The sequence below is a fragment of the Cyprinus carpio genome, chromosome B8 (assembly GCF_018340385.1).
Source record: "Cyprinus carpio isolate SPL01 chromosome B8, ASM1834038v1, whole genome shotgun sequence".
Classification (NCBI taxonomy): Eukaryota; Metazoa; Chordata; class Actinopteri; order Cypriniformes; family Cyprinidae; genus Cyprinus; species Cyprinus carpio.
Genome location: NC_056604.1, coordinates 23,146,850 through 23,291,028, shown reverse-complemented (window position 1 = coordinate 23,291,028; position 144,179 = coordinate 23,146,850). Strand labels below are relative to the sequence as shown.

The window sequence follows — 144,179 nt, the reverse complement described above, 5'->3', positions numbered from 1 at the left end:
TAACTTCTATGTACAAAGGAGAAGAGCACATTTTTCTGGAAGGTAGAGACATTTATTTATGCTGAAGCTGGTCAAAGTATCACAGCACATCTGGTGCTGGAATTAGATGCTATCACTGTCTTAGTGTTTTGCAGGCCTTTCACAGGTTTTGTAAATCACTCTCTTCCTCCTGAGTGGACTAAGTCTACCATTGCTTTAGGGCTCTCTTGAGGAGATAAGTGTAGCAGGATGAAACTGAGACAACTGGACGCCTGAGCTGACCATGGATCAGTTTTATGGCTTGCAAATGGTTAGGAGGGTCAATCTTTATATGTCTCTGGAATGTAGAGCTTCAACAGCTCACATGGTGATTCCAGGGTTTATTCGTGTCTGTTCACTGAGGTACCACACATCCCCCTTTGGATCATTGATGAACATCGGCGGGCACTGGAACAAGAGGCAGAGAGAGAACAGGCACACACAAGACACAAACAACATCTCCATCACTAACTGAATCCTGCTGCTAGGCTTAGGTAATTTGGGATAATTGGGTAAGAAACACTTGAGACGACGAAGGGGTGCATTGTTTAGGATTATTTGTAATTGGGTCATTTCGATTCATCTAATTGTCAGAGGTTAGACGAGGCGGTATAGGCATTATCTCAATCAGGTTTGTTGAGTTCTCAGGTTCAGGTTCTTGGTTAGTTTTATCCTGTCGGAACATGTGTGGGATGCCGGACATGCACTTGTTGAAAGACTCTCAGACGGCATTCACTCGCTTGTGGAGGAGGAACGCAAGTGGCAGAGTCCTACAATAGTAGAAACGCATAGAGCTGCGTCAGCAGCAGACCAAGACCGAATGATTGGCCCGCCAGCTGGTGGAAGGCGAGCAATAGTTTCTAAGGCTGTATCAACAGGAGTCAGATCACTAAGTTTCCTTACTGCTTGATCCTTTATTCCAATTCTGGATTCAGGACGAAGGAATGCTGTTTGAAGACGTGTGAGATTTTGAGTTCGACCTGATACTCGTCGTCAGTAAGGTGATACAATGCCAAATCATCAATACGGAGGATCTAGCCCTTAGGGACATTGATCCATAAAGTTTGGTTGGGCAGGATAATGCATGTAGCAGTGTCTTGTTGATCATAAGTGAGGGTAGCTGTACGCACTGGGGTGTTGACTAGCCATCGGTTTCTGACGATTTTGGCTTGGGTTGCCTTAATTTGGTTGACGATGGTTTTTCACAACAATTTACAACAATTTTGGTGAAAGGAGTCAATCCTAATTTCAGTACCTGTATTTAAAGTTGAGTTAAGGGAGTTCCCTGGTGAGGGGACTTTAGGGGAAAGAAAACATAGAGAGAGAGGAAAAAGGGAAAACACAAAGAGACACAAGGGCACTGAATGAGGTTAGACAGCAAATTGAGTGTCACAGGTGTGGAGCAACTCCTCTCTACTGGAGGTTGGTCCTAGCAGTGCAGCGGAGGAAAGTGTTTAGGTGTTGTGTTTAAGAAAGGAAGCTATATGTCTTCCTAGAACAACAGAATTTATGTTAGTGCGGTGTAGAGTATGGGATTGTCAGTCCGTGTCAGTTGGTTTGATCTTCTCCCTTTTCCTGTCGGTTGGAGCCCTGGTGCCGTTTTATCTGGTTTTGATGGATCCATTGAAGGACTGGCTTGCTGCACCCTTGTCTGATTTTGATTCGATAGGCAACAGGTGACAGCTTGTCCACAATCTCATGGGGTCCTGTCCAGTGAGGTAGGAATTTCTTTGACAGGCGATGGGGAGCGTTCTGCCTTGGTTGGGCGAAGCTGTAGTACCACACTTTGTCTCCAATGCTGAGCTCCTGGTGAGAGGCCTTTTGGTTGTAGTAGGCTTTTCAACCTTCTGCGCTTCTTTGGAGTTGTTGTTGCGCGAAGGCGAAAGTCATTCTCAGGTGCTGATGCAACTCTTCCAGGTACTGGTGAGTGGTATATGCAGTGACGAGGTTCAGGTCACCGGGTTGGTACAGCAGGTGTAACGCTAGTGTCATTTGTCGCCCTGTCATCATCTCGAACAGTGGTACTCTGGTAGAGCAATGAGAGGTGGCCCTGATGGCCATCAGTATCAGAGGAAGCTTAACCCTCTGAAGTCGATTAACGCGTATATGCGTTTTGAGGCATTTTCTCCTGATAACCCCGAAAAGAACTTAAATGACACTTTCAGTTTAATCGTACAGATAAGAGCAATACATCAATCGAATCTGTAAAGGGTCTACACATAATAACAACAAAAATTTGTTCATTTATAAAATAAAAAACAAACAAACAGAGTGCACTGTCTGCAGCCTTGGTCTGCGGTGATCTTCATTCGGAAACGCGTCATTAAAATGAACTGTAACTCAGTGAATACTCAACACAGAGACATGAGATATATATCTATAGAAAGCTTGACATGTCTACTTTTAAACTGAGCAAGTGCTACCAAAAACAAATGTTCTGTGATAAAATAATCCATATGAAAACAACGTGATGTCCGTCTTTCACGTCTCCCTTCATTATATCTAATGTGCCCACGCGCCGAGCGCGCTATTGTTTTTATAATCTTGAAGCTCGCGCGGGTAACCACCCTCATCAGAGCAAACAAAGCTGAGAGACTGTACTTCACGTTTTTTAAATGTTACTGTTCACTTCGCGCTGAGAGGAATAAGACATAATTCACCTCAAGAAGACCGCTGAGAGAAATAAGATTTGGATTACTTCAGAAAGAAGAACGAAGCGGCTTGACCCAGCAGAGATAAACATGAGTAAGTCTGAGTAAGTCTTAAGTCTAAGTATTTGCAATCTGGGGGAAGCAGTGTTTTGCTGGAATAAGCGACCACTCATTTGTCTTTGTCATGGAGCTGGAACAGGCCTGTGCTGAGGCTGTGATTGGCGAATTCAGCATCAAGATAGAATTCCTTTCCTTGGTTTGGGTAGGCCAGGCATGGGACAGAGCACAAGTGTTGTTTGAGCTCCTGGGCTTCCGACCAAACGAAGGGCTCGTCCTTTCGCAGGAGGGAGGTTAGTGGTCATGCGATGTCAGCGTAGTTTTCAATGAACTGTCTTGAGTAATTGCACACTCCCGGAAAGCTTTGCAGCTCAGAAATGTTAGTGTGTGTCTTTATGTTTTGGATTGCTTGGGTGTGGCTAGACTGTGGTTTGATGCCATCTCGTCTGATGAGCAGGCCAACGTAGTTCACTTTGGTTTTACACCATTGTCCTTTGTGGAGGGCAATTTTTCTCCTGCTGTTGCCAGCTGGTTCAGGATGTGATCGATTTCTTTAAGGTGGTCTGCCACATTTGAGTTTTTCAGAAGAACATCATCCACATATACAACGTTGCTTCTCGTTCTTGCATCAGGGCATGCTTTTTTCAGGAAGATGTTGAATTCTGCTGGTGAGTTGGCATAGCCAAAGGGGCACCGTGTGAAGGTGTATTGTCGATTGCCAAACGTGAATGCCAGCTTGTATTGGTCATCCAGGTATGGACCCATACAGGTGCTTGTCCAAAATCCTGAGTGCGACGTCCAGAGCGTGAAAGGACACATTGAGCCTTTGGATTTTGGGAAGCCATTTTATGGTCCGGCTGGGAGCAGTAGGGGTTCTATCACGATAAAGGGCACCTGCTGTTTTTGAAGGTGTGAGAAGTCAATGCACTGGGCCACCCACAATTTCCGTTGCCGGCGCTGTTACACAGACACATATGACAATAGAACCTTCTTACACACACACAAATGATGACACCACATTTGGGGTACTGGGATTGTCCAAAATGTGGGACGCCACAGCGTGGGGCTTGTCCAGCCTTTGATTTTGCGAACCTCTGGAACTGAGTCGGCTATCCTTTGCAACCTGCTGTTTAATTTGATAGTCAATGGTGGGCCACCATTTCTTGGGCTTTAGAACATATCTGGCATAATACGACACAGGCTCATAACACTGCAATGATTTACTGTCGGGTCTTGTGAATGTTACGGCTTGTCAGGATCGTATTGGATGTCGGACTTTGCAGTGCTTTCGTGCTCATCGCCAGGGGCTTTCTATGACACTGGTACTGAAATAAAGCAATGATCAAAGTCTTAAAAAAAAAAAAAAATAAAAATTGACCCATCCCAGGTGACTGGCTTTGGGAATCAGAATCAGAATTAAAAATAATAAAAAATACAAATAAGTAGGTAAGGAATAACAATATACAAATTGACAATTGTATGTGCAGGTATATTACAATAGGCAGTTTTGTATGTACAGGTATGTTATGTGCAAATGTGAAGTGTAGACTAAGTATGTGTGTTAGATAAATAACTGTATGTGTGTATAAATAGTGTTGTGTGTTCCACAGTTATTGTCAAGTGTTCATTAGATGGATTGCCTGGGGGAAGAAACTGTTCCTGTGTTTGGTCATTCTGGTGCTCAGAGCTCTGTAGCGTCGACCAGATGGCAACAGTTCAAAGAGGAAGTGTGCTGGATGTGAGGGGTCCAGAGTGATTTTGCCAGCCCTTTTGCTCACTCTGTATAAGTACAGTTCTTGAATAGAAGGGAGGGTTGCACTGATAATTCGCTCAGCAGTCCGGACTACCCTCTGTAGTCTTCTGAGGTCAAATTTGGTAGTTGAGCTGAATCAGACAGTTACTGAAGTGCAGAGGACGGATTCAATGATGACGGAGTAGAACTGTTTCAGGAGCTCTTGTGGTAGGTTGAATTTCCTCAACTGAAGAAGGAAGTACAACCTCTGCTGGGCCTTTTTCACAGTGGAGTCAATGTGAATGTCCCACTTCAGCTCCTGAGAGATTGTGGTGCCCAGGAACTGCTGTTCATGATGTTGAGTGGGGGGAGAGCAGGGGGGTTTCTCCTGAAGTCCACTATCATCTCCACTGTTTTGAGTGTGTGGAGCTTCAGGTTGTTGAGACTGCACCAGACAGCCAGCTCTTTAACCTCCTGTCTGTAAGCAGACTCGTCACCGTCCTGAATGAGGCCGATGAGTGTGGTGTCGTAAGCAAACTTTCAGGAGCTTGACAGAGGGGTCATTAGATGTGCAGTCGTTGGTGTACAGAAAGAAGAGCAGTGAGGAGAGAACGCAGCCCTGAGGAGCTCCAGTGCTGATTATACAGGTTCTGGATGTGTATTTTCCCAGCCTCACTAGCTGCTGCCTGTCTGTCAGGAAGCTGTTGATCCACTGAGAGATGGAGGTGGGCATGGAGAGCTGAGTTAGTTTGGGCATGAGAAGGTTTGGGATGATGGTGTTAAAGGCTGAGCTGAAGTCCACAAACAGGATCCTCACATAAGTCCCTGGACTGTCTAGATGTTGCAGTCCAGTGTTTACTGCATCGTCCACAGACCTGTTTGCTCTGTAGGCAAACTGAAGAGGATCCAGTAAGGGTCCAGTAATGTCCTTCAGGTGGGCCAGCACCAGTTTTTCAAATGACTTCATGACCGCAGACGTTAGAGCCACAGGCCTTTAGTCATTTAGTCCTGTAATTTTGAATTTTTGGGGGATGGGGATGATGGTGGAGCATTTGAAGCATGAAGAGACTTCGCACAGCTCTGTTGAAGATCCATATCTTTAGCTGCTTGAAGTCCATTAAGGGTTCAAAACAATTAAGCAGGTTTTTTTCCAATGAGAAGTGGATACGTTTTGAGTGGTGAGACGTATACTGGGTGGACAATGTCCATCTGTCCCACAGTTAGGTGAATTGGGATCCACATGTTTTAGTTGTAGGGTGTGTGGGAATATGCTTGAAGGTTCAGCTCATACCTTTGGAGTCTGAGGGTGCTATTAGACCTCTTTGTTCTTTCTTGGACTTCTTCAAGTAGCTTGGTCAACATTAGGGTGATGTCGGTTCCCGTGTCGAGAAGGGCTTCAACTTTGATGTGGCGTTCGATGATGATGGAGAGCTAAAACTTTCTTGCTATACCTTTCTCAATGAGGTAGCCCAGGAGTTAGGGGACTGGAGTTTGGGATGAGACAGGTAGGATGTCAGGACTGATCTGGTGCTCTTCGGAGGAGTGGCAGACGACCAAGACAGCACTTTCAGTAAGTTGAGTGGTTTCCTCAGCAGGTGTTTGTTGGATGCTGCTGTGATCTGATGCATCAGGTGTTGGGTCAGTTACTTCCTATCATCCCCCTTGCATTGGAAGAACTCTTTCATCATCATCTTTATCAGTTCTTGTGAGTCGAAACACGATGATGTCTTTTGTTCTTGTGTGGATTCAGTTTGAGCTCTGTCTGCTTGGAATCTTTGTGAGTTTTTCCATCGATTCCTTGGGCTGGTTGCTCTGCGGTGTTTGTCGTTTTCCCTTGGAGGTTCCTTTGGTTTCCCATGAGTTTTTCCTTCGTGAGTTTCCAAATGAGCTTGGTTGATTCCATGATCTCTCCCATCGATTCTCATGAGTTCTGGATTGGTCCCATGACTTCTCCCAGTGACGTTCAGGTGAGTGTTGTCCTCCATGCAGTCCATCCCAGCGGTTGTTCCTTTGTTTAGGTTAGGTACCGGGCATGGGAGTCCCGTTCTCTGTTGGACAAGGGTGTGTTTCACTCTTTGGGTGGAGGCTTGGCATGGTCTTGATGTTGGACGCCCGTTAGAGCCAGACCTTGACTTTAAGTGTTGAAGTCAAGAACTGTTGGGGTTTTGGCACCCTTTACTGAGGCCATTTTTTGTTTGCCATAGGCTTTCTGTGCCAAGTCTCGCAACTGCTGAGCATTCATTGTTCGTGGACATGCGAGAATGCCAAGATGGTGGCTTACTCCTGGATGGAGATTTCTTAGGAAGAGAGTTTTGAAGTTTAGTTCGTCTTCCATGTTAGGTTTGTTGCGAGTTCCATAGTATGCTCGTCTGCGTCAGCTGTAGTAGGCTTGAGGAGATTAATGACAACCTTGTTTGGTCTTCAGGGCAGCAATTAGTCCTTGTTCTGACTCAGGGTCAGCAAACTTTTTAATGAGGGCTTCTCGGAGCAGGTAGGAATCAGTCTTTGTGTGAGCAGGCTGCCTGCTGATCCAGGAAGCAGCGCACTTCAGGGCTGGATGTCGTTCAGAGCAAACAGAGTCTATCTTTGTCAGTGACATTGGGTCTCATTTCCAGGTGAAAATCAATATCTTGCAGATAAGTGTAGACATCCTGGCTACCCGGCACACTTGGGGTGAATTTGCCAATGTTCCTGGTGAGCTTGTTGAGATCTTTGAGGTCCAAGCCATGAGATGATCTATGGCTGGCTGGAGCAATTTCTTTTGGCTTCGTCCTGACGTAATGTCGTTTCTTGACTCATTCAAGTGAGTTTCAAGGGCTTAATTCTGCTGTTCTTGCCTCTGAAGTCAGCCTTTGCCTTTTCCAGGAGCTGTTCTGCATATTGTAGCTTGTTAGAAAGATCAGCGTAGTCTGCCTAGCCTTGTTCCATCTCTTGGGTAGTAGCTGCAATGGTCTCTTTTAGCCTGGTGATCTCCTCCTCGGTGCCTTCTTCCATCTCATTGGGTCCTTCCCGTGGTTCCTGAGCCTCCAGTTCTAGCTGCTCAACGTGTCGTTGTGCACATGTTAGCTCCTGCTGGAGATGGGTGGCATGCCTGTCGCTCAGCTTGAGGGTGGCGATGATTGTGTGGCTTAAGGAGCCCGTGATCTAGGCTAGTTCTTTGTGACTGCAAGACTTGGGTCTTTTCTCATAAGGCTTGTTATGTTGTCATCCAGCTGGTCCTGTGTCTGTTTCAGCAGCCTTAGGTAGGAGGCTGTCTGTTGAAACACTTAGCCATATCTCAAGGTCCTCTCAGTGGCCAACAGAGTCTGTTGTCATTAGATTACAAGATCAATTATAATTAAATTAATCTGTAAATATTGCTACGTGAAAACAGGAACTGAGATTAATTTATGAAATCAAATTAAAATTACAAATCTGTAATTAATTATGAAATTAAATTAAAATTTCAAATCCATAATTACTTAGATTAATAATATCTAATGATGTCAATAAAATTATAAGAGCAGTTATAGCTGAATTAATCACAACGTATCATTAAGGTAATGAAGACGAGAACCATTATTAATTGTTAATAAAACAACAGCGTTAAACTGATAAGAGTAAACAAGCTGAAGGGGAAAGGACAAACCTTTAAACAAATGTGATTAAAACTAACTGTGAAATCGCTGATCTGATGGTTGGTTAGAATCGCGTACAGTAAGTTTTATCAAGTTTGCATCTGTCAGCATTCTTTTCAGTGGGAGGAGAGGAGAAGAGAGAGATGAATACGTGTAAAAGAGAGCGAGAATGAGGTGAAAGTGAGTTAAAGTTTCAAGTACACTAGTTTTTTAGTGAATAATTGGCAGAAGAGCATTAATTAGTTAATGTCTCAAACCGGGAGATAGTCTAGTTGTTCAACATTGGGACAATCTAGCAACAAACAAGGCCTAGTAAGAGAAAGAACAAGGAACATGATTGCTTCTCTCCTTGTGCGCTCTTAGAGCACCTTAGTTTTGTCTTGGCGGACAATTCTTAAAAGATTTACTGCAGTTCAACTTTAAACAACATCTCGAGTTGCACATACAAACATTCAACACGCTGGCATGCCACAATAAAATACAGTAACACAACAAACTCTCTTTCTGTGTCTATCTATTCTTTTCTCCGGATAAAAATAGAAGAGATTCCACTTAAAAATGGCATTTATGAATTCTAAGTCAAATTTGCCCGCTTTCGATTCTCCACCATAAATATGTAAGAAATTAACTCTTTTAATAGGGAATTAAATCTTAAGATTCAAAATCAATCTGATTAGAACTGATTCCAAATTTGATTAGTTTACACTTCATCAACTATTCATCCACCGTCTAGTAGAATTTAGTGTATCATATCAATTCTGTTTTTACTACTCCGTGGCCAACGACAATAATACAAGATTGGTATTTGTGTTAACTATGAGCAAGGTAACAAGATATGGGAAAAGTTTAACTTTAAAAAACATGACCCGAGACAATGATTCTTTACAAATGAAACAAAAGTTTATTTACTAACTGCTATTACATGGAACTACACTAATGAACACACAGATACACACACATTACTGAAGATGAGGATTAAAGAGAATTTGAATAAAGTCCCAAGAGTCTAGTAACTTAAGTTATTCTTTCTTAGATCGCACCAATAAAATCACAAAAGCAGAGATTTGTCTTATCTTTACTGCTTAAGATCAATTTGCACCAGTTCAGTAAGAGACAAAGCTTTGTTTGTTTACTTGCGTTTGAGCTGAAAAGCAGGGTTTCCTTTTCTGCCTGAGGGAGTCCCGTTGCTGATTGGATGGCAATCTTCCTTGATGATGAAGTCTTTTGGGAGAGCTTGGTGATGAACGGGGGTTTCCTTGTGACGCAGCAGCTTTTGCTGTTCTTCTCAGAGTTTCTTTGTTCAAAGACTATAGGCTTTTAGGCTTTTAGTGAATTGGTGGGTTTTTGTTAGATGGGAGCCAAAATCATCACTATTAACAGAACCAAAGACTTAAACTACTTCAGTCTGTGTGCATTGAATTTATTTAATACACGTGTTTCACAATTTGAGTTGAACTACTGAAATAAATGAAATTTTCCACAACATACTAATTTATTGAGATGCATCTGTATAAACTAAAATTTTACATTGTACTTATTACTAAAAGTAGCAAGTTTCAATTAATGTTATTGGACTTTACTGTAATGTTTCAATTGTGTATGTTGTGTGAAATTTCAATTGACGTTATTATGTTTTACTGTTATGTGTTAAATCCAATGTATTTAAAAATACACAAAATGAATGGCTCTATTCAGAAAGCTGTTAATACTGCTATATTTTGACTATATTAATAATAATAATTCCTTACACTTATATATAGCGCTTTTCTGGGCACTCAAAGTGCTTTACATAGAAGGGGGGAATCTCCTCAACCACCACCAGTGTGCAGCCTCCACCACGACAGCCATATTGTGCCAGAACGCCCACCACACACCAGCTTATTAGTGGAGAGGAGACAGAGTGATTAAGCTAATCGGTGTATGAGGATGGTTAGGAGGCTATGATGGTCAGAGGCCAGTGGACGAATTTGGCCAGTATGCTGTGTTACACCCCTACTCTTTTTCGAAGCACATCCTGGGATTTTTAATGACCACAGAGAGTCAGGACCTTGGTTCAACGTCTCATCCGAAATACGGTGCTTTTTGTCAGTATAGTGTCCCAACTATACTGGGGTGTTAGGACCAACACAGACCACAGGGTGAGCACCCCCTGCTGGCCTCACTAACACCTCTTCCGACAGCAGACTAGTTTTCCATCCAGGTACTGACCAGGCTCCACACTGCTTAGCTTGAGTAGGCAACCAGTCTTGGGCTGCAGGGTGATATGGCTGCTTTTGATTATATTATTATATTAAAGAATCATAAGAGTACCTGTTTATCCAGCTTAACCAAACGAGTCTTCATTTATTCTCCAAATTCATCTGTTCTCTTTTTTTCTTTAGAGTTTCAGGAAATGTGTTGTGTATTTTTCAAAGGAACATGTGAACTTTCCCAGGAGGTCATTACTGATACAAAAAAAATAAAAATATAATAATAATAATAATAATAATAATGATGATGATGATGATGATGATAATGATAATAATCTAAATATAAATAAACAAAGAATAAAAATATTAACAATAATAATAGGAATCACCAGAAGGTTTTGCTACTATAACTAAAATGTTCTACATTTCTAATAGTAATAGCCTAATAATTAAAATAATAATAATAATGAATATTGACTCTAAAACTCTAAAAAAGAAAGAAAAAAAGAAACCAGAACACAGGTAACAGTTGATATTAAGTTGATATTTAGTGCAGGCCATTTGATCTCTTTAACTAGTGGCTGAATCTCTACAACGTCTTCAACTGTCTAGATGAATATACTGTCTCATAACATTATTTTCACGATTTTTCCATTATTAAAACAATTTCATTTAATACATATTTTCACCAGCATCAACTTTTTGAAACTTTCGGCACTTAGCCCAAGTTGCTGAAGTCTCAAAGTGTGCATGCATTCAAGGTTCAAACTGCGCACACACTAACAAGAATCGTGAGCTTCAATGAAAAAAAAAAATTCTTAGTAAGGTCAACAGAACATTGCATGTTTTTAACATTTAAGGAACAAATTTGTTGTTCAAACAAATTTGTTAGTATCATGCATGAACACTTCCAATCAAAATATCTGTTTTATGTATATTGGGAGAACTTTTCGTAAGTTGGCTTTTTTGCAGTGTGGCTGCAGCTCAGTTGCAGCACTGGACTTTGTTATTGGCAGCCTATGATTACGATATCCAGTATAGGGACGTTGTTCACCACTGCAATGTGGATGGGTTATCACAATTATCCCTGCCAACTGCATCTCAAGTTAAGCTGGCTATGGTGGAGTTACTTCAAGTAAAACAGCTTGATGCTCTACCAGTCCTGTATGCAGATGTCTGTAAAGAGACAAGGGATAACCACAATCTGTCACAAGTAATGGAGATGATGGCACTGGACATTTTTTCACACCTTACAGATGTGCTTGTCCTATATGTGAACAAGAAGGATGAGTTGACTATGCAACAAGGTTGCTACATGCGGGGCTGGAGAGTGGTCATCCCTCCTAAGCTGAGATCCAGGGGGCTGGCAGAACTAAATACAGGACAGTTGCACATAGTTGTGTCATGTATTGATACTCAAGTTGAGCAGTTGTCAAAGAATTATCAGTCCTGTCAACAGACACTAAAATCTCTCAGACCCTCAACCTCACACCCTTGGAAATGGCCAGAGTCCCCGTGGCAATGCATACATGCGGACTTCATCATTATAGACTTATAGAAGTGCTGGTTAGTGGTAACAGTCCCCAGTTCACCTCAGAAGAGTTTCAGGCATTTCTCAAGCCAATGGAGTGACACACACATGTTCTGCAATATGCCATGTTGATCGTACATCGTAGATTGCGATCTTTAGTTGTTGAAACCAAATGTTGCCTCTGTGGTTGAAAAAGCTCAAAGTAAATTGTGCCAGCAAAGTCAAGTGCATGCTAAAGACAGAACATTTGCAGTGGGTGACAGGGTATTAGTTTGTGATTACCTGCAGGGAAAGTAGTGGTTCCCTGGGGTTGTGTCAGCAAAGACAGGTCATGTATCATACACTGTTGATGTGGGACTCTCGTTCACTGGAGGCGTCATGTAGATCAGATGTTGGCACGTCAGAATGACTGTGACAAATAATAGAGATGGGTCAAGAGACCACTGATGTCCTGGGGGGAATCTGGCAGATTTGTGTGAATGCCCTATGTCAGGACAGATATTACACTCTAGTTTCGATCCAATTCCGACTGAATCAGCACAACTTTTAGAGACTAAAGGCCCCGATATACTTCAAACAAAATACAAAAACAAACTAAAACAACTCCAACAAAAACAAAATCAGGCCGAAACAAAATTAATTTTGAGTTCGTTTCAGCAGTTCGAAACAGCTGACCAAAACGAACTTTCTGGGGGAGTTCGTTTGGCTCCTAAACACCTTTGAATTTCCACTGGTCCATGGCGGTTATGCAATCAAAGGGTGTGTTCTGAAACTTCACCTTCTTTGACATGCGATTTTTTTTTTCCTGGTTCGTTTCTCATTCAACAGAGGTCAGGAAAGAGAGAACAATATCTCCGGCCTAGTCACTAGCAACATGAACACACTGGATTGTCGAATAGCTGAGCTGGCACAGATATATCCGCACCTGTACGATCGCTCACGGAGAGACTTGAAAGGTTCAGAGAAAGCATTTAATTCCTAGAAAGAAAATGCAACGAAGCTTGGTGTCGATGACCTGGAGTTATGCAAAAAGTGACGTAGAGAAACATCTGAGACAAGTTTTCCAAAAACATGAAAAGAATGAAAGAAAAGAGTAAAGATATAAGGTAGAAATTTAAGAATTTAAGAATTTAAGGGTATAAAATAAATGAAATGCCAAACGAACATACAATAATAAACCTTTGTTTTTATCATAAGTAAATCATGACACCACATAAAATATAAAAAGGTGTAAAAATGTATCCAGTTCAATAAAATAAATGAACACTAATAAAATAAAGTAACAAACTGACTTCAATGTTTTTTTTTCCACACCATGCTAAAGTTTTACAGACTTTGAGACATTTACACTTCCCATAAAGGACTGATTATGGTTCTTTTGTATTGCAAACATGATACTTGACTTGACTAATCATTATTCTTTTGTCTATAATATTCTTACCATTGGTGCCCATATCACACCTAGATTGCCTACACCTCATAATTTCATTGTTGTTGTGTTTAGGGCATATGCGCGAGCATCATGAATTATGTTTACATTAATCTACACCCCGCCTCCAGCAGCGCAGGGGTGTCAGAATGTTCGAAAACAGTATACCGTCGCTCAGCCTTTTCAAACTTCTTTTTGGCCCAAAACGAAGTATACCGGGGCCTTAAGTGTTATCCTGAACATACCCCTGGTACGGTTTAGTCCTTAAAGGTTACCTGGGTGGTATAAGCCAATTCCGTTGTATACATGTTGACAGTCATGGTGCTGAGTGTAATTTAAAAGAATAAGCACATTGTTCATTGGATGATTCTAGTGTTTGATTCAGTTGTTCTGTATTCTTGGTATTACTAAACGTATTACATTATACAGGTGTATTATTGTGTCATGTTATGTGCATATATATATATCTATATATATATATATATATATATATATATATATATATATATATATATATATATATATATAAACATGTTTAACATGAGATAAACCCCTTGTTAATGTTAAATGTTTGTAAAATTGTTACTGAAGTGACTACAATCATTCTATGTGAGTAAACAATAAGTTAGTTGACACAGCAATCGTCTCAGCACATTAATGTTATATAAAAGATAAATATGTAATTAAAAAGCTATTAACTGCCAGGTCCAGTCCATTTTATTTTATCTGCAAGAAACAACAGTCCACTCAAAGGTGATGAGAAAGTGCTCTACATCATCAGCGTCATTCAGATTTTGAACAGGTCCATAAGCTCAAACCTGTTTGGGAGCAGGCTTATTTAGTGTAAACAGGAATAGATTGCACTACTGATGAGAAGACACTGAACAATAAGCATATCCAGGCAGGTTTGTCACTTGTTGGGGTCACCTTGAAACATTTCTGTTGTGGTCTGTGCTATCTGCAGCGTGTTTTTGTATTTGGTTGTGTAGTGAGTAGCACGTGTTGTCAAACCGATGGAGATTCCCTACTTTCTGTTTGCATGTGTTTTCTTCAGTTGCAGCATGTTGAACTTTCTCTGCAGCCACAGCATTCTCAGTTTTTGTTTTTTTACTAAAAAAATATGTATGAAATTGTAAACGTGTAACATCTTATGTGTTATACACATAGCAGATTAACTTTCTTTCTTTCTTTCTTTCTTTCTTTCTTTCTTTCTTTCTTTCTTTCTTTCTTTTTTCACCAATTCTGTAAAACTTTAATCCAATTGTAAAAAAATAATAAAATAAAATAAAAATAAAAACCCTTCTGAGTTTAGGAGGTTATCGTCCATTTGTTTTACAAGAGTTTGATTTGAAATTTTATATATACACATACATACAGTATATGAGGTGCCGTTTGTGGTGTAATGCTCTATTTAATAACTGATTGACATAAGCTTTGAGAGTTTAGATATGGAAATGGACTTGTGTATCAGTGAATATAGTGGTTTAAGCAAATTGAAATGTGTTTTAAGAAAATTAAGTTTAGAATATAAGCCTGACTGCTTTTAAATTGCTAGCCAAGGCACATCCTAGTTTCAGGACCCACGACCCATCATAAACAATGCTTCTCAGTAACATATACATTTTTCTTGTAGGCTTTACTGATTGTTTATTTTTCAAAGTTTCTTGGTCAACTTCTAAATTCAGCTTAGAAGGAGATTACTTATTGGGTGGCCTTTTTGCTTTACATGACATAGAACATGAAACAACCCTGTTTTCCGCAGAACCCACTGAATGTTTCAGGTAAGCAAGGACCTTTTACCATATTTTGGTTATCAGTACATGGTTATGTGAATCAAAGCAGCATTTCCACGTCAATCAAGTCACATTTCTAAACTGAATATTCAATTGCATGCTATTAACTTTCTCATTGATGTGTTTAAGGCACAGTCCCTCCAAATCTGGATATCAGATGTTGCAAGTAATGAGATTTGCTGTTGAGGAGATTAATAATTCCACAACTCTTTTGCCCAATGTTTCTCTGGGCTATGAAATTTTTGACCACTGTTCTAATATAAAGAATTTAAATACAGTCTTAAATTTAATCTCCAAGAATGGCTCAATAAAACCTAAAGAAAAACTCAACAACTATCAGCCTAAAGTGATTGCTTTAACGGGACCATATGGAAGCTCAAAAACTATTACCATTGCACCATTGATCACAGTGGACCTTATACCAATGGTAAATTGTTTCTTTTTATAAAGTTTACATAATGAAACAAACACGTCCTGCCTTTTGTTCAGGATTATCAGGTTGCTATATATGAGTGATATATATTTCTTCTCTTTTAAAGGTGAACTATGGAGCTACTAGCTATGCATTAAGCAATAAACTTCAGTATCCTTCTTTTGTGAGAACAATTCCTAGCAACAAAGACCTGATAGAGATGATTATTCACATCATACGGTGGTTCGGATGGAACTGGGTTGCCTTTCTTGGTAGCCAAGATGATTACAGTACAGATGGACTAAAGCTGTTTAACAAGTATATAAACAATACTGGCATTTGTTTGGCCTATCAAGAGGGTCTAAGTCTAAATGCAAACTACAGTCTAACACTTAAAAAGATTGATAAGCTCAAAATCAATGTCATTGTTGTTTTTGCTTTGCCACAATATGCAAGCAAAATTATTAAAGCAGCCATAGCAAACAACATCCAAGACAAAGTATGGATTGCAAGTCAAGCATGGGCTATGAATCAGCAGGTTCCAAGACAGCCAGGAATCAGGAAAATTGGCACAATCATTGGCATTACGGAGAGACTGTTGTCATTGCCTGGATTTAATGAATTTGTCTATAAAGTCAACGGAATAACTGATGTTGGCTATAATGATAGAGCTGAGACTGGCATCCTGGGGATGAGAAAGACATGTAATCAAGATTGTGATTACTGCTCATTGTTGACTGCAGAGGAGATCATAAATGAAAATCCCACATTCTCCTTTGCCATCTATTCTGCCATTTATACCATAGCTCATGCGTTACATAAGGTTCTGCAGTGCGACATGAATGAATGCCACAAAAACACAATGGCCAAGCCATACATGGTAAGTGAATTTTTATCTGAATCCATGACAAGCTGAATTATTTTTTAAATTGCATTATTGAAGTAACATTTTAATTAATGAATAATTGTATTTTTTTTTTACGAAAAAAAAAGAATAGATATTATATATTGCATTATTACTTATGTAACTTTAATAAATTAGTAAAACAGAATTAATATAAATGTTATTAATGCTACAGTAATACAACAATAATAATAATAATAAATGATGACAATGATTATTATAATTATTTAAAAGTTATGTGTCTTTTTTTATTTGAACACACCTCACAACAGCTTCTTAAAGAGATAAGGAAGTTGGATTTTCCACTCAATGGCCGTCAGGTGAAATACAATGACAATTATGATCCAACGATCAGTTATGCAGTTGTGCTCTGGCGCACTGATGTGAATCCTCCACAGTTTGAGATGGTTGGCACATATGATACTCATCCTGAAATTACTTTTAGTATCGACAACTCTCTCATGCCATGGCATAACAATGGTTCTGTAAGTCATCTTTTTGTTAAACCTTATATAAACATTTAGCTTTACATTTTTTCTCTCAACCAGCAAATTTCTCCATATAAAGGTCAATTAACATATTTCTACTTTATCAGAACAATTGAATTGTGAATGAGTAATGAAGTTTGCTGTTCTGCTCAGAGTTTATATGGGCTATTAAATGAAGATGACACTGTGGGGAATCATTACCCACTACTACATGCTTAGAGAATTCATCCTTTATGTGTATATGCACATTCATAGCAGGCATAGCACTGACTCTATGGTTACTTAGCCAGAGTCAGAAGTGCATCAACCATATGTTTGCATCCCATGTGATATACTGTAGCAGCCCAATGTTGGCCATACTGTATATAGTCTTATGGTGCTTTTCCACTGCATGGTACGGCACGGTACAGCTCAGTACGGTTCACTTATGGGGGTTTTTCCACTGGGTACAGTACCTGGTTCCTCTCATTGATAGCAGAGAAGCGGATCCAGCAAGAGCTTGATGGGGCGACGCGGAATGAAAAGGTTTTTCAGGAGTTGTAAAGGCAGCGCAATTATAACGACATGTGAACAATCCCTCCCGCTCTAAAGCAATACTGAACTGCAGTGGAAACGCAAACCGAGCCGAGTCGTACCACACAGTGGAAAAGCGCCAATACAGTGGTCCCTAAGCTTCTCTACAGCGAGTCCTGACTGTTACACCTGCCTCCCACCCTTGTGGGATTGGCCACAGTCCTATACGGCACCTAGAGCAGAGTCCTAAGGGGATGGTAACCATCATAGGCTCAGCTATGTCAGCCATTTCTGACCAGTCTTGATACAATGCTATTAGGGAGCATTCTACCAAAGGGAGCATTTGCAACTAGGCCTTCTGTACTATTACTCTGCAGGGGAGGTTCTACACAATTTTAACAATGACAGGTTAACTAAGAGAGAAAACTCATACTCTGAATGCTCCCCGGGCGCCGCAGCATAAATGGCTGCCCACTGCTCCGGGTGTGTATTCACGGTGTGTGTGCACTTTGGATGGGTTAAATGCAGAGAATGCACGAATTCCAAGTATGGGTCATCATACTTGGCTGTATGTCATGTCACTTTCACTTTCAAAATAAAAACCTGTTCTTAATTGACTTGCCTGGTTTAATAAAGGTTAAATGAAAAGTCATACCGATCATCTGGAATGACTTATAGAAACACCATACCAATGGTGAGCATACATCCTTTTTTCAAGACCCAACACCAATTGTGGAGGAAGGTACACAAAGTCTATGTTCTGTTCACCCTGCTCTACCCTAAGAGTTACTTATGCAGCCTACCAAAATGAGCATGCACTGCACTAAAAAACTAAGCAATAAGCAATTTCATACTACAACCTTCAATGTTGCCACTACTCCAAATGGGAACATACATCCATACCCTTACTCAGGAAAGGGAGTCAAATGAGAGCAGGACATAATTCAGTTTGCCCAGTGCTCTCATTACTCAGGCTCTAAGACCATCTCTTGTTAACAGAGTCCCTGGTGTCATGCCTCCTTTTCTTATCATCACCCCTCCCCTGTCCCATATTATTTTGAGAGGGAAAATGAGTGGCTATGTTTGCCCTCTGGGCCTGACTCCAGTTATCTTTCGATAAGCCAGAGGTACTGGTGGTCTTGGGTAGAGAACGAGATTCACACAGCTATATACCACCTGAATGCTACTGACTGCACTCTCGCATCTTAAAAACTCTTCCACAGTTGCCTCCCAGAAGTGCCAAAATGCCAGGGGCTCAGAGCTAGATGGCACAAGCAATATTTTCTCTCCTGGATCAGAATATGCCAGAGACTGGTCTTCCTGATCCAGCAGATCTCTTGAGCTGGCAGTTGAGGACTGAAAAAGGGCTACCCCTCTTTGAAAATCTCCGGCCAGTTTAATCTGCAATCCCCATCATCTAAGTGTCTGAACTACTTCAGCAAAAGTGGGACCTGAACCGAGGAGTGCAGGAATTTGTCCTTTATTCCATGAGAAGAAGGCCAAGCATGAGCAGAGCTTCCTTAAACTGAGCTGGGCTACGTTTCCCAAAAGCATCGTAAGCTTAAGTACATCGTAGATCCATTGAAAACATCGTAGATCCATTGAAACTAAGGTTGGTCGTAGATCCATTGAAACCAATGGATCTAAGACCAACTTAAGCTTACAATGCTTTTGGGAAATGCAGCCCTGGTCACAATGAGCACATTGAACATCCTTGAGTGCGGAACATATGTTCTTTGTTTTTTCAAGCAAACAATGCACTGATCTTGGGTGTCCTAATGGGCCTATTTACACCTGGTCACTTAATCAAATATCACAACAGGAGACAGCGCGGCATTAGCACTGGAAAGATAGGTTAGTCTCACCTTTTTTAATGAAGATGATTATGTGTTGAGCGTCTGTGACTTACTTTAAGTTTCATTTGTGGTGGTTTGTGCGTCGGCTTGCTGAAGAGATACTTTGCTACTAACCCATCCGTGGTGATGAGTGTTGCATTAGTGCTGTCATATCTGACTATAACATGCTATATAGCCTATAAAACACTCTCACACATTTATTATTTTAATATGTTGGGAGGAGAAAAATTTGCATATGTGGTTTCAACAACCTGGTGCATTTACACTTGTCCAGTTTCGTCTGAAATGCTGCCCACACCACCTCCTGAAGTTGTTTGAGTGATCGGATTTAAATGCATCTAGAAAGTGTTTCAGAGGGCATTTACTCCTGGTCTTTTAACAACCGGATAGCTATCCTATCAGAGAAAACACATGAAGTGACCAGGTGTGAACAGGCCAAATGTGTCAAATTTACGAGGACACGGAGAGACACACTTTGTGAAACTTTTGTTGCTTGAATTTTCCATTATCTTAAATGACGCACACTACAAACAATTGGTACCTGAAGACAAAAAAAAAAAAAGAATATTAATGTGTGATTACATATACTTCAGACACCAGTCATGCTGTTGATGTTCATTGTAGTGAATTTCCATTTCGAAAGGGAACTAACTGTAATTACACATTTTCTTGTTTTTTAAAGGTTCCATTCTCAAACTGCTCTGTTGAGTGTAAGGCAGGATATTCAAGGCGAACTGAAGGTTTTCATAGTTGCTGTTTTTCCTGTAAAAAATGCCCACCTAACAACTATGTGGATTTTTCTCGTAAGTACCTTAAGCAGAGGTTAATGACATATAATAACTTAAGATAAAAGATAGTCTACCTAAAAATGAAAACTGTCATCATGTACTTCCCCTCATGTGATTCCTAACCCATAAGCATTTATGTTTTTCTGCAGAACCCAAAAGAAGATATTTTCCCACATCCAGTTACTTTTGCTTTTAGAAAAATAAAAAATATATACTACTACTGAACATTCATATTATTTTACTCTTTTTTTCTTCTTCTTCTTTTTCAGGGGACCTTTATACCTGTTTTCCATGTGCAGAGAGTGAATGGTCTGAGGAGGGCAGTACGACATGTAATATACGTTCTGTTCTCTATCCTCAGTTCACAGAAATCCCCTCCATCATTGTCATGGTTTCTGCTGCATGCCTAATTATTCTCCTTAGTGTCATATTTTGCATTTTTGCCTACTATTACGACACACCAGTGGTAAAGTCTGCTGGTGGCAGCATGTGTTTCCTGATGTTGATCAGTTTGATTTTGTCTTGCATAAGTGTATTCTTTTTCTTTGGAAAACCTACATTTACATTTTGCCTTCTGAGAAATGCCATATTTACATTTTTCTACACTGTCTGTATTTCCTGTTTGACTGTCCGTTCCTTTCAAATTGTTTGTGTTTTTAAAATGGCTGCTCAGTTCCCCAAAGTGCACAGCCTTTGGGTAAAACACAATGGCCAGTGGCTCTTCATTGCATTTTCTTCTTTTCTTCATTTAATTTCTTGTGTGGTATGGATGACTGTCGATCCTGTCAAACTCGTTGTAGACACATGGACTTATAAAGATCAACTTATGCTCATATGTGAAAGGGGGAACACTATAACCTTCACCATAGTCGTGTTCATAAGTTGGTTTCTTGGTTTCCTGTGTCTATTGTTTTCATATATGGGAAGAGATCTGCCCAAAAATTACAATGAGGCCAAATCAATAACATTCAGTCTCCTTTTGTACTATCTGACCTGGATTGCATATTTCACAGCTTACCTCACTACTAAAAGCAAATACATCATCATTTTAAATGCAATTGCCCAGATATCCAGTATAAACGGAATTCTCTTTAGTTATTTCATACCAAAATCTTACATTATAATATTCCAGCCTCAAAAAAATACTCCTGCATACTTTCAAACATCTATTCAGAATTACACCCAAACCATTAGTAGGACTTAGACTCCGACATAATGCTGTGTCCCAATTCTCTGCTATCCATCCTAAATATATTCGAAAAAAGAATTAATATGTCCAAAATCATAGTATGTTGAAAAGAGTATGCCAAAGATTCCCAGATGGTCTACTTTCGGTAGAAATTCGAAGTGCAGAGATGTGCATACTCTAACGGCTAATATTGCCCAGAACACATTGCGCAGTGGATGAGGATTTGATTAGAACTACAAACACGCATAAAAAGTGTTTAAAAACTACTAGATAAATGGGTTTGAGTGATAAATAAGCAATATCTAACCTGTTGAAAAAATATTTAGTTTAAACGGTGACATGATGCATGTAACTACTAAACAGAGCATCCAGTAAAGACATAATAATGATGAAGTTCTATGTCCCAAAACTTCCCTACTATTCTGCTACATACTCAAATGTATGAACTTTTTCTTCACAAAAAGAGTACATACTTTTAGGGCATAGTATAGGCGAATAGGGATGCAGCATTAGTCTGACTCAAACTTTGTTTAAAACCTGCTTAGATTCTTCATTATTATGTTATGCAAACACAAAGGCAGAGAATGGATATCCATTCTGGGGATCAATCTGCATTATGAGACTCTGTGATTTTTGAGATTTAAATCTAAATGGAATGTAAACACAAATGCTTTTTTTTTTTTTTGTAACTTGTAATAAAGAACATTTTCAAGGACTTAATAATTTGGTGTCCAAGTAATTCATATAAAGTGTTGATCAGCTATATAATATAATACACATATTATACATAATAATATTATACATATTATGTACTTGTAAGTAGAGGTGGAAAGTAACCAATTACAAATACTTTCGTTACAGTACTTGAGTACATTTTTAAAAATTTTCTACTGTCTTTAGTATGATTAAATTGTGGTACTTTTACTTGAGTAGAATAAAACTAAAGTATTCAACTTTGCTACATTTATTTTTCACCAAAAGTACAAAGAACAAAACAACAACAACAACAACAAAAAACAAATAGATGAAGAAGGCGCCAATGGAGAAACAGAGCAAGCGGGCGTTTCATGGGCACTTTTCAAACTCCTGGGGTGGAGCTCTGCACTTCAGCCAATAACGGACAGGTCTGACTCGAGTGCAAAACCAATCAAAACTTCCAGTTCAGCTGCGGGGGCGGGCTGTTCAAACCCAATATGCTTTGACTGTCAATCACCGGCGTTGTCGTTTTGAATTAGCGTAGAGTTTCAATATTTTAGTGAATGTGAGCTATGCTCTGATTTTAAATCGTAATTTTGTCAGCTCCTGAAATGGGTCATACCGTCTATATTATACAGCAGTATAAGTAAATAAAAACTTGGTTGATAGAAGAATGCAGTTATTGCATGGATGGAGCAAGAACAATTTAAGTGCCTAAAATACATGCACGTAGCTCAGCTGAATGGTAAAAATAGTCCTCTTTGACAGTGCAGTTAAACTAAACAAAGTACAAAGTTAAAATAACCTCAACATTAACGACAACTGAAATAAGAGTACATGCATTTTACGTGCATCAGGCTGATAGATCAACCATGATTTATCTGTAACTCAGGTGCATTTAAAATCACTTTTTCTGTTTGCATGCTTTGGATGTTCGAGCACATGGGCAAAGAAACAAGATAGTCTATGTATGACCAGACGATTTAAACATATCAAAAACGAGACGATATGGACATTACGAAGCGGTAAACAGTGCATGTTTCATTCATACTCGAAGCCGGAGGGCGCTCTCACACAGAAAGTCCAAAACAGCCTAGTAGAAGTAATAACTTATGACCTGCAGGAATCCCTAATATGGACAAAGGCATCTCACTATTGCTGTAGCTAAAAAAGGTAATTTCGAGGTAACAAACAGAGGCGTACCTATATGAAGTGGCGGCCCCAGGCAAATTTAATCAGTGAAGCCCTTCTAAAAGTTTTTTATTATTATAATTTTTTTTATCTTTGTTACCTAGTGATTATTATAATTATACAATATGAAATGTGGACAAAACACATCTAACAGTATATAATGCACAAAACAGGAAGCAGCGCTCTCTCACTCAGATGTGCATGCTCAAACCAGTGCACTCAAATCTATAGAACTGTCTTCTCTCCTGGAATGAATGTTGCCAGAAGCCTATAAACAGTAACGCATTACTTACAGAAGGTGGCCACCCAGAACGTGCTTTCTACCGCCGTGAGTGCCGCCACAAATAAATATTGTCACAAAGACATTTTTAATTTATTTATTAAAATGCCTTTAATAAAACGGCATGCGTTTTTTTGTCACACACACACTTTGATATCCGTTACCTGTCCTTTATTTTGATAAAGAACAACGTGGGGAAAAGACATCAGTTCACTAATTAAGAAATTGTTGCGTAACCTATTTTAGGAATTTGTGAGGCACTGTATAATTTCGCTCCTATATCTAGGCCTAACTAAAACAAGAAATGGTCCTAATAATTAAAATAACAGTGTCACCGTGGAGATAATTTTTGTGTTTATTATAGTGTTCAAATGCTGATCTTATAAGACTTAATGTTTGTTTGTTTGTTTGTTTGTTTGTTTGTTTGTTTGTTTTTTTTTGCTGTATACAACTTTTAAAAAATTGTTTCTTAAATATGAACCAAAGTGAGATCATACATTATTAAGGTCTTACTGTCATTATTAGCTCTTAATGGGTTCAGTCTTACATGTATTCTGTGGCTTATTGTGAATATAAACCATCAGTTTTGGACACAACAAAGCAAAACTGCACCTGATTTTAGAGCTTTGCATTTCAGCCCGAGCTTAACGTGTCCCTGTTCACGCAGACGAGATGGCAAGCGCATCCTGTTTGTTTTCTCTATTTTACAGTAGCACAATGTTGATATTCATGTGAGTGTACACAAAAATAAGGGTAGGCCACACCATTTACAGCCTTCAAGTTGTTTCCACTGTTATGAAGAAGAAAATGAAGTGTCCACCCGTAACACTGTTACGTTCTTGTCTCTTTTTTTCTGGTCTACAAAAAAATGCTGAACTCCTTTCTCCCTATCCACTTTGCTCTTGATCTTTATCAACATAAATGTTGTCTAATTAAGATTGAAGGAGTAGTAGTTTTTGTTTATCATTTTCACTTAAGAAAGATTTAATACACATACTGTTTATTTCTTTAATAATTTTCAATTCTTTTTTTTTTTTTTTTTTACTAGTCCTGCTTAATAATTTACCATAAGAAATAGAGATCTGATATACTTTATACTTTAAATATTCCCATTTTTCTCTATAAGTTTTAAAATTTGAATCTCCATTTATATTATTAATTGTAGATATAATTTCATGACAAAAGGGCTCGCTATGTAGAAGGTTTGAATTTAATTTCCAATAACCTTTTCTCCTTTGATAGGCATTTGTAGGTCTAAGAATTAGCTTAACCATACAATGGTCAGTTAATGGTGCAGCAGAAACTATAGAGTCTGACTCCAGACCAGATCTAAATTCAGAGACTAACCATAAATCTAACCTGGATTTGACTGACCCATCGAGTTTAAACCATGTGAAAACTTGAATACCAGGGTTTTTAGTGCGCCATACACAGGGCCGGCGCTCCGCACACGCACATCACGCACTGCGCGTAGGGCACGAAGTGCTTGGGGGGGCACCAAAAAATCTGGGTCGTGAAAAAAATCATCACAATAGGCTACTAGTATAAATAACAAATAAAATATTTCTAAAAGCATGTTAATATACAAAAGCAATACAAAAGTAATATAGGCCTAGACCAAATTAGTCGAGAAAAAGGTGAATCTCTGTGCCAGTCTCCCTCTGGTGCCCCCCCTTCCCCACCTCCCAGTGGTCTGTTCGATTATGCCTCAAAAAATGTCAAATTTGGCAGACACCGACCTCAGACATGGCCTCGAAAAGGCACCAAGCGTCGGGGGGGCGGAAAAAAGAAGAGACAGCGGGATGATGCTCGCGCGTCGCTTGCAGGTAAGACAATGTTTTAAATAAAAATGTTTGTTTTGTAGCCCTTGCGTGTAGTATGCATGTCCAGGGGCGTCGGCGCGTCCACGTCGCTAGTAGCGCAAAAGATCCGGGGCTTTTGGCCCTGCATGTTGAGTCTTTTATTTTAACGGGGTCCGGGGAAATTGTGAAACTTGAGCTAAAAAAGATGCAGTTTGTTTGAGAAGGAAAGGAATGCCAATCGTTGGGGTCCTCATCGTCATATTTGAATGACAATAAAGCAAATTTTCCCCGTACGGTACGTTACAGATGTGTCACGTGTGCATATATAGCTATTAGTGCAGAACGTTCCCTATTGTAATTTCTTCGCTTCAATACAATGTCTATCTGCCTCAGTCTGAACTTTAGAAAAAACCCTGCAACTGAACGTGATGTGATTTTGCCAAATTAGACCGCTTAGATAAAGATTTTTCGTTGTTGTACTATGGCATGCGGTCATTTTCAAGAGGTTCGGCCAAGGGCGACATCTGTTGGTGAAACTGCAATTAGAAAAAAAAAAACCACAATCTCAGTGTTTGTATATTTTCATATTCACAGAGTTATCAAATTATTAGGGCTGGGAAAAGATTAATCTCGATTAATCGCATCCAAAATAAAAGTTTGTGTCTACATGATATATGTGTGTGTACTGTGTATAATTGCATGGTTATTTGCATTTTAAAATGTGCACTTTAAAATTCATACTTCATAAAATTCATACACTTATACTGTTATTTGCACTAAACTTTTTTTTGCACTTTTAACTTTCTGTGTTTACATTGTTCAGTTCCAATTATTCATTTGCAGCAGTTATTTTGGAAGTAAAGAGAACCTAACTAAGAAATTCTGAATGGTAGTTATTTCTTTGGTTGTTGGTGGGTGGGTGGTTGGTTGGGGAGGGAAGGGGGGGGGCACCGCCAAGCATTTGTGCTTAGGGAACCCAAATGGCTAGCGCCGGCCCTGGCCATACATCTATCAATTTAAACAAAAGTCAACAAATATCCTAAACAAATGTTGTAACCTCAATTTTGAAGGAGATCTATCAAGCCATTCATCTATCACCATATTAAAATCCCCTCCAAAAATAAAATATTCAGTAGGATACCTTTGGCATAGATCCTTAACAACTGTTGTAACCTCAGTAATTAAAATTTTGTTTTGGTTATGATTATTATATCCATATATATTTCCCAAAATCAAAAATAATCCAATTAACACAAAAAACACAAACAATCCATCACCCACAAGAAAACTAACAAAAATTAAAAACACACCAGGAAAATTATTTAAAAGTACACCTGCTGACCTATTAGAACCATGAGAAAAAATATATATATACTCCCCATCCCCATTAACAAAACCCTAAATCCAAATCAAAATAAACAGAATCATTTAAATGGAGAAGAATACATTGCGCTTTTTCATTTTTACAAAAAAGAAAAATTGATTTCCTTTTAACAGAATCTCTTAGACCCCTAGTGTTGAGTGAAACATAAGAGAACATCTAGTTATAAGAAAAAAAATATTAAAAAGAGATAAATAAGCAAAGAGAGAAATAAAATAAGTAAACTATTATTTATTGTTTTTTTGGGGGGGGGGATTAAACACACCTGCAAGCCCCTATCAATTATTATTAAATACCAACAAATTAACTGTAAAATGAACACTTCATTAAATTAAAAATCAAAAGTGAACAGATTTTGTTAACTTGATTTCACTTTTTCTCCCCTCTTTTAAATGTAACAGGTTTCCCAGAACGTCCCAACTGAAAAATCTCAACTTGAAGAGAGAAGAGAAGAAAGAAGAAGCAAATTAACAAACTGACAATTAAATAATTTTCTTTTCCCCCTTTTTTGCCAGTATAATTATCAGCTAAGAGCTAACTAAATGAACAACATTCCCTTTTAATTACAAAAGCATAAACAAGTCAAAGGTTGTTACGGTTAGACGAGAACCTAAAGTCGTTGATGTATACAACTCGACCTGTGCTGCAAGAGTAACGGCATGCTTTGGTCCAAAATTCTTTCTAATCCAGATTAACCCTGTTACCGCTGATATAGCCGACATATACGTCCTGTCCTGCTCCATTTTCAGCCATGCAGCTGTGCAAGCCTCTCTGTCAGCTTTGCAAATCTTGCTTGAAGTGAATCCCCAAGTCTATGCAGATCTTAGAGTTTTGGGACAGTTTCCAGATGGAATCCCGGTGGAATCTCATGGTGAACGCGATGATAATCCGTCGGTCTCTCCCCTCTTCCTTCCTTTCAATGCAATGAACAGTATCCACAACAGATTCCATCTAATTGTTACACTGCAGCACTAGTTCAGACAGGATACTCACGACGACGTCTCGGGTGCTTTCGTCGACTTTTTCTTTCAATCCATGTATTTTAAGGTTCCAGCGTCTCTTGTAGCGCTCCAACTCCGTGACCTTTTCTTTCAGCTCATTATTTTCTTTTACTAGACGGGGCGTTTCTTTTTCTATGGCTTATCTTGACCTTGCACTCTTTAATCTCAGTGGCATTCAGCTTCACAAGTTTGGTGATGACAGCCACCATGATTGAGTTTTCTCTCAGCTGGTCACCGAAGCTGTCAATTTTGGAGGTAAGCTTTTCAATAGCTTCCACAAGAGATGCGTTGAAAACTTCTGATGAATCCTGTGTGTTTTTTACCTTTGAAGGTGGTGCTGTACTCTTCTCTCTTCGTCCAACCCAGTCTCTTACTACTGCGTATCCATACCACGAGTTTTCATTTTCATTTGGCGTAGTATTTACACGCCAAAATCAAATTTTGCGTTCATATGGTATGCAAAACCCTCCCATTAAACTTCTATTGATGGAAAATCCGTATGAATTGCACGCAGAAATGTATTATAGTGAAACGTCATCGTCCCGCCCCTTAATCATACGAAGATTCACGATTTCATCTCGTGCAGGTGCCGAAGGTGCATGCAGAAATACGTGTTTTTTATTTTGTTTTTTTTTACAGAAACATAACTCATAATCTCTAATAGGGGCGAATGTTGTTACTACATCTATTATTACACGCTTGCTCATTAATAGTTGGAGGATTGTTTTTACAGTTTATTGCTTTAACAGTCCATTTCCGGGAAACAAAATGTTTGCAGAATTTTCAATAACTCAATATGAATAATTTATGCTAGTTATAGTAGTTATATATCTGTCTGCTTTATTTATTCTGCTCTCTGCTTTTGTCTTTTTGACTCATATACACGCATTTTTGTTTCTTTGTTTGTGATTGTATTTGGAATGGTAAAAGTATTAACTAATAATAATAATAATAATAATACAAATAAATGAATAAATGAAAAAAGGTACATATTGGCCTCAATTTTAGTCCTTCCCTGCTCCAGGAAACGTGTAGATCACAGATGTGTGGATTAATCAAATCTCTGTAAACCTGATTTAGCACAATTTTTTTTTTTTTTTTTTTTTTTTTTTTTTTGTAACCCCTCATTTTACATTTGTGCAAGCAGTATGTCCGGAGGCTCTTTGGAAGCATCACTTCTTCTTGGAGATGTGTTTCTTGATCAGATTCAGTTGTTAATTTACAGTTATCTTTTATATTTACTGTTAATTTCAGTTATGTTCAGATAAATGTTTAGATATATGCAGTCTGTATTAATCTTTAAGTGCACCCATTTACATACAGAATCCTATTTAAAGAAGCCTATTTTTTTTTTTTTTTTAAGATCCCACCAGTTTGCCCATCCAAGAGGAATTTGTTTATCGAGCAGAAACTGGTAACTGTATGAAATGGCAGCTGGTTTATAGAGTTTAAGTAATATTCTGGCAGCTGCAACATACTGTACATAATTGCAAAAAAAATAAAATAATAAAAAATATAAATGAGATCCTTGTACAAAAAAAAAAAAAAAAAAAAACTGATTGTATTGTGTACTGACTATATCACTGTTTCTTGTTTATCCTTCAATCAAGTCACACTCATTGACGAATCGGGGCACATCCTTAATGATGAATGTGTTCAGCCTGAAGAGGTGTCTTTGGCCACAATCTGGCAAAAGTGGCAATCCCTAAGCAATGAAAGATGGCACATTGCAAGGGAGGCCATGGTCAAAAATCTTTTGGTAGCTGAACATGTTCAGGATTGCATCTGCCAACACTGTTTTACTGCTGAGGCCATTGCAGGGTGCAGGGACTGTCTACCTAGGCAGTATCTATGCACCATGTGTGATGGAGATGTCCATCAGCACCTACCTCTCCATAACAGGGACTCTATGGCCCCTGGGTTCTTTAAGCTCTTGTGTCCAACCACTGCAGTGAGGAGACATTCCGAGACATTTGAGTTCTCTGAACAGGGTATACTTTTCATGTGTCCCATTATTCTTTTCAGTTTGTACATTTTAAATGGCTGTACATTAGTTTAAAATTATGATGAAATATATTTAATAAATATATTTAATTGTACTTGTTTATGAATCTTCACTAAAGAGTTTATTATAATTTTTTTGTTTGCTTTTGCTTTTTAAGTCCGATATCTTCCACTACTTTTGCCAGACAAAATCTGTGCCTGTTCAGAAGGTTCATGCAGAGTGATCAGTGGCAAGCATATTATTGTAATAAATTTGAATGGTAAGATCTAGTTTTTCTCTTTATGAAAACAACACATAAAGGTTAATATAAGAACTCAATATCTGTGATTAGGAATTTTAAAGCTGTTGTGATCCATCACTTTTTATTATAGTACGGTACAGACTCACCCTTCCATCACTGGAGTGCTCATGCTGCAGGAGAAAATGGGTTGGGGTTCAGTGATCTCCTCAAGTCTGGCTACTGGCCAGCCTCTATACATTTTGAGACCAACAGAGTGGTAAAATATGTGGAGACACATTCCAGAGAGCCTTTCTGGAGTGAACCTTTGCCCTGCATGAGGTTGAGAGGCTTTGTGGTGTCCAGCCATTCAAATGTCCCGCTTGCAGTGTGTCCATGCATGCCATCCCAGTGGATGGAAACGTGAAGCTATACAGGTTCCATAATGCACATGGGTATGTATTTTATTTTATTTTTTGTACATTTTATCTTACTAACTTAACACACCACATCACTCTTCTCCAATAAAATAAAATAAAGAAAAGAGAAACTCCACATCAGAGCTAAGGCCTTTATTAAATATGCGCCCACTATTATCAGTTATGCATGAAAAAACAACAATAAAGTAGTTATGAAATAATCATTCATTAAAAACAAAAAAATAATATTAATAATATTTTTGGGATATGCACATGCACTTTTATTTCAACAGCCATTGTTGTTGTTGTTTTTTTTGTTGTTGTTGTTGTTGCCATTCTTTGTTATCAACAACATGAAGTGCATTAAATTACTACATTAAAATAATAATTAATAATAATAATGTTATTATTATTATTGACCTAACTTATTAATTAGAAATCTCAGGGCTTACTTCTAGTAAATATATTATTATGTAAAAGAGGTTCATCTGACAAGATTTTTGGGGAAACTGCATTTGCATGTAAATATGAAATGACATGAATTTGTACTTTTTAATGTGTTTAAAATACAAAAGCCTTCCGAAGACAGTTATTTGTGGTTAAATGTCTCAGTGAGTGATATTCAAATAATAATGTTTCCAGCAGGAGTCGATTAGATATGCAATGTTACAATTTTGAGAAAACAATTAAAACGCTAAAATGTTTAATGATTTCTGTAAGTCCATTGATCAAATACTGTGTTTTGCATGAGTTTTCAGTGATAGACATATGCCTAGTAGTGGCTAATCTGTGAGTGCTATACTCCACAAACCTGGAAGACTTTCTGAATGTATACAATCAGAAGGCTTTTTAGAAAGCAATTTTAAAAGATAAAAAGAAGTGGGGGAATATACAGTATTTCTTTTAATAATTCACTTCCATTGTGACAATAACATATACTCAAAGTAACTGTAGTCTGGTTATGAGTATTTTAAAATATAACAATCTAATTACAAGGACTTAATTTTTGGAATCTGTTTACATAATCCAGTCACTACCCAGCATTGTACGTTATATAAAAAAGAATACATAAAAAGTATTAAGAATTGCATTTTAGGTATAGTATGAGTCTCTGTATATAGTTGTCTTGTGCCACAATCCAGAATCTTAATTAGCATTTTATTAATAATGTCTCAGGTTAGGGCTTGCACGTAGGGTTAGAGCTGTCCTAATGTAAGTAACCAAGAAAATTTAAAAATTCAGCCAGAAAGTGGCCCATTTTATCAATGTTTATAAACTTGCAACAACTTACATAATAGCAAGTTGTTGAAAAGACAATATAAATGTGACTCAATAGACTTTGTTGTCCATGATGTGAATACATCTATGTATGTTTTACTGCCCTTCCACCCTAAGGGAAGTTATGCTTAGGGTTAGGATCTTAGTAAAGGGGTAATTTATCACAGCAGCACAGGATTTGCTGTGGTTGGACAATCTTTTAACCCATATTAAAAACAGTTTAATGTTGCAAACTACATGTTGCTGTTATTATTACTTAAGTAATGTATTCAGTTAACAAAGCGGTGTTGCTTTGTTGTGAGAAATTACCCCTTTACCAAGGTCCTAACCCTAAGCATAACTTAAGCATAACCCTAAACATAACAACCCAGTTGAGCAGATGTCACACTTACTTGTCCATATATGGTCATTTATAACAGAATCTTCAAGGTTTTTGTGGTGAATTAAAAGATTATAATTTAAAAATTTATTTACCCCCATTAAATATCAAACTAAGATGAATGATTGCATTGTGGGGTTAACCTGATGCAGCAAAAGATTTGTTGATTACAGTGAAACTTCCTTTTTTCCTTCTTGCTTACAAAAAATAGTCTGATAATTATTAAAGCATTTGCAGTATTTCTTGACCAAAGTGCAGCTACTCAAATGAAGTGCTTCTGTAACATTTAGTGTATTTATTGTGCATTAAATGTATACATTTAATCACTTCTGTGTTTCCTGGAAATGGACCCTTCAACTTTGCCTTTATTATCTCACTAGTTGAACTATAATGAGCATATATAAAAAACTATAATAACATATATACAATGTTATGAGACTGCATTTTTTTTTTTTTTTTTTTTACAAAACAGTTATTTTCTCAATTTCTCTCATCTTAACTTTACATTAACTTTAACTTTTAGTCACGTAATTTAATTTGATCAAAAGGGTTGTGTAAGAACTATTATTTAAAAAACTTCTCTGTTTTGTATTATTAAAAGCATTGTTTGACTATACAAGGGTAAATAATTTATAATTCTACTATGGAATTTACCAAATATTCTTATGCATTAATGCAGTAGTGGTACTTCACTTTCTCTAGACTCAATCACAATTTATGTCTATGTGCTAATATATGACAATATAATATACCTTGTACATCTAGCCTCAAGTCTAGAGATGGTTGTTCACATCCATATATTTACTGAATAGACAAGTATATTATACTGTGCACACACAATGGGCTTACATTAAAAAAAAAAAAATAATAATAACAAATAATTACATAATACCTCAAAAAACCCCTTACTGATTGATTCCCCCCCCTTTCTTGCTGGCACCACCAGTGTCCTCCGCACTCCAAAAACATGCAGGTATAGTTAATCAAACACTAGAGGCTATATTGTGTGTTGTGTGGTCATCTGTGACAGACTGGTCACCAGTTTAGGGTGATTTTCTACCTTTGGCCTGTGGAAGCTGGGTTAAGCTCCAGCACCTAGATATTTCAGCCATAAAAATGGTCAAAAGATGTAAATGGACAGTGAAAACACAAACCTTTATATGTCCACTATAACAGAAACTGTGGTTCAAAAACAAATTTACAGAGGTGAATTAAATTGCCATGTAGGTTTACTTATTCTTACCAGGATGGACAAGGTAACCAATGCACCAACACCTCTTTACGTCCCTATGAATAAGGGTAAAAATTAAGAGCCAATTACAAAACAAATCATCATTACATTTCAATCTTTACATATGACTACATCAATTTTAGTACATCACTAAATTTTTAAAGCATTTAACGTCACTCATCAAAAACTTTTAACAAAGCACAGTGGAAAGCCACCATCTTCATGTGGCATTACTGTGGTACAGCAACACCCCCAGCACGAAAACAGAGACAGGGGAAGCTGCAGGTTGAAGTTATGTATGTAACGAAAGGTGGCGTGCTGTAAGGTGAATGCTACTACAACAGAAACTAACCCCTAACCTTAACAGACATCTTTCACGACCAATTAAAAAGACCTTTAAGCAAAGCTCCACCATACCCACACTTGCAAAAACACACTACAGCAGGTTGTCATCAAAGTATGCAATCTGAAATTTTAATTCCAATTCATAATTTAGGATTCTTATCATCTTAACCAAAACTGACCCATAAATGCCACTCAAGCAAAGCCAGACAGACTGAAGAGCAACTTCAACAACTGCTGTTAACATATTCAAAAGCAATGGAAAAACACTCCTGAACTTTAAATGTTATATAGTTAGATAATATGTTATATTCATACTACATTACATAACATAATACTTTACATAAAAATATAAATTAAAAACAATAATTCACAATAATAATAATTATTAATAATTGTTTGTAATCTTGCTACATCTTTCTACCTTGTGCTCTTTTGCACTGCCTGTACTCATACTGTAATCAGTAAGCAAATATGAATTCCATTCCAGATGTTTATTTTTTGGAATAAAATACCCTACACATTAGCATTCATTGAATGTGGAGTTCTTAACAGAACAGAATTAAACATTTTGGGATATTGATCAATTCATAGTTTGAGCAAAAACATAAATTAATTACTTAATTAATTTAAATAATTTATTAAATTATCTTTACATGGAAATACGTCCAGAGACGCATGAAATGGACATTCTGTACAAATGTAAAATTTGGTTAGAAATTAATTAATTACTTAACTTGAACAGAGAATGTCTAAAAGTTAAAATGCAAAACAAATTTTAAACATCTAAAAATCTAAACAGCACTGAAACAAATATAAACATCCATTTTAGGAGAACTTTCCAAATGGATGACAATGTGTAGTAGACTAGGAATGCAAAGAGCTAACTGTATTGTATAACATTTTATACCTGTGTCCATATTTTTGGGGCGCTTTCTCTTTGCTGCCATGTTGACAGTTGATTAAAAAAAAATGTTTAGCCTTAGTTCAAGTTCACATTGTTCCTTGCTAATTGTACTGACTTTACCCAAAGTCATTTAACTATGTGCTCATCTTTGAAATGCCTCTTGGGCATTCAGCTCCTATCTCTGAATGATTCTCCAAAGCTATAAATTATTACTTTTAAGATTCAATTTGAGTTTGGGAATCACCAATAAAATCTGACAACAGTCTCAAAATATTTTTTCCTTTGTTCCTTATATATACATATAAATAAATAAATAAATAAATATATACATTTTCAGACTGGAGCAGCCAATGCGCATAAGCAGTATGCAAATACTGTCTATTTCTAAAGCAACCGGAGCTTCTAACAGCAGTTGAGATGACGTGTTAACTTTTCTAATCAACAATTTGCTCTTTTATTTAGAAGGTTGGATTAATTTGCCATGTTGGCCATTATTAATGAGTAATAGGAGTGTAATGTGTTCATATATCTAGAGTCTTTGCTTCACCCCATATTCTTCTACTCACTATTCTGGTTTTAATATGACTCCCTCGATCTCTCTTCTCTCTTCCATTTCATTCATCCTAAGTGCACTACTCATTCTTTTCTTTGCCTGTTTCTTCATCTCCTTTGCCTGTTTAGTCTTTTTTGTCACTTTCATGTATCCTTCCTCAACAGGTCTCTCTGGTTCTCCCCTCCACTTTATGTCTGTTGTTCTTCGATTTGCTCTTTATCCTCAAATCTTTCCTTCATCCTCACTTCTACATTTTTCTCTGATAAAATGTCCTCCTCATCTTCTACAGTCTCTTTTAAGTCCTGACTCTCTGTCCTATCGCCCTCTGTGTCCTCTTGTTTTTTTTTTTTCTGGACTTTTAAATCTCTGTTCCTCAACAGGCCTCTCTGGTTCTTCCTCCCCACTTTCTATCTGTTGTTCTTTGATCTGCTCTTCATCCTCCAGTCTTTCCACATCTTTTTTACCAGTATGTCCTCTTCTACAGTCTTTTTCAAGTCCTGACTTTCTGCTTCATTACCTTCTGTGACCTCTGGTTCTTCTTCTGGACTCAAACCTTAAAAAAGTACCATTAAAATCATATTAAAACACACACACACACACACACACACACACACACACACACACACACACACACACACACACACATATATATATAAACATTGAAATAAAGTGCAGTTTAACATGGAAACTTGTATAGCTACAATATTTAGGTATCAGTGCTTGCTAATACAATTTACCCTTTAAAATATGCTCAAAGAGGATGAGCATTTTTTCCATCACCATATGTCCCTCAATTGGGAACTCAAAGGGACACTGGACCTCTGCTGTCCACTTATGGGCCTTTGAACATTTCCCTAGTAGAAGAAGTGGAACATATCCCAGAGCTTTCAGCTTCTCCATCTAAAATATAAGAACGTCAAACAGTACAGCTTTTAAAAATGGTTCATAATAATTCTGAAAGAAAGTTAAAAAATATGCTTAGCATCATGTGACTCCAAGCCAACATGTGTGGTTTTTTTTTTAAATGCCCAGGCTTATTATTTATATTATACCATACAAAAAAAAAATCTGAAAGGCTATTCAGACTGTATAATTTCTGAAAAAATAAATAAATAAATAAATAAATAAATAAAAAAATTCAAGGCTTCTGCTTAGGTTGAGTATGGCAAGCTTTCTGCTTTCAGTGCACATCAGTTAACTTGAAAGTCATATTTGGAACACCTCCAGGCAACTTTTTTAAGGGTATGCAAAGCTAACTACCATTTATGGGAAACTCCTGAAATCTCAAAACATATTTTAAAATTACCAATAAATTCTGACATTAGAATATATAAATAGAGTAAATAGAGTTAAAACTGTAAATTTTGTTTAATTTAGTTATTGTGCATGTGCAGTAGTTCTCCTTTTTCTGGGAACCAGAGCTTATAATGCCAGCTGCAGTGATGTGTGATTTTACCAAATGCCTATTAGTTTTTTTTATTTACAATAGTTCTGCCCATTATTAATAACTTTTTATTTGAACTGTCAGTTTACAGGAATTACAATTTATTCATGATCGTGTAATGTATTATGTTTATGTTGTATGCAAAACATTTTTATTTTGTATAGCCTCCTAAATAAATGCTTTAGTTTAGAACAAAGTGCGAGGTAATGAAATTAGAATGTTGACCTTTGCCTACCATGATGGCTAAATTGTCAAGGACTTTGGATTGATTCCTTGATGCAACTGTTGTTTTAGCCCACTGTGCATGTGCAGTAGGGCTTTGGTACGGAACTTTGCCAACCGCACTGACTGTTTAAATTTAAAATCAAGCAATTTTCCACACTATGAAAAGAGAAACAGAAATACACTGAGTATTAAAATAAAGGAAGTTCATCCTAATCTGGCAGTGGGGACACTGGCGTAAGGTTGAAACTGGCATTTGGACTATACAAAAACAAAACAAAATGACAAAATTTGACATAGCATAAAAGACAGACATCAAATACACACACACATACACACACACACACACACACACACACACACACACACACACACACACACACACATATATATATATATATATATATATATATATATATAATATATATATATATATATATATAATATGGTACCTCTCAAAACAACACATTTGTCAAGTATGGTAACCCCATACTCGAAATTGGTGCTCTGCATTTAACCCATCCAAGTGCACACACACACAGCAGTGAGAAGTGAACACACCGTGAACACACACCCAGAGAGCAGTGGGGCAGCTTTATCCAGCGCCCAGGGAGCAACTGGGGGTTCAGTGCCTTGCTCAAGGGCACTTCAGCCATGGCTATTGAGGGTGGAAGAGAGCGCTGTTCACTCACTCCCTCCCACCTACAACTCCTGCCAGCACCGAGTTTCTAACCTGCGACCTTCTGGTTGCAAGTCCAAATCTCTAACCATTAGGTCACAGCTGCCCCTAAAGAGCGCTTCACGGATTTGCGTGTCATCCTTTCGCAGGGGCCATGCTAATCTTCTCTGTATCGATCCAATTTTTAGTATATGTGCCGCCGTATTAAAGACTAATTATAAACAATTTATTTGTATATCATCAAATGTTATTAGGATATGGCCAAGATAAACAGTATGTGATGATTGTGCAGGGCTGTTAAAATCCACACATCTGTGATCTACACGTAATGCCTAGTATTGACAAAGCAGTGTGCAGTTATCTCATCATAAGGTAAAACCATATGATGCATCAATGAAAAGCAATTGGTTGCGTACAGCAAACTCTTACACTATATTTTATTAAAAAACAAAAATAATAATAGATTATTTTAAACAGACATTAATCGCTTGAACTACATGTGCATGCTCACTTAAAAGAATAATGTTTGATGCTGACAATATTGACATGCATATCGAAGCTATTAGCACTTGCATTTACAATAATGTTATAGTGTTAGTTAATTAAATATAAGTTGAGTTACAGTTATTTTACATATAATAATGAGTTCTGTATTGTCCAATTAGATGCTGTTACGTCATTACACAGGGACTAGTCCACTGATTGTTATGTTCAGAGTTAGTATGCTCGCAGGTTCTGGTGCGGATGGTTGTAGTCAAACCCATCAGCACTGGGCAAGAGCATGAACCCCGCTGTTGTAAAGTTATGCTTTACTAAGTAAAGTTCCTGCAACGGATTATCTTTGTTGTGTGCTTCTCTCCACGCCTCCACGGACACTGATAGACTAACGTTACAGACGAGAGCACAACAAGTGGTGTCAGAAGTTGAGCATGATAGAAAATCATCAGCGAATTGTGAGTGTTATGAACTGCTGGGACATCCGTTGTGAATCTATGGACATTATAATCTGCAAAACCCCGTTGTGAAGTAGTATTAAAGACTAATTGACACGTTTATTCAGCGCATTAACCGCTCTTTCAAGGAGATAAAAGCAGCAAGGAATCCCCCCCCACCAGCAGAAAGGCGTGGCGCTGGAAGTTTACCAAAATCAAGCGCTGCATTTGGCTGCCTGCCAAGTTTCACAGTCACATTGCAATTCACAGAGCAGAATATACTTCCATATTAATAAATAAATATAAAAAATAAAACATTGACTCAACAGAAAATATGAGTTGGATTTAAATTATAATATAAGATGGATTCAACTGATCCGGAAGTCTCACTTGGAGCTTCAGCTGCCCCAGACCCCCCACACTGGCTACAGGCTGTGCTGTCACAACAAAATAAGCAACTTCAAAATGCCATTTCACCTCTGCTCCAAAGACTGGAAGCAACAGAGACTAGTTTGTTAGCTCTCACACAGCAGCCCCATGCCAAAACGGTGACATGTGGTCCACACCCACATGATGACACTACCACACTTTCATCTGCCCCAGATAGAACACTTGTGACAAACAGAGATGCAACAGTGCCTTCAGATGCTGATGGTAAGGATGACTGGGACTCTTTTATCATTCCTTTTGAGCGGAGAGCTGTCATTTACAGATGGAGTGCAGTAGAGAGAGTGGATAAACTGCACGAATGTCTAAGGGGTGCTGCTGTTAGATATTTGTGCTCATTACCTGAACACATCCGTGAAGATTACTTTCTGCTGAAAAGAACAGCTGGCTTTCCGATTTGGTCAAAAAGAGCCTCCCACCACAGCACGGAGGAGACTTGGGGAACTGCGCCAGTCTAAAGAAACTGTTTCAGAGTTTGCTGAAGAGGTTAACAGGCTAGTCATTTTGGCTTATCCTGGAGTTGACATCGAGCTTAGAAAGCAAATTGCTGCTGACGCTTTTCTCAAAGGACTGCGCAACCAGAAAGTGGCATACGAAGTTATGAACCGTGACCCTGTATCACTGGATGAGGCACAGCGGCTAGTTTCATCCTATGAACACAACTTCAAAGTGGCACTCGGGTGAGACTTCGATCAGAGGGGGAGGACACGTCGAGTATCCTGGGCTGATCTAGACATGGACTCTGATGAGGAGCCACAGGCCTTGCAGTCACGTAGAGTGCAGTCACAGGGCTATGTTACTCAGCCCCAATTGCAAGCGCTCATGGATAAAGTTGATAAGCTCCAACTAGCCATAGATCGTCTACCTCCTCCCTCTTCTGTTGTTCTCCCTTCCACGGAAAGACCCACCCACCAGACAAATTCCAGTATGGCAGACCAGTCAGAAAGGGGACGCGCAGCTCAGACTTCTTTCAAGTCAAACAGATATAGACAGCAGAATAACAGCCCCACCAGAGCTGCTAGTGGGCCATGTTTTCAGTGTGGGGAGGAGGGACATTACAAAAGAAACTGCTCACGGTCCCCCAGTCCATCTACAAGTCCCCCTGCAAATACTGTGACCAAAATGGAGCCCCCAAGTCAAAATCACTCCGAGCAAGCAGAACAAAGTCCATTCATTGTACATGTAAGCAGAGCTGAGAGTCGAGGGCCCAGTTTAATGATCTTGCTGACTGTTGATGGCATACCTGTTAATGCAGTTATAGACACAGGTGCTGAGGCCACAATTATGTCTGAAGAAACATACAGCAAATTACCTGATAAATCACCTGCAGGACTGAAAAAGGTGTGTCTCCGAAATGCAGAAACTGGAAGGGAGATGTCAGCAACAGGCGGAGTGAAAGTGGAATTGAGAATTGGCACAAAAGTGTTGGAGTGGACAGTTTGCATTGCACCAATTCGTGATGCCCTGCTCCTGGGTTTAGATTTCTTAAAAGCTGCCGATTTCACCATTCATGCCTCTGGCAAAGTTTTCATGGTCTCAGAACTCATCCCAGCCTATATATCTGAAGACAAGAGGCCAGACATACGCCATTTCGAGTGTGATGTTAGAAAGTGATTTCACTGTGCCGCCAGAGTGTGAATGTTTAGTTTGGGGTGTGGTAGACGACCCAAAACCAGAACTCCCTGCTGTTCTAGAGCCTGTTAGCCTGGCTGATGGAGTGTCTTCAGGCAGTATCATGATTAACATGGAACAGAGGATGCAACATCAGGCTATGCAACATCATAGCTTCCAGTAGACCCTTATGAAGGGGAGTCTGTTTGGGGGTGCTCATCGAAGCATATCCTGATGCTCAAGAGGAGGGAGAGAGAGCCTATACCAGTCGAGGCACAGTTTTATGCAAAAGGTGGGGACTCAGTGCTACAAGATCCTAACAGTGAGCCTCTGGATGAGCACCATGTAAGAAGGGTGTCGTCACCAAACACCCTTGACCTTCCAGAGCACCTCAGACAGTTGTTCACTTCTGCAAGCGAAACACTCACGGAACATCAGCAAGAGATGTTAATAGCTCTACTGAATGAACACCAAGAAGTTTTTGCAGCAACTGATGATGATCTGGGGAAGTTCTCTGCTCTGCAGCATACCATTGATACAGGAGGAAACACATCTAAAAAAATGCTTGAAGCAGGTATTGTGATCTGTCTGAGGGTCTGAGGGCGAGCAGGATTCAGCCTCCATGCACCCTTCAGTAACTTAACGATCAGGTCATTTCTGCTCATCGATTGGCCAGCTTTGAGAGAATGGTTCGCTGCAATAGCTGCCACATATACGTTTAGCATTGAGGGTGCGCGCCCCTTATCCAGCAGCTCTTGCAAAAAGGTTAGCACATGGGACACATCACATAATATCGGGTCCAAACTTTGTGTAGAACAACAGTTATGGAAGACTGACCATTTTAGGTTGTATAGCCGTCTTGTAGACGGCACTCTTGCCTCCAAAATGGTACTGCTTACTCTCGCTGGGAGCTGATTAAAACTCTTGTGCGGGTTGAAAAATATATTGGGCAGTGAGAGTTGTCTTTGATGCAAAGAGGTCGACCTAACCTGAAGACTGACCAGATTTTTTTAATCATTTGAGGATGTAATGCCCATTTGCCTGGGGCTACCTTGCCTCTGGATAGCATATCTGCACCAAGGTTCGATCTGCCCAGCACGTGAACCACCCGTAATGAGAGGAGTTCCCTCTGTGCCCAAAGTTGGAGGCGACGAGACATCCTGTATAGAGTGCGTGATCCGAGACCACCTTGGTGATTGATGTAGGCCACCACCATCATGCCACTTAAGACGTAGTGCCCCTTCAAGGTCGGTAGGAAGGTTTTCAGGGCTAAGAAAACCGGCAGCATGTCTAAGCAGTTGATGGGCGGACGCCGCTCCGAGACTGACCAGGAGCCGAATGCCGGATTTCCCTCCATTTTGCCCCAACCTGAGTTGGAAGTGTCCGTTGTGACTACCTTCCTCTTGGAGGTCAGCCTTAACCTCATTCCTGTTTGAAACAGGCAAGAGGACGTCCAGGGGGCCACAGCCCTGATACAGCGGTGGTCTATCCTGACAGATAGCCGCCCTAGGCGCCAAACATGGGGAGGAATGCGGTCCTTGAGCCAAAACTGGAGGGGACGCATGTGAAACAGGTCTAGAGGAATTATCCAGGCAGTGGCCTTAAGGCAGAGTAACCTCTAAAATACCTTCAGTGGATGTCTCGTCCCTGGCTTGAGTGATGCCACTAATTGCTGAATGGTCAGGGATCGCTTTGCCATAATTCATGTCTGCATTCGGACTGAGTCAAGTCAAGTCAAGTAACCTTTATTTATATAGCGCTTTATACAAAACAGATTGTGTCAAAGCAACTGAACAACATTAATTAGGAAAACAGTGTGTCAATAATGCAAAATGACAGTTCATCATTGAATTCAGTGATGTCATCATTCAGCTCAGTTCAGTTTAAATAGTATCTGTGCAATCATTTGCAATCAAGTCAATGATATCACTGTAAATGAAGTGTCCCCAACTAAGCAAGCCAGAGGTGACAGCAGCAAGGAACCGAAACTCCATTGGTGACAGAATGGAGAAAAAACCTTGGGAGAAACCAGGCTCAGTCAGGGGCCAGTGCTCCTCTGGCTAGACGAAACCAGCAGTTCAATTCCAGGCTGCAGCAAAGTCAGATTGTGCAGACGAATCATCTGTTTCCTGTGGTCTTGTCCTGATGGTCATCTGAGAAAAGGTCTTTACAGGGTATCTGGGGCTCATCTAGTTGTCCTGGTCTCAGCTGTCTTTCAGGTATGTAGAGGTCCCTTCTAGGTGCTTATCCACCATTTGGGCTTTACAGTGCAGTACATCGGGTGTTATGGGAAGTGTTCCCAATTCCAGTTTACTTAATTAATGCAGCCTAAAAATCCTTTAACGGATTTGGATATTAGAAGCGTATTAGTGTGTTATGTGTAAGCCAGGTTAAAGAGATAGGTCTTTAATCTAGATTTAAACTGCAAGTGTGTGTCTGCCTCCTGAACAATGTTAGGTAGGTTATTCCAGAGTTTAGGCGCTAAATAGGAAAAGGATCTGCCGCCTGCAGTTGATTTTGATATTCTAGGTATTATCAAATTGCCAGAGTTGTAAAAATGCAGCAGACGTGGAGGACTATAATATAACAAGAGCTTGTTCAAATACTGAGGTGCTAAACCATTCAGGGCTTTATAAGTAATAAGCAAGATTTTAAAATCTATATGATGTTTAATAGGTAGCCAGTGCAGTGTTGACAGAACCGGGCTAATATGGTCATACTTCCTGGTTCTAGTAAGAACTCTAGCTGCTGCATTTTGGATCAGCTGGAGTTTGTTTATTAAGTGTGCAGAACAACCACCCAATAAAGCATGACAATAATCTAACCTTGAGGTCATAAACGCATAGATTAACATTTCTGCATTTTACATTGAGAGCATAGGTCGTAATTTAGATATATTTTTTTGAGATAGAAAAATGCAGTTTTACAAATGCTAGAAACATGGCTTTCTAAGGAAAGATTGCTATCAAATAGCACACCTATGGTTCCTAACTGATGACGAAGAATTGACAGAGCAGCCATCAAGTCTTAGACAATGTTCTAGGTTATTACATGCAGAGTTTTTCGGTCCTATTATTAACACCTCTGTTTTTTTTTTCAGAATTTAGTAGTAAGAAATTACTCGTCATCCAGTTTTTTATATCGAGTATGCATTCCGTTTTTCAAATTGGTATGTTTGCCGGGCCGCAAAGAAATAAAGAGATGAGTATCGTCAGCATAACAATGAAAGCTAACACCATGTTTCCTGATGATATCTCCCAAGGGTAACATTTAAAGCGTGAAGAATAACGGCCCTAGTACTGAGCCTTAAGGTACTCCATACTGCACTTGTGATCGATATGATACCTCTTCATTCACTGCTACAAATTGATGGCGGTCATATAGGTATGATTTAAACCATGCTAATGCACTTCCATTAATACCAACAAAGTTTTCTAGTCTATGCAAAAGAATGTTGTGGTCAATAGTGTCGAATGCAGTGCTAAGATCTAATAGCACTAATAGAGAGATACAACCACGATCAGATGATAAGAGCAGGTCATTTGTAACTCAAAGGAGAGCAGTCTCAGTACTATGATACGGTCTAAATCCTGACTGGAAATCCTCACAGATACCATTTTTTTCTAAGAAGGAATATAATTTTGAGGATACTACCTTTTCTAGTATCTTGGACAGAAAAGGGAGATTCGAAATCGGTCAGTAATTAACTAGTTCTTTGGGTCAAGTTGTGTTTTTTTGATGAGAGGCTTAATAACAGCCAGTTTGAAGGTTTTGGGGACATATCCTAATGACAATGAGGAATTAATAATAGTCAGAAGAGGATCTATGACTTCTGGAAGCACCTCTTTTAGGAGTTTAGATGGAATAGGGTCTAACATACATGTTGTTGGTTTAGATGATTTAACAAGTATATACAATTCAGGGGATCTATAGTGCACTGTCTGATGTGATACTGTAGCTGACAGCTGCATGGTTACAATTTTATCTCTAATAGTATTGATCTTAGAAGTAAAGTAATTCATAAAGTCATTACTGCTGTGCTGTTGGGAAATGTCAACACTTGTTCATGCTTTATGTTTCGTTAATTTAGCCACTGTATTGAATAAATACTTTGGGTTATGTTTGTTTTCTTCTAAAAGAGACAAAAAGTAATCAGATCAAGCAGTATTTAATGCTTTTCTGTAGGATAGGTTACTTTCCCACCAAGCAAAATGAAAAACCTCTAGTTTTGTTTTTCTCCAGCTGCGCTCCATTTTCCGGGCTGTTCTCTTTAGGGTGCGAGTGTGCTCATTATATTACGGTGTCAGACTGTTTTCCTTAATCTTCCTTAAGCTTAAAAAGCAACTGTATTTAAAATGCTAGAAAAGAGAGAGTTCATAGTTTCTGTTACATCATCAAGTTGTTCTGAGGTTTTGGATATGCTAAGGAATTGGGATACATCTTTTGTGGTAGAAGTGATGGTAGAAGTGATGGTTCTACCATACTTGTAACAAGAAGTAGAATTTACAGTTTTAGCTATATGAAGTTTGCACAAAACTAAATAATGATCTGAGATATCATTGCTTGGCTGCATAATTTCAACACCATCAACATCAATTCCATGCGACAGTATTAAATCTAGAGGATGATTTCGACAATGAGTAGGTCCTGAGACATGTTGTCTAACCCCAATAGAGTTCAGAATGTCTATAAATGCTGATCCCAATGCATCTTTTTTATTATCAACATGGATATTAAAATCATCAACAATTAAAACATTATCTTGCAGCCAGCACTAACTCGGATATAAAATCAGCAAACTCTTTAATAAAGTCTGTATGGTGCCCTGGTGGCCTGTATACAGTAGCCAGTACAAATATCACAGGGGATTTATCATTAACACTTGTTTCTCTGGATAATGTTATATGAAGCACCATTACTTCAAACGAGTTATACTCGAAGCCCACCCTCTGAGAAATATTGAAAACATTGTTATAAATTGAAGCAACACCTCCCCCTTTACCTTTTGGACGCGGCTCATGTTTATAATATTAATTTTAGGGGGTAGACTCATTTAAAATAATGTAATCATCAGGTTTTAGACAGGTTTCTGTCAAACAGAGCACATCTAGTTTATGGTCAGTGATCATATCATTTACAAAAAGTGCTTTTGTAGAAAAGGACCTGATATTAAATAAGCCAAGCTTTATCATTTGTTTATCCGTATTGCATCTCTTTTTTATTTGTTGAACCTCAATTAAATTGTTACTCTTAAATTGGTTTGGATGTTTTTTGTATTTTCTAATTCGGGGAACAGACACAGTCTCTATAGTTTGATATCTAGGTGAAAAAGTCTCATGTGCTGAGAATTAACTGACTTCTGTGACATGAGGCGGCTAGCAGACGGTCGGTTTAGCCAGTCTGTCTGCTTCCTGACCTGGGCCCTAGTTAGTCAAGTACAAACTCTAAGACTATGTGCCATATTTCTAGTGAGAAGAGTGACACCACCCCAGGAGGGATGAAGACCATCTCTTTTCAACAGGTCAGGTCTGCCCCAAATGCTTGTCCAATTGTCTATGAAACCTATTTTATTCTGCGGGCACCACTTAGACATCCAGCCATTGAGTGATGACAATCTGCTATGTATCTCATCACCATGGTAAGCAGGGAGGGGACCAGAGCATATTACTGTGTCTGACATCGTGCTTGCAATTCACACACCTCACACACTAAGTCTTAGATTGTCCCCAGAAAGACAGCACACTGTCAGGGCTACAGGTGACTCTTGTGCGGGTTGATAACCAATCCGAGGCACTCTAAGTGGCTGATTAACATCTCTCTATGATCAGCCAACCCGTTCTGATCTGGCTAGAACGAGCCACTTGTTGAGGTATTTCAAAATGTCTAAAGCATTTCAAAAAATCTGTGCACTTCGTAAAAGTGCATGGGTCAAGAGACAGTCCGAACAGAAGGACTGCATATTGATAAGCCACTCCCTCGAACGCGAATTGTGAATCTGTTTGATAGTTAACAACTTGAACGGCCGGCACATAAGCGAGCAGTTCAGATGTCTCAGAACCAAGATGGGTCTGAGCCCGCCGTCTCTCTTTGGAATGAGGAAGGAGTGGCTGAAACAACCTGACTCGCTGTTCGCTGGGGCACTATTTTCACAGTGCCTTTTGCAAGCAATGTCTGCACTTCTTGTCGGAGAATGAGCGCTTTGTTTTCCGAAACAGAAGTTTGCATGACACCTCTGAAACGAGGTGGCCTGCGAGCGAACTGAAGTGAGTAACCTCATTGGATTGCATTTAGAACCCAACTCGACCGGTCCTGTATGGCTGCCCAGGCCAATAGCCAGGAACTCCTTCGCTCAGAGGTGTTTGGAGGGATGTAGGATGAAAGCAAGCTGTTTCTGAGGGAGTTCTGGCCAAGGCGAGAACTAATCCTCTCCTCTTCCTCTCTACAAGGTTTGCTTTGTTAGAATCAATGCTCTCACAATGAGAGAAACCAGCCCCTTTGAGCGCAGTGTAAGAGTGGGCATGATCCAGATGCATTTAGTCCGAAGTTGTCAATGATAATAATCATCTGTGACAGCATTCTCTTTAATCCGCCTAAAAGATCAAATCGCTCATTAGATGAGGGGTGCTGATGATCCTCACGTGTAAACACACTGGCAGATCAATGTGCAGCGTGCATCCATGCTGCGGGGAGAGTGAAACACACACTGATGCGTGTAATCACTGAAACCTGGTTGCTCAGCCCCGCGACTTTGCCATATCTTCCTCCGAGGCAATTGAGAGGAGAGAACGTGAGAGCAGGAGGGGCGGTGCCGTCTTCATTGAAGGTAACCGCGTGAAAGCAGAGTGAGACACACACACTCCCATAGTGAGAGTAGACTGTGTCAGTGAGTACAGCCTCAGCGTGGGCGTGTGTCCCAGGCATGCTGCACACTCAGGTCCAAAATGATCAGTTATATGAAATCATTGTGACAGCCTTCCAATCTGATCCACCTAAAAGGATTGAGCCGCTCGATGTAATGAGGATTGAAAGCAGCCTGTCTTAGTGAGCACAGCCTCAGCGACACACACACAAATGCAATGCTGTCAGCGATATGAAATCATTGGTAAAAGCATTCTACTCCGATCCGCCCAGAAGGATGGAGCCGCTCAATGTAACGTGGGGGCGTTAATCCTTATGTGTAAACACACCAGCAGATCAAAGTGTTGCAGGGAGAGTGACAGAAATTATTGACAGAAAAACACAGAATTGTTGACATTTTTGCAGATTTATTAAAAAAGAAAAACTGAAATATCACATGGTCCTAAGTATTCAGACCCTTTGCTCAGACACTCATACATTTAACTCAGGTGCTGTCCATTTCTTCTGATCATCCTTGAGATGGTTCTATACCTTCATTTGAGTCCAGCTGTGTTTGATTATACTGATTGGACTTGATTAGGAAAGCCACACACCTGTCAATATAAGACCTTACAGCTCACAGTGCATGTCAGAGCAAATGAGAATCATGAAGTCAAAGGAACTGCCTGAAGAGCTCAGAGACAGAACTGTGGCAAGGCACAGATCTGGCCAAAGTTACAAAAAAAATTCTGCTGCACTTAAGGTTCCTAAGAGCACAGTGGCCTCCATAATCCTTAAATGGAAGATGTTTGGGATGACCAGAACCCTTCCTAGAGTTGGCCGTCTGGCCAAACTGAGCTATCGGGGAGAAGAGCCTTGGAAATAAACCAAAAGAAGAACCCAAAGATTACTGTGGCTGAGCTCCAGAGATGCAGTCGGGAGATGGGAGAAAGTTGTAGAAAGTCAACCATCACTGCAGCCCTCCACCAGTCGGGCTTTATGGCAGAGTGGCCCAACAGAAGCCTCTTCTCAGTACAAGACACATGAAAGGCTGAATGGAGTTTGCTAAAAAACAGAGAAATAAGATTCTCTGGTCTGATGAGACCAGGATCAAGAACTGTTTGGCCTTAATTCTAAGCGGTATGAGTGGAGAAAACCAGGCACTTCTCATCACCTGTCCAGTACAGTCCCAACAGTGAAGCATGGTGGTGGCAGCATCATGCTGTGGGGGTGTTTTTCAGCTGAAGGGACAGGACGACTGGTTGCAATCGAGGGAAAGATGAATCCCAAGCACAGGGATATCCTGGACGAAAACCTTCTCCAGAGTGCTCAAGACCTCAGACTGGGCCGAAGGTTCACCTTCCAACAAGACAATGACCCTAAGCACACAGCTAAAATAACAAAGGAGTGGCTTCACAACAACTCCGTGACTGTTCTTGAATGGCCCAGCCAGACCCCTGACTTAAACCCAATTGGGCATCTCTGGAGAGACCTGAAAATGGCTGTCCACCAATGTTTACCATCCAACCTGACAGAACTGGAGAGGATCTGCAAGGAGGAATGGCAGAGGATCCCCAAATCCAGGTGTGAAAAACTTGTTGCATCTTTCCCAAAAAGACTCATGGCTGTATTAGATCAAAAGGGTGCTTCTACTAAATTCTGAGCAAAGGGTCTGAATACTTAGGACCATGTGATATTTCAGTTTTTCTTTTTTAATAAATGTGCAAAAATGTCAACAATTCTCAACAGTGTTTTTCTGTCAATATGGGGTGCTGTGTGTACATTAATGAGTAAAAAAATGAACTTAAATGATTTTAGCAAATGGCTGCAATACAACAGAGTGAAAAATTTAAGGGGGTCTGAATACTTTACATACCCACTGTATATTTTGTCTAAATGTTCAATAAAGTACTCCATTTACAAAATGTTTCGTTTTTTAACTATTGCTTTTATATGTAAAGCTTTACAGGAAAAAAAAAAGGTTGGAATTTGTTAAAATGTGATGCTGTCAATAAACAAACATTTTCAGTAACATTTCTTACCACTAGATGGCAAAATAACAACCTTAATAACTTTTTGGGTTTCTTTATTGCTTTAAAAAAAGAGTATGGAAAGTTGTTTTGGAGTCAAGGGGCTGAGAGAGACAATGATTTTGCACTGTCTGGCAAAGACACACACACACACACAGAACCACACTCCTTCCCACACTCCATCAATCTAGCAGCAACTGGGGCAGCGAGCAGAAGTGTGTCAGACTTTGGGGTGCATGTGCACATTTACATGTGTGCATTTGCCATCTAGAAACTTCCTTCTAACCAAAAATCTTTCTTAGAGATATTTTCATTTTCTTTTTTCCATAAAACCTACACTCTGCTGCCACAGGACAGTAGAAGCTAAGACAAATCTAGTCTTTTGGAGAATGGTTTCTCCAGATTAACTGCACAGAACAGCTGCAAGGATTACGGATTGTCAAGGACCCTGCGGAACCTTACTTTTCTCTCATGGTCACTTTTGTATTTTTCCTTTAGTCCTGATTTTGCTTGACTCAAACACTGCTTTACAACATGTGCAGACTTTGGAGGATAGCAGTTTTGCTCTGTGTCAAATTGGTGGACACTGCGAATGGAAATACAGCACTCATGCCGGAAAGAGGGACAGCAGCTTCCTCCTGCTATGGAGGTTTTGACCTCTACTTTGTACTAGATAAGTAAGTTATCCTGTGATTTACCACCTTTTCTTACCAATGCATGGTTTTCACACGCTGTATATGCTGTGTTGGCATCTGTATACAATGTAAGACTCACTTTGTCTGAGGGCTTTAACCCATTGTATTGATTTTTGTTCATGCAGAATTAGGTTTACAATTTAAATGTTTTTTTTTTTTTCTTCAAAGAAATAAGGTCTATTTTGTGGCAAGGTTTTAGGTTAAGTGATGCTTTCATGTACTGTATCAATGTTTTATCCTTTTTTTTTTCTTTTTTTGATAGAAATTAACCCAAAAAGTCACATTTTGATACTTTGAAGATCATTTGAACATTTTAATGCAAATGCAAAGTGGCCCTTTTCGTAACACTACAGTTAATACATTTTTCTTCATTCTGCTCAATGATTTTTAATCCAAGTCAATTCTCCTCATGTTCACACAGGTTTTTCCCTTATATCTATTGTTTTGTACTTATATAGTTTTACTTTTTGTGAAGTATTTTGCTTGAAATGTGTGCATATGATATATTTCTTGAAACAATTGCCATGTTTGATATTTCATTGTTTAGTGCGTAATGACCTACACACAGTGTTTGTGTGTGTGTGTGTGTGTGTGTGTGTGTGTGTGTGTGTGTGTGTGTGAGAGAGAGAGAGAGAGAGAGAGAGAGAGAGAGAGAGAGAGAGAGAGAGAGAGAGAGAGAGAGAGGAAAAATCTAACAATAAAGATAACTGTGTTCCTCTGTAACATATGTCTCATCCAACAACAATAATGCATAAGGTGGGAAAATGGCATGTTAGGGGTCAATGTGGACATGCTGGCTGGATGCAAGTGCTGCCCCTTGAGTACAGTTTACAAATATGCAGCAATGAGCCAAAAGACTGCAAAGGAAGGATAGATTAAACAGCTGGGTTAAGAGGCCATTTGCAATATTAGTTCCACATATGCAGTTTAATAGAAAAGTAATGTACACGGGGGGAAAAATATGATTTAGGATTTGTTTTGAAACAGTTTTCACTTTGAAATAGCTATTTCATAAAAAACAACAAAGAAACAGCAAGTAATATTGAATTGTATTTTAAATTTTGAGTGTTTTCTTTAAAAATTTTACTTTTAAAATGATTACCGTGCATTTTGACTACAAATTGAGGTTGTTTTAGTCTTGTTTGATAATTTACTTGGCAACCTACCAAGCTACCTTGACCTATTTTTGACACGCAGTGTTGCGAAAGCCCTAGGACTTATAAAAGCACATGGAAAACCAATTACACACACTTCTAAACTCGGTCATCACACTGTGATGTTTACCTGTGTGCTGCTAGCTTTTTTATACAATATAATATACACACGCACACACACACACACACACACACACACACACACACACGTGGACATAGAATAGATTGGATGTGGGTCACAGTTTCCAGCTATTCCGTTTCAGTCTAAACTTTAACGCTGCTTGGCAACTTTTCCCCAGAGTGTTATGTTCATATTTGACGAATGTGTTTTAAGTATAAAAAACACAGCTGTGTTACCTAATACATATAAAACATTCCTCACGACTCACATGTCAGTTCAGCTGTGAATGTGATGTTATTGTTGGACAGACTCATATTGTTATACAGTGACAAACAGCTATATGTCAACCCATTTCCCCTTTACTCCACTGCCTTGGATTTCATTCTATTTTTTATTTTTTTTGTTTGTTTGTTTTTTGTTTCCAGGAAGAACATTTTCCTAAACATGACAATATTGATTATGTTATTGTCTGTTGGTGCAAAGAACATTTATAATGCAATATTCATGTAGTATTCAGTCATAATCAGCACCCAGTGGCTGAGCAACAGCATGATGACATTTGAAATAAAAAACAGTGTGTTCTTTCAGAGGTTCCTGTACTCCCTTTCATCATCTTTTATCATCTACAAGACTTGTGAAGGCAAATGTTATGGTTCTACTAGACACACAAAATTAATTCTAGAAATGATATGGGAGAATAAAGTTAATGAATGCCCTGATGACAGAACATGCCAGCAAAGCAAATAGATGTAGTCCAAATGCCTGAGAATGCTAGTGGAAGGTTTCTGTTTTGCATTTGTACAGTTAAATACAACAATTTAAATTAAATTTAAAATAATAAAAATTTTATTGTATTATTATTATTATATAAATTAATAATTAATTTAAAATTAGTCAGCATAATAATTTGTAATTATTATTATAATGTCATGATTTCTTAGTATTTGGTACTTTCATTTTCATATCACTCATACATTCACTGTTAATTCAGTGCAGTTTAATAATTTAATTAGTTTAATTAATCTATAAAGCAGCTTTGGAGAAAACAATAATGTCATTGTCCAGCTCACTTCACTTCTCAACCAATAGTGTCAGTGCATTTAAGTCATTATATTGCCAAATAGTAAGTGTCACTAACTAAGAAAGGTGAAATTGGCAAGAAACCCAAAATTCATCGGTGACAAAAATGGAGAGAGTAAAAACCTTGGGAGAACCCAGGCTCAGTCAGGGAGGACAGTTCTCCTCTGGCTGACAGTTGTCAGATTCATGTATGTTAAATGCTAGAGCAGATATAAACATAACTGCTCATAATCAGTCAGTGTAACAGTCTATTATCTTCAGCTGACAAGAAGAGATGAAACAGAATTCATTTAGTATATAAAACAGAAGCCTTCTTGCTATATGTTCCTGTGGCTCAGTGGTAGAGCATTGCGTTAGCAGCGCAAAAGGTTGTGGGTTCGCAAAAAACACTGCTAAATGCTAAAAATTAAATCCTGAATGCACTTAAACCAACTCACAAAAAAAACACCCTCTAAATGCATAAATGTAAATGTCAAGGGACAATGCCCACCATTAAGTTCTGGTTGTGTTTAACACGGGTTCGTTTATCAACACAAATCAATCTGCAATCACTTGGATGTGAGTTATGGGAAAGTCAGTGCTTGGTTGCTCTACTTATGGGCCATTTCTGTGGCTCCACTTTATAGCTGTGGGCTTGATGGTTTTGGCTCCTGTGCTCAGGAGGGTCTGTGAAGGCCATTTACCATTCTCCTCCATTCATTCAGCTCAAGAGCTTTTGCAGACAGTGCAACAAGAGAACAGTTGAGAAACAGTGGTGGGAATAACGAAACATGTGTTATGAAACTCTAATAATGTCACTCAACCCTAATGAACAGGAAGGCCTGTTGTTGTTTCTGGAATAGTTCTAGAGCTTCTGCTTCTACTTGGTCAGTCATATTCAGTGATCAAACTATTTGAACATTGTCCCAAATTTGCAACATACCGTTCTTTGCGAACTTGATATATCAAGTTAGAATAACTAACTGATGACATTTTGGAGAAATCAGTAGTCAAACTAAAACTTTGTTTAATGAAGAAATGAAGTCCCTTTAAAACAAGAATGAAATTAAATCAGTGCCCAAAAGAACTTTCATGAGACACAAAAAACTGTAAGAGAAGTTAAATCAGAAGTAAAATGTTTCACAATAGCTAAATGTATTAGCTAATGAGTCCACAAATAAAGTAACTTGGATTGCAGTTTAAATATGATCATATTAATTATCATTGTAGTAATTCTGTTTCTGTTTGTGATTTATGACATTTTCTATGACACAGCGGTTTATATATACTGTATTTTATATTTAACCCACGTATTACATGGCCACCAAATTAATGAATAAAATCCTGGAAGTTTAAATTAATGGTTTATAATGTATTTTTCAGCAGTAACACTTCGTTACTGTACTTAAAGCAACTGAATGTTAGTTTTAACCTTGAAATGAAGAGTTCTGATGCAAAAGCCTCTAAATGCCATCTGACATTTTTATTTAAAAGTAGTATTTTTATCAGGCTCCTATGTTAGGTTCAGTAATTTTACTTTAATGGCAATGTAAAAATGCTCATTTTAGAAGAAAATTTCAATTTTGCTTCAAAAACACTTCAAATGTCAGTTTAAAATCATTCTGAAGATATGCTGATGTCTAATAAGGCATCTGGCTTCTGTCCCCCCCCCCCCCCCCCCCCCCCCCACAATGCTACCGCCAAACGTCTGTTCTGGAAGTATGTAAATTTGGTGAGCGGGAACTAATTTCTGCGAAAAGGCCAGATTGCTTTATGGCAGCAAATGCACATGTACATCCATCATATGCTGTAATTATGACAGTGATACATTTATGACTGTGAAATCAACTCATCTAACTCTCTCTAAAGTCGCAAGGTATTACATTTGCAAATGAGCAAACAAATAGTGACAAAATCACGTGAAATATACATATAGCTATATAGAGAGAAAGAGTGAGAGAGAGAGAAAGTTTGCAAATTAATCTTTTGATCATTTCGGTTCTTTTGAATCTGTTAAACCAGTTCACAGAATGGTCTGAATGATTCATTTCATGAATTGCATGATCTGCGATGAACCTTCACTTCCACTGTCCTGCAGAGTTTAGCTCTAACCAGCTACAACACACCTGCCTGGAAGTTTCCGGCACTCCTAAGGACTTTCATTAGCTGGGTCAGGTGTGTTTAATTAGGGTTTGAGCTAAACTCTGCAGGACAATGGCCATCCGGGTGCTGAGTTTTGACCTAACACCCCTGACCTTTTTGGCCATTTCCATTATAACACTTTACACTACATTATACATTTCACATTTGACAAAGTACCAAAAAGTACAATGGTGTTTTGGACATGAACCATTTACCATGTAAATATCATACTTTTTTTGAGAGGTATTATATTGGTTGCAGCTATTGTTAACAAATATTAGAGACATTATCATAAAGTAAAAGATCATTGATATGGTCAGAGGCAAATTTTGTTGTGGTGTAGCAGTTTCTGTAGTAATGATATATACTTATACTTTCCAAACATTACACAACAAAGACACATTTATGAAATTTCAACATAATTTATTTTTATTGCAGTATTGCTGAATTAAGAGTTTATGACTGAAAGAATACATAGACTCCAGCTTTCAGCAAGGCTGCCATTGTAACAATAGGTCATGGCATTATTAAAAAAAAAAAAGAAAAAAAAAAGGAGGCCTACCTGTACTTAAGTAGTTATATTAGTAGTTAGATTTTAGAACATATTTTTATATTGAGCTATTTTAACTTTATTCAGTTTTGCTTATGAAGATTCTATACTTTTTATAACACTGTAATGATTTTTTGTGACTGGCTGACTATACATTATACTTTGCTTAATTGTACAGTAAAGCATTCAATACTTCTATTAAAGTTTATAACCAAGCCTTCACATTATGATTTTATTATGGTTTTATTAGTCATGTGGCTCTGAACACCAAACTATTCCTGAGCATTTGTTAAATATAATGTGAAACATATTGTACCTAGTGGCTGCTAGGCTAACTGCTGTTGTTTTGAGCCCAGCTGTAAGTGAAATGCCCTCATTGAACTGTTCTCATTCTGAAATGAAAGCAGAGAGATGCGGTTGGGGGGGTGTTTTGCACTCTCATCCATTCCCAAGAGTTATCGAAACCTTTGGGTTAGGGAGGAACTGAATAATGTGACAGTCCAGTCCAATTTCAGTTTAAATTAATAGACAATCTTGGGCAGCTGTATGAAGGCTACTTCATTAAGAGTTATAGCTATATAAATAAATCCTTAGCTTTTACACACTCACACACACATACCAGTTGCCTCTTGTTAAACCATTTCACCATCAGCTCCAGATGTCCCAAACCCTGCCTGCTTTGGCTGCTTTAGAGGCCTGGATCTCACTAACAATGGAAAAACAGTGAGAGGGAGAAAAAAAAAGAGAAGAGGAATGAGGCAGTGCCTAAACAATCCAGATACCATTGCCACATTATCTTACATCATCTCATTGTAATTAATAATTCTAAACGTATAACGAGGTAGAACAGAACTTTTATTTTTTTCAGCTAGTGGCCCCGAAGGGTATTTGGACACACTTGTGTTTCTTCAACTATAAGAATTTTTATGTCCCATTGGGCTGCTTTCATTCAAACTAACAGATTTTATTTTTATTTTATTTTGTTGTTGTTATAGAAAAGTGTCTTGTAAAACTTTTATTTACTGACTTTCCCATCATCACTTATTTTTGTTACTTTTCAAATGCCTTTTTTATTACTATTATTTTATCCTTGTCACAAAACCGTATTTTCAGATTTCAGTAGGATTTTCTCTATTAACTAGTTGCTTATTAGCATACATATTGCTAGCATATCTGCTGTTAAATAGTACTTATGAAGCACATATTAATGCCTTATACTGCAATACCATATTTTAGATCTCTACCTCAAACTTTCTGACTATTCATAAGCAGCAAATTAGAAGTTTATTGAGGCAAAATGTGTTAGTAGTGAGATCTAGTCCCCAAACTAAAGTGTGACCAGAGTTTTCTATTGGCTTTTGGGTAATTGCAGAAAATGAACTCTGTGACCTACAAAAAAAAAAAAAAAATAGTTCATTATGATAATCTTGATGAACACAGTGAGGCTTAAATAGTCACTAGAGGTAAAAAGTTAAACGTAGGTTTTAAACTACACCATGGTCGAATAACTTAAGAATAAACTTTAAACAACTCTTTCAGTCTTTCCTGGAAAGTTTGAGTTGAATAGTTTACAAGAATGTGGTTGTAAACACAATGATGCTGTGAAAGCAAACTAGTTAGTATGAGTTTACCTGCTCATTGTGTTGACGTTTAGAGTCCCTGACAACCTCTGTAGCCCATTTAGTCACTTGTTAGAAACCATCTGAAGTAAAAGCTTTAAAAAGCACAACTGCTGTTTTTTTTTTTTTTTACATATAGTTGTTGCTTTCAAATCATATTACATATGAATGTATCTATGAAAGTGTGACTGTGCCATTTTGTGAAGATAAGCTGCTGTGATTAAGAGTATGCCAAATCATACAAATGAAATACAGCATGCCTTGAGTACCGTATTGTTTTTATAAATGGCTTACCACACAATACAAATATGACAACAGTCAACCTAAACTGCTCTCTCTTAAACGTAGCCTTGGAAAGTGCACAAGTTCTTTCACAGGCAGATTTCCCAGATATGACTGGCACTTCACTTTCTGTGAATGTTATAAACTGTATTTGTTTTAGAGGAGTTCTCCTGCACAGAATCCTGCATAAAGGTCAAACTAGAAGAATGTAAACTGAAATACAGATAGAAGGGAAGAACTAATGAGAAAAGAGTTTAAATTTCAAAGTAAAGTTTCACATGCATTACTACTGTAATATATAAGTATCAAGATTGTTGACCTTTGTCTTAATTCAAAGACTTTGGCATCACACTCATTCAGTCAGACAGCTGTTCTTGTAAGATGGTGGATACTCGAATGATTTCCCTCAAAGGAGCATAAAAATGTGTCAATGTAATTTTTGAACTGCTGCTTTAAAAAAAAATCTTTTTCACACAGCTGTAAATCTCAAACTCGGCTATTCCTCTCAGCTTGGGAATCTTTATTGGTCTCTTGATGTTCGACTATAAGTGTTCAATATGTCTGTTTCTCCCTGCAGATCAGGAAGTGTGCAGCATCACTGGAATGAAATATATAACTTTGTGGAACATCTGGCCCATAAGTTCATAAGGTAGGCAAAGACAGAGTCTCACAAAAATCTGAATCTGCATAACTTTTTCTATATTATGTGGATGAAAAATAATGAAAAAACATGTTTAACTAAAATATTGAGTGACTTGTTGCATCTCTAATTTTTATTTGGCTTAATAAACATTCTGTTAATTATTTTAGTGAAGTGCAGATAGGAATATGTGGGATCACATTGAGACATTTAAAAATAAGAAATTAGCTTTTAAAATGATAATTTCAGTCTAACATACATGTTTGTTATTGTATCTAGCCCTCAGTTGCGGATGTCCTTCATTGTGTTCTCTGATCAGGGCAATATTTTGATGCGGCTTACAGAAGACAGGTGAGTGAATTAATGTTATCTTTATTATTTTTTGATTTAACTGAAGTCGTTTGCACAAATGCATTGCAGGCCTATCCACTTTTGCAGTCTGGAAGGGTCTTGACTGTAGTATGGCTAAGTGCCAACGAATGACTGTAGTTTTACAATTCTGTTATCACAAATAAAGGCCAAATCTGTCAGAATCAGTTATGTGACAGTTAATGACCCATAAAGAATGGCACATCTGCTGTAAGCATTCCCTGGTTTTGACGATCGTCTCCTTAAAGGGATAGTTCACTTAAAAATTAATATTCTGTCATCATTTACTCACTTTCAAGTTGTTCCAAACCTGTATGAGATTATTTCTTCTGTTAAACACAAAAGAAGATATTTTAAAGAATGTTGGTAACCAAATAGTGGGCAGTAGTTTTGACTTCCATAGTAGAGAAAAAAATACTATGGAAGTCAATGGCTACCAGCAACTGTTTGGTTACCAACAAACAGGAACAATTTGTGCATGAGTACATGATGACAGTTTTCATTTCTGAGTGAACTATTCCTTTAAAACAGCACTTCAATGACTTCAACATATGGCTCACATAAGAAATCTCATGTTTGTATGCCAAATTAATTGTGACTAAGGCTTTTCCATGTTTCCAGAAAAGTGCTGGTTGTCAATGGTTGTCAGTGCAAATAAATATTATTCATGGTATAATATGTCTGTAGTTGTTGAAAACCTACTCCATCCAGAATAAACTTACACTCCTGGTCTCCTGAATCATTGTGTGTGTTACCAGTGTTTGGTGGTTACAGTAAAACATTGCACAGACGTAGCAAGGAAAGAGCATAATTTTCATGCCCTGTTCTCTCTCTTTCATTGTGTGCGTTTGTCAGGGAACAAATACGGAAAGGTTTGGAGGAACTCGAGAAAGTGCGGCCAGGTGGAGACACTTTTATGCATGAAGGCCTTCTGCGGGTGAGTGAGCCAATAGGAACCATCTTGGTGTCAGTACCGCCCACCCAGCTATGACAAATAGCTTGAAATATCCTTCACAAAGGTTATATTTGGCCACTACTCAGACAAATGGACCTAAAAATAAAAAACTGTTGAGTTTTTAAATGATCTTTCACAGCTGGTTAAATGTATTCCTCATCTGTCTGTGAAAAAAAAATAGTTACTGTGAATGTTGTTTGATCTGCTTGAGATTACAATATTTCTGATGTTTTTCTTTTCTCTTTTTTGTGCTACTAGGCCAGCGAACAGATTTACTATGGTAACACTGAGGGTAGGCCCATTTCAAACATCTTGCTGAAAGAAGAAACAGTTTAGACTAGTTTAAGTAATCTTCAAGGTGGTCTTAACTGGTTTTAGATTACTGGCACAAAATGGTTAAATTTGTTATAGTTGCAGGTAGACCATCTTAAAATGAAATTTGTCATCATTTACTCAGCTTCATGTTCTAACTCATAATTTCTTACATCTGTAAAACACAAAAGAAGATATTTTGAAGAATGTTGGCAGCCAAACTGTTGATGGTCGCCATTGACTCCCATTGTAGGCCAGCTAGTAAGTGCTGTTCAGGTAAACCTCACTCCCCTGATCTCAAGAAGTGCACTAGCACTTGATGCTAGAGACTGCAGTCTCGTCAACTCTTTGTCCTTCTTTTATGTTTAACAGAAGAAAGAAATTCATACAGGTTTGCAACAATTGGAGGGTGACCTGATCTCATAACACGATCTAACTTGTGGGAACCTTTTCACAAAAGACGAAATACATACCAATAAGTACATATCACTGCAGTATCCAACATAAATTAACACTAGAGGTGGTAAAACAGTGAGCACTTGTAATTGTTTTCGTACATAGTTATGATTACAGCTCTATATGTTTCTCTTTCTGAACGTTGCAAGCTTGGTAGCTCAGCTAGCACAGAACTGCAGGATGTCCTTGGGTACAAATCCCGTGAAAAACTTTTTTTTTTTTTTTTTTTTTTTTTTTTACGTCACATTCGCTTTTGTTCATACTATCATGTAGGTTTAAGTGTAGTGCAGATGGTACGTTATTTTAAAACGTCATGGGGTATTAGAGTTATAGCGCCACTCAATGGACATTTCAAGTCAGAACTGCGGTCACATAAAGCGTACCATATGTACGTTCATCTTCCCTGGGGAAAAAATTAACACTCTTTTAGCACCACTCTGTAATGATGAGTCTGATGAGTGAGGATCCATTTGCAGTTTATTTGACAACAGAACGATAAAGACAAACAGCTGTAAAGGCAAGATGAGGGCGTAAGCAGTACAGGCTAAGATCGGGGGAGGCGGCATAGAATCACAGTCCAAAAACAGATATGAGTCAGAGCAGGCGGCAGAGAATCCAGAAAAGGTACAGGAGCCTCACTTGTGACACACTAAGTGGACATTTCACATCGAATATGTCATGAAATGCTACATATTTCGCGTCTTGCAAAAAAGTTCCCACAGGTATGTTTTCGTCATGAGATCGGGCTTGAATAAATGATGACAGAAATTAAATTTTTGGGTTCTAAAACCAGTCCCTGATAGCACACATACATCACAGAGATGTCTATTTGACGTAAAAATTTACATCTGCAAGACATATTTTTTAGAGTGTTTGCTCATCTGCAATACGTCTATAGGAAATTTCCTATCAGATGTCAAATAGATGTTTATTAGATGTCTTTAAGATATTTATGATTTAGAATTTATGTAAAACTGACATCTTACAGATGTCTGTCAGATGTACACAGCAGATGCTTTCCAGATCAAACGATCTTTAACAGACGTCCTGCAGACGTACATGTGCTATCTGGGGTATGAAATTTATGCTTATACTGTGGTAACCTACAAGGCGGTCTTAACTGGTTATTTAAGCTGGGGACCAGCTAAGCCAGTTTAGCTGGTTTATGCTGTTTCAATTGAACACATTTACTTATATTACATATTTATTACTTATAGAACATATTTACATATTTATCCCCCTCATATTGTTCATTTAGAAATCAAAATGATTTGCTACTACTAGCTAGATTCAACATGTTGCATGTTCCTCTGTAAAAGGGATAAAAAATGTGTAACTCAAAATCTGACATTAAGTTGCAAACATGACGCAAACTTTGTTTCTGTGTGAGGATACCGGACAGCCAGTGTAATCATCGCCCTCACAGATGGAGAACTGCATGAAGATCTCTTCTATTATGCTGAGAGAGAGGTGAGAATGATTAAAGACTCAAGAACAGAAAGAAAAAGAGTGGAGGGCTTGACAGTCCCTTGTAAAAGGAAGTATGCTTTATCTTCATTTTAAAAAAAAAGAGGTTATTATGGAGATAAATAATACCTTAAAAGAATATATTTAAACACAAACTGAATGTAATGTTTTTGGACACTTGATTTCGTAAAAAAATGTATTGTAGATTAAATTTGTATCAATTGCAATTATTAGCTGCAACTATGACCCTCTTAAGTAGGACTTACTGTAAGTACATCTTTGTAATTTATAATGAAATTTATTGTCTTTGAAATATGGTTAAAGTGTTCTGCCAAATGTACACTACTTGGTAAACTAAAATATGCTTTATTGTAATTTATGTTGTAACTTGTATGTCATGTACTTAAATATATATGTTATTACACATTTGTATGATGAAATGGCAATTTAGTACATTCAAAAATGTTTAGTATGTAATACATTAAAAACACACTACAGTTATAATTATAATGAAGTATTTTACATGAGCTTTAGTATGTTACACATCATAATCATTAGTGTACTTAAAGCATGACAAAAATATTATTAAAACATAAATATGTAAAATGTACCTTAACAATTTTAATTTGACATTATTACAAAATGCCTTTTAATTACACTTAAATGGCATTTTATTTCATTAATGTTATATTATCTGCACGTTTTTTATAGACATTTTAGGATTTGAAGTACACTACAAGTGCGCATTCAGTGCAATTAAGTGTTTTTCATTTTCACAAGGGGTGTCGTCACTGAAAGCAATGTTTACTTTGGTGTTCACGAGGTGAAGTCAGGGTCATTGGTGGACCATTTGAATTAATTTGCATGCTGGGAATTACATCACACATTTCTCTTTTCTTCATCATACTTTAACGGAGATGGTAACAATATTACAACAGTATCAACCGATAAGAACCATTGCTTAAACAGAGGTGTTCAGATGAGATGACTTTTTGAGAGTGGACTGAAGTGAAAATGTTCTTTGATAATGTAAACGTTCTTTGCTCTCTTTTTGTACAATGAAAGTGTTATAATTAGTAATTTACAATGTTTTTATTAAATTCACATTAAATGCAAAGTCAGTCATATTAAAAATATTATATGGTATGACACCCATATCTGGCACTTAAAGGGAAACTCCACCCCAAAATGAAAATGTTGTCATTAATCACTTACTCCCATGTTGTTCCAAACTTGTAAAACACTGTCTGCGTCATGCTCAGATTCTCCAAAATGGCGCTATGGTGACGTGGGGAGAGACAGAGGAGAGGAATTGTTGAATAAAGTCATTATTTTTGTTTTCTTCCTGTACAAAAAGTATTCTCGTTGTTTCGTAACGTTACGGTTGAATCACTGATGGCAGATGGACTATTCTGACAATGCTTTTCATACTTTCCTGGACCTTGACACTGTTATTTACTTGGCAGTCTATGAGACAGTCACAAGCCTCCCGGTTTTCATCCAAAATATCTTAAATTGTGTTCCGAAGACGAACAAAGCTTTTACGGGTTTGGAACAACATGGGGGTAAGGGATTAATGACAAAATTTTCATTTTGGGGTGGAGTATCCCTTTTAAGTAAAAAGACAGATTTTTATGCAAAGTTAATAGATTAGACTATTAGGCTTCTTTGCCCATCGCCCATTATAGATCAACTAACATAATCTATAAAGGTGGAAAATGCATTTACTTACACATATTTGAGAATCGAGATATTTCATGATATATTTTGGTAATATTTCAAATAAAAATTACAAAATAATAAAACTCCTGCTGAAAAAAACAAACAAACAATAGACACCATTACAAAATTTTTAATGGTTTTACTGGTTATAATGGCACTTGTACTGGTTTTACTGGAAACTGTAATGGACCCTGTTGGTCTCTACTGGTAATTGGTTGCCTTCTATTGGTGGCTTGTTAAGACCAATAAATCCTAATTGAATATGTCCCAAAACACACTACAGAAAACCATTTTTTTTAATGGTTTTAATGGTTAAAAGGTAATGGTTTGTAATGTTTGTTATGTTATTTGTTGTGGAAACCATTCAAATTTTCTGTGATGGTTTTATTGTTTTTTTCAGCAGGGACATAATCCTATATCTGGGGGAAGTCGTGGCCTAATGGTTAGAGAGTTTGACTCCTAGCCCTAAGGTTGTGGGTTCGAGTCTTGGGCCGGCAAAACCACGACTGAGGTGCCCTTGAGCAAGGCACCGAACCCCCAACTGCTCCCCAGGCACCGCAGCATAAATGGCTGCCCACTGCTCCGGGGGTGTGTTCACAGTGTGTGTGTGTGTGTGTGTGTGTGTGTGTGTGTGTGTGTGTGTGTGTTCACTGCTGTGTGTGTGCACTTTGGATGGGTTAAATGCAGACCACGAATTCTGAGTATGATACATGATGCTGAAAAATGACTGAATGAATAATACTTAAAGTAGGTTAAGATGAATTTTAAAATTGTGCCCCTAAAAGCACAAGTGAGCCAAAAGCATGATCTGTAGATGTAACAGTTAATGGCCAACAAATCAAAATAGTTTGCAGGTGTCTGAAGTGTTTCTGCTGTGTGTTTCCCTCAGGCCAATCGCTCTCGCAGCCTGGGTGCCTCTGTGTACTGCGTAGGAGTGAAGGATTTCAATGAGACTCAGGTGTGTTTGTGTGTGAGTTGTGTTTGGTGGTATGGTAAGTTTTAAAACTAGATCTTGGCACTTATAAAAAAGTGTTACAAGATTTTTATAAATTATGCTTGGGGGGTATATGGACTAGCACTTGTTTAAGTAAGTGTACTTTATACAATTTTTTGTAATATAGATTTTTTTGTAATTATTATTTACTTTTCACTTTTCCTAGCTGGCCAAGATCGCTGACAGCAAAGATCATGTCTTTCCTGTAAATGATGGCTTTGAAGCCCTAAAGCATTTCATTCTTTCTGCTAAATTAAATTAATAAAATTTAACACATTAAAAAAAATTCCATTAATTTAATTAATTTGACCAGTTTCAGAAAAAGTTCCTAGACATCCATCAGAACCTCCAGTAGTTTGCAATTTGAAATGTTAGTTAGTGGTCATGCAATATATCACCAAAGGCCAGTATGTTGGCTGATTTTTATTATGATTTAGTATTTTATTTTCTTTTTGTAGTAAGTACCATTATCATTCGGTAAATACACATTTATTATATACATACATATATATATATATATATATATATATATAAATATATATATATATATATATATATATATATATATATATATATATATATATATATATAATTAGCATAAAATTAGCACTACCTTATGTTAATTTGAAAAAAAAAAAAATATTGTTCCTGGTTCACAGACTAAATGCATTACTAATTACAATACACAGACACATTACTAAGTGCACTACTGGTTAAAGTGTTTACTTCCTTTTTATTAACATTTTCTTTATTTGTGGAAAATATTATAATAAGATTACAGAATCAAGAATCATAAGTATAAATCTGTTTATTTTTTATTTCAAGTTTCATTTTTTCATATAATTGATTTCTAATAAATATTATGCAAAATAAATATACATTTCATTTCAGTAATTCTTATGCAAGTGTTATATCTTTAAATTAAATAGTGTGATATCTTAGCTTTATAGGCAAGGCAAGGCAAGGCTTGTTTATTTATAAAAGAAAATAATAATAATAATAATCACAGCAATAAAACAAGGAATTTAAAAACTTAGAAAAGGATTTAAAATTTGATTTAAAAGACTTAAAATTATTTTAAAACAGTTAAGAATAGAACATGATTATACATAAAATATAGTGTAATCAGTTCGGAAATAGCACAGTGCTCATTCAATAAATGCACAGCTAAACAGATGAGTTTTGAGTCTGCATTTAAATGTGACTAATGTTTTAGCACATCCGATCTCTCCTGGAAGCTAATTCCAACTGTGGGTGGCATAATAATTGAAAGCAGACTCCCCTTGTTTTGTGTGAACCCTTGGTATTTCTAACTGACTCGATCCTAATGATGTGCTCTGTTAGGTTTATATTCAGCAAACATATCTGCAATGTATTTAGGTCCTAGTCCATTGAGTGATTTATAAACGAGTAAAAGTACTTTAAAAAAAATATAAATATAATTTTAAATATAAAATTATATTGTCATCTACCACCCTGCTGTCTAAGATAGTGGCCTTCACAAAATCAGTATCTGTCAACCACTAATATTAATGGCTGTCAGTGGAGAAAGATGCTTTTTAGATGTTTTAGCAACAGCTTTTACCAGCAGGGGCAAGCTGTTGGAGTCATGCCAACCAGACAAAGCTTGACCTTCTGGCTAAAAATTACCATAAGAAACAGCCTCCTAATGAAAAAAACAACAGAAGAATTAAAGAAAAACGCAGAAGTGAAGAACAACAAACAAGTATATTCATTCAGTCCTGTCTGAAAGACCTGCCATGCCCTGCCTGGACCGTTTTGATCCCACAGTCTGCTGGAGTCTGTCCAAACACCATCAAAGCCAGGTCACCGTGTCCTTTCTTTTTGCAATGAAAGCTAATGATTTATATTTTTTGAAGCTCCGAAGCCGAGGTGGAAGAAAGTGGAAATGTTTAGGTAAAGACTCATCCATGCAGAGGCTGACTGTTTCATGAGCTGAGACTGGGGTCAGTCCAGCTGGCCTCCATCTGCTGTCAATTAGATGTATGCTAAAAGATCTTGGCTAAAGCTCAGGAGAAGAGTTTTGTAAATCAGCAGGGACCTCGGGATCTGAAAGCATACTTCCATAGATGACAGAGAAAGGCGGTAGACATGTAGATCGAAACAACCTCGCCGCACATAGGTGCTGGTATGGCTGATGAAGGCTATTTCCAGGATGAGAGGAAAGAGACGGAGAAACCAGATGTGATGTTCAAAAACAAAAACGCCACATGAGGATTTTCCTGTTGAGGCTCTTGAAGAAGAGGAGTTGCTATGACTGGTGGATTCTTTAAGATAAAATAAACTTGCTCTGCAAAAAAAAAAAAAAAAAAAAAGAACAATGGAAAGTCTTCTCCATTTGCTATTTCCATTAACTGTTTGTTAGAATAATTTTAAAGGTTGTTCACAACAAAATGACCATTCTGCCATGATTTACTCACCCTCGAGTTATTCCAAAACCTGTATGTTCTGTTGAAAATAAAGAAATGTATTTTTAAGAATGTTGGTAGCCAAACGGTTTCTGGTCCTCACTGATTTCCACTGTATTTTTCCATACTATGGAAGTCAATGGCTACCAGCAACTGTTTGCATTCGTCATACTATATTATGTTGTGTTCAGCAGAAGAAAGGCACAATTCAAGGGTGAGTAAATGATGACAGAATTGTCAGTTTTGGGTGAACTGGCCCTTTGAAGACATTGAACTGAATGGTCATTTAGCTTTACTAGCTCAGCTGACCTAGTTGTCCACCTACCTTTAATGATTTTCTCTTTGTACCCATCAGATCTTGAAGAAATCCTGCATAGAGATCCTTGCTGCAGAACCTTCCAGTATCTGTGCTGGAGGTGAGTACAGTTCTCACTAGATCAACCGCTTGAGCCACAGCATTAAGGTCTGTTCAAGCAGCAAAAAGTAGGTACTGTATAATAGGTTTGATACAGAAAGTCATCATTTGATCAAATTGATGTGTTGATTTTAATAACTAAAAAAAAAAAAAATACACTTACAATGCATACCTTACACAATCACACACCTTTAACACAGATTGAAAAACCCAAAAATGTGCTGTTGGATCTTTAAAAAGGCATTTAAAATAAATCAAACATTTGATTTCATTTTATTTAGCAATAAGTTGTTGACTTCAACCATTCAAAATTGCAAACATTATTTTAATGAATACTGTCTGGCAAATTTTATCAGATAAAATCTACTCATTTCAATAGGAATCCACCCAATCTGAAACTTCCCCCACAGATTTCACAGTGGGTTCAAGTGGGTCATGTGAATTTGCCGTGTTGACCAGCAGAAAGCTGTTTGGTTTAAAAATGACTTTGATATGAGTTGTGCTTCATATAGTTACATTTGACAATAGACAATGGACCTTTCCACCCACAAAATTTACAGAAATATTGCTAATATGAAAAAAAAAAACAGTAAAATAATAAAAAAAATAAAACAAATTAATGCTTTGAACCTTGATTTTTTTTTTAGAAAATAAAACTTCTGCCTCTGATTTGTTTTATCACAACTGTCTTTCAGAATTCGCTATGTGACTTAACATTGTTATGTGTGAACTTCCTGTTTTAAAGAGGCGTTCCAAGTCGTTGTGAGAGGAAATGGATTCCTTCATGCTAGAAATGTGGACAAGGTTCTTTGCAGCTTCAGAATAAATGACACTCTTACCAGAACAAACTACATTTTAATTCAAACCATTATGCTTTTTCCCCCACCAAAAAAAAGTATAATACTACTATATTTGTATGCTGTTTTTTCCCTTACCAAAAAGTAGTATACTTCAAGTTTATTTTATTAAGTATACTTAAGTAAAGTTCAAGTATATTTAAACTTTTTGTAAGTATAAGTCAAGTATACTTAAATGTCATTTTAAGTATATTTCTGAGAAGTACATAAAGCCCATTTCTGAGAAGTACATAAAAAGTAAACTAAAAGCATACTTTCCTATTTTTTTTGTTTAAAGAAGTATACTAATAGCACACTTGAATAAACTTCTTTTTCGTAAGGGTTGGCATCACTCAATTAAAAAAAATACAAACCATATTGACCATAAACAACAAAAGGCATCAAAGAAGCACCATAAAGCTTTGTGCAGTGAACAGACCTGAAGAACAGACTGAGGCTTTCAAATAAAATACAGACATCAGTTGGTTGTCAATAATATCAAACATTAGTTGTCAAGGTCTTGTAACCTGTGCCATAATCTCCATACCTGATATGAGAGTTTTCTTTAAAGATTAATAGTGAATGATGATTTCAATTTCAGTCTGTTCCTCATTCAAAGCTATTGTCTGGCTATTAAAGACTTCAAATATAGTGATATAGTGATATGGAGTACTTTTCTGATGCATATCTGTTATCTTATGGAAAGATGTTTTGTGTTTCACAGAGAAAAACAAAAAACAAAAATACAAAACACTGATGGTGGTTATGGTATGAGAGTTTTCATTTTGGATGTGAATTATGCCTTTAAGCCAACCATTACATTACATTGCATTACCAAGAACATGTATGCTGAACACACCACTGGCTCAATGAAGACTATTAAAGGTTAAATGTTGTGTGGGATGACAGTAGTCTTATATAAGACATTTCCGTGACTTTCTTGCATAATTGCCATATGGTTGGAATGATTTGAGTCAGAATATATAAACCCTTCTGATTAGCTATCATTTTTCCACCAAATGTCCCAGAAGACTCATTTTCATAAAAACCTTGGAATGGCCGACAATGCCATGCCAGTCCCATTAGTTTTTTGGCTAATAGTAGTTTTTAAAGGCTATATTAGGAGTTTTACAGGATGGGTTCCTGCCAAACCAAGGAGATATAAGAAAGAAACGCTGCCACACAAAAGGCTGACCGCATTCGTAAAGCCCATCAGGCAAATGTCGGCTCTACCTCTTGCAGTTTTTACTGCAGGTCTCATGTTCAAACAGGATCTGTGTATTTCTTGCACACTGTAGTGTTGCAGACCCTGGCGGATGAGTCACAGGAATGATAATATCAAATTAGTATGCTATCAGAAGTACAGTGAATCATAACCAAATCTTGCTTTAGGACGCAAATTTTATATTGGACATCAAATGGAAACAAAACCAATCTCACAGGTGATAATTTTGTATTGTGGATTTGGATTGTGCAAAAACATATGACTTAGAGGAATAGTTCACCCAAAAATGAAAACTTCCTTTTAATTTACTCACCCTCAGGCCATTCAAGATTACTTTTTTTTTCTTCAGTAGAACATTAAAGAAGATTTTTAGCTGAAACTGTGGTCCATAGTGATTCATAAAATGCAAGTCAGTGGCTGCCCGTTTATGAGAATAAAAAAATAAAATAAAAATAAAGCATCAGGCTCCTGACGATATACTGAGGTCTTATGAAGTGAAACTATCAGTCTGTGCAAGAAACTGAACATTATTTAAAGCTTTATTACCTGTAATCCACAGCCTTGGGCAAAAAAAAAAAAAAAAAGCATAATCATAGGACATACAAATGCAGTCTTACAAACTGATATGAATAAAGGCCCATACAGACTAACAGTGATTACTATAATGATAAAGTTATTGATTAAATGACTTTTACAACTTTAACAATAAAGGCACAGATATCGTTGTAATCACTTTCGAAACAATTAATTTCCAGATGATGAACAATAAAAACATTTGGCAATCAGAATCCATCCTGCTTTAAATTTCTTAAGCATTTGAAGTGGCAGACAAGATAACATAATGGAAGCGTGCAATTATAATATAAAGAATGTTAGCATCCATTGGTGTGGACATTAATATAGTTATCATTATAGTTATCATTCGTTTAGCCACTAATTCAGCAAAAAGTAAAATAGTTACAAATTGCCATTAGATTGTGTTGTTGGCAACAGATTTGCAATACATTGCGTCACCATGAGAACTTTTACAAAAAGTTTTGCCATTACAAAAACAAAGAGCTGTTTTCTGCTTCAGCAGCTAGCAAAGCGAGTGCCATGGTTCACATATGTCCCATGATGGCTGAAATTAATTACTATGGCAGCTATGGAAAAAATGCTTAAGCATTGTATATTTAACTAAATCTGCTGTTAATTGTCTGGCGACTTTCTTTTTTGAAGTAAACCTATTAAAGTTCAAGTGATTCTATGTTGACAATTCATATGCAGCAATACTGTAATGGAGGGTCTCAATCTCTTCAAACAATCATAGATTCATTAAAATTGGCACTGGTTGTAGATCAAAGCCCAGTCATCTGACTTCAATCCTATTTTACAGTATCAGTAATGGGTACCAGCTTTGGTTCTTCGCATCTCTTTGCCCGTCTTTGCTCTGATTAAAGCCGGACGTCTCAAACGTGGCACCATGCTAATTGTTTGTGTCCGATAAAGACCAGAACATCCGGTTGATGAGTGTAACTGTGTCATGGAAGTAATTTGACCTTTTTCAGTCCACCTCTCAGCAAACTGGTCCCACTTGCCCATCCTCAAGGCACATTCCCAGACTTACACCAAATTTATTCTGACTTTGAGGAGGCCTGCTGTTTATTTGCTCTTGACCACTGTAAACACTAGAGAGGATGTCTTGTAAATGAATGATAATGTCCATCATGCACAAACCTGCTCTCCTTACTTTGAACCCAAGGCAGATGGCAGACTGTCGCAAAAGAGCCATGTGTGGTTACAGTGTGTTGACCTTCTGACTTGCTTCTGACTAGTCTGTAGATTTTCACACTGTCCTAATTAGAATAGAAGATGACTATTAGTGCATCTAAATATTATGACATACATGGTTGGACAAAATAATATGAATACCCATTATTATATGGGTTAATATCATTTGTGTAGGCTACATTTAAAATAATAATAATAATTATGTTTTATTTATCTTTTTGTTGTCTGTATTCTCTAGTTTGTGTATCAGTGTAGTGTAAGTTATGTTTAGTACAGATCTTGTTTGAAATGAGTGACATTCAGATTTCCAAATAGGAGAGATCATGGGAACCCATTTAGCAGAAGTGTCTATAACCATAACAGCCCAATTGTTTAGTGTTTTAAGAAAAACACAAGTCTTTACGATTATAACTTTTAATTAAAATAATTCAAAAACTCTGAAAAAAAATTGAAAAAAAACTGAAATTGAATGATAGGGGCTGTCAAACACTAAGCGTTGTGTCCGAACAACACAGATTTACTGCAGCAAAGTGACAGCAAACCTCAATAGTCACTTTGAAGACCCTGTTTCCTCACAGAGAACTTCACAAAGCCAACATCCATGACAGAGCTAAAATTTTAATTAAAGACACCAATGATAAAATGCGAAAAAGATGTCGTAGTCATAAAACCTGGACAGTTTTTATGACATGAACTTCAACATCACCTGACTTGAATAATATCAAACCACTGTGGGATAGTTTTAGAGAGAAGCGTGATAAGCAGATTCCTTCCTCCAGTCTATACAACAACAAACAGTAGACTATTCACAAGTTGTATGAATCTATTTTAAGAAGGTTCGAAGCTTTATTAATGGCAAAAAACCTCAGTAAAGAAATACCTATGCCTATTCCCCAGGTGTTCATTTTTGTCTCACCTTGGATTTGCTTTGATGGAATACAGTTTCATACGTGTACTAATGTGTGCCTATGCATGCTGATTGGGTCAATATTGCCCACAATGCCTTGTGCTACAGAAGAGAAGTTTGTGATGTTACACTAAAACCCAAATTGTACACTTTAGTTTTGACACAAATGCTTGCACATGTGTACTGCCAAATACAAGTTGGAAAGTCAATAGACATGCCATTGTTTATTTTTTATTTATTTTTGCTACTGGGGCAAATGGGAATGCCAAATATGCTGTAGTTTCCATTCAAAATAGGACAACTTTGCTTCAGAGAATGTGAATTTGTTTTATGTACCATTTAGTAAATGATAAATCTTAAATAGCTGAAATCACATTAATAATAATAATAATAATAATAATAATAATAATAAAGATCAGTTCCACGGAAAATAACTTAAAAACAATAAGGATGGCCTTTATAGGAGTTACAGGCAAGCTGACTAAACAGTCCCTTCCCATTTCAGGTCAGTGCTGCTTATTCATCGTATACATCCTTTTTTTATGTATTTTGAACATTTTTGAACCTCTTCCAGACATTTGATACAGTCAACCTTACAAAGACTGTCAAATCCAGCAGCAGCAGCTTTTGCTGTTTGTCATTTTCACAGGTTTTTGCTTAATTGCAGTATGCATCAGACAGTCAGTGAATGGACTGGGGGTGTTTAGGGGTTTAGGGGTGTTTAGACTTGCTGTCTTTGACTTACATAACCCACAATCAATCCATAAACCCACAAGCAGTCAGATGATTGCATAAGAGACACAAGGGCAATTGAATTCATCCCAGTGGCCATTTCCCTCTTGAAAGACTCAGACGAACTTTGGTATCAACAGTCATTCTTTTTGATTTATCACGTTAGTCGAAACCATGTGCTCATGTCTTTACTTAGTAGTACAACATGACCTTCCCTCGTGTGCTATGGGTAAACAGCCCAATAAAGCACAATGACAACATGACCCTCTGCCAGAATTCTGATTCTTTGGGATGTGTGCCTTCACCAACAAAGAGCTTTCTACAGAATAAAGAAAAATACAGAAGTGTTATATTTGTAAATTTTCTTCTGCATTCTTGCTTTGGCTGTGTCAAGTGCTAAAGCAACAATTTGTCCATTTGATTTTTTTGAGTGTAACAATTCAGAGTTGCATCTGAGAGATATAAAATAAATATTCAGTTACAAGAACAAGCCTTTACATCTGCAGTGTGTTGTTTTTGGATGATTTTGGCATCTCAGTTGTAGGCCCTTGACAGTCAGAGGTTTTGTAGCAGTGGCTCCATTACCCCTGTTCCGTAATCCGTGACCCACTTCTCTTTCCTTTGGATACTTTAGGGCTACCAGGGGTTAAGTGCCTTGCATAAAAGCTGATTCTAGGTTCTAGCCTTGAACATTTAAATCCTATGTGATAAAAATGTAGTTCATATGTTTTGCAATGACTAAAAATGAGATGCAGTCTTTCCTCAACAATTGCAGCGGTTTTATATCAGCTGTCCTCTTATGCAACAGGAATCATACAGCAATATGCAAATATTTTATGCTGTATTTTCCAGATTTACTGTATGAAATGTGACTGTGTATTTGTCTTTTTTTTTTTTAGTGGTGAAGCCATTGGTAGTGGAGGACACGTATCTGCTCTGTCCAGCTCCTGTTCTTCAAGAGGAGGGAACGTAAGCGTATCAGATAAATATTTGTACTTTCTTTCTAGTGGCAGAAATGTTAACTGTGGCTCATTAAGGAGTGCAATGTAGTGTTTTCAAAGGATTTAAGTACTTTTTACATTATGTGTATTGCAGGGCAGCCTCCCTTTACGTTAGCATGAATGAAGGCCTGAGTTTTATCTCTAGTTCTGTTACTATCACAACTGTAAGCTGTGTAAGTATTATTCTAAATCATATTTTGTGCTTTGTTTCTTGTGTTTTTGGTGCTTGACAACCAGTGTTGGGGAAGCTATTGTACACTACCGTTCAACAGTTTGGATTACTGTATTGCTAGCATGGTACTAGCATGTTGTTAGCATGTTTCTAGCATTATTACCATGTAACTAGCTTGTCGCTAGCATGTCACTAGCATGATTACCATGTTTAGCATGTTGCAAATATGTTTCTAGTGTGATTTCCATGTCGCTAGCATACTGCTAACATATTTTAACATGATGCTAGCATGATATTGCACATTGCAAGAAGAAAGAAGAAGCTTAAATAGAACATCAGTGTGTTGGCTTAACTGTTTCAGATTTTAATATATTTTAAAAAGTAGTTTATTCCTGTAATGTTAAAGCTGAATTTCTAGCATTTTACTCCAGTCTTCGGTTTCTCATGATCTTTCAGAAATCATTGAAACTGAATCATTGAACAACTGTCCCTAAAATGCTGATTTGCAAGAAACATTTATTATTAGTATCAATGCTGTAAACAGTTGTGCTACTTAATGGGTGGAAAGTGTGGAGGTTATTTTTTATTTTATTTTTTTTTTAAAGGAAAATTGAAATATAAATTTTAATTTTAATTTTCAATTCTCCGGGAACACATGATAAGTAAAAATTGATAGCCTGAATGCACTGTAAGTCGCTTTGGATAAAAGCGTCTGCTAACTGCATAAATTTAATTTAATTTTTAATTTTAATAAATAACAAATAAATAAATAAATAAATAAAAGAAATATTTACCCCAAGCTTTTGATTCATGTACCAAATTGCTTAATGTTGGGAAGAAGAAGCTTGTTGCTGGAGCTCCACTATCTTAAATATAGTTTAATTGTTTTCATGCAACTGAAAAATTAAGTTATATATTAATCACAAGGCTTTAACCATGTATTACTCAAAATGATTCCCTAGCTAACACTCATTGCTGTTGTGTTTTAACTTTTGAAAAAAAAAAAAATTGTTGTGGAATATGTGTTAAAGGGATAGTTCACCCCAAAATGTCATTCATTACTCACCATCATGTCGTTCTAAAACCATAAGACATTTGTTCATCTTCAGAACACAAATTAATATATTTTTGTTGAAATTGGAGAGCTATCTGTCACATCAGTGGCTCAACTTCAGTTTTGCGATGAAGTTTGTTTTTTTTTTTCGCAAAGAAAACAAAAATAACATAATTTACTCAACCATTCTTCTCCTCAGAGTTACGTCTTCCGCCATTTTAGAGAGTATTACAATGCATACGCACACTTTCCCCTAAGCATAAACAACGTTTATCATGCAAATTATGTTATTTGCTGTGCTTTCCCCCAATGTAAACAATGCTGATTATGTCCAATAATATGTTCTTGGGTACTCTCCAAAATGGAGGAAGACGTAAATCAGGGGAGAAGAATGGTTGAGTAAATTATGTTATTTTTGTTTTCTTTGCGCAAAAAAAGTATTCTCATAGCATCGCAAAACTGAAGTTGAGCCACTGATGTCACATGGACGGTTTTACTGATGTATTAACTACGCCAATGGGTTATGAGATCTCCCAGTAAGATCACTTGTAACTTACTTCATCCCCGCGTTTAATAACTATCCCTTTAGGCATGCATCATGCATCATCTGTTATTTTCATAGCTTGCACCTTTTCATGCAAACATTGTTTGAACTAAAGAAACTGAACAGCTGACATCATTGTATTGTTGTTCCATTACATTTTCCAAATGTTTTTCTGTATGTCATTTGGATCTGATGTTATAACAAAAAACAGTCCCACTTAGAGAAGTGTTCATATCTGTTCCTCCATGCAGTCTGATGGTACGATCCTGGCCATAGCACTACTGATAGTGATGCTACTGCTGATTCTGGCTCTCCTCTGGTGGTTTTGGCCTCTCTGTTGCACTGTGGTGAGTCCTCTGCATGGAAATAAAACACAACAATAGTGAAACCAAAATTATGAAGTAGTCATCAGGTGCCAAGTTCATTATTTACAGGAATAATCAAAACTATTACTACATCACCACCTGCATGGTGTCATTAACGACAGTTGTATATTGTTGAACCAGTGTGGTTTGAACAGCAGATTTGCAACAAAGTTACTGAGATTTCAAGAAACAGTTCTGACTAGATAGTTTATTTCTTCCATTATGACTTGTATTGTGGTAGTTAATCAGAGAGTTATGTCATTGAATAAGATGTGACTGCACACATTTTTGCTGAGGGTTATACTTGACTTCATCTACTTTAGACATTCTACTAACTTTAAGTAACTTTGCATCTCAGCTAACTCTCACTAGAGTATGATAGCTAGATTTAATAAACAAGGCAAATTAAACTGAGAGCATAATTCCAAAAAAGCTGATAATATGCAAATTAAAAAACACAAAACTCCTACAAATGCATATGCAATAAGGTCAGCCATGAAAATACCTGCATCCAAGCCCTTTTATCACTAAATTTTCACTGCGTATCTTTAGTTAATCCTGACAGTATTATTTAACCCCAAAACATGTTTGTGCAGGTACAAGCTGTTAATAAATTTGGCCCATAGTCTATTAGTAGACCTTTAAGCCCAAAGTATACTTAGGCCACTTGCACAGCATTGGCGTGAGGTCAGCATCGAGTCAATAGGTGATACTCCGCATGTGTCAAACTAGTCCATCTGCGGTTGAATATACTTGAAAATCTAAGTATAGCCCGCCTTTTGGGTGGCATGTACTGTAGTTGCGTTAGTTGTAGTTGACCAGCAAAATAAATTGTTAGAAATTAAGCAGACAGACTATAGATACTCTAATGACTGGTAGTTTTTGCAGTTGTAAAGTTACTTACTGTTAGTAGAATGTGGAAAGTGGACTATCGGAATAAATTGTTAACCATCCGAAAAATTTTGCCAAGGGAAAAAAAAATAGTTACCATTTAAAATCATTTATACTTGGCTTTGCTGCACTTGAACTTAGGTATGGTTAAGGGTCAGGTTTAGGAAAAAATGCATGGCTCTTGCTTGATTTAAAAGTTGATTTAAAAAAATTGACATTTGTACAGTATATTTTTAATGTTATGTTTCCTTGTATTTCATTAGGTTCCATTTTCTGCCAAATTCTCACTTTATTCTAACCACACTTCATTCTAACCAAAATACTCACATTTCTCATCCTTTCTTTGCCCATTTACTAAATATTTTGTATAATTTGTTAACAATTAATAACAATTAATAAAAGCTACCAGTAGGGGGATATTCACACAGAACACACATTTGTGTTTAAAAATGTGAGACACAGGGCCGCAGAATTAAAAAAAAAAAAAAAGAAAGAAAAGAAAAGAAGAAAGGAAAGTAAAAAAAGGTCTAGAAGTTTAACTTACTTTTAATTTACTTTTTAGAATGTGCTAGTATCTCTGGTCAAACAGATACACAAAGTGCATGTGCAGTGCAGTGGAATGCAAAAACATGTTCTGGGTGAATGCCGCCTAAGTAGTACTCTCAGCTGCACATTTTACCATATTTATGATAAATAAATATTCACAATCACTACGGAAAAAGTGCAGATACTGGGCCTCATTTACGAAACGAACGTACGACAGAAAATTGGCCGTACGGTTGTTTCAATGCAAAACTTGGAATTTATCAATATGGATGTGAGCGGTAGCTACGATCCAATCTCACGTCGGTCTCAGCTCATGTACACAAGTTTTTGAGTTACTTGAACTTACGTGCAGCATAGTAAATATGGTGGAGAATTGTAGAATGACAGCATTTTGTTTATTTAGATTATTTTACCAAAGCTCATTAGTCGATCGTTAACCAGTAAGATTAGAATGTTTTTTGTTTGTTTATTTGTTTTTTTATACAGGGCTTTAGCTTTATATGCGCGAATAGCACAAAATATCACACAAAATATATAATAGGCTATAATATAATTAACAGATTAACAAAAGGAAAAAACACTATGCAACAAGAATGCCTATAGGCTACGCTTGTTTTTGTGACACTTTTAATTCATTTATTTTCTTTATATCTTTATTTGATTAAATACATCTGATCGCACAGGCGCCTCATGCACACACAAAAAAACATTAGTTCTACCGTTGCCTGACAACTTCCATTCATCATCAACCTAAAATGCAGTCAACCAAACATAAAAGTTACACTGTTTATTTTAAAAGGTCTGCTGTAAAATCAGCATGCAGCGCCCAAACAAACATTTTTGCGTATGTGAAGGATTTTACACGGATATTAGAACATGAGTGAAGTATAAAGCCATGTTTAGGCTACATAATGAATAATAGTTATGTGAACAAATGTTACAAATATGGCAAAAGCGGAAACATTTGGATTCTTGTGGTATGAGACAGGCTCGTGAGCCCAATTCCGTTTCAGTTTTGCTTGACATTTGTATGCTGTTTATAATGAATGCCACTATACAGCCTAATTTGAGTTTTATTTTATAGTTTAATATATAATTTTATAACTACTTATTTTTCATTCTTGTTCTGTTCTGAATACCGTTAAATTTAAAATATTTGTTGTAGAGTGAGGGGAACTAAATAGGCTGTTTATATTTAGCAGTAGACTATTTTAATATACACATAAATTACATAAATGAATGTAGCCTAATTGTTTTCAATTACAATGTTAATGGGTGTTTTTGGAGTAAGATCAGTTTATTTTTCATGAGATTACTTCCTCTTTTTGGCCGGGTTTCATTTCTCCGTGTTGTAAACCCTAGGGGCAAGGCTTCTAAACCAGGGTGTTTTTGGGGCGTGATATTTAAATGACGATTGTTTTCTGCCGCCAAAAATATCAATGTGTGATCATTCGTATGATGAGATTGCCGGCATATGAATGTTTCATGAATCACACATGAACTCTGTCGTAAGTTGATTTGTGTTAGATTGAAAAATGAGGCCCACTGTGTGGTCTTATTAAATGGTTAGATACCAATATACAAAAGATCTCATGTTGTTCATAAGTACACAGAATGGGTCACAGCCATGGTTCTTATGTCATGGGGTACTGGTGACTGAGAATGGACCAATAACAAATTAAGAAGATTTAATTAAAGATGATTTCATTAAATGTGGGGAAGAGTACTCATCTTTCAAAAACATGAGAGTGCATTTGAAGTTTTTGCCAAAATACAAATTTAATATCTTATTGGCTGTCTCTTAAACTTCTAATCTTTCTAAATGAATATCTTTTAAGACGATGCTGTGCACATCAAATTTTCCAACTATACCACTCTGAGTTTTTGGAACATCTAACCACTACATATGAGAATTACATTTGGCAAATGATTAGCTTACACTGGGCTAAAACTGCACTCCCCTTGTATAAAAGATGAATGTGTTCAATTAGGCTTCATATCTGACAAACCTGTTGGATTTCTATTTTTCCAATAATTATATAAATACACCAGGACGACTTGAGCTAAACTCCATTACCCAAAGAGACATTTTAGATGTGACAGGCCCATAGGGACACATGGGCAAATATATTTCCTTTAAAGGATAGCTGTACCTTTGCACCTTTAATCTAGACGACCTTTAGCTGTTTCTGATCTGTCTTCCAGGTTTGTTTGTTTTGACCATGTAATGAGCGTTTCTGTTGCTAGGCTAAACCCCAGTGGAGTCCAGGCAGTCTATGCAGGTTGAGTTGGGATAGCTTTCATGCCCTATTTGTCCTGTAATGACTTGTTAAGCCCTGACTAAATATATTAGACTTACACCGAGTCAAGGCCACCTGGGATTTGTAGACAAATTGGTTCAACAACTCTTGGATCTGACATCACCTTTGAACTCTAAAGGTCAAATGTCAGAAGAGAGTTTCCTCGTTGTTTTTCCAGAAGAACTGCAGATGTGGAAACTTCTTTTACAAAAAGAAAGTCTGAGTATAAAAATTTAGCGGAGGAAAATGCATCTAGTTTTGGATTCTGACTCGTCATGGACTTGGGAGCATGAGGACTTGGTCTTGACCCTCTTCTGGCCTCAATCTTGACTCAAAGAAACTCAAGCCTCATCTGGTCTTTGTCTTGACTGACTCGAAAGAGCTGGTCCCGACTACAACACTGGGCAATGCTGCTCTTTTACTTGTGTAACTGGTACTACTTGCAACACTCTAAGTGGCAATCGGAGCAGCATCAACCAGCATGAGAGTTAGGTGTAGTCACTAACTAGCATACCTCTTTAGACCAGGGAAGTAAAGGAATAATAGCTAGTGCAGTGGCTCTGATATATACATAAAACTACCAACATTCGTCAACATAACTTATCACGAAAGGAAAACATTTTAGTCGCATAACATTGGATTAATGGAAATGCCATCATTTCACAATAGTTTTTTTTTTTTTATTATTATTATTGCAAAAGTTTTGTACAAATCTGCAATGGAAACCAGGTTAGTGTCAAAGTTGCAGATTATGAACAAATTTAATTAAGTTCTAAAGCAGACGACAATAGTATTCAGCTCAGTTCCATTCAACTTGTGTCCTCATCTGGTAATGTCAATGCCAAATTGATGATATTACTGAATATTTAGTGACTTTCATATCCCAGCTAAGAAAGCCAAAGGCAACAGTGGCAAGGAACCCAAACTCCATCAGTTGACAGAAATAAAATGGAAAACTTGGAAGAATCCAAGCTCAGTTGGGGGACCAGTTCTCCTCCTGGCTTATCAGTGGACTTCTGGAATCTGTGCCAAGATCTTGTCTATTTGCTGGGGTCTTCAGGACTTCAGGACTTGTCTTGTCGATGTCTTTGCTGACTGTGAAGGGGCTTATGTGGAGGTGGGCACACTAACAAGGTGTTAAATAGCTCTTACTTGTTGGTCTCTGTTGCACTAGCATAAACTGGGTGGTCATCCAGGTATACTAGCCTAACCAATGTAACCTCAGTAGTGACCAGCCAAAAGCCCAAAACATACCTCATACTGGTAAATAAGATGATTTTGATAGATACTTTAAGATAATTAACAGCAGAACCTGCTATGATCTTGGCCCAAGGTGTCAAATCCTGCTTCTGTGTTTAGCTCCATCTGCAATTAAACACATCTGGACCAGAAAATCATGAGATCACTAGAATCTTTCAGGTCGGTGTGTTGGAGCAGGTTGGAGCTAAATTCTAAATTTTCTAGCCGTGAAAGATTTGGTCTATAGATCAGAGGTGTCAAATCCAGCTCCTGGAGCGCCACTGTCCTGTTTAGATTCAGCTCCAGTCAGCTAATCAAGGCCTCCAGAAGTACCTGAAAACTAATTTTGTCAGGTGATAGGTGAAAGGCAGGTATGTTGGAGTAGGTCTGAGTTCGACACCCATGCTAGATCCTGCAGAGATTAAACATTTGCTACAGGACAAAGTGTCTAATTACACATCTTGAGATTCAAGCCTGTCCTTTCTCTTGATTTCTGATTGACATATAATAATTCAAACTGTCAGCGAGGTCCAACTAAGAAATATCAGAAGAACTGGACGTGTCTGGAATTTGGCTGGAAATGCACAACAGGAAAAGAGAAGAAATGAGTCATTGCTGTGTTAGAGGAGTGTTGAGCTGAAGTTCATGGCTGAACCAGCTAAACCGGCTGAAATCCCACTTAGCTGCGATCATTTTCAGTAGAGACCAGCTGTTGGCCACCATGGATTGAATTAGCATTAGCTTATTGCTATGTTTAAATAGCTTGGCTTTATTTATTAACACAGAGTCATTTAGACTGAATATTTTTACAAAACGGAAAAAGACGTGTCTGTTTACATAAGGTAATACTGTCTGTGTGCCACTTAAAATCTCTCCATGAAATAAAGGGGCACACTCTGTTTGGGAAAGTTATTCTTTGTTACCATGGAAAATGAAATTGTGATTTGACCTTTGAAATAACAAGGAAGAATAGTGCCCATTCTCAATTTCATTGAGATCTATTGATTGCCAAGTAGTGTAATGCTAACGTTTTACTGGAGGTACCGAGCCATATTTGCAGCATTGTGACATGGCAAAACTGGAACGCTCCCCCTATAACAAACAAAGCTGTTTTTACTGCAGGATACCCAGTATATGAAACACTAGCTAGGCCTATATGCCAATTGTATGTTCAAGACCTTTCTGGCAGTTTCTGCCCATAAATTCAGAAATCTTAATTACAACATGATGTGTGTTAAAGTGATTTTGCATGGAATAAATTCGATGCATTGGCCAATTTAGCCTTTTTTCATATCTCAACAATGACAGTGAAATTTTTAGCACTAGTGCAATAAAATTAAGTTTTATTTATAGTCTATCTGTATTTTATCCTTCTCAGCCACTGACAGTGATGGGCAGATTTGTTGCACAAGTGTCTTAAACCAACTAAATGAGCATTATTTAAATCAGCTTTATCAACAGAGCACCAACTTTGTACATCATGATACCTATGGCTATGGTACCATCAGCATTCACAATTGCATGTTCAATAACAATTTGCTTCAACCATTAATTCTTTAATTGACAACTGAGAAAGCGAGGGCTTAAAACATGTTTCTCACTGGTAATTGTGAATTTATGGTCTTGTTCAGATGCTTTCACTCGTTAATACAATCATTCCGTCATAACAAGAACACAGCAAGAGACCACAGAACTGTTTAAACACTCAATTAATCAAATAATTTCCCCTTCAGTCCACACGGAAAGCAAGAGTTGGAATTACTACTACACTCTGGCATTTTTAATCTCTCTGTCCTTGAAATGTTTTTCACATGATTCCCAGAATTCCAGATGAGTTTCAAAACAATAACAATATATGCTCTTACACAATTGTTTTGCATGTGGCTGAATAGTGGATCTCCTTTTTAAATACTTCAGTTTCAGCAGTGACACAAAATTTTTCTGCCTTCATCAAATTATGCTTCTAAATTTCCTTTAAAAGATATATACTGTAACATGACACATCATATAACCGAAGCCATAAGTTTCACATTGTACATTGTTGAATTATACGTTTTTTTTATTGTTTACATTTAATAATTATTATTATGATTTTAATATTTATCATTCTAAATTATGTTCAGTGACTCAAACATTAGTCTGAGCTAAAAAAAATAAATGAAATAAAATTCCCAAATGCCTAAGGTCACGTGAATGTTGTATAATTATCATTATATGGTTGATTTTGTATTCCTGATGCCCTGTGCTGTTTTGTTAATTGCTAAATTGCTAAAATGCTGTAGTACTTAACCTCTAAACAAGTAAATAATCAGTTTTACTTCTCTGAAAGACTAATACCTGGAAAAGCTTAACGCTTAGCCCTGCCTTTTAGCATTTAGATCTGGCCTCCAGATTTTTAGGTCATTTAAACTTGCTTGTAAACACTGAAAACGGGGAGAGGAGGGGTGCAATTCCTTAGCCATGTGTTTTCGTGTAACCTGATTTTCTGGCACACACTGAAAACATTACTTGGGTCCTTTGACATGTCAGTGGAAGGAAAAAACTGTTTTTTTTTTTGTTGTTGTTTTTTTTAACTTTGGAGAGCATGTGGTCTGACATGCCAGCATGAGTGGACTCATGTGATGTTGTTTATCTTTTTATCCGGTTTCTCTCTCTTTCTCTGTCTTCAGATTATCCATGAACCTCCACCACCAGTAGTGGAAGACAGTTCGGTAAGAATTATTTTTATTTTTTAAATTCATCTGTACATATCACAGTCTAATTAAGCAGTATTGCTCTTGCATTTGTGTTGTCATACTGTGATCTGGCCATAGGCACAATATGTTTCAGACCAAAACCAGTCAGTAAGTTTATCCATTTCTCACTCGACAACAAAAATGGTGCCAAAGGAAGCTAAAGCATCAAGATTTACCTGTCACAAAGCAACACACAGACTGAAAGCTTGTCTGGATATCAGTGGAGCAAATGAGCTTTCCCATTTCCGTTTAAAGCTTTCCATAATCACTCCGATGTTCACCTACTCTAGTCTGAAAAGAAGATAAAGAAATACAAGTAACTTGGATTGCAGATTACTAATAATACATAAATTATTACTGAGAAAATGTGCCAGTGTTCAACTGGTTATTATAAGTAGTTTTCTACATTATAATGGAAGTTTTTTTTTTGGCTAAAGATTTAAGGTAATCTATAAGTAATCTATCTGGTAAGTAGCCGTGTGACATGTGGGATAACGTTTTGTCAGCTGGTCATTATCGCTTAAATAAACCCAGACTCGTTACATAAGACAGAGGGGTCTTGTAACACACTAAAGGGGTTTATTTTGTGATAATGACTGTGTCTGATTGCACGCAGTATATCTGAGAATGTGTTGGTATTATACTATGGAAACAAAGAGTTACTCTGGAGCATTTATGATGATTTTCTTCTTTAACTTTTGTTTATCTAGGAATACTCTTAATCCTTGTTTACTGAAACCATCGCTGAGATCTCATTGTCCAAGTTCACACATGTCTATCAAGAATGTAAAAAGGGTCAGATTTGGAGGTTATTCTTGTAATGATGTTATTCAGAATTGGAACTGTTTATGAAGGTCAGAATGTTTCGGCTACTTAACAGGAACTTTGGGAGAGACTTTGGACTCCATAAAACTCTCCAGATCTTTGTAGGCTGTTGTTTAACCACTCTGGCTCTGCTGTGCTAAAATGAATTAGTTCAGTCTGGCCTTATTAAAGACCTGTAATAAGATAGCATATATTTATAAATCTTTCATCAGTGATGTCACTTTTGTAAGACTGTAGGAATGTCATACATGGAATGGCTGTGGGTTTGGGAAATTTCCCTGAAGGTTTCTTTAAGTTACGCTAAAGTTTCAGGATATAAAAAATGTGATGGGGAATCAAGTGGGTGGTCAAATTGAAATATGAAGCATGGGGACGGCTTTTAACCTTTTTGATTAAGTATGGATGCACTGATTAAAAGATGTCTGTTCAAATCTTGAGGACCGATTGTTAAATAGGGTTAAATTTCCTCGGAGTTGGAAAAATAAAGTCATAACTTGAGTGAGCCAATTTGGATTTATTTTATTGGATGAGGAAGAGCTAGGGAGGGCGTAAGCGTGGCTCGTGCCTTTCTGAGAGGCAATAAATGAAAAAGTCATGTTTTAAAGGAGTGAGTCACACCTCATTTAGGGAAATGCTCAGCCATTGGAATAAGACCCGAAAAATATAAAGTTGGAACAAACAAAAAATCTTTACAAAAGTGTTCTTGTTTCGTTTAATAAGATGTGTATATCAGTTCTCAACATAGCGACCCAGATTTTGCATCGGACATATAGTGAGCCAACATATTGTGTAATCTGTAACCTATATTTAATGTGGTCTGGGTTGCATTTTTGTTTTACCTTCACTCTTAAAAATAAAGATTCCAAAGGGGTTTTCACAGAAGAACTATTTTTGGTTCCTCTAAGGAAATTTTCAGTGAACAGTTCTTAAAAGAACCATCTTTTTTTCTAAGTGTAAAGAACAGTTTAATAATCTAAAGAACTTTTTTCTACATATAAAGAACCTTTTTTGCAGTGGAAAGTTTCCACACTTTTTAAAAAATAAAGGTTCTTTGTTGATTCTTTATGGATTCTTTAACCTTTAGCATCCACAGAATCTTTCCATTCCGTAAAAGGTTCTTTATATTAAAAAAAGGTTCTTCAGATTATTAAAATGTTGTTTCTTTTAAGAACTGTTCACTGAAAGATTCTTTGGGGAACCAAAAATGGTTCTTTTATGGCATCACTGTAAAAATCCCCTTTCGGAACCTTTATTTTTAAGAGTGAAAGTTCTTCATGGAACTATCAATGCTAATATGGAACCTTAATTTTTAAGGCTGTTGTGCAGTTTTGTTCATGGTTTTCAAGGACTGGGATCACTTTTACCAGTAAATTGCACCAAAATTAGCTTCTTCCGTGTTGTTTGTGACCAGAACAGATTTGTGGCCAACCGGTTAAGAACCACTGGACTTGATTTTGGTCACATTTGCATTGTCTTTGTTTGCTCAATAAGGATGATGAAGAGGATGGAACTCCAAAGAAGAAGTGGCCCACAGTCGATGCCTCCTACTATGGAGGAAGAGGAGTTGGAGGCATTAAAAGAATGGAGGTAAACAACAGTTTTATTACTCACTGAAGGGCACTAGCCACTAAACTAGCACACGCTCAGTCTCTTAACAGATGCCTTTCATCCAGAGGAAGTAGGCTGTGTATCTGGAGGAACCTGGGGTTAAGAGTCTTTCTTAAGGGTGATGGATTCTATCAGTAAAACTCCAGTTTTGACAGTTTGCCCCTAGTTGGAATGAAACCACTGTTGTTTATATTACATGCCAAGAGACTTCAGCACATCATAATTGAAATCAGCGATGTTGCCGAAAGCGAATGCCACAACTGTGAAGAAAAACAGGAAATACATAAGGAAAAATCTAATGATTGTCAAATCCATTAATTCGTAAAAGTATGCTTGAAATAAATGCATCTGCTATGCAAACACAAGACCGTATTAAAATAATGGCATGACAAAAACAAGGGGGAAAAATTGTTTAAGTTGGCTTTATGGCATGGTCTGTTGTCTAGTTTGCTGGTTTTAAAATGGTTTAGGACACTGGAACTTGCTGACTAGCTAAATCATCTAAAGATCAGCTTGACTAGGCTGGGAGACCAGCTAAACAACCTTTGGCGTGTTAAAGCAATTTTGTTTCATCAAACGGCTGCCAGTAAAGTACCAAAGTTTACAATCACAGCAATTTTAAAATGTTTAAAATTGAGGAAAACAAGTGTGTGTGTATGTGTGTGTGTGCATTATACAGCTCATCTGCTGTTTGGAATCCTTCCTTCTATCAAACATTCTGCCTCAATTACCAGCAGTGCAGAGTTTACAATTTGATTGTCTCAAAAAATACCTATCCAGAAATATCTCTATTTGAGAAAACAACATAAAAATATGCATTCTTTGTCGGGATTCATAGTGTTTATACTACTGATTTGACCCTGAAAATCTTTTGATTTTTTTCCCCCATTTGTACCTGGAAAGAATTTTAAAATGTTGATAACATGAAGGTTATGACGTAAAAATGAGGACAGGTTTTGGAGTAAAATTCCTGTGCACTTTTTTTTCTTTTTTTGTACAGAAGGACAGATGTTCTTGCTTCCATTGAAGCTGTTTGGATCATTGTCAAGTCATACTGGATAAAATGACCATAGCCGTCTCCTTCATTTCAGGTTCGCTGGGGTGAGAAAGGTTCGACCGAGGAGGGTGCTAAACTGGAGAAGGCGAAGAACGCGAGGGTAAAGATGCCTGAGCAAGAGTTTGAAGCTCCTCCTGCTCGCATCCTAAATAATGGAATGCGGAAACCTCCAGGCCCTCGTAAATGGTACTCGCCCATTAAGGTGAGAAGAACGATAGTGTATTTGGGTACGAGCTAACTCATAAACATTTTAGTTTAGGGAACATTTCTCACTTTTAATTAGTTGCATATTAGCATGCCTGTTGGCTGTTGATTAGTACTTATAAAACACATATTAATGTCTTATTCTGCACGACCATATTTTAGATCCCTTAATCCGACCGCATACCTAAACTGAAGAACTACTTTACTATCAATAAGCAGCAAATTAGGAGTTTATGAAGGCAAAAGTGGTATTTTGTCCCCAAACACAAAAACACTCAAAAGCATTTTGTATCTAGTATCTTGTTGAGAAATGGCAACTGATTGTAATTTGCCATTTGGATAACTGATATATATATATCAAAAAATAAAATAAAATAAAAACCTGTGAGAAGTTGTATGGTTTGACATGCTAGACTACTAAAAAACTGAAATTCTAAAAAAAAAAAAAAATGAAATTCTTTAAGGATTATTATGCATGCCTCTTTTTTATAAGATCATATTAATTGGAATATTTGTACCTTAAAAATACATTTTCACATTGCAAAACAAAGGAGAAAGGTGCTAAAAACTGGTGAAAACTTTCAAGAAATGTTGACCACATTCACATGAATTTTAACCTTAAATATTGTTGATAAAAAGTCAGTAGACATGATGCATCTTTAACTGAATTATCTTTTTTACGACTGGCTGATCTCTGTATTCATCTGTAGCTCACCAGTGTTGTGCATTTGGATGGGCCAATTTTTTGAGTATTTAATAAGGCCCAATGCATACTCTACATAAATGCGTGACTTGCATGCTTGAATTTGTTGCATTTTGTGTTGAATGCAATTCATAATAACTATATGTGCAAGTATTAGCTAGCCTTTCTATGGTATTCTATGGGTTTCTACAATTTTCTATGACTGCATTTACATTACATGGTTCAATGACCTATTTTTTTTTCCTCCCATGTGGCACATATCAGATATAACCCATGAACATATAAGGAAAAAGTGGTTTCATGCCACTTTTTGTGACCTAACTTTACATTTAAATCTTCCAAGATGTCCTTCTGTTCTTTCCTTCCCTCATTTATTTTCTCTGTTCATTTCTTATGCAATGAGGGTTGGTTGTCTTCATTAGGAAGTTGGGTAGAGACTGAGGGACATCAGAATGCCGGGGTGAACAAAGGCCTCTTGTAGCGAATTGATGTATTAATCACTTTAATGAAGCTTGCCCCAACAGTTGTACATGTAAGGAGCTCCCGGCTGATGACATATGAGCTTGGCATTGTGCATGCGCCGGTGAAAAGTCTTGTGAAAACCAACGTTTGTTAACAGGAGCAAAGGAAGCAAAGTTTCCTTACTTTAGCAAAGGAAAACCAGTCTCCTCTTGGCTTTATCAAAATCCTCCGACATTCTTCTTTTCAAATCCTCGTTTTTTACTTCTAATCAGTGACCACTGTTTTGTTTTGTTCTGAGGTCATACGTCATCAGCCCGGAGCTGCTTCCGTGTACAACAGTGAGCCCAAGCTACATAAAAGTGATTATTACGTTTTGAATATGGATATTTTTCTTACAAAAACACATCGATTGGCTTTGTTCACCCCCCGGAGCCATGTGAAATGCATAATGGATGGGCACTTTTTATTTTACTTCTTTTGAACTGATGCACGCAACACCCTCTGAGTGGCATTAAACACCTTGAAAGATCAACAACAATTTTTAATATAACTCCGACTGGATTCGTCTGAAAGAAGAAAGTCATATACATTACTCCCTTGAGGGTGCGTAAATTATGGACTAATTTTCATTTTTGGGTGAACTAACCCTTTAATAACCGTGGGGCAGATAGTGAAGGGTTGATTCATTCTAAACTGTGGCTTTGAGATTTATCCGTCTCATTTGACAGTGAGCCAGAGAGGCCACATGTGGGATGTTGATTTCAGGAAATCTCTTTGTTAATATAACCCATTTCTCAGAGTTTTTGGTGACCGAGCAATGTGAAGAGTAAGTTATTAAAGACCTGAGGGTCAATGAAGACGCAATAAAGACTTGAATCGTACAGAAAACAGACAGTTTATACAGGGGTGTCCAATCCTGTTCCTGGAGGGCCAATGTTCTGCAGAGTTAAGATCCAACCAGCTCCAACACACTTTCCTGGAAGATTCTAGTGCATCAGAAGAGCTTGATTAACTGGTTCAGGTTTGTTTCATTAGAGTTGGAGCTAAACTCTGCAGGACAGTGGCCCTCCAGAAACCGATTTTGACTACTGGTCTGTATACACATACACATATTCTTGCTTTTTCAATATAATTTTTTTGTGTTTTTGGGGTGTATGTGTGTTTGTGTGTGTGCTGATGCACAGGGAAAACTGGATGCATTGTGGGTACTTCTGAAGAAAGGGTATGACAGAGTGTCCATCATGCGACCACAACCTGGAGACAAGGTAAGTCACAGAAAAGGGTGTGATTAATCTGAATAAAAATTTTAATCGATTGACAGCCCTAATATATATATATATATATATATATATATATATATATATATATATACATACACACACACACACACATACAGGTGCATCTCAATAAATTAGAATGTCAAAGAAAAGTTCGTTTATTTCAGTAATTCAACTCAAATTGTGAAACTCGTGTATTAAATAAATTCAGTGCACACAGACTGAAGTAGTTTAAGTCTTTGGTTCTTTTAATTGTGATGATTGTGGCTCACATTTAACAAAAACCCACCAATTCACTATCTCAACAAATTAGAATACTTCATAAGACCAATAAAACTGCTGAGGTTGTATGGAAGCCCAGGTTTCTTTGACAGTGGCCTTCAGCTCATCTGCATTTTCTGGTCTCTTGTTTCTCATTTTCCTCTTGACAATACCCCATAGATTCTCTACGGGGTTCAGATCAGGTGAGTGGACAATACCGGCTTTAAAAAAAAATTATTTAGGGCTCCGATCTCGCTATATGTGGAAAATAATACACAGCACTCAATTCATTTTTTTTTTTTTTTTTTTAAGTGGCTATAATATGTATTAGTGCTATCAAATGATTAATCGCGATTAATCGCATCCAAAATAAAAGCTTTTGTTCACATAGTATATGTGTGTGTATTGTGTATATTTATTATGTATATATAAATACTCACACATGCAAGTATATATTTAAGAAAATTATGTTACGTTTATATATTAAATATATTTATATATAATATAAATTATATGACTATAAATATATACATGTAAATACATGTAAATATTTTCAAAATATATACTGTATGTGTGTGTATTTGTATATATACATAATAAATATAGACAGTACACACAGATGTATTTCATAAATAAAAACTTTTATTTTGGATGCGATTAATCGTTTGACAGCACTGTCTAATACACACACACACACACACACTGTTAACAGAATATATATGTAGTCAAGATTAAAAAGTGTAATAAATGGAATAACATGTTATGCAATAATTATAGAAGCTAGGATATCTATAATTATTGTATAGCATGGAATTAATTTTTAATCACACCATATATTTCTGCACAAGATTCTGTGGATTTTTTTTTTTTTGTTTAATGTTTTTTAGTTTTTATTTATTTATTTATTGTAATTGTGACTTCTTAATTCAGGCTTTATTCTTACAAAGTCTGAATCATGAGATATGCCAAGATCTTTAATGAAATGCATTAAAATTGTCATATCCATTACCATGCTAAAATCTTCACTGAGTTGTCATTATAGAAATAAATGTAAATCAGCAGAAAAAAAGTCAAGCTTGTTTCTGCCACAGAAATAAAAATAGCAATTGTGGAAATAATATTTTGTAAGACTCCTCATAGGTTCCATTTAAATTTTAAGATTAAATTCTTTCCATTCATGTACAGTAGAGCAGATTTTGTTTTTGTCCAGGGAGAAACATCAGAAGAGTAGTGAAACATTTGAACAGATATGCATAGAATGATGTGAGGTTCAAGCACCATAAAGGAAAATCAGCGGAGATATGAAGATCTGGATACATGGACAGACAGTACTCCATACACTATATTAGTTGTTGGTAATACTGTAGGAGAGCGTAGGATGAGGTTGTCTGAGAATATGTGTGAAAAGTGGATGGGATTTGGGAGGTTTAGAGCTGAAGCGGGTTTCAGTTATGTGCAAATAGCTTGCAGTGCTATTCATTTCCATTAAATTTCATTTTAAAGATGACCATGTCTTTGATATCTTCACCAGCACAAGGACTCTGATGCTTATAAAAGATCTTAACTGACTCTTCTTGATACATTTTTTACAGCCCAACAGAGCAATCTGATAAATCAATATTATAAATGTCAGTTAATTCAATATGACTTGGCTTTACTGAAGTGATAAAAAGCAGAAATATAAAGCCGAATACAGCACTATTCCACAGCTCGACAGGAAATGAAAACCAGCCTCACACGATGAAGCTTCACACACACACACACACACACACACACACACACACACACACACACACACACACACACACACAAAAGATCAGAATAGTTCACTTTTAAATAACTTTTTTGACATTTTTGTAGCTTGTGCTCACCATCCACTTTTGTTGTATGAATAAAAAAAATAGTTTGTGTTCCACATTGAAATAAAACCATATGGTCTGTAACAGCATGAGGGTTCAATAAATGATGATAATATTCAGATATAATATTCAGAGTCAACTATCCCTCTTAGTGTGCATATTTGTGCATATGTTTACTCAAACAAAATCTTCATTGCCAAAAATACTATCATGAACATTAATGACAAATGTTGCAGTTAGACTTGGCTTCCTCTCTATAGCATGTATTTGCTTTCACTCGCCGCTTCGTGCTTGAATGGAGAACAACAACAGGCCAGGATTAAAAGCCACCTGTTTCATGCTGGGTCCCCTGGACTAAGCAAATAAACTTAGGAAATGCATATCATATATCCCACATGGCCCAAATGGCAATGGGATTTGCATGAAATGAAGTATAAAGTCCTTTAGGGTGAACTTGTATGTTATTTCTTACTTATGCAAAGGATGATGCGACTATAAAGTGGATGGCAGGTCACATCCACTGAGAGAAAGAGCTCATCTAAGGACAGGACGCAGCACAGAATGCTTTTCATGTTTATCGGGGTTTGCTGCAGGATCAGCAAGGAAAAGTTGAGGCAAGGATATATTAGGAGCAAGTGTAATTCATTTACAAGACAAGAAATACACAAACCACATAATATTGCCAAGAACAGACAAAGAACTAAACCAAAAGGGGGATAAATACAGGTTAAATTAGGAAGCATACAAGCATACCCTAAACAACATTGTACTAAAAAAAGAAACGTTTTCCTTCATGTTTTTGTAAGGTTTTGCGTACAGACAACAGTGTTGTCAAAATGATCCCATTCACATGGATCCTGCGAAAATGACTAAAAATGCTGCATTATGCATGCCAGGCCAGTAGATGGCGATATCACTTTGTAAATAAACATGCCTGCACACATACATATAGACTGTATACATGAAATGAATGCGCATGATACTACTTATTATATTTTCACAAATTTGCTTTTTTTGTAGTTTAAACAGAAATAATGAACGTTTGTCGTTTTCGAAATATTGCACTTTAAAACCTGTTTTCAAATGTTTGGTGTTTTCAGGCCCCCAAAACACTGTAGTTGTGTAAACGATCAGCCAAGACACATAAGAAATTAGTTATTTAATTCACCAGGGGTGTACTATTAAACTGATCAAATGTGACTAAAGGCACATAAAAAAGTAAAAATAATAATAATAATAATAAAAATAGTATTTTATTAGTAATATGCTATTTGCAAGTGCAAATAACAATAGATTTTATTTACACTATGTAAAAATAGCAGCATTTTCTTAGCAGTAAGTGTAAACAGATGCTGTTTATTAGTGCAAATGAAAAGATATTTGCACCTCAGTATTGTAGTACATTATAAACAGTATGCAGTGAGTGTGAATTATTATATTTCTTAACATTACTAAATGGATACCGTCGTATACTGAGACAAAAATGCCTTCCCTACACCTACCCGATAAACACTTCATTATTAAATACTCCTGAGGCAATTTATTTCCATGTATTTTTTTAATATTCCCTTCATTTTTATTGAAAATAAATGTTTTTCTGATCTGATATGTGATGGGAAAAGAGTGAAGAATGAGCTTGTCAAACGGCAGATTCGAACTTGGATCAGTTGCGTCAAAGCATGCCGCCAAGCACTTTACACCCTATGCCACTGAGCCTGTTGAATGATACTTGTCTTTCATAACATTGTTTATACCAACCAGACATTAGTGGGAAGAGCTAGTCAAGTCAAGTCAAGTCACCTTTATTTATATAGCACTTTAAACAAAACAGATTGTGTCAAAACAACTGAGCAAGATTAATTAGGAAAACAGTGTGTCAATAATGCAAAATGACAGTTAAAGGCAGTTCATCATTGAATTCAGTGATGTCATCATGCAGCTCATTTCAGTTTAAATAGTATCTGTGCAATCATTTGCAATAAAGTCAACGATATCACTGTAAATGAAGTGTCCCCAACTAAGCAAGCCAGAGGCGACAGCGGCAAGGAACCAAAACTCCATGGGTGACAGAATGGAGAAAAAAACCTTGGGAGAAACCAGGCTCAGTCGGGGGGCCAGTTCTCCTCTGGCCAGACGAAACCAGCAGTTCAATTCCAGGCTGCAGCAAAGTCATATTGTGCAGAGGACTCAACTGATTCCTGTGGTCTTGTCCCAGTGGTCGTCTGAGACAAGGTCTTTACAGGGGATCTGTATCTGAGGCTCATCTAGTTGTCCTGGTGTAAATAATCTCTGCCAACAAGATGGGCTTTTTGAACTTAGTGTAAATATACACTCTGTTAAAAAAATCTTAGTAGCCTTAGTGCTTAAAAACACTAAGAACACCAGAATACCACATAGCAACAGTCTAGTATCAACTTTTGTAAATGTAAGCATCCCTCACATTTTCTTCAGAAAGTTAGAAACTACAGTTGCATCAAGTCTAGAATGTACATTGTGATGCATCTTATTCGTACAGTGCACTCAGAAATAATTTGATGGCTCCTGCAAACCTAAGAGCTGCTAAGACAGGCGGTCATTTTCTCTACTTCAAATCATGCAGCTTTATTTTACCAAAGTAAAGAGATGAGGTCCAATGTCAACAGATCTGTTTGGACGTAACACCATGTGCAAAGGGTGGTGTCATTTATAACTGAGGCACTCTGCAAAACACAACACCCACACCCACATTTTCTCTGAGGAGCTCGCTTAGTAGCACTTAATGTCTTATCCCGCTGTATGTTTGGAGGGTCAAACTGTGAGTCACATTTGGCTTCAACATTGGACCTACTCCTCCTAAAGAGACGTTTCACAGATTGTACAAAATAAGCACCTTGCTGTTTTGTATTATCCTGCAGCAGCTGCATGTATCTGCAGGTAAGATGGAGTTGGTCAGATATTTGCTGGGTGATGACAAGCAACTGAACTTGCATCATAGAATGACATGTACATTGATACTCAACATAACTGACTATCCAACAAAGCAATCAGATTTGATTTTAAGAACCATAAAAGAGACCCGGGCCTAAAAGATCTAACAGAGAAAGCAGACCACTGGGCAGAAACAATATAGTCTAGACTTGTACAACAGGAAAATGATACAATTTCTTTACAAGAGAACAGCCAAACATAGTACAATGATTAACAGCATCGGGGAGGTGACACCCTCAGCGATTACAGAGTCTGATGACATCACACTGTGAGGTTAAACCATTACCTTTTCACCGAAATGCATGAAGCCACTTGGACGCATGCCGAAACTTAAAAACACATCCAGATGCTCCAAAATAAATAGGAAAAGACATTCAGTGACCTGGATGACTTAGTGTTCACAGCCCTTATGAACGAATACAGTGGCAGTCAAGTCAAACCAAATCAAGTCACCTGTATTTATATTCAAAGGAGTTTGATTCAAAGCAGCAAAAAAATAAATGAATAATAAAAAAAAAAATCAATGATGCAAATGTTATCAAATATGAGACAAATCTAATTTCTGCTGTAAAGCAGCTCAAAAAAGACAACACTGTCATTATTCAGTTATGAAATAAGTTCAGTTCAGCTATAAGCAGCTCTACAGAAGACAGCAGTTTCATTATGCCATTATAGCCCATGCTAATACAATTTAGTTTAGTAACAGTATTGGTGTTGCAAAATTTGCTATATTTACAGCTCTAGAGACAATAGTGTAAAATATTCAGCCAAGGTTAGTTCAAATATTGTCAATTTATTGACATTACTGAATATAACCATTACTATTTTTTTTTTTTTTTTTTTTTTTTTTTTTTTACTGAAGTCTCCTTCAAACCACATGTAAGGAAGCCAAAAGGTAACTGTAGCAAGAAACCCAAATTCAGTCAAGTGATAGGGGTGGGGGGTGGACTAGATTTGATGCAGTGACGGTATGGGCTGGCATTAACACAATATTTTGCAGCATTTCCCATTAATTACGTAGAGTCTGACGGCCCGGGATGATCTAATCTGTTCACCCACAGTTTCATAATAAACCTGTGAATGTATATGAAATAATGGCAGCAAACTACATCTCTGGATGTGCTGTGAATTTAATATGCATTTGGTAGCACAACGGGCCCCATTGATTAATTTCCAACATTTTTTTTTTTATTTCACAAAATTCATGAGACGTATTTGTAAACCTGTTTTACAGAAACTGCAGATTTCTGCCAAAAATAAAAGCTTGAGGGTTTAACACTTGCAAGTGAAGAAAGAACAAGGTATTATAATTTTTCTACTATAAAATATTTAAAAATACATATCTGTTTTCAATGTACATTTATTTGGACCTTGGTTTTACCTTTTGTACATGATCCTTTCCCTGAAAACCACAATATTAATGTCCATGCCCATGACACATGGTGCGCCCATGGAATCATGTCCAAAAATTCTATATCATGTAGCCCAAATCAAAGCCCAAAAAAGACAAACTGTTTCAAAATAATGTTAGACTTCCTTGCAAACTATCTAGTTTTATACTTTTTGGTGCAGTGGTAGTTAACATGATAATAAAGGTGCATATGCAGAACATTACATCGGATAAACAGCTGTGAGCTGTAAAGCAAACACAGACAGTTATGCTGCCCGAGTAGGGATGTTGTTGTCTGGCAAACCCATCAGAAGATTCCAGTATCTGAAGCCAGCTTTAAAATGTTTTGCTTATATAATGAGGTACAGGATGTAAAGTTAGTCCAAGTTAACTTTTTAAGGGGCTTTGCAAACATTTTGTTGAAAGCTATTGTAATCTTTAATGTAGGAAGTATTCACTTTCCTCACCTATCCAAAACACTACCATGTGTGGATTGATTGCTCTGAAAACTGTATATACTGTATATCAAGTGTTACTTTTGACAAACATTAAGTTAGCAAAACAAAAATATATGCATCATGAAGCAAAAGACCAAAATTACACAGAATTTCAGTCATTGACTAAATTGATAGTGATGTTTCTTTTCATGCACAGTTTGCATTGTTTAGCACCCAATTACCAAAACAAACATGAAAATCATGTAACACCACAAACACACCCACAAAATCTCTACCGAACACAATTAGTGTGGTGTAGTTTTCCATCTTGCAATGCTAGGTTATGAATGATTCAACAGACTACTGCAATCTATCATGCTTTACTGGGATTATATAGCATTTTTCTATCACTGGGTTTGAGTCTCTATAATGTCAAAATTGTAATGATATGTATGCCTAAATATGCACAGTATGCTGTTTAGTGAATTTTCCCTCATGTAAAAACATTGCTGCAATTAGTTATAGCTACTTAAAAATTTAAATTATGTAAATATCTAACTTAATTAAGCTTAACTAATTTAAGCTTAACTAAACATATAATTTTATGTCAAGCATGAACACTTGCTTTTTTTTAAGTTGAAACAACACATTTACTTATTCCAATGTTGAATTTTAAGTTGTGATACCTAATTGCAGCAATCTTTTTTTTTCTAACTTTAACCCATTTTGAACAGTAATTGGTACAGTTTAAAGCTCATTGCTTAACATTAGCTAATGCATTAACTAGCAAAAACTAAGAATGAAAAATATATTTTACAATATTTTTTAAACTTTGTTGATATTAGTTAATAAAAATATGTTAACTCATGTTAGCTCGGGTCCATTAAATAATACTATCAGATACCACTACTGATTTCATGTACTAAAACATGTTGAAATTAACATTAAATAAGATTAATAAATGCTTTCAAAGTATTTTAATTGTTAGTTCATGTTAACTTTAATGTTAACTACTAAAACTTTAAGTGTTACCCAGTAAATTGAGTCACTTACCAAAAATTGCACAGTCAGCACTCTGGTGGATGTGTGTCAACATGCAAGTTGCTGCCAAATATGTCTGTCCAACTAGTCAGTGTGGTCAAGCTGATGCTACATACATACGAAATCAGTGAACAGCATGGATCTGTTGCTAATTACAAGCAGATGATATTTTACTGAGCTGTACAGTGATGCATAATTGCTTCCAGACTGCCCATTTACATTTTAGACCATTGATATTTAAGATCTGTATTTTTCTATCAGGGGTATCAAACCTTTGATTTTTTTTCTTTTCTTTAATTTATTTACTTATTTGCAATATTAGTTAAAGTTATGTTGGTTAATATTTTAAATAATTGTATTTTTAGAGTAGATGTGTATTTTTCCCAGTTGTTTTTAAACTCCAGTTTTTCATTTTTATTTTAGATAATGGATTTTTTTTTTTTTTTTCTCTAAAAGTTATTGATTCTGGCATAAGTATGGTATATATGGCACTTCAGATAATAATGCAAAGTTGCATTATTATGTTGGCCGCAGTACACATAAGTCTTATCCTGTTGTCTGCAGATATGTCTAACATGTGCACTGGTTAAAAACATCAATACTTCCTTTTCAACAGGAAGCCATAGTTAAGTTTTTGATTTGTAATGTGGTCATTTTTCTATGCACTCTGAAGTTGAGTAAGTGGTGACAATAATCAATTTGAATTTGATCAGTGCATAAGACAAAAGTCTAGGAATAAAGACCAGACATTTAACAGAGGAAGAGGAATTTTGATCTAAGCAGTTACAGGAAGCGGTATGAGTGTAGGCATGTTGTTATTTAAACTGTAGGGTCTGGCGACTGTAAAATTAAAAAGAAACTAGGGCTGGCTGCTGTCCCAACTACTTCTGAGAGAGACAGTGTGGAGATGGAGAGAAGATTGCATGCGTCTGCTGTAGTAAATGAACATACTGAAATGAAGGCACAACCAAAGCAACAGTATTGGCAGACTTTGGTGGACACACACCCTAACTGTGACTATATCAACTAAAATATAGATGAAATCAAAATCTCTATATTTTCTTAAGCAAAAAAAGAAAAAGAAAACAAAAAGAGGAAAAAATCTATAGACCTTCACGAGTTTTAATGTTTGGGGTTGCCAGATGTCAAGAGTTCAAATACCTCTTTTCCCTTCAGTTGACAGGTTGTCAATTTATTATAATTATGCAAAATTATATTAATAATTAAAAAAAATAAGTGTACTTAAAGATGGTTTGATTAAAAGTGTCTTCTTAACTTCCAAAGTCCCTCTGAAGTTGGCATAAAATTAAAATTCACCACATGTACTTTTTTTGTCAAGAGTATGTATTAATATGTGAAATTACATATAAAATCTGGGAACCCAATTATTCATTAAAAAAAGAAGGTTATTTAGCTTAAATCCCAGTGAAAAAAAAAATGCACATTCCTGACAGGACCACCTATTCCAAGGCAACCAAACATGTGATTGGCTCTTTTAAAGGGGTCATATGACATTGCTAAAAAGAACATTATTTTGTGTATTTGATATAATGAAATGGGTTAATGGGATTTAAGTTTCAAAAAACACATTATTTTCCACATACTGTACATTATTGTTTCTCCTCTATGCCTCGCCTTTCTGAAACGCATCGATTTTTACAAAGCTCATCATTCTGATTTGCAAGGAGTGCTCTGATTGGCCAGCTTTCCAGTGCTTTGTGATTGGCCGAATACCTCAAGCATGTGATGGAAATGTTATGCCCCTTACTATAATGTGATGCCGTGTGTCCCGGAGCACTGAGACAAAAACATTAAAACCCATTATAAATGAGGCATTTGTTGCATCCAGTGGGGACATAATTATGGATTATAATGACAAATGGAGTTAATTGGTTAACAGATGTTCAGGAGCAGGGGCACGCCCCAAACAATCACCTGACTTCCTGAAACCTCCATATATATCGGGCCACCTCATACCATACTGCTAATCTCGTTCTCTCGAACCCACCCTTCCCTCCCTTTCTCATCCATTTAGCCAACCTTATCCCACATTATCTTTCTTTCAGGTTGTATCGGGGGGTCCTAATTGTCTGGCCTAAGTATATGCTAGAGACGGTACCCCCACCCTGAGTCTTGCTGAGCCATCAATTCTAGATGCCCTGATCAACCTGACCATCAGCCCATTCCCTCGACCCCTTCATCCTCTTTCTACTCTTCCCAAACTCCCTGTTCAACTTACAGTTTCATAGCTTGTTTGTGGCGTGGTCCTAGCTACTGAATACCAGTGGTTCTCAATTCCAGTCCTCGCGTCCCCCAGCTCTGCATATTTTGCATGTCTTTCTTTGTTCATAAGCTCGTCAGAAGTAAGCTCCAACTGACATGGTCTCTACACAGTTGCTCCCTACTCCCTGAGCAGGGGAAAGTTTACTTCACTTCGGAACATTCATTCACAGATTTGCGCTGTGCAACGTCTTCACACACAGACAAGTGTGACATCATATACCTCTGTAAATAAATACCATTTAATGCACACGTCTCGCACACTTCAATGCACTTTGAATGGAACATAAATGTTCGCTTCGAACTGGAATCATGGTGGAATATCCTGTGATGTCCACTTCACAGGGCACTTACGTTCGAATAGAACAAATGTCTGAAGCGATAAGAGAAACATACAAAATGTGAAGAGAAGGGAGGTGCGAGGACTGGAATTGAGAAACGCAAACTATACTGTCCTTTTACGCATTGCGTTGCATTGCGCCATGTAAACATAAAACCATGTCTGCATTTGTGATCAGAGAAACGACAAACAAGTGCTACTCTACAATGCTCAAAACTCACGTTCGAATCGTCAGTGGCAAATCCTTTAAATATGTAAATGTACTTACAGACTGTGAGTCAGAACAGCCGGCATTGTAGTCTACTCTCCCAGGATCAGAAAACAGTCCTCCATTAAATGTACTGCACACATCTGAATATTTGGGTTGAACTGTTCTGGAACAGTGTTGTAAATACAACTTAACCACTGATTTCTAGTTGTGTCCTCTTTTGGAAGGCCAAACAAAGTAGTTTTGCTTTCACAAGGACACATAGCATCTCTACAACATGGCAGCGGCGGCAACAGTGAGAATAAAAGTTACGCCTTCTTTCTTTGCGTGAACATTTAGGCAGCATTATGCAAATCTTCCCACATCGTGATGTAGACATGTGGGGTGTGTCAGAATGAGCCATTTTAGGAGGGCTAGGTTGACTCTTAAATTTTATAAAGAATATCTTTTTGTATTTGAGACTTTAGTCTTTGCAACTTTACAGATCTACTTTATGCGGCAAGAGCTTGTAACACTCCAGAAAAAGGAAAAATTGAAATCGCATCATATGACCCCTTTAACTAAAACTATACTATAAAGCGGGTCTTCTGTTCCTCCACATTTGCTATTGTGATTTCTTCTACTTGTTTTTCTATGAGTAGTTGCTCCCTGTAACCTCATTTGTCTTATAGAGCTATACATACCAAATCATTTCAGGATATTGTTGTTCTTAATGACAGTACATACTATAAGCTCTTAACTCTTAACTTGTGTGTGTTTCCTGGAACTAACCTGGAGTTCTTCATTAGTTGACAGGAAATTGGGACAGAGTTCTCTAATTTCCCATAAGTGCTTCTTGTAAACAACCAAAAGCTTTACTCTGTGTATCATTAAAACGTGTCTGGCATTTATAGCTTCCTACAGCTACAGCAGACAAAAAGATCAGCACACCTCTCAGCATGGCATTCTGCCACTGTGTGTGTGTTTGTCATCTTATTTATTGACGGTAAAGTCCATTGTGATTGCTGCCCATTGCCCAACCACATGCATTCAGAGATTTAAGACTAATACTCCTGGCTTATTCACTGCATCTGAACTGCAGTCAAATAACATAACACACATTTCTAATCTGTCACGTTGTCCCAGATGATGGCCACAAAACAAGTTTTTTACAGTTTGACTTCTGAGGCTGATTTCCTCTCAAACTCTGTGTTAGTTTTCTAATGCAAAATGAATGATTCCATGAAAGGTGTTTTGCCAGTAAATGTTACGGGTATTTTGCAAGCTCTGAGAGTTTCCGTTTACCATAACGCTGTAGTGGTTTCATAGAAAGAACATGGCAACATACTAAACATCACTTAGAACATGTTATGAATCACATAGTAATGCCTTAGCACAGAACACCCTAGCAACTGCAACATGTTAGCCACTGCATATGTAGCAACACCCTGACAACTATCCATAATATATTGGCAAATGCATAGCAACATGCTAAAACCCCAAAGAATACAATAACACTGCAAAGCAACAACCGGACAACCACCTAGAACACTGTAGCAACTGCATTGCCAAATGCCACTCAGAACATTTTAGTCACCTTAACAACTTCACTGCAACATTTTAAAAATGCATTAGAATATGTTAGCAATGCAGAGCAATGTACTGGCAACCACCCTAGCAAATACATGGCAACATGCTATAAACCACTCATAACATGATATCCACTGGATAACAACAACTTGACAATGACCCAGAACAGCATAGCTACACCCTGGCAACCACCCACAGCAGCCTAACAACAGCCACCACATAGCAACACCCTGGCAACCACCCACAGCAGCCTAACAACAGCCACCACATAGCAACACCCTGGCAACCACCCACAGCAGCCTAACAACAGCCACTACATAGCAACATCCTGTCAACAATGCCAGAAACTGTAGCAACTGCATGGTTACATGCTAAAAACCACTCAAAACATGCTACCCACTGTAGCAACAACTTGACAATGACCCAGAACACCATAGCACTAAAACTCTCAAAACATATTCCTCTGGATACAAGCTGAAAACCATTGAAAACATGGTATCCACAACATAGCATCCACCCACAGCAGCCTAACAACAGCCACATAGCAACACCCTGGCAACCACCCACAGCAGCCTAACAATAGCCTAACAAAGTTGCCGGGCAACCATTTTTGAGCAATGTTGCTTGGGCACTTTCCAATTGAGAATGGTTAACAAATTTCTATCTGGATAATTTAGATCAGTCATGGATCCTATGTCTCACCTGGTTGCCCGGAAACATTGCTCAAAAAGTATCATCAGCCTCACAACAGCCACAACCTAGCAACACCCTGGCAACCACCCGCAGCAGCCTAACAACAACCACCACATAGCAACACCATGACAACCACCCACAGCAGCCTAACAAAAACCACCACATAGCAACACCCTGGCAACCACCTGCAGCAGCCTAACATCATCTACGACATAGATGATTCCTGGCAACAATGCCAAAGACTTTAGCAATTGTATGACAACATGCTAAAAACCACTTAGAACTTGTTAGACACTGCATAGCAACACCCTGGCAACCATCCACAACACCCTAACAACTCCATGTCAGCTGCCACATAGCAACACCTTGACAGCGGGAAAAGATTGCAGCATATTTTCTTGAATTTCATGATTTTCTGAAATCATTTGTTGTGTCTTTCTCTATCTCAGGGTCGCTGTATGAACTTCACTCGCATCAAGTCTAGTCCTCCTCCATGCTATCCATCCTACAACCACCATTCTTCACCCATCTACACCCCTCCACACACCCTCACCCCGCCCCCTCCTCAGGGCCAGCTGCCCCCTCCTCCACACAGTCCACCCGCCTCCCTGTCCTCCGGCTTTCCCCCGGCACCTTCTACGCCCCCACCTCACGCCATCAACCCTTCTCCACCCAATACTCCTCCTCCATCATATTCGCCACCCCCCATCTGGCCTTCGTCTCCTAACTCTCTCTACTTTTCTCCGGCCACATCTCTTCCACCATCCCCTCCTGACTCGCTGCCCCCGCCTCCTCAAGCCCCGCCTCCAGGCAGAGCTCCTCCTCCAGATCGCCCACCTCCTCGGCCTTGTGTGTAATACGGCACATCTGAGTGGACTACTGAGGACTGGAAGTAAACAGGAAATATAAATGTTCCAAATCCTCCTCAAAATTCCGTTGTTGTGTGGCCTAACGCAATAAAGCTCAATACAAAGACTCACCTGTGGCATCAAGGGCATTTACTCCTCTGATAGAACAATGAAATGGAACACAAGCCATCATGAAACTCTGCAGAGTGCAACACTTAGAATCACACATGCCATCATCGCAAAGAAACAGAAAATTCACCTACAGAGCTTCTCAGCAGGCGCCATTTGTGAGTTTAACCAAGCTTTGACAATGGAAGTGGCTGGTTCCATTAATGGATTCATGGATGTTTCACAATTGCATGCACATGAGACCATCTCATGAAGGAGATTTCCATAAAAGAGGAAAGATGACTAACTTTTTGGGAGCTTTCTCATTCAGAGCAATTGAGAAAAATATGCACGTTTTTGACAAGCATCACCATATACAGGTAATCTTCATTAAGTGGCAAAAACTAAACATTGGGTCTCATTTACGAAACATTGCATTGGTTTATACACACTTATACTCATAGAAAAAAAAAAGCCAGATTTAAAACTATGCACATGAATTGGTTTTTAACTTTCTAATGTTGAAAGACTGCGTCCCCTAGATTACTAATTTGCATAAACACACCCATCTATATATAAGGATTTGATGTAGAATAGAGCACAACAGTTGGGTGTTTCAGATGTTTCTATCCACCTAATTTTATGTGCATTAATGGCAAAAAAAAAAAAAATGAATGGAAATGCCAAGATACACCTAAATTCTAAAAATGCACATAAAAAACCTATAAGCTCAACTAAAAAATGACATGTGATGACACTAACTGGATTGAAACTTGCTTTATACGCAAAAGTTTTATGATATTCCAATTTTGTGTTAAATTCAAAACTTTGTATGGAAACTAGTTGTGTTGAGAAATTAATCGCGATTAATCGCATCCAATATAAAAGTGTTTGTTTACATAATATGTGTGTGTACTATGTACATTAAGTATATGTACATTGTACACAAACATATAATATGTAAACAAAAACTTCACACACATTCAGTATATATTTTGAAAATATTCACATGTATGTTTACATGTATATATTTATATTCATATAAGTTATATATTATATAACATATATTTTTTAAATATATACATGCATGTGTGTGTATTTATATTTACATAAGAAACATACACAGTACACATACACATATTATGTAAACAAAAACCTTTATTTTGGATGCCATTAATTGTGATTAATCATTCGACAGCACTAATTGAAATTTAGCTTTTTTCTCCACAGGGAAATCGATTTTTAAAAAGAACTGATAATCCTTTAAAGACAACCTTATATAACTATTTAACTTAAAATGAATATTTTTCCATTTTATGAGATTGCAGTTCTTTCCCTCACTCTTTTTGTCCAATTTTTTTTTTTTTTTTTTGTACTTTTTTGCTTCAAGTAAAAGTTTGTAATGCTTTGATTCTCCTCATAACTGGTTGGTTTGGTTCATGGCTTATAATGCTTTAACAAAGACTTTTTAAAAATCCCTATTGAAAAAAAAAAATGAATGGGAAAAATACTTTGGGACCCAGAGCTGCTGAAAAAAGTGGACGGGCACAAATGCACTCTATGGAAGTAGACATGATTTTAGTTGGTTCTACATTTTCTTGTAAATTTATTTATACATTTATTGTAAAGAATATGCTGATGAATCACAATTTCTGCATGAAAATGTCTGTTCCTGCAGTAAGTAAATGAGACCCAGTTGTGTTTGATGAAAAGGTTTTCTTTCAAAAAACTAAATGTATTTGCAAAATTCAACCATTTCACAAACAGTTATTTTTTATTTTTTTATTTTTTGTTAAAATGTCTTGCCATACGAAGGCATATGGCTGTTGCTTGTTCAGGTAATTGACATTTAATTGTGCAATAGTGATTTTAGTGGCTTTGATCGGGATGGGGATCATGTTGCTTTTTGGTCTTTGAATTTATTTACAAAGTACCAGACCAAAATGAATTAAAGGAATAGTTAATCCAAAAATAGAAATTCTGTTATTATTCAATGATGATAAACTTTTCATTCAAAAATGTTTTCATTTTTGGCTGACCTGTTTCTTTAGGATGAGATATGTTGAAGAGATTAAGGTGTTTATGGGCACGGACTTGAAACTTTAAAGAAAAATCTGAAATGTATGTAAACTAAGCAACATCACCTTACTTTTCACGTCACAGTCATAAAGGTGTATGGATGCATTATTAAAAAAATATATTGTTGAGGCATGACTGAGATTTTAAATAATGCAGAAGCAAATGAAGATCTCCCAGCAGGAGTTCTATAGCCTCTGCTTTTTATCCACCATGAATAACCACAGCAGAAGATTACAAATAGCTTTTTCACATTGGAAATGAGTTCTGCCAAAAAAACTATTTACAACCCTGAATCCAACACATTTGATAGATGAGTTTGTTTTTGTTCATAATTACATGTTGTATATAATATTGTCATAATTCATCACAGTGTCAATTTCCACAATCCTTTGCTTCTAAAGAGCCCTTGTCATTTTCTGTTGAGTCTAAGTTATTGCAGTGCCACTATGATGCCAATGTTGTGTTTCTATGACTCCCAAACCCGGTTTTGATGAAGGTTTTATGGGTAATTAACATCAGAGAAATCATATATGTCCATGTTAAATCTTATATGCTTTTCAAAGGAATCATGTAAATGAATCATTCTCTAAATGACTCAGATCATGACTACATTGCTTGTTTTATTTGTTTTTTACTTTTTTAACTGTTCTTTTGTTTTGAAATAAAATGTTGTCATAAAAGTCATATTGGTTTTCTTTTTGCATGCATTTCATGGGTGTTGTGAATCTTTGCCCTAAAGTCTTTTTGTTCAACCCTGTTATACTGTGACATTTTCCCCTTTAAAAATAATGGTTCGAGTTTTCTGACGTCATATTTAAGGGTGTGATGAAAATTGTGACCAGATGGTTCGAAAAGAATAACATTCTCCTACAGTCTTTATTATATTTAATGTTGGTTACACTTTATTTTAAGGTGTCCTTGTTACAGTGTAGTTATACACTTAAATACTGAGTAATTAACTACATGTACTTACTATATGGTTAGGATTAGTATTAGGGTTTGGCTTAGGGTTACTTGCATGTACTTATGCATAATTTATTGTTATTATAATAGTAAGTATGTGTGACGTGTAACAAGGACACCTTAAAATTAAGTGTTACCAAAATGGCATGTATACTGTAATGAGTTCAACTCTGTTACAGGGGGAAAATCTCATTTACAAACAAATTTTGTTCTTGGCATGAATCACAAGAAACTGACAGTAAATAATGTGTCATGGGATGATATTTTAAAGGACATTAATCTTTTACCTACTGGATGCATCAGGAACAACAGGGGTGTAAAAATGCCTGGGCCGTGAAACTGTCTGGGCCGTAGATCTGCCTGCTCCAGGTCTGCAGCCTCCCCGTATAGCCCGGTCCTGCCAGTTTCTCTCCCACACCCGTGAGACAAATAATGCAGCAATGCTTTCCAGAAAGTCACATTGCTACATTATTTGTCTCAACTGTGTTATTTTAATATATTTACTGTTAACATAGTAGGCCAAAATGGTCACAGAGAAAACCAAATCTTGTTTAATTAAATAATAAAATGAATACAGATATAATGACTGATGACAGTCTCAACACTGAGCATCTCCCCCCAAAAATGTCTGACAGAAGGCCACCTGCCCTCTCTCCCCCCGGTACATTCACACTTGTGCATTAAAAAGGCAGCAAATTTTCTGCTCTTGTGCACGCCCTCCTTAACTAAAAGGTTAATCAAATTGATTTCTAATGTTGCTTGAGGATTTTCCACAGTTCTATTGGATCATATGGGCTTATTAGCTTAAAAGGATAGTTCACACAAAAATGACAATTTGATGTGTATCTGCTTACCCCCAGGGCATCCAAGAAGTAGGTGACCTTGTTTCTTCAGTAGAACTCAAATGAAGATTTTTAACTCAAACCGTTGCAGTCTGTCAGTCATATAATGGTAGTGAATGGGAATCACGGCTTTGAGAGTCAAAAAAACATACACAAACAACACCAAATTAAACCCTGCAGCTCATGACGATACATTAATGTGTAAAGACACAAAACAATCAGTCTGTGCAAGAAACTGAACAGTATTTATATGGTTTTTTACCTATTATTTTCACCGCAATGACCGAACTGTCCTGAGCGCATTCTCAACAGCCGACGCGTGAGGCGTCTTCTCGGAACTAAATGAAGATTAATGTTTTGGCATATGATGTGTTTATTGTACCAATTGGATAAGAGTAAATGGAGAGTCAGCGAGAGCCTCATGTGATTGGCTACAAGAAGGTGGTGGACCTGCCCTCCCCCTCACGCTTGCAAAACTTAGTAAGTGAGAGAATCGTGCAAAAATTGTAAGGGCAGAGAAAATAATTTAATTTACGGTTACATCATAACAGATAACGTGGCAAAGATGAAATGTGCCTTTAAATTGAAGTTACCTCAGCAATCTGTTGACCCTGCAGATGACAATGAGGAAGAAATGGACAGCTTGGATTGATGAGGAGCTGTGGGAGGATTTATACAGAAACCAAGAAACCTTGTTAGACATGGCCAGGGCAAGACAGCGATTGTCATGCTTTGCCCACTCTCTTCAGCTGGTGATTAGTGAGGGGCTGAAGGAAGCCAAATTCATATCCCTGGCCATAGCAAAAGCATCTAAGCTCACTTCTTTACTGCATAGCAGCACTACTTTCAAGAACCGCTTCAAAGCTACTTTTGGCAGTGGGAAGTCAATACCAGTGGCGAATGTTACATGCTGGAATTCAACGTTCAAGCAGATGCAGGCCATCACAAGTCTTGACTACAAAAATCTGGCAGAGGTCTATGGTAAAGAATTTGAAAATGTGGTGTTTTACATTCTGTGAATGGATCCAACTTCAAGAGCTGAGTGCAATTCTTGGACCATTTTCAGAAGCAACTGACCTAACACAAGGTGAAAAGTCTGTGACCATAAGCATGGTGGTTCCTACTGTTTTAGAGCTAAACACACATCTTCTGAAAATGGATGAGACAAAAGGACAGTGCCAGCCTTTAATTAAGGCCCTTCACACATCTCTACAAAGAAGATTTTCAGGAACATTTGTGAAGGCTAAAATGGGCAGAGAGTGTGAAGCACCCATGCCTTTTTACCAAGATGTGTACTTTCTTTCTGCAATGTTTGATCTGCAATTTGGTCTGAACTGGATTGACTTGGATGTTACTAACAGTGATGCTTCATCACTAAAGATGTAAAGAGGACTATTATATATTAATATATAATAAAATAATATATAAATAATATATCATTATTTTGTGAATTAGGCTAATGTTTTCTACACAAATCATCCTACTGTACATGAGGTAAAGAGCATTCTGTAAAAATATAGCCTTGGTATTTTAATACTGACTGCGTAAGGCCACGTCAAAGCTTAAAATCATTGTGAATCATTAAGTTGTGATGCTCTTAATTAGATTATGAGACTTTAGTCTGGATTTCATAGACAGGGTCACAAATGTATTGCAATATCTTTAAATTGCCATTAAATTCAATACGATAGTTTTCAATATGATGATTTATTTTTTATTGATGACCTCAGTAAAACTCATCCTAATACTGATGCAAAACTGTATTATGCAATTAAGATACCTTGATCTTAGCTGTAGAGAGTGGCAGAGGCTGTGGCAGATGGTGAAGCTACTCAGCAGATGAATGCAGATGATTCTTCATCAAATAATTCTCTACCACCAACGAAACTGCCATGGCTAGTAGCCTGCTACAAAGCCCACAAAAGCCAGCGTAACCTTATGGTGGCTGCTAGTATCTCGGATCAGATAAGTAAATATGTCAGTGTCATTCAGGATCTGTGTAGTGACACAGCACTTGTCTTCTGGTCTAAAATCAAGGAATCAAGGATAGATATCCCCAATTGCATGCGCTAGCAGTGAAACTATTGTCAGTCCCTGCTTCCTCTGCACCAGTATAGAGAGAATTTTTAGTCGGGGTGGATTGATCATGAGACCACATCGTGCTCGGTTGGGTAGCACGATGGTCTCCTCACTATATTTCTGAAAAATTAATTATGCCCATCTGTAATCTTCACAACTTCTTAAAGTGCACATAAATCAAGACATCATAAGGTTTAGCAGTCATTAGTTAAGCTTAAAGGTTAAAAGTTATGTAAAAGTTGTTACAGTTGAACATATGCAGGTATAGTGGTACAGTAATGTTACTTGTACTAGAAATGTTATGTGGATGTATACAGTCACATTTTTTTTTTACTCTTTTTTCGTTTTTTATGTGATTATTGTTTTAATAATTTTTGAAATAGTTGCAATGTTATACTGCATTGTCCCTGTTAAATAAACAAACAAATAAATAAATAAATATATTGCTACGATGCTGTTATGTGGACAAGAGCACTTAATACTGGCAAGTAACAAGTCATAATTGTAATAAAATTACCTTCCCAGACAGCAATTAGTTTTGGCCCAGATCCGGCCCATATCTAGCCTGGGTGGATTTCACACGGGCCAGATGTGGACCGATCTGGGCCAACACTATGTTGCTGGGTTTACACCACCTACTATGTGGTCTTTTTACCCTTAACTGATAAAATTTTTTAAACCAATATCACTCTAAGTAAATAAAATACAGTGTACATGCCATGGTATATTTGATATACTGTTTGAGTATGGTGCCAATTTTACATATTCTTGAAGATTTCTTTGAATCTTGTCTCAGACCCAACCTTATGTGGACTTGGACTTGTCTTGGACTCCAACCTCTCTGAACTCGGTCTTGACTCGGACTGAACCCTCTCTGGCCTCGTCAGTCTTGACCCGGACTGAACCCTCTCTGGCCTCGTCGGTCTTGGCCCGGACTGAACCCTCTCTGGCCTCGTCGGCCTCGACTCGGACTGAACCCTCCCTGGCCTCGTCGGTCTTGACCCGGACTGAACCCTCTCTGGTCTCGGCCTCGACTCGGACTGAACCCTCTCTGGTCTCGGCCTCGACTCGGACTCAACCCTCTCTGGTCTCGGTCTCGACTCTCTGGTCTCGGTCTCGACTCGGACTCAACCCTCTCTGGTCTCGGTCTCGACTCAGACTCAACCCTCTCTGGTCTCGGTTTCGACTCTCTGGTCTCGGTCTCGACTCGGACTCAACCCTCTCTGGTCTCGGCCTCGACTCGGACTGAACCCTCCCTGGCCTCGTCAGTCTTGACCCGGACTGAACCCTCTCTGGCCTCGTCGGTCTTGACCCGGACTGAACCCTCTCTGGTCTCGGCCTCGACTCGGACTGAACCCTCTCTGGTCTCGGTCTCGACTCTCTGGTCTCGGTCTTGACCCGGACTGAACTCTCTCTGGTCTCGGTCTCGACTCTCTGGTCTCGGTCTTGACCCGGACTCAACCCTCTCTGGTCTCGGTCTCGACTCTCTGGTCTCGGTCTCGACTCTCTGGTCTCGGTCTCGACTCGGACTCAACCCTCTCTGGTCTCGGTCTCGACTCGGACTCAACCCTCTCTGGTCTCGGTCTCGACTCGGACTCAACCCTCTCTGGTCTCGGTCTCGACTCTCTGGTCTCGGTCTTGACCCGGACTCTACCCTCTCTGGTCTCGGTCTTGACTTGACTTGACTTGTCTTGCTGATTTTCGACCTTGTAACATTCAACCCCAAAACATTTTTACTGTATAATCACAGGGTTGGCAACATTTAGATCAGTTTTGAAAAGAGAAATAACATAGGTTACTTGGATTTGATTATACAATTTAATCTAAACAACTTATGATCTTAAATCTGCTCACAGAAACAACAAAATTGTTACAATTAATTTCTTCCTTGGCCTGTGTTGTTTTTATCAGCCATCTCTGCTTAACTAATCCCCTTTAGACCAGGTGTAATTTAGTCCGCTCTGTCAACATGTGCACAGAAAGCTGGCATCTCATGAGACAGAAACTTTAAACCACTCTCACCATCATAGATGTGTTCAATTTCAAAAGAAAATAAGAAAACAAACGTTTTCAAAAGGCAGTTTTAGTCGGCGTCACAAGCACAAGCTCAGCAAGGTTTGGCATGAAATGTTTCAAACGCAGCCAAAGATAAGCAAATTAAACTCTGCTGGAAAAATAAACTGGGATTAGGATGCATTTTCTCCAGCAGAGCAGAGGAACCCATGAGACCTGTGTAACCTCTTTTGTGTTCGGATCGATTATGAAAATCAACTGTGATGATTTGTTTAGTTGGTGTTCCTTCAACTCTGTCTCTCTCGGTCTTTGACCCTGATATTCATGTTTTATCTGTTTTCTTCACTCTTATCCTATCATTCCTTCTCATTTCACTCCTCTTTACCTCCTTGTTTTTCCTACAGTTATTAATGTCAAATATATTGTCTAACCACACACTGTGAGCAGTGCTGGGTAATAACTGATTACATATAATCTGGTTTACATAAACAGATTCCAAAAATATAAGTAATATAAGTAAATATAAGAAATCAGAATTTGATTCTCCCTCATTTTAAAGTCTAAAATAGACTACCACTGACTGTATAAAAATTCAGAAAGTCTTTCTGTTTTATGAACATTCACACAAAGACCAGTCACTAGTCAGGTGGCTATAATTACACAGAAAATTGAGAGGCCACATAGCATTTGACCACTGGATTTACAAGAATTATTTTAGTTTTCAGTGTTTTCTCTACTTTTAAACAGTGCATCAACTACTGATAAACATAAATTTTTATTTGAATTATCACTCAGTGGATTATTTAACTCTGTATTATTATGTCTTTGTAAAGCTTTTGTCTTTCAAACACAATAAAATGCACACATTTGTGTTATTTCTTATGCAGCGAATCCCTTTATATATATATATATATATAAAAAAAATTAGTAAGTGTTTCATTTTGATGTTGTAATTTAAAATGATTTATTTTATATTTTATTAAGTGTATTTATTATTAGCTTTTCATAAAACTAATGAATCCCCTGCAGTTCCTTCACAAAACACAGTTTGAGAAACACTGATGTAATGTAAAGTTTAAAACTTCATGTTAGGTCAAAAGTAATTTAAAAGTAGTCTGATTGTTACCTTAAATGAGTAATGTAATGGATTACGTTACTAACTATAATTTTTGTCATGTAATTTGGAATCATTGCTGCATCTGAATATGCATGCTTCTGTACTTTAATAGGCAAAAAAACAATAGCCTATGTGAAAAAAGTTCATTTGTATTCATAAAACAATAGGCAAAATGTACCCAGATCAACTACTATTTCCAATTAAATTTTGAAGTGTGCATCTGATGTACAGGCCATGGGAGAGGAGTTGTGAATGGCAGTAAGTCACATGAAAATGACATGACATGATGAATATATTATGCCTGAATTATTATAAAGTAGGCTTACTTTGTAATAGTCACAATTAATAAAGGATTTCTTTAAAAGAGGTACCTGCTTTGACGATTTTACAGCTACACATCAAGGGGGCCAGAAATGTAAAACCTGGAGTGCCACTGGACTGAAATGATTACTAAATGACATTTGCTGCTCCCCATTCTCAAACAATAAACAAAAACCCAAACCGACCCATTATTCAGCTTAATTACACACACAAACAAAAAAAAAAAAAAAAAAAAAACACACACAAATGCTTTGGCTTGTTTTGGAACCTTTGGCAGAGAAATAAAATATACAAACCATCTGACCAAATAAGGTCTGAAATGCAAGATATTAACAGCTTGTTTGTAGAACTGTTGTATAAAAACGAAATATCACAGTCTTGTGATAATAAAACTTCAATGTTGTTACCACAGAAACATTGTTGAACACAATTTCTCAAGCATTTTGACTGGCCAAAATTTGTTTCGCAAGAAAGGTGTTCCATTATTATAGTCTCCCTGCTGGTTTGGATGAATTATTACTTAAAGGGCAACCAGGCCAATGTAATATTTACATTTATGTTTCTGGCAGACATTGCATCCAAACAAGAAAAAGCTGTGGCTGGAGAAAGAGTGAATTTACCCACCCAAGGGAGTTAAACGGAGCTCAGACTTGGCAGTAAACTGGCAGATTACCCATACTGACAAAGCGACCGCATATGAAGTGGATGGCATGTCAGAGATGAGTTGCTGTGAGTGACAGACCTTTCTTTCTTTAGACATTCAGTGGAGTTTGCATTCAGCATCATACTCCCTGACCCACTTTCAGCTCTGGCCAATAAAGCAATCCAGTCATCAACAACCATGACGCAGCTCCAGCTCCAATCCATCCATCCACACTGCCAAGAGTCAGAGCTTAAATGTTTTCCTGCTCTTGAAGAACACCACTTTAGAAAGACATACAGCTCAGATCATCAAAACTCTGGTTACTATTTGGCATCAAAGGAGCGGAAAATAGTGCGAGTCTATGGCTTCAGTGGAGTGGGAGATCTCCATGTTTGTGTAAATGTCATTGCAATGCACAAAAGCTTCTTTATAGTGGAAAATGGTTCTTTAAGACACTGGTGCACCGGTGGGCCCACTTGCTATTACATGGTTATAACAGTAAGATCTTAGTCAAAACCTAAAGTAATATTATAACCTAAAGCTTGCAGACTTTTTTTTTTCATGACTGCTTTTTGATATATTTTAGAGAGCAACCATAATTTATTAGTGTGTAACAAGAGTCAATGAGTGAGTTCTGATCTGTTTTGAAATAGCAATGCATTTCATGTCGAGTTCAAAAGAACTTTTTTAAGAAAAAAAAAGTTAAAAAATGTATTGAATATAAAGACAGATCCTCCGTTTGTGATGCAATGCAAACTATAACACAAATCCAGGGTCTCGCTGCATGTGTTAAAGGTTGAATTCAAATCAAATATACTCAAAAATATCAAATACTGGTTGATTAATCAAACTGAGCTTTACATTTGTAGACCACTAGAACTGCTCTATATCCTCTATCCACCTCTTTATGAACTGATATTCAGTTCGGTGCAGTACAGACATTTTTTGCTAAGTACAGAAACCATTCTATTTGGATGAAATTTAGCATAGCATTAACTCTGTTAACACCAACATTTTGAAATATTACAGAAAATGTGACATCCCATAAAACTGCGACAGCTATGAAATAACATCATTTGGACCCTTTCTACAGCATGAGGAACATTTTATTCATTTTCATTTTCCATCTTTTTTTTTTTTTTTTTTTTTTACTAAACTTTTTAAAACAATTAAAACTGATTTGGTTTCTAAAAATATTGAACAAAAATAATAAAAATAAAATAAAATAAAATAAAAATTCCCCATCTAGCTAGCCTTAAAGTAATAGGCTAAATTTGAAATGTATATATTTTAATGTGTTTATTTTTTATGTGAATTGCATGTTTAAAAAAAAAAAAAATGGCACACATATTATTTTGTTTAATTTTAACAAGGACATGCACCTCCATTCACTGGCCATTTGCTGAAAGAGAGAGAGAGAGAGAACTTCTGAAGGAGTTCCATGCCCTATTTTGTATCCTATTCCAACAAAGCATTTCTTCACTGTATAACTTGGCCAAAGTTGAATGAAAGCAACCAGAGAGTGAGAAAGACTGAATGTTTTATTAACTCTTTTCATCATAACTGTAAATCCTATACACACACAGATCCAAAACACATTATGAGATACTTTAACCTTAAACAGTGATTAAGGCCTTGATGCCGGACATCCTTTTGTTGGATGTGTCGCCAAACAGTTGCTGGATGTGGATGGCAGAACTGATCTGGAGAAGAAAGAAAGAAAGAAAGAAGAAGAAAAAAAAAAAACCTACCTACCACACAAACCTTCAAGATGAAAAGATAAATCTACACTTACTTAAGATGCTATTGTAAACCATAGAAGCAAAGCAGTTCAGTGCGCCACCGACCAAAGAGCAATGCTAGTATATAAGCCTGTGAAATATACGAAACCCTTTCCATGAGTTGCATATCTTAATCATTTCAAAAATATAAGCACAGGACTATACTCGTACCTTTAGAGCTATTGCCCCATATGACCCTTCTTCAACCTTTGGTTACATGTTATTAATAGTAGATATTTTTGGTTCATCATGCCCATCTGGTGCTTTGAACAAAAGATTCAGATGATAGAAATCTTTATTCATGTTGATTTTATGCACAACAAAATGTAATTAAAAAAAAATTAGAAATCACAATATTTGGGTCAAAGGAAGTACATAAGCATTTTAATTGCAAATAATGTAGTTTATAAAATATAAACCTTCTATACCCAATAAAAATAAAACATAAGAGAAAGACAAAAGACAACAAAATGGTCCCATGGAAACAATCATAACTATCGATGGCGTTGTATGGGGCAGTCCACTCATTTGGCAGCACTACTGTAAACCAGAGACACTCACCGTCTCCTCTGTAACAAGGCCTCTGAATTTTCTACAATAAAAGAATTGAAGAATGGAAGCCAAAAAGTACACCACACAAGTATACCTTCGGATGAATCTCAGTAACTGATTATTATAAATATGATACTCATACAGTAACTACAGGCACAGTACTGCAGTGCAAGTTTGGGTTCAAAACGTCCTGAACTGACTTTCTGTGGGAAGCATAGGCGATACTTCAAAATGCAACATTCAAACATCCCGCTCTCTTCATGTAAATGTTTCATTTCGAAATGGTTGATGTTTAACATACCAGTAGATCTCCTCTGTGTCCCAATTTGGCAAAAGCACATAGAAACTTGACTAAAACATGATCAGATAATACATTCACTTCATATTTGACCCTTCATGTAGATGACTGGGGATAGTAGTCCTTTAACCTGACTGTGACCTTGATATTTTACCCTATTTTTCATTCAGTTCTTTGCAACAATAATAAAATGAAAATCTTACAGTTTGTTTATCATTAGTTATTTGCATTAATTAATGCATTTATGCGTCTAGGTTAATTTTATTTGATAAATATACTACTATCCATTGTTTACATGCTTATTCTTGTTTTAAACATCTTAAATACAAGTACTGAACCATATTGTAAACTATTAGCCCACCAGTATTAAAAAACATTCCAATGATGTATTAAAGGGATACTCCACCCCAAAATGAAAATTTTATCATTAATCACTTACCCCCATGTCGTTCCAAAACCCGTAAAAGCTTTGTTCGTCTTCGGAACACAATTTAAGATATTTTGGATGAAATCTGGGAGGCCTGTGACTGTCCCATAAACTGACAAATAAATAACAGTGTCAAGGTCTATAAAAGGTATGAAAGTCGTCGTCAGAATACTCCATCTGCCATCAGACATGCAATCTGCATTATATGAAGCGACAGGAACACTTTTTGTAAGCAAAAATAATTACCAAATCAAACCTAAACACACGTATAAACATATCACCGTATGTTGTGTTTGCTCTTCTGTATCATCCACGCCACAATAATGCACTGTTTTATTTCAAATCAAAGCTAAATACACGTAGAAACAGCGCATCCTTGTGGCGCGGATGACACAGAAGAGCATACACATCATACGGTGATATGGAGAGACACAGAGGAGACTGTTGACAAAGGAATTATAAAAAAAAGTAGTTATTTTTGTTTTCTTCGCTTACAAAAAGTGTTCCCATTGCTTCATATAATGCAGATTGCACGTCCAATGGCAGATGGAGTATTCTGACGAGACTTTAATAACTTTTCTGGACCTTGACACTGTTATTTATTTTGCAGTCTATGGGACAGTCACAGGCCTCCCGGTTTTCATCCAAAATATCTTAAATTGTGTTCCGAAAATGAACGGAGCTTCGACATGGGGGTAGAAGCATCTAGAAGTCGTCCAAGTGAAATCGACATACAACTACAACTCCATCACCTTCACCACAAACAAAAACACCGCCATGTATAAAACCCTATCTTCAAATATCTTAATCACCTATAAAGAATCAACTACCCAACATCTTCAAATATCTTCATGTCTTTGATAGTCTGTACTGTCTGTGTATGTGTGTGTGTGTGTGTGTGTGTGTTTGAGGCATCGATCAGGAAGCAATTACTCAACAGTCACAGACTTGGCCAGGTTTCTTGGGCAATCCACCTGTGTAGAGCAAGAAAAGAAGAAATAAAAACAACACACTAAGTAATATGGCATAATATGTACTGAACATGAAACAATTTTTTTGATACTGAGTATTGAACAGGAGTTATTTTTGCTGCCACACACTCCTATAACTCAAAATGCACGTCTTTGCAAGTATCCTCGTAAACACACTCTTAAACAATTCTCATAAACAGTAATTTAGGTCTTAAGTGAAAGCAAACAGCTGAGAAAGAAAACACGTATAGCAGTATATTGAAACCGGGCAGCTCTTAAAGTGACAGCAGTCTAATATTCCTTCTGTCTGGGATTCATGTTAATCAAATAACAAAATAGATCAAATCTCTCACTGCTCTTGATTAAAATCACTTTTTTAACTTTAATAAGAAATATACATTCAGTTTAAGTGTTTTTATACATTTGATTACTTCATACAATCTATTTCTTGTTTTTTTCTTCTACTGTACTTTCTTTCTCCTATTGGTTATAATAATTGTATTTAACCGGTGACTGTTTACTCGTCTCTGGTGAGCTTGAGTGTTTTTTTTTTGTTGTTGTTGTTGTTGTTGTTGTTAAATAATTGTAGGCTAGTATTAGTTTTCTGTGATATTGATACTGGTGAAAAGAATTATGCAGCTCTTTAACAGCTTTCATCTTGCCACAGCAGTTAACTGCACATTCATAATGCACTAAAACACTTCATACATGTCTCAAATCAACTCATTCTTCCATAACACTAGCAAAGATTGTCAGCCAACAAAAAACAATGACCTAAAAACACTAACAACAGGTAGTACTTTTGTAAAATTCCATTACAAGCCAAGAATGACACCTTTCTACTGGTTTAGAACTCACTGCAATAAATATTACATACAGTAGTCAATGTTTACATTACATTACCATATCTACAAAAGGAGACAAATTAGGAATGATTTGTAAAGTTATCAAATGACTGTGTAGCTGTTCACTTAAATCTAACGATTTTGATAGCATTTCATTTTTTTTTTAACATTCAGAATATATTTCAATAATGTATTACTCTGGAATTGTAGTAAATTGATGTTTTATTCACTGTTGTATTATGTTATGTTCCTTTAACTTAGGTTTAACAGTATGTAAACATGCAAATTGGCCTCTAGGTGTATAGAGTTTTGGTGGTGTTGAGAAAAGAATTCATGTAATTAGAAAGATCATTGAAATCATTTGGTGCCAAGGCAATGACAAATGATCCACAGTTTATCCCACATAGACTGCTGTTGTGCTCACTGTGTGACAAAAGTGACACAAGTATAGAAAAATGTGTCCAATTGGAAAAAAAAAAAAATCTTTTTAAATTTAGAACTTTTAAAATAACTTTAGTGTAGCAATTTAAGTCTTAACTGTCATTTTTGATTGATTGAATGTGTCATTGCTGAATAATAGCATTTATTTATCAGAAGGTGAGATGCAAGCGAGTGGAGAAGAGACTCACGTCGAATCCGCGGAGCACAGCGAGGTGGAAGGACAGCAGTTGTAGCGGGATGACGCTGAGGATTCCCTGCAGACAGTCCACACTGTGAGGCACTTTGATGGTGCGGCTGGAGTTCTTGATGGTCTCATAGTCATCTTTATCACAGATCACGATCGGACGGCCCTACAATAGAAACATAACCACATCCAGCTAGGGCTGTCTCTATATAGGAAGCTTTTAATTCAGTCTATCCTTGCGTGTTTTTGGCATACTGAATTGTGAATGGTACAGCATCTCTAATTATTGTACTACGGAATTTTAAACTATTTTATATCTTACTAGCAGTAGCACTACCTTCAGGACATGCAAATCCAGTAATGATAAATGTGAACATTTGAATGGCTCTTACCTGTCTCGCCACGACCTGCTGCAGTGCGTTCTGGCACTTGGTGTATGTGTGGTCTCTCATGATGATCATGATGACAGGCATGAGTTTGTCCACTAGAGCCAGCGGCCCATGCTTCAGCTCTCCAGCCAAAATCCCCTCTGAATGCATGTACGTGATCTCCTTAATTTTCTAAATGACCCACAAACACAAGCTTTAACATGGAAAGACTGACTAGATGGGAACTATTTAACAAAATACAAATAAAACAGAAAAAAAGAGCACTGTAAAACAAAAACCAAAACAAAACAAAAAAGGCAAAAGAAAGGCAAGGCAAACAAAGCAAAACAAAAAAAGTAAAAGCAAAGCAAAAACAAAAGGAAAATGAAGAAAATTCAAAAGCAAAACAAAAAGCACAGCAAAGTAAAACCCAAACTAAAAAAAAAAAAAAAAACAGTCACACTTTATTTTAAGGTCCAATTCTCAATATTACCAAACCAATAACTATGAATTTTGTCAGCTCCAAAACACACACACACACAAAAGGCAAAATAAAGCAAAACAAACTATAAAAAAAAGATAAAAAACGGTAGCATTTAGTTTTTATTTTAGAAAAAAATACCTAAAAGTACATATGTTCAATATGGACATATTTGTGGTCAGAGCTTGCTAATGCCTCAATGACAGATTCATCCTCACTTCCAGTGTATGTGGGGGTTTTCTTAACACAGTCAGACTGCTTCCTCTGTTTATCTGTGGTTAGGCTAAATGAGGCCAAGCTTCTGGAAAATTCTGAAGTCCACCAGTTAAGATTGTCATTTTCTTCCTTGCTCTTACTTTCCTGTAAGACTTGGATGTACACGTCTGCTCATTCTTGAACGTGAAACAGCATAGTTTCAATCTGTATAAATTACCCTCAAATCAGGAATAGAGGGATGCGTGAGAGACTCGGTTAAAGGGAAAGTTCATCCAAAAATCACTTTAAAAGTTTGACATTTACAGTATAAGAATATTATTATTATTTTTTTTTTTAAAAGCAATCTCACACTAAATGTAAGATGTAAAAAAGGGATCATATTCTGCATTTTTGAAGAACTTTTCCCCATTTTTTGAGAGCTATTAAAGAAATTTGAGAGCTATAATGACTTAAATTTGGGTCTGTTATTTCCACGAAGTTATCACATGGTTTAAGGAGACTTGAAACAGAGGAAGGAGGGGAGTGAGTGCTAGATGGGTGAAAGGAGTAAGGGAAGCGGTCTAACCAAAGCTCCCTCCAGGCAGGTGGCGTAGTGGTATCCTCGGCCCATGATGAGAACACTCTTCTGCTGATACAGCTCAGCTGCCAACTTCTGAATCTCCTCATCCAGGCTCAACACCTCCTTGATTAGATCTACAGAAAGAGAGACACAGCTATTTATTATGACAGAAATGAGAATACATACCAATTACAGAAAATCAGCAGCTAAGAAGTCATGTTTCCTCTTTGTTATGTGAGTGAAGGCTATAAAATGTCTGGTGAAAAAAGCAAAGGATTTCCTGGAACAGAACTAAATGAATAGGTAATATCTAAATGTCCTTCCCTTTTTTTTTTTTTGTATGGAACAGAAGCTGTCAGAAATGTTTTGTAACATGTAAAGCTAACTCAGAAAATCCTTACAAAACAATTTGTAATACACATTAACTTTATAATATACTTTATTATTTATAGACTTTATTTTTTTATTTTACATCTTTATAAAATATAAAATAAAATAACAGATTTATATAATTTATATAATAAATGCTAAGTTTGATTTCATAAAATTCTGACAAAACTAATTGTAATACACATACATTTTTAATATGCATTATAATTTCTATATAAAATATATTATATAAATATTTATAGCCATTTATTTAATTTATAGAATTAATACTAAGTTTGTGTTCATAAAATCCTGACGAACTCAATTTGTAATATACATTATAATTTATAGACTTTGTATAATATAATTAATATATTAATTATTAATATAATAAAATAATTTTATTTTATAGTTTATATAATATTTGCATTATAAAATAAAATGTACAAAATTATATTATATAAAACATAATTAATGTATATTAAAACAATGTATATTAAAATTTTTATTATATATTTATTATATAAATCATTATGGAGCAGTAGTTTGGATAGATTCGTGTGTGTGTGTGTGTGTGTGTGTGTGTGTGTGTGTTAGAATCAGTGTGTGTGTGTGTGTGTGTGTGTGTGTGTGTGTGTGTGTATATGAAAATTGCATTGATTAAAATAATAAATAAAATAAATTAATTACTATATATTTATTATATTTATTTATTTTAATCAATGCAATTTTCATATTATAGAAGGCTGTGAAAATGAATCTGCATTGTTAATCCTTTTTATCTTTTATTTAACAAAATCACAAAAATCTAACCTTTCATTGGATAATAAGAATTTAAAATGGGGAGAAATATCATTATGAAATAAATGTTTTACTCAAATACACGTTGGACACAATTATTGGCATCCCTAGAAATTCTTATGAGAAAAATATCTCTGAAGTATATTCCCATTCATATTCACAATTTTAAGCACTCCAGGGTGATTATGAATATGAAATTATCCAGCCATGGCTTCCTGTTTCACAGAAATATAAAGAGGATGGAAAACAAAGCCCTAATTCCCTTAATCATCCATCACAATGAGAAAAACCAAAGAATATATTTCTGATGTGCAGCAAAAGATTATTGAGCTTTACAAATTGGTGAAGTGGCTTTAAGAAAAGAGCTAGAGCAGTGAAAATTCCCATTTCCTCCATCAGGGCAATAATTAAGAATTACCAATCAACAGAAAATGTTATGAAACTGCGTGGAAGAGGATGTGTGTCTATATCGTCCTAATGCATGGTGAAAAGGAGAGTTTGAATGGCTAAAGACTCTCCAAGGATCACAGCTGGAGAATTGCAGAAAATAGTCTCGGGGTCAGAAAACCTAACTAAATAAAAAAAAAAATAATAATAATAATAAAAGAAAAAATTGTCAAACATCACCTACATCACTTCATGTTATTTGGGAGGGTTTCAAGAAAAATTATCCTCGCTCATCCAAAAGCAATCTCCAGCATATTCAGTTATCAGACACGACTGGAACTTCAAACGGGACTGGCTTCTATAGTCAGATGAATCTTAAAAATTAGCTTTTTGCAGCAAATATAAAAAGTACCCCATGAGTACAATGAAATATACTGCTGTATTTTTGATGTTGTGGGCCTATATTTCTGCTGGAGGTCCTGGACATCTTGTTTAGATACATGGCATCTTTGATTCTATCAAATACCAACAGATAAAAAAAAATCAATAAGTGACTGACTGACTGTTAGAAATCTTATAATGGGCCACGTTTGGATCTTCCAACCGGACAATAATCAAAACACAAACCTCAAAAACAACACAAAAATGGGTCACTGAGCTCAAAACCAAGCTTCTGCTATAGCCATTCCAGTCCTCTGACCTGAACCCTGTAGAAAACTAGTGGAGTGAACTGAAGAGCAGCACCACCAACATGGATCTGGGAATCTGAAGGGTCTGGAGAGATTCTGGATGAAGGAATGGTCTCTGATCTCTTGTCAGGTGTTCTCTAACCTCATCAGGCATTATAGGAGAAAATTTAGAGCTGTTAAACTGGCAAATAAAGGTTTCAAGAAGTATTGAATAAAAGGGTGTCCTTAATTGTGGCCAATGTGTATTAGAGAAAAACATTTATTTCTATAATGATATTTCCCCCCATTTTAAATTCTTATTATCCAATGAAAGGTTAGATTTTTGAGAATATTTTAAATAAAAGATCAAAAGGATTAACAATGCAGATTAATTTTCACAGCCGCCTTTGATCATATTTACCAAGGGTGCCGATATTTTTGGCCATGATTGACTGTATGTATGTATATATACATAAACAAACATACATACATACATACATACACACATACACACACACACAATCCCATCTATTCAAACTACTGCTATATCATGACACTAGCTGAACTTCAAAATGGAACAACCCCTTGTGGCAAAACTGAGAATACGTACATGTGTGGCAACGACACATTTAATCTACTTGCATATATATGTTTTGGGCCAAAGACTGCAAACACAGTATTCAAAACATGCTAGCATTAATGGCAGAATCAGCATTTCTTCATATGAACAGTGAGCTGGAGCGCAGGGGGAACATCAGTAACTGGCTGCCAATACATTCCTGACCTCATTGGCTTGGAAGTAGAACGAAAACTCCACTGAGGGAGAAAGCAAGAACTGGAGAAAGATGGGGGAAGGGGGGGGGGGCGCCCCAGCAGACACTTGAGGTCCAATAAAGACTTCCAGCAGTGACGGAGAGAGCTGGCCGAGGCCGTCTACTCCTCTCTGCACACAAACCCCTGAGCGAATGCACTTACATGCACATGGAGCTCTATGATGTCTGCATTTCACCAATGTAAATGTACACAAAATGCACATGTGCACAAAAACACAGAATTTATCAAATTTACTATTGTAACTAATGACTAAGATCACCTTAGAAGCAATTCTAGATAATTCTAAAACTCACACACAGTTGTATTTGTGTTTACCTGGCAGCACTTTGAGGCCTTGTATGATTTCTCGTCTGCGTGGCTGCATTGAGATTCTGTCATCGCACATCAGAAGGGCGAACATGATGAGAGCCACGAACTGACTTGTGTATGCCTGCAATGAATAAAAACAAACAGCACAAAACAGAGTTCACATGAGCTCAAAATGTGCTTGTTATAAATGGGGGTCAATCTTACAGTATACTCTGGCCCACAGTGGCCCCACAAAGTAGTTGAGACACTGAACCCATGGTTAAAATAAGTTCACATATCAAGGCATTAGATAACTGAATATAAACCAAGATGTGGTTACTTGTGGTTACTCTGCTAGGACAGCTGTTTGAATTTGAGGCTTCAAACATCCACAAAAAAAAAAAAAAAAAAAAAAAAAAAAAAAAAGACATAAAAATCTGCACCACATCATTCCAAGTCATTAAAAAATTACTTTGAGAAAAAAATAAAACACATTTCATGAGGCCTTAAAATTTTTATTTTGGTTAAATTTTTAATAAACTGCTGCTAAATTGTGTACATTTCATTATTTAAATTAATACTTAATATTTTTTAGCTTAACCATTAAAAGAGAGTCTAGAAAAAAACGGAAATTGGAAAAATATGGATTTCATAGGGCCACATATACACACACAATATATTTTTGCAAGACAATGGCATTCTGACATTTTAACAGTGGCTTAAGTGTCAAAACACTTATTGGGGCCACCAAGATTTTGATAGATGTTTTCTATGCAGCAATTTAATAAAAACAGCAATACCCCAAATGCGTATTTGATCTGCAGGGTCTCCTTCTATTAGAAAAAAGGCACATTTATAATCCACATTCTACACCTGGTCAAATGACAAAGCGAGAGAACTTGGGTTGTCAAAAACACTGTATTGTTTTTCAGGTGTCATAAAAAATATGAAGAAAGAAAACCAAAAATGCTTCGGTTGAATGATTTGCCAAATAAAGCTGGGGAAAAGAGAAAGAAAAAGTGCTTCCTATTTTTCTCTCCATTCATCTCTCACAAAGGCCTTTGATTCCAAAGCCAAAGGCTTGTAAATCGCTTTAACAGCATTCCTCAACACATACGTTGTCACATTACATGTCTAAATGTAATCTGGTGTAATGCCATTATCTTTCAAAGCATATTAAAGCCACTCTCAGTCAGATATGAAGCACATTTAGGAAGCATTTAGGACGTCTGACAACATGCTCTGGCTCACTTATGGTTCTCTGAGTTCACACGAGATACTTCCAGTGATGGTAGAAAAGCCACAGACCAGACACCCACCCTCGCAAATCACTACCACATGAGCACTGATCCATGGATACATTACTTTATCGCTTATTATTTACAGATGCTTTTCATCTGTGACAGTTCACTACCTGCAGGGATAAAGTTCCTGTACCAATCTGAGGTTAGTAGTTTGGTCAAAGGAGAGATGGTGACTGGGTTTGACAGATTATGATCTTGGTGAGCCGTTAGATCACATTAAACCATCAGCCCTTTTTTTAACCAATTTACCAGAGTCCCAATGCACAGTAATCTAAACCATCTGTGTGGTTTTAAAAGGCAACAAGTTTCTCAAAATTAAACATAAACCCAAACCTGGTGCAAACCTTCAGTTATACATAAAAAAAAAAAAAGATGCAAACTCAACTCTAAAGTAGTCAATGGTAGTTTGGTCCCATTGGACTCGGGTCAATTTACAGACCTCTGCAACCCAACAGTCCATGCAACATTAAGTAGCCTAAGCGCAGACCTGTGGGATGACTGCAAAGGCTGACAGCCTTAGTGGCAGTGTAAAAGTCGGTTTTCCCTTTCAGTTTTCTCTAGTGCTGGCTATTATAATAATGGCTATTATAACAATACAACTGAGTCTTTTATAAAGTGTATATTTATCGTCTCTTCTTGCATGTAGAAGCTGAAAGCATGGAGGCATAAGTTGCATTTGAAAAATGACTTCTACGATGGTGTACTACTCAACAGTCCGTGCAAAATTGCATCCCCAAAGTGTAAACTTGGATGACTGCAAAGGTTGGGCTGTAGCCCAAGACTGGTTGCCCACTGAAGCTGTAGCAGTACCTGGATGGGAGACCTCCTGGGAAAACTAAGCTGCTGCTGGAAGAGTAGTTAATGAGCCCAGCAGGGGGTGCTCACCCTGTGGTCTGTGTAGGTCCTAACGCCTAAGTATAGTGACGGGGACACTATACTGTAAGGGGACAGCAATTTGTAGGGATGTCTGAAACCATGGATGTTATGCCACTCATTCAATCCCATAATGTGCCGCAATAACGAGTGTACAACCGATGTACACTCAATGACTAGAGAATAGCCACAATGCAATATTAGGGTCTTGAGCAGGGTTGTTTACACTTGCTCTAGATCAACTCTGGACTTCGAGATCCAATTTCCTGCAGAGATTTAGCTCCAACCCCGGATTCAAACACACCTACCTGCAACTTTGTAGTGTTCCTGAAGACCTTGATTAGCTGGTTCAGGTGTGTCTTGATTCCTGGAGGGCCACAGCCCTGTACAGTTTAGATTCAAACCTAATTAAATCACTGGATCCAGCTAATCAAGTCCTTCAGGCTGTTTTGAAAACTACATGGTTTGTGTGTTGGAACTAAACTCTGCAGGGCTACAGTTTTTACATCTCTGCTCTAGATGTTTCTAAACGGGGGGTTCAGATTGACTGTGACCAAGCAAACAGACACCATTTATTTTTGGTCATTTCTGGCACCACTATGGGCAGCAACCGTTGGGTGATGCAACAGTATTATATAACTCAAGTTCGGTCCTAGAGACCCGCAGTCCTGTAGTGTTCAGCTCCAACCTTAATCAAACACACCTGAACAAGCTAATCAATGAATTCAGGATTACTAAGGCTATAGGCAGGTGAGGATTTTTTTCAGGGTTGGATCTGAATTCTGCAGGACTGCAGCTCTCTAGGACCAAACTTGCCTACCCCTGATATAACTGGATACCAGGGCAAAGTTTCAGTTCAAGAAAGTGCATGATTCCCTTTTTTTTTCTCCATTTCAGTAGGTAAAACAGTACATGGATCCAGTGAGGATCAAACAGCGCCACAACAGGCTTGAGTGACTTATAGTCACTGAAGAAAAAATAAAATACAATTCAACTACAGAAGTGTCAATGGGTAGCATGACATTATTGAGACTTTGAAAACAGTGTCAAAAAAGAACCCCTACCTGAGCACTGAAAGTTTTAAGCATGGAATTATGAAGGAATCAAAGCTTGCCACAGTAGGAACATTCTTGAAGGACAGTGGCCTCATGGGAGAGGGAGGACTACAAACACAGCAAAATCAGGCAAACCAAGCAATATGTCACATCTACATCAAATACAGCAGCTCACAAGATGGGCTGGGCATAAGCTAACTGGATGCAAGCTGTGCTGCAACTGGTGTATTTTGGCAAATTGGAAGGAATAGTTGGACGGTGTCTGTTGCTCGGAAAACTGCTGACTGCAACGATGTTTGATTGGCAGATATTTGGGTTGAAAATCGTCGGCCACAACTGCCAAATTATGACTGCCCACACAAATCCAGCCAGTGAAGTTACCAATATAATGTACCCAAGCCTTGCGCCCATGTACGAAAGGGTCAGGAAAAAAAAGAGAACTGGCCTCTACATGACGCTTTCATTTCTCAGTCAGAAGCGGGTCATCTTATTCCCTAGCTTAAACTTCCCAATTTTTTAGTTGCAATCCAAATTATTACAGCTGCAATCTGGAAACCCAGGAGTATAACACTCCAAGTAGTTGTGGGTGTGGGTTTAGAAGTTCCCCTGAGAAACTGCTCTGGTGCTGTGCAGACACGGGCGGATAGAGAGAAAGAGCCTGCATTTGTGGAGCAATCCAACGTTTCTCAAAAGTCCTGACATTTTAAAAGTGTGGTTTAAGGATAATTTAGACAGCAAGCAAGAAGGCCAGATAACCTCGACTTGAGGGTGCATGACTGTACATGTTTATTATTTGTAAAATCACCCAACAAAAAGTCCTTTGTGGACACTTAATGTCCCGATCTGGAAAAATATGAGTTGGGAAGTGGGAGGATAAAAGAAGAATGAGTGGATGGATTTCTACTTTTATTGATGGATAGATGAGAAAGTCAGAGTGTCATTCTCTTTGTGATGAGAGTTCCAGTTGGGGAAACAGCTTCCAGAATGACCATCCCTCCGAAGGGTATTCATCGGAGACTCCTGAGAAATTATCGCGACCACAATTTCATGTTCATTGACATTTAAAAAAAGCAAATACAGTAACAATAGATTTGCAATTCATCATCGCAAAACCAGGGCCGGTGGAAACGATTTCCAGTAATTTTACTTCCTGTCATAGAATGGCATCATAAACGTTTTAACAGGACAGGCACCCCCAGGAATAACCTGAGGTGTCTTAATCAAGGACACAAAGGTGAAAGCTCATGGATCACTTCTTGAAGGTCCTGAACCAACTACCTTCTGATTACCAGGTTTTCACAATAAATCACATGACACCTGTATGTTTATCATTAACATCGCCATGAATTCAACCTGTAATGTAATGTACAGCATGTAAAACGTTGGGAATTGTCCAGGGTTTTGACTGCCTTGGCCTGAGATGCTGTGATTGGCTCCAGCATCCTCCTAACCCTATATAGGACAAGCAGTTTTAAGCATGAAAAAAAAATGGATGGATAGAATTGTTTGGATCTTTAAAAGTGGCCATTCATGTCAAACCTTAATGAAAATTTGCAGTCGATTGTGGAGGACGAAGAAATACGAACTCCAATTTTTTTGCAGTAATATCAAAAGTAGAAAGAGTTATTTTTGATTTCATACTGACTTGAATATGACCTAACGAACAATCCGCTATATGATCTCAGCATAAATTCAGTTATTTGTGACTTTAACGCTAATGTTTTATAGCCCCAACCTTCGCAGTAATGACTATGGAAGGGGGGTTTCTTTTATAACTACGTAACACGTGGTCATTAACAACCTTTGGTAATTTGTTCAGTCACAACTGCATCATAATTATTCTTGAATACAGAAACAAATAAACCACAGATCTAATGAGTGAGTTTAATTCTGAACTGTAGAGTCCTGCATCTCATTTGAAACCTGGATGACATCCGAGGGAGTCTGTAACTTATCACTTAAACTCATTGAAAATTGCCTGCCCGATTGTTCCAAGAGCTAAAAAAAAAAAAGTTTACTAAAATACCAATGCATGATTTTGGCAGATGTCCTGGCACCTCACCCTCATTGTTTCACTGTAATCTGATACTTATATAGGCAATTAGATCACCTCATTCAGCCTGCAGGCATCCATATTTCTATCCTTATGAAGCCTAGCCATAAATTAACTGGATCTCTCTTGTTTTTTTCCATGCATGACACGCTAACAGTTTGAAATGCCGTTTCTCCTCTTGAGAAGGATGAAAAAGTAGGGGTAGAGTAAGGCCGGAGCAGCAAGAGTATGAAAAGTGCAGTCTCTTTTGTGGTCATATTTCTTCTCTCAGGATTAACATCTCTTATCCAGCCAAATCCAGCTGCTCAGACGCTTGATTCCAAGAACAGTTTTTTTTTCTTTTCACATATTTGTTGTGACTTCATTAGACTTGTATGTGGTGGTTCTCAATTCTTATCCATTTTCTCACATTCAAATCAGCACTGTTCAACTCAACAACCATCTGTTAAAAGTGCATCAAGAAGTTCTTTAGCAAGCATGTACTTATAGATACCACAACGGTTCACTCTTCAGAGAGCAGTCCTTACCGATCCAACAAAAAAAGAAGCAACTTGAACACATCACTACTCAGGATTTTCTCTGTACTCAAATCTTTTCACCTTGTGCTCCAGTATGTATTCCACATCAATATTTACACTCGTTTTTGTCTCTGTTGGTCTTTTTGTCTTCAGACCTACTTTGCCTCTTCAGCATACCATGCATAATTGAAACACTTTTTTAAATTTAGTACTTCATGGTATCTTCATCTTCTGTGAATATACACCATTCGGATGATACGTCACAAAAACGTTTTGATATGTAAAGTGTTTTAAATTAGCACCAAACTACTGAATGCACCTTTAAAAAAAAATGTGTTCAATTACTCCGTAGTAGTAGTAGTAGTATATATTTGTTTAATGCCATGTCAGCATCTTAGGCTAATTTTTTTACTCCAAAGTAAAAAGGATAACCAATTTCCTAGGTCTAGTTCATCTAGTACTACTGTAGCATATTGAACATGTTTCCAAGTGGGTAAATTGATGGATATTTTTTTGAACAGGTCCCTTGGCTTTGGGATAGCCACGGGTTATAGGCCAATTTAAAGCACATAATGAGGGCTGCCATATGGGCCATTCACACTGGTAATACACAGTAACTGTATGAAATGAAAAGAATTTGTTGTACTGAGCATTGAATGCAAATTGGTGGAAATGGGTTGGAGAATGGTGTGAATTAGAAGGGGGATTGCAGCGGGGCCTGACACCTAATTAGTGTTTGAACTTCCCAAATTCAAGTGTCTTAAACTGTACATATGTTAACAGTTTTAACCCTACATGCTACATTGAGAACACTTCAACACTGTTTTCAAAAAACATTTCTGTAAACAAAAAGGTAGATTACAAGTAAGTCAGAGTGTCTGTTTTCAGAAACCTATGAACAGAGGAGGCATTCGCCTTGAGTAACCATAGCCACTGTGGGCTGCTTTAGCATTACCATCATTGCCACCACATTTTCCCCTCTTCCTTTAGCAATAAAATTATTTGATAAATTAAGAAACAACCTAAAAAACCAAACCCACCTTGGTGCTAGCCACACCAATCTCTGGGCCAGCATTGATGTGAACACCACAGTCTGTTTCTCTTGAGATAGAGCTGCCCACAGTGTTGGTGATGCCCACCGTCAGGGCACCTCTCCCCTTACAGTAGCGCAGAGCCAACAGGCTGTCTGCCGTCTCTCCTGAACACACACATCAGAGTTCAGATGACTATCCTACCTCAAAAACATAATTCATAACACACACAGGCATGCAAGCCCACCTGACTGGCTGATGAAAAAGCACACATCATCTCGGAAGACAGGCGTGTTTCGATCCAGGAAATCACTAGCCAGCTCCACCATGACAGGAAGTTCAGTCAGTTCTTCCAGTACCTGACGAGTCTAAGCCAGAAACAGAACCAGAATGAACCAGTTATTATTTTATATTCAGACATGATGCAATAAAATATGATAAAGTGAAAAAAGGCATTTCTTTTACCCTAAAGTCAACTTATGACTGTTAGTCAAGGCTTTTTTTGCAGTGTGTTTGTGTTTTTTCATGATAATTATCCATTCTCTCCAGTCATTTAAGCGAAATCTCAGCAAAATGGGTCCATTGATTATTGCCAACAGTGTAGCACTCTATGAAGTCCCCTTCAAGCCAAGCAGCTTTCTACTGGTCAAAATGGTAGATCTGTGCAATCAACTTAAACCCTAACAAAATCTACATTGGGAAGTCACAAAATTCCATACTGTGTGGATTCATATTAAAACACTGGATTTCACCCACAAATATTCACCAAACAAACGTGACAGTACCTTTTGAACAAAATAGGACATTTTTGTCAGACTTTATTTAAAGTCCAGTTCTCGCCATTAACAAACCATTAACTACATGTTCATAAGCAATTTGCTTAAAGTGAGAAAGTGGGTAACACTTTAGTTTAGGGACCAATTCTCACTGTTAACTAGATGCTTATTAGCATGCCTATTATTAACATATTGGCATGACCATATTCTACATCCCTAATCCTACCCAATACCTACATTTAATGACTACTTTACTAAGTATTAATAAACAGCAAATCAGGAGTTTGAGGCAAAGGTCATAGTTAATAGTTCGTTAATAGTGAGAACTGGACCTTAAAATAAGGTGTGACCCTAAAGTGTTACCAACATTTTTTTATATAGCTGTAGCTTTAACACTATGTACATTCTGTAAATTTCTTAACACTATGTAAATTCTGTAGAGTCTGTGCTTCTTCATCTTTCATTAGCTGAACATTTACATAACATTATATTGTGTGTGCAGTTTGGTTTCATTTTTTTTTACAGATAGGAAGACTCAGGTTCTGAAACTTTTCAGAGGACAATTCTTTTTCCTTATATGACCCCTTTAAATGATGGATTTAAACTTGTACAAGTCTCTGTGACCCCCTTCACACCTGACAATGACACATGTTTCTTATCTGAACAATCTTCAGCTGGATTGCATTTACACCTTGGATTCCAGGTCTCCAATGTAATCCGATTTCAAAATGTTTTCTGTCATATAACAGATAATAAATAAGATATCTAATCTATTGCATTTCTCTATTCAGAAAATATTTGAAGTGAGAAGTGAGTGAAGATTCAACACAGACAGAGAGACTGCAACACTCTGAGAAAACTTATTTTTATGCAGGCTACAAATGCACACTTCAGACGATCCAACTGATGGAGTTTGCATGGTTCACAGAATTAAATATTTATTAGATATTCAGACTTTGTCTTTCTATTACTAATAACAGAAACGCAAACACTATTAATCTGATGCATCTGTGCTTAGATGCTGATGTTGCCATAATAAAAGACCTGTCACTGTCAAAATCAAATTTTGAGATAAACAAAAACTTTGATACTTCAGCCAACCACTTATTGAAACTAACTTTTCCAATCATATGTTTTGTAGCATTTACAACTCTGTTAAATGTTGTTAGTCATCCCTAACCAGCTCCAAATGTGGCATCACAGTGAGTCTTCAATATGAGATCTATTCGCTTGAAAACCCATACTAATGCCAGGTGTGAAGTGGACCTCCGTGTGTTTGTGTAATGATGTACATACTGCAACTCCAGCATGGTAACTGGTCCCACAGGCGATCATGATGAGCCTCCGACATCTCTGAATCTCTTTAATGTGGTCTTTCAACCCTCCCAAGATCACTGCAAACACATACACACACAAATTACGAAAAAAATGGTATAAAAGTAAAGAAATCCAGGAAAAATCAGCTATATCCAGTAACTTCTTTGCCTTCTGTTACACTATAAACTTTTAAAGGAAGCAGATTAGACAGAAACTTGCTACTTGGCATTCCCCAGAAATCTGACTCATTGCTTAAGAGTCCTGTTTTATTGACAACGATGCAGTTGACCAACCATTCAGTTCTACCAAAGTCAACCCATCCAGTAAGTGTAAAGAGTCAGCTGGTAAATGTTTGCAAAGGCATTTGACACACATTGTTCCTGTTAAATCAATTTCTTCTGACCAGTGTAGCGATACGTCTTAATTCAAGAACTATGAATTCCCTAGAAACTTTACTTGTGTCTGGTCTGGAAAGGACTTGCTGATCTGAGCACAGCTGGCCTCACCTGTGTTGTTCTCAAAGTTAACTCTTCCTCGCATGGTGTTGACCACAGACTCTGGCTGCTCGAAGATCTCTTTCTGCATGAAGGAACTGAAGTTTCCTGATTTTAAAGAAGAAATAGAGTCAAGTTAGTCTCATTGTAGCAAAGCACAAAAGGGAGCTTTTAAGTGATAAACATCACAAAATCACTGCATTCTGTTCTATTGAGTGAATTATTGTGTCACATTTTTGAGAGAATTAAGAGATTTCAGCCACTGACGCCAAGCAAAAACCAAAGCCCTTAATTTTCTGCTCGATTAGAAATTCTTGATTGATTATTTTCTCACAAAATCATTGAGATACACAGCAGGAATGCGAGAATGCCATACCCAGAAATGAGGTCATGAGAATTGTTTCTTTTTTTTTTTTTTTCTTCACAATAGGTCAGATGAAATGTGGGGAGGCGAGGAGAAATTAGGAAAGGAGTGGATGGAGAGATGAAGGAGGAGCAAAAAAGGAGGAGAAATATAAAGCAGTGCCCATCTGAAGCAATGTACTGCTCTCTGGTGGCTGGAAAGCAAGCACACATTTGCTCTCTAATACATGTCAGCTCCTCAAGCTCGACAGTAGTAGTGAGTGCTATGGTGGTCTTAGTCTCAGATGCATAACCATAGTTTGTTTACAGGGTGCATGATACGTGTTGCATGCAGAACTGGAAAGCTCCAATCAGAACGCTCGAATGCAATGCAAATGATAGAAAAGCAAAGAGATGAAGGCCTCTTTAAAAATGTGCAACATTTCCTTTAATGGGTTACTCCACCTCAAAATGAAAATGTTGTCAATCACTTACCCCCATGTCGTTCCAAACCCGTAAAAGCTTAATTTATCTTCGGAACACAATTTAAGATATTTTGGATGAAAACCGGGAGGTTTGTGACTGTCCCATAGACTGCCAAGTAAATTACACTGTCAAGGTCCAGGAAAGTATGAAAGACATCGTCAGAATAGTCCATTTGCCATCAGTGATTCAACCGTAACGTTACGAAGTGACAAGAATATTTTTTTTGTACACAAAGAAAACAAAAATAATGACTTTATTCAACAATTCGTCTCCTCTGTGTCTCTCCAGAAAACCTTAAATCCAATTAAAAAAACATCCACTGGACGCAAACTGCGTACGCTCATCTGTGTCAGCTGTGCTGCATGGATGTGCAGTTTTAGTTTAAATCAAAGCGTAAATGCATGTAAAAAACGTATCCTTATGGCACGGCTGACACAGAAGAGTGTACACAGTTTGCGTCCAGCAGATGTTCTCCAAAATGGCGCTACTGTGATGTGAAGAGACACAGAGGAGACTAATTATTGAATAAAGTCATTATTTTTGTTTTCTTCGCTTACAAAGAGTATTCTCGTCGCTTTATAATGTTACGGTTGAACCACTGATGGCAGATGGAGTATTCTGAAGATGTCTTTCATACTTTTCTGGACCTTGACAGTGTTATTTACTTGGCAGTCTATGGGACACTCACAAACCTCCCGGTTTTCATCCAAAATATCTTAAATTGTGTTCTGAAGACAAACGAAGCTTTTACGGGTTTGGAACGACATGGGGGTAAGAGATTAATGACCAAATTTTCATTTTGGGGTGGAGTATCCCTTTAAAAATTATGCAGAATGAAATAAAGCACCTCCTACAGTTCCTCTACCACAGAAAAGTTATCATCTTTGAGAAGGAGCTAAAACAGTCCCTCAAAACAGCAAAGAGTAACTAAAATTCCTGGTCACGCTTTAGTGTGGGGAGGAATTTTTTTCACTATTGACTAACTATTAACTACGACTTCTGTCTCAAACTCACAATTTGCTGCTTATTAATAGTTAGTAAAGTAGTTGTTAAGTTTAGGACTAAGGGTTCTAGAATATAGTCTTGCAGAATAAGGCATAAATATGTGCTTTATAAGTAGTAATATGCATGCTAATAAGCAACTTGTTAGTAGTAAGAATTAGTGCTTAAAACAAAGTGTAACTAAATTCCTTATGTGCAAAAATTGGGGATTAGTTCATAAACTGGGAAATGTCTGATTTTGGCATTGGGAAGCCATTTTAGCTATTCAATTTGTCTGGATTGTCAGTGAGAGAAACATGTGATAGTGGTCCTACAAGCCAAGTTGTTTTATAAAACTGGAGTTTTTCCTGAAGCCATGGCACAAATCAGCGTTTAACCACACACAGTTGGTGTGTTATTGTTACAGCTGACCTCTTTGATTCTCTCTCTGGTTTATGCCAGTCATTTCTCTCTTAAAGGTTTATATGGAAGAGCTGCATTGACAAGTTTGTCCATAAACATCCTGAGAACTCGTTTTAACCTCGCAATCTTAATGTGGGTCATACTGGGTGTGGTTGGTTTATATCCAATCATCTGTGTATTTCCCCAATGACAGTTTCGTAAAAAGAATGTAATCATGTCTAACAGGCTCTTCGATTTCCAAGCAAACATCTCTCAATAGCTGCGTTTACATGGACCCTACTAATCCGATTGTAATAAGACTAGAAGAACAATCAGAATAATAAAAAAGTCACATATACACGCATATTAACCAGATCACTTTATTTAGCGTTCGTTTCTCCTTACTTTACACTACATTCGGATTCGTCAATCAGAATGAATTATTTCCGATGGAAGCAAAAAGGTTCCATGTAAACGTACCTAATGACGTCAAAAGCAACCTCAGTGAAATTATGATCACCAAAACACACAACACTTTACACACAGTAAATAATTAGCATGAAGCATAAATAGATTGTGTGAGTGTTTTTTTTTTTTGTTTTTTGCTCTGTTTTACGTCAGTTTCTGGTTATTCTCATATAACCACATTGCTGACTATCATAAAAGGTCATTCATACGGTTTCTATAAAGCTATGCATTTGTTAACTAACATTGTACTAATCATTCTAAAGTTGAAGTCACTTTCAGAACATTTTTTTTCCCAGCTGATGAAAGATAAAACATTAACAAGTTTGAGCATTTAAAGTGGCAGATGACAAAACTGCAGCGCAGGCTTACAATAAACAGAATGTTATAATCTATTGATATGGACACTAATAAATAAAACTCTAAACTTAAAATCCTTAATACTAACTTAGTCAATAATTTCATTTTTTTTCCAAGTGGGAGGCAAGAATAAGATCAGACCAAGTGATATGTAAAGTGACCAACCAGAGTCCTTTTTTATTTAACGGTTATTGATTTTCATCAATAATTTGATTTGTCTTATTGAATGTTAATTAAGTTTCAGTAGAACCAGCACAAATGCAGTCAGTAATCATCAGAGCAGTGGGCATAGAGTATATTAATAAAATGATGCATTAGAATAGTGGACATAATTTATTAATATATTAATGCATTATTAAATAGGTGCAGAGCACTCCGTTGTTGCGACCCTTGATAAAAGGGAGCAAGCCAAAGGAAGGAAGAGAGAGAGTGCGAGAATGAATTATTAAATAGATGCATTTCATTTGTTGTTAAAAACCATATTAAAAGGCTACACAGTACGTGCACTTGCTATTTGTAGTTCTGCATGTGTGTGTTGTATTAGTGCCAATTAAATGACTACATCATTTAAAACAATCAACATTTTCCTGAGAAGTGACATAAACCTTGCTAACAATGTTTACTCTAAGGACAAGTGCTTCCTTGGAAAGATTCTTCCTTGAAACTTTGTGTAGAGCACACTTGATAAAAACCTGAGAATTTGCAGAAGCTGGTCAATCAGGTTGCAACTGGTGATTTCAATCTGTCCTCACCCTTCATGATCTGCTGCAGCTCCATCTGCAGGGTCTGGATGGCACGGGCCGGGTGGTCCCCTGCTGTGCGCTTGATCCGATGGATAGAGAGACGCCCGTCACGCACTGCTGCGATATCATCATCCTCGAGGAAGATGACTCGATTGGTGTGCTCGATGACAGCACTGCAGTGACATCAAATAAAGCCATTTAAATGCATATTCTGTTTAAATCCACTCCTTTCTTTTTGGGTTTTACCCCTTGTGCTTGAAACACCAGTGCAAACTAATTCTCTCTGCACATTATAAAGATAAAACCAATGACGGAAGTGAATGGATGAGGCAAAACAGAAATACATGTACCTGGCATCAGATGCAAAGTAGTACTCCACGGCTTTCTCGTCCACAGGAAACAGACACGTGTCCTCGTCCATCCTGGGCAGAGTATTGCAGCTCTTTTTATCTTTACCAGCTATATCAAAGACACAAATAACATTATTAATCACTATATACACCTTTCAGTATTTGTTTTAGCTTTATTATTGGTAACTCTGAAGAGAATATATGCAAGAATGATATTTATGACGTTAGTAAAAGTTGTCGCATAGCAATATGAGGATCATTTGATAACAGAAGTGGAGACTGCAAGTAAATTACACGACAGCTGGATATTGTGCATGTCTTGGTTTTGCCACTATATGAATGCTTAGTAATTGGCTTTCAATTTCTGGACTTCTGCCTACTTATTTGACGGATATAATTCAATGGAATCTGAGCATGTTGCAGGACCGTTTTTAACCTGTCGGAGCATTTTACAGGATATGTGCCAGTTCAGTTCGAGGTGGGAGGTCAGTGTGTTTGTGTGTGTGTGTGTGTGTGTGTGTGTGTGTGTGTGTGTGTGTGTGTGTGAACTCACAGGAGCGATAAAGGATGGGGATGTGATCGGTGGAAAGCTTGTGGTCACTTCTAACTCCAATCAGTAATGGACCTCCTCTCCTGAATGGATGCAAAAGAAATGCATGTTAATGAGATGTTAATCCTTTTAGTTGTACTGTAATATAGTACTGTTGATAGGGCTGTCAAATGATTCAAATACAGTGAACTGAAAGTTAACATACGTTCTGAGCATATGTAAAAGATACAGCTAGCTAAAGAGAGCTACAGACAATAAGCACCTGTAAAGTGTGTTTACAAGCTGTTAAATGTGTTTAAACATGATTCAATGACGGCACACTTAGCATTGCTAGAGGATCTTGCTGCGTGTTCTTTCATGCCAGAGGGCAATAAGTGCGTTGTATGTTTGCTGAGAGTGAAGAAGGGCTGTACATTTAAATGGAAATAGTTTGGGTATGATATGCAAATTACTAACCTTGGGCATTTGGTGGCTTGTTTAGAATACTCTTAATTCATTAAAATTACAATAGGATTCAGAAAATATTTATGTGCTTATGCACGTATATAATATAATTGGTGTGTATAAATACAAACAAGCCAATTCTGAGTTAATGTGACCTCATTGTGCAAAAACAGATCCTAGATTGCTACAAGTGCAACAAAACATACGGTGAAAGAAAAAAAAAATCAATTTTTTTTGTTAACATCACATTTATATGAAAAGCGTATCACTTGCTGTGCTTTGATAATGAAATTTTGGTAACACTTTGCAATAATAGTTGACATTAGTAAATGCACAGTAACTAATAATGAGCTGTATTTGTTGTTATTTTTTTATTTACAGTATTTATTAATTATTATTGGTAACAGCTTTAGAAGTATTTTCCATTGTTAGTTCATGTTTTATACTGTAGTTAACTAATTTGACCATACAATGATTTTGCTTTTGTTAAACGCCCCCATCTGGTTTCATTTGTAACTGTCCATAGAGAGGGACTTAAACGTCTTCCCTTCTCCTGATAATGAAAGCTCCATTAGGGACTGCTCAGAATGTTACAAGCAGTTTTTAGAAATCACATCAAACTGACTCAAACAGCTGAACTGAATGAATGCATTAACGCATTTAATTGAGCACATGTTAATGTTTACTACTTAAGGTTGAAGTTACCTGCTGCCCACTGCCTCTCCCGGATAGTGCACACTTTTCAAGACCAGGGCAAAAGCTCCTTCCTGAAGTAGAGAAGCTGTTTATTACCACATCATTTACATTTATTATTCATGACCATTAGTGTGTCAACAGAAAAGGTGTTTACTAGTTGCTGGGTGACTTGCTCCACGAGGGTGGTGAAGGTGATGTCATCGCTCTCCCGGTTATCATATATGTACTTAACCAGCTTAGCGATGGTCTCCGTGTCTGTCTCAGACTCAAACTCATAGCCTTTGCTCTCCTGTACACATACAAACATAAATGGTCAAAATATAGACACACGCTGGTTGGATAAATATATGGTGAGATGATGTTTTACTTGCCAGAAACTTCTTCAGGTCTTTGTAGTTGGTGATGATTCCATTATGGATGACGATAAACTCTGCAAGCAAATAAAATAATCACTACAAAATCAGAACACTTCTATCCAAAACATTTTCTTTTTTACAGATAGGAAAGTCTGTGAAAGTAAATATGCGTAATGAAGAGCAGGTTGTTGGTAACAGACCGTTGTTCTTGTCAGATCTTTGCGGGTGGCTGTTGACCGGGCTGGGGACGCCGTGAGTGGCCCATCGAGTGTGAGCGATCCCCAGGTGCACATCAAACTCCACATCAAGATCAACATCCTGCTGCCCTGTAGAACAGATGTAACACTTTAGTATAGGGATCAATTCTATGATAATGAATAATGATATATCATTATGTTTTTGTCTAGGGATGCACGATAAATATCGGCACGATATTTAATGCGCATCTCGTCATTAAAACCGGTTCTGTAATCAGTGGTAAATCTCTACACGTGTGTGCTTTCACACGGAGCAGCATTTACTACACAGAGCCATTGTTCACTGACAAGCTGCGCAAAACATGCGCAAAATATGATTGTAGTTTAGCGCAGCTTGTCAGTGAACAACGGCTCTGTGTAGTAAATGCTGCTCCATGTGAAAGCACACACGTGTAGAGATTTACCACAAAAAAAGTATATTGCAGAAATGTTGAGATTGTGACATTTAGTTGCATTGCGTGATTTGCTCTGTGACGCATATTGAAGCACATTAATGCAAAGTCTAGTTTTTATTGTAAAAAGTGTTTTGTGCTTAACCTTGACCTGTAAAATGACCACCATTACGTACTATGGATCTCCTCATCCAGCGCTTTGACTTTTCCTGTTTGCTTGATCAGGTGGATGCTCTTGGAGTTGGTTTCCCATTCCTTACTGTTTCCTCCATCAATGCCCACACCAGCGGAGTCATAGCCACGGTACTCCAGGCGACGCAGACCTTTGATGAGGACCTCAAGGATCTCACGGCGAGTGCGAGGCACGTGATAATTCAGATACGCAAAGATGCCTTCAGATAGGGAAAGAACATTTTTATTTCAGACAGATTTTCACTGCACTTTCAGCAATTCATTCAAAAACTATGGCTGCATTCCAATTCACACACTATCAATACTATACAATATACAACATCAGATATAGAGGCTATTATGTGCAACAAAAGTGATTGTACATCCAAATGCAAAGTTATGTACATGTATGAGTTCTTAAATATATGTACACACACACACATGCTAACAAATGAAAGTAAATTAAGTGAACAATCAAGGCAATATTTACTTAATTTACAAAACACATTTAAGCTAGCTAAATAGCCACTGCTATTTAGTCTCTCTTAAAATGGCAAAACCTTTTATAAGTTTTTATAAGTTTAAGGATTTTTGCATTATAAAAATATGGTATGCAAATTAAGATTCATCTGGCAACAGGTAATTGAAAGTGTTTTTTCTTTTTTTTTCCACTGTTCATTGAGATGCAAATACAAACATAAATATTACAGCATTCCTCAGCACAAACTATTCTACATAAAGATCACTGTACATCTCTTTCAGACTCTAAAAAAGAAAGACTTGACTACTTAATTGTGTCACATCTAAACCAGGTGTGCCTGCAAACTAATGCTGCATTTACATCATAACTAGTACAGGATTAACATGCATTTAGGATCTATTAATAGTTTTCACATGAAGTCACACCCTTATAGGAACACCCACCTGGAGGGCAAAACGAAGCTTTGCTGCACTGACCACCAGTTATTTTTACACAGATTGCATTAAGTAGTAATGTAGTAAAAGGCAGATATTAAAAGGCGAAATTCAGTGAACACCGAATTAAACAGATAGAAAATTGATAGGCTTGTGCTGCAGTTCTATGGATGTTTTGCCCTCCAGGTCTTTGAGCCGGTCATGTGACCGAAAGCTTGAATTGTCTAAATGCATGTTAGTTATCTTATTGTGAATGCTTCAATGCAGATTTAATTTTTTGAACTTTAAATTTTCATTTGAAATTGAACTCAAAACGATCTGATCAAAAACAGATTAAAACATGAAAGAAAAGATCTGATGCTACTTTTGTTTCAAACGTGACTTTAAAGAAAAACAAACAGATTCAAGTGACCGAAACCGAAACAATTTCCATTAAATTTTGCATTGCAATTAAAAACACCCAACTTATTTTGGGGGTGTGTGGTTTGAATACAAATACAAAACATCAGCATGTAAGCCTTTGCTATACTTTGGAAAACTGCAGTATCCCTAAAAACAGAGCAACAAACAATCAGTGAAGAAAGCGAAAGACACCCTGATGAAGCAGCTGCTAGATAAATGGCCAAGAAAAGCAAGGCGTGATTGCTGATAAAGAAGTGGTCTGGTAAAGCAGACACAACCGGTCTGGCATCTTCAAGTAAACACTGAGGGAGGATACGCACTAGAAAGAAGCCACTCTACAAACACATTGCCGCTAACAAAGAAGTGATACTATGGAAATTAAGAAGCCTAATGAAAAGAAACATCCATCTGTGTTGATACACACGCAGTCAGAACAAAATCAATTATAGGAGAAAATGTGTATAATGACATGGGTACTACAATGTAAACATGGTTTATGAGGACACTTGCTGTGTCCTATTACACCTATTGAGAGTCCCCTCTAAACAACAAATGCAAGTGTGTGTGTGTGTGTGTGTGTGTTGGGTAGTCAAACAAGGCTCTGCTTTATTAGACAGATGACCTGCTCAAATGAATGAAGGATGGATTGTGAATATAGTTTCATCACCTCACCTCCTCAAAAAATAAACCTGAGCCTAAACCCATCAAAAAAAGATGTTCTTTAAACACAGATGTACATTACTGTTCAGCAAGTTTGGCATTGGTTTTATTTATTTATTTACTTATTTATGTCTTATGCTCACAAAGACTGCATTTAATAGCAGTAAAAATAATAATATTGTGGAATCTTTTTACAACTTAAAATAGCCGTTTTCTATTTTTAATATATTTTAAAATGTAATTTATTCCTGTGATGTAAAGCTGAATTTCCATCATCATTACTCCAGTCTTCAGTGTCAAATGATCTTCAGAAATCATTCTAATTTGCAGATTTGGTGCTCAAAAACTTTTATTCTTATTATCAGTATAAAAACAACTGGTCTGTGATTTTTCTTTTTCAGGTTTCTTTGATGAATAGAACATTCTAAAGAATAGAATTTACTTCAAATAGAAACCCTCGGTTACATTATGAATGTAATCACTGGCATTTTTGATCAATTTAATGCATCCTTGCTGAATAAAATTATAAATATATTAAAAAATCTTACTGATCTTATTAGTATGAAGACTAATACTATTGATTTTATTACAAGAGACATGTTTGTGTAACATTACATTTCCTTTTAGTTACTAAACATGGTAATGGATCAAAGATGTATAATTTAGGTTTTCATGACCATTTTTCCTCCCTCTGACTAACAGAATTAAACAGGATTTTGCAGCGGTATCTTTAATATTTGAGCGAGTAAGCCATCTGTAAATTACATGTGCATGACGTTTAGAGTATGTCTACATGATGCATTGAACCCTTCTTTCCCCCAAAAAAACACGAACAGAAACCAGCGTTTTCTTATTTCTGACCCTGTTAGAACAAATCTAATCTAAAACTTTAGTCTACAGATCCCTTTGTCACAGGCAAAAAGAACAATTCCTGCTTTCCGTCAAGGCTGGCTGCAAACTCCTGAATGTCTTTATCTTAAGAAGAGGTCATACAGATTTAGCTCATCAGGAGAAAACCTTTGGAAGAAGAACTTCCAGCTGGTCATTCTGTCTCTCTCTATCACTTCCTTACCTCTACATGTGACAAAGGACATCTGAGCCCTTCTCCACAGAGTTTTTAAAAGTATTAAGTATGTATGTGTAACCTAACCTGTAGTGTGTTTCTCTTTGTCTTAAGCAGACAGTGTGTGACATTTAGCACCAAACCAAACCTGAATTAGAGGTGTGGTCACTTTTAAATGAGGTTCTGTGACCTGTTTGACTGGGAAAAGTGGTCTTATCTTCAAAGAATGGAATTATTTAATAATTCAAATAATGGAAATGTTTGATGATTAAACAATGACGAACCAATATTTATCTTACCTAACAAGACTACACAGTGTGCTTTAATTAAAGCACAAAGATTTCAATGTGGATGGTTTGAATACAGAACAGAATAAATAATACATAGAACTTAAATTATACATACATTAAGCTCATATCTATCTAGAACACGTCTTGGGCATCATAACCGCGGTCGTAGCTTTGATTAATGCTATCTAAGTAGGCGACTCGCTGCTGTAGGATTTAAGACACAGCCTCTGTCCGATGCTAAATGCTAGTGGACTTTCCCTCCAACGGCTTCTCTATCTCACTCTATCTTCAGTCTACGTGCCTTTATTCTATGACGCGTGTAATTTGAGTAAACGGTACGTATATTATCAGTGTAAATATGAAATAAAAAGGAAGTTTTCATTGGCATACTCACCACACATGTCTCCGGTGCTGCTGCCAAGAGCTGTTTAGTTCCTCGGCTCGGTCTGAATCGCTGTCATTCAAAACCCGCCCACAGCGTATTTAATTGGGCGAGAAAACCGTCCACGCCTTGATCTGGACCACGCTGATTGGCTGAGACGGCTGTCAGTCACATAGTTACCAGCCTACAGCGTCAGTTCAGACGTGGCAGCAGGATGCGTGTCCACTGTTTCTTACTGAAGTACTTCCAGTGGTCAGCTGCCATCTAGTATGAATGAGGTCTTATCACACTTGTTCCTAAGTCAAAGAAAGATCTGTTATTTATTGATAATTGACGACCAATATGTCTATTATATAATGCGTATAAAATACTTGCTGTGATTTTTGCTGAGAGAAAACTGTGCTTGACTCAATTACTGGATTCATGAAGAATAGACACATTGCCAATAATATTAGACAAACCATATATGTAACTGCCTATTGGAGTAATTTTAAAAATACTGCAAACTGGAAAAAAAAAAAAAAAAATGGCTTTTGCTACATGAATACTTTACTGTGAACAAAGTCAGAGAAGTAGGCTATCTTTTTCAAATGAATCCACAGATTCTAGCCAAAAATTAAAACCTGATATTGACACAA

The 144,179-nt window shown here is 37.2% G+C and overlaps 3 protein-coding genes, 1 long non-coding RNA gene and 1 other non-coding gene across 6 annotated transcripts; 2 read left to right on the top strand and 3 right to left on the bottom strand.

Annotated features, from left to right (window-relative positions):
* Positions 1-15,162: 15,162 nt before the first annotated feature.
* On the top strand, positions 15,163-20,111 carry LOC109071245 (taste receptor type 1 member 1-like). Its single transcript, XM_019087727.2, has 4 exons — positions 15,163-15,444; positions 15,557-16,309; positions 16,606-16,818; positions 19,873-20,111. The coding sequence occupies exons 1-4, from the start codon at positions 15,175-15,177 to the stop codon at positions 20,038-20,040; spliced, it is 1,404 nt and encodes a 467-aa protein (XP_018943272.2). The 5' UTR covers positions 15,163-15,174; the 3' UTR covers positions 20,041-20,111.
* A 17,192-nt stretch (positions 20,112-37,303) lies between these two features.
* Positions 37,304-37,406, bottom strand: LOC122138335. Its single transcript, XR_006155485.1, has one exon. It is a non-coding gene; the product is annotated as a U6 spliceosomal RNA (small nuclear RNA).
* Positions 37,407-49,052: 11,646 nt separating this feature from the next.
* LOC109081757 (anthrax toxin receptor 1-like) lies at positions 49,053-103,955 on the top strand. Its single transcript, XM_042730169.1, has 18 exons — positions 49,053-49,728; positions 57,251-57,322; positions 57,593-57,664; positions 58,538-58,619; positions 58,896-58,929; positions 60,796-60,875; positions 63,484-63,552; positions 63,755-63,835; positions 66,373-66,433; positions 67,178-67,276; positions 72,802-72,871; positions 72,998-73,076; positions 74,925-75,020; positions 82,684-82,725; positions 85,066-85,161; positions 86,274-86,441; positions 88,793-88,873; positions 102,380-103,955. Exons 1-18 carry the CDS (start codon positions 49,586-49,588, stop codon positions 102,785-102,787), a joined length of 1,833 nt encoding a protein of 610 aa, XP_042586103.1. The 5' UTR covers positions 49,053-49,585; the 3' UTR covers positions 102,788-103,955.
* Positions 103,956-114,466: 10,511 nt separating this feature from the next.
* On the bottom strand, positions 114,467-116,037 carry LOC109081758. Its single transcript, XR_002016280.2, has 2 exons — positions 114,896-116,037; positions 114,467-114,815 (listed from the first exon to the last, which is right to left on the bottom strand). It is a non-coding gene; the product is annotated as an uncharacterized LOC109081758 (long non-coding RNA).
* Positions 116,038-116,777: 740 nt separating this feature from the next.
* LOC122138274 (glutamine--fructose-6-phosphate aminotransferase [isomerizing] 1) lies at positions 116,778-143,679 on the bottom strand. 2 transcript variants are annotated; one of them, XR_006155464.1, is made up of 19 exons: positions 143,554-143,679; positions 139,835-140,050; positions 139,210-139,335; positions 139,025-139,083; positions 138,808-138,942; positions 138,663-138,724; positions 137,517-137,596; positions 136,964-137,072; positions 136,623-136,786; positions 132,847-132,942; positions 132,320-132,417; positions 130,495-130,615; positions 130,257-130,414; positions 123,441-123,555; positions 120,073-120,200; positions 118,835-119,002; positions 118,447-118,608; positions 116,849-116,975; positions 116,778-116,804 (listed from the first exon to the last, which is right to left on the bottom strand). XR_006155464.1 is itself a non-coding variant. In XM_042730168.1 (18 exons), exons 1-18 carry the CDS (start codon positions 143,558-143,560, stop codon positions 116,931-116,933), a joined length of 2,049 nt encoding a protein of 682 aa, XP_042586102.1. In that variant the 5' UTR covers positions 143,561-143,679; the 3' UTR covers positions 116,837-116,930. The 2 variants fall into 2 exon arrangements, 1 of the variants encoding a protein (XP_042586102.1); XM_042730168.1 differs by lacking the exon at positions 116,778-116,804 and having other exon boundaries at positions 116,837-116,975.
* Between the last annotated feature and the right edge of the window lie 500 nt (positions 143,680-144,179).

What these genes read in the sequence shown, in the direction of transcription:
- LOC109071245 (XM_019087727.2), top strand. Translation starts at nt 15,175, where the DNA reads ATGTTGCAAGTAATGAGATTTGCTGTTGAGGAGATTAATAATTCCACA. An exon ending in CAGTGGACCTTATACCAATG is followed by an intron (nt 15,445 to 15,556) that starts GTAAATTGTTTC and finishes TCTCTTTTAAAG; the next exon opens with GTGAACTATGGAGCTACTAG. An exon ending in CAATGGCCAAGCCATACATG is followed by an intron (nt 16,310 to 16,605) that starts GTAAGTGAATTT and finishes ACCTCACAACAG; the next exon opens with CTTCTTAAAGAGATAAGGAA.
- LOC109081757 (XM_042730169.1), top strand. Translation starts at nt 49,586, where the DNA reads ATGTGCAGACTTTGGAGGATAGCAGTTTTGCTCTGTGTCAAATTGGTG. An exon ending in TGCATGAAGGCCTTCTGCGG is followed by an intron (nt 58,620 to 58,895) that starts GTGAGTGAGCCA and finishes TTGTGCTACTAG; the next exon opens with GCCAGCGAACAGATTTACTA. An exon ending in CTATCACAACTGTAAGCTGT is followed by an intron (nt 73,077 to 74,924) that starts GTAAGTATTATT and finishes TCCTCCATGCAG; the next exon opens with TCTGATGGTACGATCCTGGC.
- LOC122138274 (XM_042730168.1), bottom strand. An exon ending in AAGACCTGAAGAAGTTTCTG is followed by an intron (nt 138,943 to 139,024) that starts GCAAGTAAAACA and finishes GTATGTGTACAG; the next exon opens with GAGAGCAAAGGCTATGAGTT. An exon ending in GGAGAGGCAGTGGGCAGCAG is followed by an intron (nt 137,597 to 138,662) that starts GTAACTTCAACC and finishes GCATCCATTCAG; the next exon opens with GAGAGGAGGTCCATTACTGA.